The sequence below is a fragment of the Adiantum capillus-veneris genome, chromosome 12, assembly GCF_014529385.1.
Source record: "Adiantum capillus-veneris isolate H3 chromosome 12, ASM1452938v2, whole genome shotgun sequence".
Classification (NCBI taxonomy): Eukaryota; Viridiplantae; Streptophyta; class Polypodiopsida; order Polypodiales; family Pteridaceae; genus Adiantum; species Adiantum capillus-veneris.
Window position 1 is genome coordinate 65302432 of NC_140942.1, and position 144179 is coordinate 65446610.

The 144179-nt window shown below is 43.1% G+C and overlaps 3 protein-coding genes across 4 annotated transcripts; 1 reads left to right on the forward strand and 2 right to left on the reverse strand.

Annotated features, from left to right (window-relative positions):
* The first annotated feature begins 19879 nt into the window (after nt 1-19879).
* On the forward strand, nt 19880-101861 carry LOC147445845 (uncharacterized). The gene is made up of 15 exons (XM_086525219.1): nt 19880-20101; nt 20185-20511; nt 43054-43135; nt 43433-43536; nt 54488-54614; nt 54708-54802; nt 54893-55016; nt 55122-55202; nt 56422-56520; nt 56656-56832; nt 57835-57895; nt 77867-77931; nt 78012-78116; nt 100730-100894; nt 101125-101861. Exons 2-15 carry the CDS (start codon nt 20474-20476, stop codon nt 101494-101496), a joined length of 1695 nt encoding a protein of 564 aa, XP_086381345.1. The 5' UTR covers nt 19880-20101; nt 20185-20473; the 3' UTR covers nt 101497-101861.
* LOC147445846 (uncharacterized) lies at nt 71473-74579 on the reverse strand. Its single transcript, XM_086525961.1, has 6 exons — nt 73680-74579; nt 72968-73575; nt 72502-72868; nt 72250-72411; nt 71722-72129; nt 71473-71544 (listed from the first exon to the last, which is right to left on the reverse strand). The coding sequence occupies exons 1-6, from the start codon at nt 74577-74579 to the stop codon at nt 71473-71475; spliced, it is 2517 nt and encodes an 838-aa protein (XP_086382087.1).
* Nucleotides 101862-136870: 35009 nt separating the features above from the next.
* On the reverse strand, nt 136871-142250 carry LOC147445847 (beta-glucosidase 34-like). Of its 2 annotated transcripts, none has more exons than XM_086525222.1 (13): nt 141751-142250; nt 141506-141575; nt 141026-141084; nt 140420-140495; nt 140241-140312; nt 140053-140140; nt 139580-139841; nt 139374-139489; nt 138611-138837; nt 138364-138392; nt 138142-138238; nt 137936-138041; nt 136871-137571 (listed from the first exon to the last, which is right to left on the reverse strand). In XM_086525222.1, exons 1-13 carry the CDS (start codon nt 141862-141864, stop codon nt 137382-137384), a joined length of 1506 nt encoding a protein of 501 aa, XP_086381348.1. In that variant the 5' UTR covers nt 141865-142250; the 3' UTR covers nt 136871-137381. The 2 variants fall into 2 exon arrangements, with proteins under 2 accessions (XP_086381348.1, XP_086381347.1); XM_086525221.1 differs by having other exon boundaries at nt 141683-142250.
* Between the last annotated feature and the right edge of the window lie 1929 nt (nt 142251-144179).

Sequence of the window (144179 nt, forward strand, 5' to 3'; positions counted from 1 at the left end):
TGGGCCTGTTCTTGTTGCCGTTCTTCGAGATGTTCATGTCCAGCCCGAGGATCGTCCTTTTCATCGAATATTGGGTTTTTGGTTTGAATTTTGATTCTTCTTGGAGATAATTTCCATTTTTCCTCAAAATCCCCTTTGAGTCCTCTTTCCAGCTCAAAAGCCTCCTTCTCTCTTTCTACTCTTGCTACTTTTTGGATTTGTTCTTCTACTGCTACGACAGGGCATGGCCATTTTGTTGTTATTGTGTCCTCTGTCTTTGCTTTCTCTTTTTTTTCCTTTTCTTTCTTTTGAGGGGAGTGTCTTCCTCCACCACCACCTCTTCTTCCTTGTTGCTTTTCATGGCTTTTGTTTTGCAGTAGTTGTCTCTTGGCTGGGGACATCGACTAGTCTGGTCCTTAGTCTAGCCCTCACTGGTGGAGCTCTTGTCTGCACTTCTTCTTCTTCATTCTTGTTCACTAGCCATAGATTTTGTTCTGGGGCAAGTGATAAATGTTCTGCCTGGCCGATAACATTGTAAGAAATCCTTGTTAACACTTCTAGAGCTCCCAAGAAGGTGATGTTCTCTTGCTTTTTCACATGAGTGAGAGTGGTGTGAATATATCAAGCGTGGTCTACTTCTATCATGCCTTCTCTCTTTGAGGCATGTGTGAATGTCGATGCCATGGCATGATTTGGAACTTTGTATCTTGGAGGTCTTTTAGCAATGAAATGAAAGTGTTGATGATAGAGCCAAAGAGCCTGCTCTATCCCTCTTTCCTTTAGATTTGAGAAGGACGTTGACCGATTGGTGAAAATGACGATTGTGGGCAACCCTTTGTCTCTCACAGACTTTCCTCCTCTTTGTAACCTTAGGGGTTCAGCAACCTGGTCTTCTTTGATGTGCACCTCTATTGGAGAGTCATTCAAATCCAAGATGGTTGCCCTTCCTTCTTCTGTAATGTTGTGTAGGATCTCATAAGCCCTCTTGTAGTCTACACCACAAGGCTCCAATTCAAGGTAGTCTTTAAGGCCAGTTATTTCCCAAAGTGGCCTGACTGCCTCTTCTTTGACAAGATCTTGAGCTTCCTTTGGTAGCATCTAAACTTCCACTTTAGACCCGTGTGCGCTTTTGAATGAGCCATGGTATATAGTGACATGTTGACTTTAAAGCTGTTCTTTTGACAACCATGACATTTGCTTCCTTGAGGTAGTCTTCTTCTAATGGGTATGGTGGGACCTCGGTAAATTTTTCCTTCATGGTTTCTTCTTTGGAGATCGCAAGGTAGATGAGAGTGAACCTGGTAGGTCAGCATACAATTCATCAATCAGACCAAGTTAACAAGTCCCAATCAAGTAGAGAAACCAACAAGATAGAAAGGGGTACTCAGAAGCACATTCTTGGTAAAATTTATCTTAGGCGCACCTAAGATACAGATGGATGCAGATGCATGCAATTTTGTGCTAGAGTGAATGATTAGGAAGTGTATATGTTGTTGGCGATATGCATGGAGTTGGATAGCTTTTGGACACTTGTGGTGAGAATTGTGGACAAATTTGTGTGCGCTTTACCGCTTTCAGAGCTTTGGTGATTGATAGGGTTTTGATGTGCCAAACTTGATGAAACTTGTCAAGGTGCTTTATTTGACCCTTGTAGACATATCTGTGTCATTAAAATGCAAGTCAGGCCTTCCATATAGCAATTCTATTTTAGGTGCACCTAAGATAAAAATGACTAATTTAGGCGGGTTTTGTGTTTTTGGTACCCTGATTGGTTGTGGTGGGTAGATCCTTGATGTCACATTAAGTTGGGTTTTGAATTGATAGGATAAAAGTCAGTTTTGGGGTACTTGAGTCTATTTGGTGCAGTAAAATGCATTTGAGAGTAGTTGTGCATAAATGAATATACCAGTGTGATGTGGGCTCTGTGAGAGGTAGGGGAATCATGCCAATATGAAAGTGTGTGCAAAATGTGCTTCCATCCTAGCAGATTATCTTTGGCGTGCCTAAGATAATTTTTAGAAATTAGTGCAATTTAGGCCCTTATCTTGCCCTATATAGCTTCTACTACGTTAATTATGTAGAGTGAAACCCTTGGTTGTGTTTCTTGCACTTGTTGGTGTCCCTGATTAGGTTGACAGTCCCCTTTTGAGCCGAGCTTGACTTGGAGTCTTTGGTCACTAGTTGTCTGCCCACTAAAGGTTAGTAAGGTTCCATTGTAAGGTATAGAGTGCCCCCTTTGAGTTTGAGGTTAAACGAATCAATATTTTGCATTGTGGTGCAAAATGTCACTTTGCAATAAGGATAGAGTCATCTGTTGTTCACTAATGACTCGACCTTCATGCACCCCTAACTCTCAAAAAATCCCTAACATGATAGTTCCAACATATTTGTGAAATTTGGTCTATATTTCGGTCTCCTATCTTCAACACGCCTAAGATACTAGGTCATTTTTTCTGAGCTTTTTTGCATTTTTGACCCTAGCATTGTGTTGCTCCAGTAGGGAAGAGCCTTTGGTTCACTTTTGGTGCAATTTGGAGGTCTAGTGTGGCTGGTGTTAGTGGTTCTGATCCCAAAAGTTCCCAAATTGGTTTGTGTATTCGTGCCTCCTACTGCTCATGTGGTTGAGAATGTGATATCCAAAATGCTTCTAGCCATAGTTAAGAACTTACCCCTCATGGCTGGAGTGAGCAAGAGCCAGAAAATAGAGTGTAGGAGAGCGTGGATGTCACCAAAATCCACAACTCGGAGCTCTCCCTCTAAAGTCTAGAATGCAAATGAGAGGAAATATGGCCCAAGGGACTATACATACCTCGACTTTTTTGTCACCCTGTGTAATGCCTACCCAATGAGATTAACAGGCCTTACAATGTATTCTCGGATCAATAATCTCTGCAAACTGACATCCATGGACCTTTTTGTCGCATTCTGCTCCAGATGACTAGTGAGTTGCAGTGGCCGCCGATTTTTTTGATCGGATTTGCTTCAAAAAAAATTTAGTTGTTCCATTGAGCTTCAAGATTTAGTGTTTGAAGTCAAAATCCAATTCTGACATTCCTGCTTATTGTTTTCTATTTTTCTGGTTTTTATTACCGTACATTACCATAATTAAAGGAAAATTAACCTAACTATTGAAAAAAATCCATCCTATACGCAAAAAATACTAAAACACTCCTAAATTTATTATTAGGCCATGTTTTTGTGGACTACTCCATTTTTATAATGATTTTGGCCAGAAACACACAATATAAGTAAGAACTGCACTATTTATGGCTTTTGGTAGTTATGTACAATATATACACATATCAAGGGATTAACTTATTGCATTCCCCAGTTATTGTGCTACGTGGGCAGTCAGCTAATTTATTCAAGAAAGATTGTACGTTAACACACAATTACTTCAAAACATTGCACATATCTTTTCCAGATCGATATGCTTTGTCCATTTTCAGATTGTCCACTCCTCCTCCTTGCTTCAATCTGCAAGAATAAGTGATTATATAGGTTGTACAATACATGGGTTACAAAGTTGTGTCTATGCATGGCCTTGATTGTCCCTATAATACTATTGATGTCAATGTAGTTAAACACGCTATGATGTGAAAGAGGTGGGTCTTGAGTATTGTACTCAAGGGTTTTTTCTGGCGAGGTATGTTGTTGTTGAACTCTCTTGAAGAGTAAACTCTTTAGCACTTGAGCACGTTCTTTTATGGCATGATATTTACCGTCTGTTGTGTTCTGACTGGAACTGGTGGGTCCAATCGTGGTTGGTGGTTTGACTTTAGGTATCCACTTGTACTTGATGGAGGTTGGTTTGAGTTGCAGTGGGGTCTTTGGTACCCATAATCTGACTTGTCTTCTTTGGGCAGTCTATCTTCTACTATGAGCTGCACATTTCTCCTTCGATTGCCATATTTATTTCATCTTTAGTAGCGGTGGTTCTTGTTGAAGAGATGGATATAATTGTTTTCTCTTAGGGTTGTTGGTGGTACATAGCAATCTCTTAGGCACTCAGATTTTTTGAGATCGGTTGACTAGTTGACTTTTGGGTATCCAAACTTGCATGGCTCCCTGCATTGATGTAGTAGAAGTCTTTATTAGAGCTGTAGTTGTAATTGTGGTTGATGACTCATGCTTGTTTGATTGGAAATCACCTAGAGCTTCCTTCCATTCCTCCTTATTATAGGCAATTGGTATTTTAAGTTGTCCTCCTTTGAGTGTGAGCTCTAGAATTTTTGCATCCCAATCCTAAATTTCTCTATAGGTTCTCATCCACGGAACACCTAATATTAGGTCCTCCTTCATGTGTTTGCTATACATATGAAAGTATGCAAGCAAGAGAATCCATGAACCATAACATTCAAGTTGATCTTCCCTAAAGTTGGAGTGACACTCTTGTTACAACCCTTGAAAGGAGCTCGATAGTACTCAAGTGGTTGAGTAGTTGCTTTGCAATAAGTGGAATAGTTAACCACATTGACTCGGGCTCCTGTATCTGTTAAAGCTTTCTCTTTGTAATAGTCGTTTAGATTCACATGGATTTGCATATCAAGGCCGTCTAGCCACTCGTCATCAGTCTCGACCTCATCCTACGTTAAGGGTTGAATGTGGAGGGTACTAAGTGGTACAGCTTGGAGAACGTGTTGTGTCTTGCAGATTTCCCATTTTAGAACTTGAATACGAGTTTCTTCTTGAGCCTCCTCAATAACCTATTGTTGTTTAAGCTTCCTTTTCTTAGATGCATGCATTCTCTGTAGAAGTTCATTAGCTAAGGGAAGGTTGTATTTGTGGAGTCAACATCCACTAATCCAGTTTTCCATGATTTCTCCATCTACCGTGGCTAACTTGACAGCCCCACTTGGTGAAACATCTTCAATGACAAAGGGACCATGTTGTTTGGGTATATGTTATTTCAACAAGTATACTAGGACTAAATCCCCTGGTTTAAAAACTTTAGTCAACAAATTGATGGGAATGGGATCGTGCTAGCTAGGGTGGATGAAAGAGAAACATCATGCACACAAGTGAGTGTGTGTGGCTAGATTATCACTCAAGCCAATTAGGTTCCAAGATTAATTAAGTTGGACTTATAACACAATCTTGAGTTTTTGCTAAGCCATCACAAGATCACCATAAACAAGGGAGATGTAATGCAAAATAGACTTGTGTTTATTCATTCAAAAATGAGCTTTAAGTAGCAATACAGCCTTGCAACACAGCATGTGGGACAATTCCACTCTTCTCTCCTTAACTCACACTTTACAATCCTCCCCTTGAGGTTTGGGCTATGACAAAATAATGATGATGTAATATCTACAAAGAACGATAAGTTAGTAACCACACAGGATGGTAAAATCCATACATGATGATAATAACCAGACAGGAAAATAAAAGTCCTCCTCTACAAGTAGAGAGGTTGCATCATCAAAGTATGTCGTCATAGAAGACAAGGTTATTCTCGCCTTCGTCTTCTACCATGTGATTTGATCCTTTGTGAGGTCTCTTTCCTTCGTAGCTTCTAATGTTGCTTCTACTACTACTACTTTCTCCACTACTACTACCTCCATTTGCGTAGCATCAAGAAGGAGGGTGTCCCTTCTTATTGCATTTGTTGCAAGGTTTGTTTGTATAGTAGTCTTTCGCTACGTGTCCCATTCTTCCACATTCATAACACTTTCTTCTAGTTGATGATGTCAATGCCGAATATCTTCCCCTTGAGGATGTCGTGACAAAAACCCTCATGATGTCATTAATGTATCTTTTTGTTTTATTTCTTTTGCTTGGATTGAGTTGATGAAATCTTAGAAAGGTTGAGCCGGTTCTTTTTCTTCAAGAATTGTGACTAAGTTGTCATAAGAAGGTGGAAGTGCACTTAATAGTACGGCCACTTTGTCGTCTTTTGGTACTTTGACTTGGATGTAAGTGAGCTGCATGACAATTCTCTTAAGCCTATTTACTAGGCTAGCAATGTCCTCCCCTTCAATCATAATGATCTTGTAAAGTTGTCTTTTGAAACTAACTTTACTTCTTTTGGCCCTAGCCCCAAAATTGCTTTCTAGGACATGCCACGCTTCATGTGCGTGCTTACATTTGTCTATGAAATGCACATAGTTTTCGTGCAAGGAGGTGATGATGATTCCTAATGTTTGTTCGTCTTTGGCCAAATTATGTGCACTTTCTATGAGTGTAGATGCCCTAGTGTGCACTCCATCGGGTTGGCTTGTTTCTCTAAGGTAGTGTTGATGACAGACCATAAACATTTTTTCATTAGGTAACCCCTTAACCTTGTTTGCCAGGTGTGAAACCCTTCTCAATTCCCTTTTCCCCCATTATGCTAATACAGGGGTCTTAGCTTAGGAGACTCTCCTAGCCAGTGTCTACCTCTTTACACGAGCACAAAAATTTGAAATTTATTTGAAGTTGTGCTTGGTTGAATTCATTTCATTGCAAGGTGGGTGTGTGTGTGTGTGTGTGTGTGTGTGTGTGTGTGTGTGTGTGCGTGCGTGTGTGTGTGTGTGTGTGTGACAGAGAGAGAGAGAGAGAGAGTGAGTGAGTGAGTGAGAGAGAGAGAGAGAGAGATTTCTTCCTTTCTGAGGCTCCTCTTCACCGGGGTGAAGCCCCTCTTCACAAAAAAATAATGCTTCTCTACTTTGCTTTGATATCTAGCCAAGACAACGTTGAGTGATACCCTTTTGAATGCTAGTCATGCTCCCTTTTGAATGCTCGGTGCTAGTTTGATGGCTGCCTTTGAAATCCCTTGTTGAAGCTTTGGAAAATTTTGGAGTTTTGAGAACTTGGCTAGGTTTTAAGGTTCCCTTTGTGTGTATAGCTTTGTGGGATAGCACCCTACGAGGGTTTTGAATGTCTTGGAGCTTGAGACTTGCGAGATCAAGGGTCAAATTGGATCAAGCAGTGGGGCAAGACGGGCAGGTTGGGCAGGTGAGGTCAACGCTTGGGCTGTCGGGCAAGGCCTCAGGCAGCCAAGGACAGAACGGACACGCGCGGGCAGGGTGCCGAGTAGCGAGCAGCCTTTGAGCAAGTTGCGGCCAGATGGACGGGTTTTAAGCACCTCGATCATCGTTGGAACGATCAGCAACAATGTTCGCAAGGCCGCCAGATGGCGTGGGCAAGGCAAGGCAATCGACCGCGGACCCGAAAAATACTTCAAAGGGACTTTTCGCCAGCGCCCAGTGGGCAAGGGGGGTGCCCCTTTTTTCTTGGGTGTGGCCCTCCTCCTACAGACGTTTGACTCCTATATTTAGGAGGTTCACACGGTTTCAAAGAGGGAGTGTGGTGCTTCTTTTTTTAAAAAACAATTTGCATTTAATGCTCACCACACACACAGAGAGATTTGGAGCTCAATTTTGCAAGGAAAATAGAGATTAGGAGCAAAAATTTCCAATCTTAATTGAGCAATTTGGATGGCAAACCTTGGTTGATTGAGGCTCAGAGAAGTGTTACAAAAAGTTGTTGATAAGAGCTATGCACACACATCAATTCCCAAATGCTGATTTTGCTAAAATAAGGAGCAGCTTTTGAATGCAAAATGCAAGTTCTTGTTGGCTAAATTAATGTACTTTAATGCTAATTAGGCTTTCAATTGGCTAGTGAGTAGTGGCCTAAGAGTCTTTAGCTCAAGAACATGGTCATGCTAGCCAATGGAATACTAATTAGACATGCATTATGCAATAGAAGAGCGAACCTAATTGATCTAGCTAATGATGATTAAGGGATGCTAATTTGTACAAACATGCAATGCATGATAGAAAGCCTAGGTAGCATTCCATAGCTCTGATACCAATTGATGGGAATGGGATCGTGCTAGCTAGGGTCGATGAAAGAGAAACATCATGCTCACAAGTGAGTGTGTGTGGCTAGATTATCACTCAAGCGAATTAGGTTCCAAAATCAATTAACTTTGGACTCATAAACACGATCTTGAGTTTTTGCTAAGCCATCACAAGCTCACCATGAACAAGGGAGATGTAATGCAAAATTGACTTGTGTTTATTCATTCATAAAGCTTTAAGTAGCTCTACAGCCTTGCACCACAGCATGTGGGATAATTCCACTCTTCTCTCATTAACTCACACTTTAGAAAAAAGCTCTCACTTTACACAAATGCGAGTCGAAGAACTACTTTTCTTTCCATTTTTGTGCGTATATGTGGGCAATGGCCACTTAACATTGTTCATCTAGGCATTCTAAGTCCTCGAGTTGTTCTGACAACTCTCAGTGTGGGTAATAAGAATTCCATTGGCAATATTGCATCCAGGCCATAAACCAAATTAAAAAGAGTTCTTCTTCAAATCCATTTTAAAGGAAACTTGATAAGCCCATAAGGCAGAGTGAAGACGCATTTCTTAGTTTGTTCTACCTAAACTAGCAATTTTGGTTAGTACAGAGCTCAAAATATTGTTTGTATAATCTGCTTGACCATTTTCTTGGGGGTGGTAGGGTGCAGATTTATTATGGATTACCACAAACTCATACTAGTAGATGTTCTATCACCTCATTGAGGAAATGCGATCCGCGATCACTCACAAGATCAATAAGAAGTTTGTATCTAGTAAAGATGCATTCGTACAGGAATGCAACAATGGTTATAGCATCATTCTTCAAGGTGGCTCATGCCTTAGACCACTTGGTTAAGTATGTTGCCACAATAATATATTGTGCCTAATTTTTGTAAGCTGGTGGCTGTATTGGACCAACAAAGTCTATTTCCCATTTTGCAAATACACATGCTCCCATCATCGGTTGCAGTGGCATGTTATCCATTTTTGATGGCATGTTTCTTGTTGACACACATCACATCGTCGAACAAACCATTTTGCTTCAACAAATAAAGTTGGCCACCAAATGCCTACCATCAATATAGCCTTGGTTGTGGTCTCATCAGAGGAGCGACCCCCTCCTACACCTCTATGAGCTTGTTCCATAATAGGAAGATATTCCTCTTCATTGGTGCACAGTCTAAGTTGTTCATCTTTTCAACATCAATAGAGCTACATTAGTTTCTATAGCTCTTTTTTTGTCTTTTACTCATGTCTTCTAGGAATATTCTGCTAGTCAAATACTCAACCAGGTATGTGCTCCACTAGGGTGTGATTGAAATATGGAATCATGTGGCATGGGGTATGGAGGATTTTTCTTTACATTGAGAGCAATCATTCACATAGTGAATGATGAACATCTCTCTTCATGGTAGGTTATTAAACACCTAACCAGGTTAATCTTTGTAGGGTTTGGTCTCGCACAAAATGTAGACCTATGATTGAGGCATCTTGCTCCTCAAGATTAATGCACAAGAGTAAGATTCCATTTTTATTTTTACGAGACAATCTTCCCGCCAACAGTTAATATAGAGATGATTGCTCAATAAATCATGGTGTAATAAAAATTGGTATTTGAGAATCCACTTGTGCTATAGCCATTAAGGACACAAGTTCTTCTGACCATCTTGGAATCATTTCCACGAGAACAGATATGCATCGGGTAAGTCATAGTCTATCCCTTTAGGTGCTTCCCTCATGGTGAGTCTTGACAGGTGATCTGCCGGCTAGTGAGTTGTGCCTTTTTTTACCACAACTGTGAAGTCAAATTCAACTAGGATGATAAACCATCTTACTATCCTACCTATATTGCATGGCTTATTCACCAATTAGAGTAAGGCTTGATGGTCTACGAAGAAGATAAACTTGTTAGCTAACAAGTAGTGTCGTAATTTCTTGATTGAATACACCATACCAAGACCTTCTCTTTTCATGTTTGTATAGTTCTTTTCCGTCAAGTTTAATTGTCTACTAGCATAGGAGATAGTAAAAGCCATTGTTCCTTCTCCCCGGTTGGGCTAAGATGCAACCAATGGCATCACTTGAAGCATCAACATGTACATGGAACACATTGTTCCACTCTGGAGCTTTAAGTATTAGTGTCAAGCTCAAAGTGTGTTTAAGCTTTTGGTAGGATTCCTCACATTTATCAATCCATTGAAAGTGAGTGATAAGGCTATATATGGGTCAAGCAATTACCACATACATGTAGATAAATCTATGATAGTAACCACAATGTCCCATAAATGCTTGCACTTCTTTGATGGTTGTTGGCCTAGCCATTTCCAAAATCAGTGCCACCTTCTCCATGTTTGTGGCTATACCATTTTTTGACTCAATATATCCAAGAATTTTGCTTTGTCTAACCATAAAAACGTATTTTTTAGGATTTAAGCAAATCCTATATAGTGTTACCATATACATGTGGTAGTGATGTGTCTGAACACACTAGGACCATCCGGCCATTTTTTCCCTCTTTAGGAGGTTTTTTCCCCCGTGCATTGTATATACGCCCATCACTCTAGGGCTATCTATCTTTCCATTGCACACTAAGTAACACACTCTCTATTGTGTGCGTTGAACTTCCTTCATCTTCTCCAAGCTGTGTGCGTTTCTCTGCAACCCTAATTCCATCAATTGGTATCAGAGCAGGTCACGTCCTCCTGGGCTTAGTCGCCAGTTGTCAGTGCCGTTTTCAGCATAACAGGTGCATTATAGTCTTCTACAGTTTGTGCTATATAGCACAGGTTATTCCCGCTCCGTTTCTCCTATTTTCGGGCAGTTTTCACATCAGGTGCAGCATTTACCATGGCTGACAACAACAACACAGATGTGTTCAAGATGTTTGCTGCTGAGGACAGGTTGGATGGGGACAACTACCCTATGTGGGCTTATATGATGCAACATGTTCTTGTGTCAAAGGGTGTCTGGAACATTGTGCAGGGCATTGATGTACGTCCTGGTTCTGAGGATGTAGGCGATGTTGAGGATGTTGCAGGTCTTGCTGCAAGGATTGCAGCTGTTAGAGTTGTTTTGCCTACAGTAGAACAAGCTCGTTGGGATGTTAAGGATGCGCAGGCTCATGCATTGATTGGGTTGTCTGTGAAGCGCACCATTGTTCCTCACATCCATTCAGCAAAATCTGCAAAACAGGCTTGGGATATTTTAGCAGGTCTTTATGCAAGCCGCAATGAGGCTAAAATTGCTTTGCTGTGTAAAGAACTGGAGTCGAAGATTATGCATGAGGAAGATGATATGGACACTTTCCTTGCTAGTGTCAAGGATATCAATGAGCAGCTTATTTCTACAGGTGAAGTCATTTCAGACAGTTCCCTTGTGCAGACTGTTCTTGATGCGTTACCAGATTCCTACCAGACTTTTGCTAGTACTTGGAGACTGATGACCCAAGGAAATCCAGAAGTTGTCAAGTTTGATGCATTATGCACATTGCTGTTGCAAGAGTCACTGTCCAGAAAAAACAGGACTAGACAGCGTACAGTTGAACAGGCTTTTATTGCTTCTCAAAGAAAGGGTGGTAACAGCAATGCAGCCACTTCTTATGGTTCTGCTGCGAGTGGCAAAAATTATGTTCCTAATGCTTCTGCTGGCAGTACTTCGTCTGGAAATTCTGGTGATAAGGGCAAAAAGAAGATGCGTTGCCATTATTGTAAAGCCAATGATCACTTGATCAAGTCGTGTCCTAAGTTGAAGGCCAAAGAGGCTAAGAAGAAAGAGGGTGGTTCCAATGCAAATGCTGGTTCCACTACAAATGCAGCCATTGTTGAGTCTTCTGTGAAAGGAGACTGTGTTGCTGATGTTGATGTGGAATGGGCTTTTAGTGCAGAGTGCACTTACAATCCTGCTGTCCATGATGCATGCTTGTCAGTTGCTGCAGATTCACATGTGTGGTATTTCGACAGTGGTGCTACAAAGCACATTACCTCACATCGTGAATTGTTTACCTCTCTCGAGTCTGTCCCTCATGGGAATTCAGTCACTTGTGCCAACAATGCCTCTTATCCAGTTCAGGGAGTTGGAAAGATTGTGCTCACTGCTGCTAATGGCAGTTCCTTCACACTTGTTGATGCACTTTATGTACCTGGGATCAAGAAGAATCTCTTGTCTGTATCCGCACTTGCTAGACTTGGACTTGTAGTCAAATTTGTGGATGAAAGATGTACACTTCATGATCTCAGTTTTGGTGATGAAATTGTTGCATCTGGGCTTTTGTGCCGTGGGCTGTATAAGCTCACTTTGTATGAAAAGTGTGGACAAAACTTTGCAAATGCTGTTGCAGATTTAAGGGCTATTTCAGATGCAAAACTATGGCATGCACGTTTTGGTCATCTGAATTTTGCCAGTTTGCTGCGTTTGCAGAAATCTGATATGGTTGCTTCTTTGCCACCTCTTGAAGCACCTGTCAAACATGTTTGTGAAGGCTGTATTTTGGGTAAGATGCAGCGTTCTAAATTTCCAAAGGATGGTTCAGTTCCGGCCACATGCAGGTTGCAGCTTGTGCATAGTGATGTTTGTGGGCCCATGCAAACTCCGTCCTTGGGCAATTACCTGTACTTCGTGACTTTCATTGATGGTTACTCCAAGCATGCATGGGTATTTACGCTTAAAGCGAAGTCCGAACTTTTTATGTGCTTCAAACAATTTATGGCTATGGCTGAAAATGTCTCGAAATATACTATGGGCAACCTCCGTTCCGATCGAGGGGGGGAGTATATGTCTCATGAATTTAATGCATTTCTGGCTAGTCGTGGGATAAAACACCAATGTACAGTGCCTTATACACCTCAGCACAATGGTGTTGCTGAGAGGAAAAACAGGTCACTGACGGAAATGGCACGATGTATGGTCAAAAGTCAAGCTTTACCGCATTCTTTTTGGCTTGAGGCCATCATGTGTGCCACTTATGTACTTAACAGGTGTCCTACGAAAGCTTTGCAGTCTATTACTCCATATGAAGCATGGCATGATAGAAAGCCTTCTATTGAGCACATGCGTGTTTTTGGTTGTTTGGCATATGCTTTGGTGCCACAAGTGTAGCGCAGAAAATTGGATGATAAGGCTGTCAAATGTATTTTTGTTGGTTACTGTGCTGAAAGCAAAGGTTACAGGTTGTATCATCCGCAAACAAAACGTATTCTGGTTTCACGGGATGTAGTGTTTGTGGAAGATTTTGTTCAGCCCTTGTTGTCATGTACTAGAGACAGTAATGTAAGCTCACAGGACATTTATGACACTTTGTTGCCTCTTTTCAGTGGTGGAAATACGAATGTAAGTTCTAATGAGGCAAATGTACAGCCCCCATATATGGGGGTTTCTGAAAATGTCGTAGATCAGCCTATTACTGATGCAGATGTACATGATGTACTTGATGAGGAAAGGGCTGAAAATGAGCAGGCTAGAGGTATGCCAAAATGGCTGGTGCACACTTTGCGTGACAGTAAATTGGATTCACCTTTGTCTAGTAGTACTCGTTCAGACTCTCGCCATGCATCTTATGCATCAAATTGTTATGCTTTGGCTGTGTCTAGCTTACATGATGTTGAGGAGCCTCTGACCTTTGATGAAGCACAAAATTCAGAAAATTGGATGGCTGCCATGCAATCAGAATATGATGCACTTATAGAAAATGACACATGGACTTTATGTGATTTGCCTCTTGGCAAAAAGGCCATTGGTACGAAGTGGGTTTACAAGTTGAAACGCAAGCCGGATGGTGAGATCGATCGCCATAAGGCTCGACTTGTTGCAAAGGGTTATGCACAGCAAAAAGGCATAGATTATGGTGAGACTTTTGCTCCCACTTGTCGTATGACTACTGTGCGTTTTCTATGTGCATTGGCAGCTCATTTTGGTTGGTATGTACATCAATCAGACATTGTTACTGCTTTCTTGAATGGTGACATATTTGAGGAAGTTTATGTAACGCAGCCTCGCGGTTTTGTCATAAAAGGACAAGAGGACAAAGTGTGCAAATGTAACAAGGCTTTGTATGGGTTGAAGCAATCTCCTCGTGCTTGGTATGAGAAAGCTGACACTCATTTGGTCAAACAAGGCTTTCGTAACAGTCCAACAGAAAGCACATTGTATGTAAAGCATGAGGGTGATGTATTTCTCATCGTGGTTCTTTATGTTGATGATTTGCTGATCACTGGACCAAATGAGAGACATATTGCTGAATTTAAGGCTAATCTGAATGTTACTTTCAAGATGAAAGATTTGGGGCTGTTGCATCATTATTTGGGTATACAGTTTAAGCAGTGTCATGGTGGTATTGCCTTGTGTCAGAAAAGTTACATAGAGACATTGCTATGTAAGTTTGGACTTGAGGATTGCAAACCTACTGCCACTCCCATGTAAACAGGTTTGAAGTTGAGTCTACATGATGCTGGTGATCCTGCTGATGTCACTCTTTACCAAACTGCTGTTGGCTGCCTCATTTATGTATGCAACACGAGGCCGAATATTCAGTTTGCAGTCTCACAGGTCAGCAGATTTATGCATAGCTCAGGGTCTAAGCATTGGCAGGCTGTCAAGAGGATTTTCCGCTACCTTAGTGGAACTTTACATGTTGGCTTGTTTTATCCCAAGGGGGGATCATTGCCGCCAGACTTACATGCTTTTTCGGACTCAGATTGGGCTGGTTGTTTTGACACGCGAGTGTCCACAAGTGGTTTTTGTTTCATGCTTGGCAGTTCATGTATATCATGGTTGAGCAAGAAGCAACCTACTGTGGCCACTTCGAGTTGTGAGGCTGAGTACAGGGCAGTCTTCACAGCTACGGTTGAGTGTGTATGGCTCAGACGCCTTATCGCTGATTTGGGTGTTGGACAGGACACTGCCAACACTATCTACACTGACAGTCAGAGCGCATTGGCAGTTGCGAGAGGAACCCAGTTTTTCATGCTCGCACAAAGCACATTGAGGTGCATTACCACTATGTCAGGGAGAGGCTCTCAGCAGGAGAGATCAGCTTGGCTTATGTGCCAACACAGGACAACCTTGCAGATCTTTTCACAAAGGCATTGTCTCGTGAGAAGCTTGAAGCTTTCCGCAAAGCTTTGGGCTTACTCCCCTTTGTGGACTGATCCTGTCCTCAGGGCATGCCACTTCCCTTTACTCATGTGCCAGCTCTCGTTCACCGCATCACTCCAGGGGGGATTTGTTACCATATACATGTGGTAGTGATGTGTGTGAACACGCTAGAACCGCCGGGGAATTTTTTCCCTCTTTAGGAGGTTTTTTCCCCCGTGCATTGTATATACGCCCATCACTCTAGGGCTATCTATCTTTCCATTGCACACTAAGTAACACACTCTCTATTGTGTGCCTTGAGCTTCCTTTGTCTTCTCCAAGCTGTGTGCGTTTCTCTGCAACCCTAATTCCAACATATAGATGGCATTTCTCAAAGACACATTGTAAGTGTTTGAAATGACTTTCTTGTTCTATGGAATGCACACAAAGATCATCCATGTATACTTCCAAGAACTTCCGCAGATACTCCTTAAAGGCATGGCTCATTAACCTTTGGAATGATGTCGGTGCATTGGTCAATCCAAAAGGCATTACTCGATAAGCAAAAATTCCCCACTCCGTGGCAAAGACCATTTTATGTTGGTCCTTAGGATCAATAGTCATTTGGTTGTATCTAGAGAATCCATCTAAAAAGCTATAGGCTTCCTTGCCAGCTATTTGTTCTAGCACGTGATTAGTGATGGGAAGAGGATAGTTATCACGTATGGTAGTGGAGCTCATCTTTTTGATATTTACACACACTCGAAGTTTTCTATTCTTTTTAGGGACCACTACAATTGGTGATACCCAATCTGTGTGTTCTATTTCATAGATAAACTCAGCCTCCTTGAGTTTCTCTATCTCTTCCTTGATTTTCTTGGCAAAGGTCTCATTATAGGTGTATGGTCTTTGTCTACTTGGCTTAACGTCATCTCTCATAGGGATAGTGTGTTGGCATATGGCTGGATCCACCCCTTTGAGATCTTTATAAGACCATGCAAAAACATCCCTGTATTCTTTTAACATTCCCATGAGAATATCTTCTTCTTCTTGTGATAAACCTTGGCTATGTATGCCACTTTTGGCTCTTCTCTAGGGTTGACAAGGTGGCATTTTTTGGCCCTTCATAGGACTTTCCTGATTCTATTGATTGTCACAAGGGTTGCTCTACAATGATCCTGCGATCTTGTAAAGTGTATTTCTTATAATGCGTTGAAAAACTAATTCTCCTGATTTATCACTATCTGGTTCCATTTTCGTGGTCCATACTTATTTCAAGGTTCATTTCAGCTCTTTGTATTTTGCTTTTTGCTCCGTCTTGGTCATCAGAGGTTCTTTCTCCAGGCTCGACAAGGTCAATTCATTTGGCTTTTTTTGGCCCTTCATAGGACTTTCCCGGTTCTATTGATTGCTCACATGTTTATATTTTGCATATCCAAGTTGCTAGATTACCATTGCCAGAGTTTGATTATTGGACTTATCGAAAAAAATTCTTAAAAATATTTTTGGCTTTTTTCCTATTTAAGGAATTGCAAGCACTTGGGTTCACTCTGACTATAGTGGAAGATTGGTGGCGGCTAGCATTGGCCCAAAATGTCATAAAATCTAATATCTAACTAACCCAAATGATTTTCTCATATTAAATTGATCACTTAATGTGGGAGAATAAACGGGAACAAGTGTTAAGATATAGGTATGTGCTTTTAGATCTATCTCAACACGGGGCCAATGTAAAGGGGCCCAAAAGGGAGATGGTCTATCAAAGAGCAAGGCTAACCAATGGAGCATAAGACCTTAGGGTTAGCTTCATTGAAGACCTCCAATAAATGTGTGTAAAAGTCCTTTTGACCTTAAGCAAGCTAGGGCTGAGCTTGAGGTGGGAACCCGGCCCAAGCTCGAGGTGCTTGTCCTGCTTGAGGTGCTTGTCATGCTTGAGGTGTTTTTCATGCTTGAGGTGCTTGATTAAGATGCTTGAGGTGCTTGACTGGCTCCATGCTTGAGGTGCTTGACTTGCTGCATGATTAAGGTACTTGAGGTGCCTTGAGAAGCTTGCCTGAGATGCTTGTGGGAACACCCCCTAGTTCAAGTGCTTTGTCATGCTTGATGAGTAAGGTGCTTGATCACCTAAAGTCAAAATCATTCCTACAAGAGGGGGGGCGAGCCCTTTTCCTAGGAGCTAGAGAGAGAACACCCACTCACACACACAAGGGAAGCCCCAACTTGAAGAGGCAGCAAGGACACATGTCAGGCCCCTACCCATGTTACCTTCATGTGTTGCTTGAAGCCTATTGGCTAAGCTTCAAAGGGGTCCAATGATAAATTACATGAATTATCTAATTGTTTTAGCATTTATCAAGTCCTCTCTCTCAAAGGGGAAAGGGGGACACTTGTCCCAAGGCTACCCATGTTGCTTGTAATGGCTCCTGCTTGTGATTGGCTAGGCCTGGAGGGGTCCAATGAGCTTCAGGCATGAGCTACAAGGGGGGGTCGACCCAAGCAAGCTAGGGGGGTGCCTAGGGGGTATACTCACCCACACACACTCACAATCACTCTCATTGTGTGCTATGCAAAGTGCAAGAGCTCCCTCTCCAAGCAAGTAGAGGTTGAGAGCCTACACCAACACTCTTGGCTATGGAGTGCAAATCCAACCAAGAGCCATGCTTCAATGCTTAAGCTTGCCATCTCCTTCTTCTTCATTACTATGCTATTATGTATGCTAGCAACAAGAGTATGATAAGTGAGGAACTAATTCTTTCTCCTACGAAATGTTTCTTCTTCCTCTTCCCTACCCTCATTCCCTGCTAGCTCTCTCCACCTTGGAAGGTGTTTGAGGTCTTGGGACTGAGGCTTGGGATAGTTAAAGCTTTCTTCAAGTTTATGTTATGTTTGTGGTGCATGAAGCCTTCCATCTTCATGGCATCACCTAGGTCACAAGGAACACAAAGACTGTATTGTAACAAGTCTCTCTTTATGGGAGAAATCATAATACAAATGCCTATTGGAGGGGGGACCGGCTCCACATAAATCCGGTCCTCAATTGTTGTCATGTTCTCTAAACTCTCTCTCTTGCAAAAGTATTGTCTATGCCAAGTTAACTAATTGCTATGATTATGTTGCTATCTTCAATTATGTCTACCCGCTATGCTCACAAAATCATTTCTTGAAAGTACTCTCATTAAATTCCGCTATTCTCAAATTGAATAGGCAAATTCCATTACACAAAAAGTGGGCATTAAAGGTAAGGCCAATAATTATTTATTATCAAAAAAGTAAGTTAACACGTAAAAATAGGAGGAACACTTTGAAGTAATCGAACAAGCTACAACAAAGCTTTCTCTCTCTATTTCGTTGACTACTATAGAAGAGACAAAGGAGGTTAAGTCAATGTGGATAGGGGAGGTGTCGTGAGAGGAGGAGGAGCCAAACAGAAGGAGCTTAGAGCCATACTCTCTCTCTCTCTCTCTCCCCCCCCCCCCCCCCCCCCCCCCCCCCAAAAAAAAAAAACCAAAGGAGAGAAGCCTTGTAGGGTTTTCTGAATCATGAGTTAGTGAAGAGAGAAGGCTTAGCCCATGCACCCAATTTGCATAGTTATGACTAGAGAAGTACCCAAGTTGTTTCCTAGGTATTGTGGACCTTTCACAATACTTTAAAAGGTAGTTGAAGTTGCTTACAAGCTACAATGACTTGCTAGTTGCCTACAAGTTTTCTCCCAAGTATTGTTGACCTTTCACAATATACTAAAACATAATTGAAGTTGCCCACAAGTTACACTTTCTTGGTAATTTGCGTGTCTATTTGGTGTTCCATGTGGCAGAGAATGTGTTGTGGTTGACACAATTGTCTTAGTAGGATTGTCAGATCATTTATAGCATCAGGGCCACAGAGCATAGGTGGCAGGTGTAGGTAGGGTGCCTAGTGCACACTGCTTTTGCATAGGTTGGGATAGAGTCTACACGGGGTTGAGGAGGCCTATACGGCCATATGGAGTGTAGCTCTGTACATCAAAGCCTTGAGTCTTGTCCGGCCAAGCGTGAACGACAAGGTCAAAGTCTTTATAAGATGGACTCCTATGGTTGGGTGGTCATACTATTGCAGTGCTCCCACGTTTGCACTCTCAAGAAGGGCTCTCCACGAGAGGCTTTAAAGGCCTAGGATTTCGCCTTACATTTCAAGAACTTATTGAGCCTCTAAATTATCATGAGCAAAGTATTTGACAACATGTTGCAAACAAGTACTTGTCCATTGGAAGGACAGATGCGAAGAAGGTTCCACTAGACAAATAAGAGTGTTCTGAAGAAATTTTTTTCCCACTTTTGCTTTTGAGGTTGAAAACTCTTCCATAAGGAGGGAGCTATAGGATAAAAGTCCTGTAGGAGGTAGCCCTTACGAAGTTGGCAATTCAGGGGATATCCATAAGCAAGGGCCTATAAATATGCCGACTGGGTGGAGATAAACCTTCTTATGAAAATATCTACTTTTTGGAAGATGTGCACAACTTGCCTCTACTATCCTTGTTGTAATGTGCTGAGAGGGAGTTCAAGTGCCGTAAAGTTTATTTGTTATCGCCGATTTTGTGTCACCCATTTGCTTGATCGATTGAAACTCTACCCACTTTCATGTAGGTTACAAAGGCCTTCTTAAAAAACTCAACCTTGGGGGTGAGATTTGCAAAAATTGCCTATCATATTGTGACCTTTAAAGATAGCTCCTGGAAACCTGATAGGGGGTGTCTATCAAGGACCATCTAACCTAGAGACATAAGCCCGTAGCACACTTGCATCTTCAATCACCTTTGTTGCAGTCTAGATCCATGTCCACTTCTTGAAGCACCCTCTAGAATCAAGCACCACCTCTCAACTGGTTATTGCGGTGGCAATTAACAAGCATCTCTAAATGACACGCAAAGAAAATTCGCTTTTATGGCGTCTATGGGAGCCTGCTCTTAGCCACCCAAAAATAAACTTTTTGAGCCGTTGACCCATACATGTGAGCATAAATAATAATGTTTTATTTTTTGCATTTGAACTTGCAATCACAGCTACAGTGCAAGGTAGTAAGCGACAACGCGCGAAAATGCTGCGATGGATCATTGTGAGGAGGCGCCAGCATTGTGGAGACCAACGATAAGTCGCTCTCCCCGCTGGCCTTCCTGCTTCCCGTTCGTCTCTGCGTAGCTGCGCTAGGGTTATGTTCACGTTGTTGCGCGGAAAGCAAGCCGTCACCATAGCCAGGCTCTCACATTCCCACATTTATTTCCACAGGTATGCCCAGATCTGCTCTCTCAGCGCCCTTTTTGCCCGTTCTTCACTCAAAACATGAACAATGACGGGCTTGAACGGCACAGGAAAAGCCTCAGTCAACGGTCGAGTAGAGAATGAGACGTTACTTCTGCTCAAAGTTTGAGAAGAGGCTGGTGAGAAGCTGGTTGTGAACTTGAGATTTCCAGAGTCAGATACTGGAATGAAATGCTTATTCGTCCCATACAAGGGCACAGAGGAAGACGGAGAGCCAAAGAGATGAAGCTAAGCTATTATTGAGGATCATGGGTGCCTTTCTTTCTTTGGTGTTGCAAACTTGAAACGTCAAAATTTTCAAACCAAGTGAGGGCTGTTTCCAGGCGAAGAAATTTTCTCATGGAGCAACTAGTCAACTTTGTCATTCGCCCTCCCAGGTGTGACATTTTACATATATGGCAGTGTTCTTTGTTGAATTTTTATATTTGGAATTTCTCTATCAGACAAACAGCTTCAAGGTCATGTTGGAGGCAGACTTTGTTGGCTTACTTTATTAGAGTGACTTCTTGCAATGTAATGACTCTTAGAATGTGTATATGTCGCACAAGGAGAAGGTGGTGTGAATCCGATCTTCTTGTACTACTTGGTTGACACAATAGCATTGGGAACTTTTCTCGTCAAGAAAGCTAGCGACTAGACTTTTGAAATTCCTTCAGGACGCTTTGTCATCCCCAGATCCTTGGACTTGTGTACTTAGGATCCTAGAGGGGGTAGAGTTTTCAGGGTCATCGTTTGGGTTTCTCGCCTAGGTCTAATCTAGGGAGAGAGGGCTACGATGGACCTTGTGAGCCTATCTTTTGTGTAGAGGTCTTGAGAATTGCTCATTTTTTGTTCGCATGGCCATTTATATGCCACTTGTAGAAGCTACTCATTTTAGGCCTGTGACTTTTCATATCCCCATTTTTGTGGGAATTGGGTACTATATAGGAGTCACACAGCTAGGTTGCATCCTATATGAGGGAGAAGGGGGCACTTTGTAGCCGGTCACATGTTTAAAAGCATGGAAATCATCAAATATATGATATCTTTAGCTGTGTTGGAGTTTTGGCATCTCAAGTGAACTGCCCAATGTGATCGCATTATTTAGTTTGGCTTTTAGGTATTTATTTTACTTATTTGTCAAAGTCTGGGTAGGGCAATTCACTGAGGTTGCTATGTAAGCAACCCTTAGTCCCCATTGTATTATTATAAGTTCATTGCCAAGGTTGGTTGGTTCTCTCTCTCTCTCTCTCTCTCTCTCTCTCTCTCTCTCTCTCTCTCTCTCTCTCTCGTCCTTTCTCCCCTTGGCCAAGGTTGGTTGGTTGGTTCTCTCTCTCTCTCTCTCTCTCTCTCTCTCTCTCTCTCTCTCTCTCTCTCTCTCTCTCTCTCTCTCTCGTCCTTTCTCCCCTTGGCCAATACGCTTCTGCATCGTCGACTTTGACATGGTATCAGAGCCTTGGTGGAGCAAGGCGGCCCAGAGAGGAGTTTCATCGTGAGGAGAGAAGAAATGCTCACCCTCACTGGCTTTTAGTCCCCCCTGGGCGTTAGAGGCCCTAAGTCGACTATCTTGGAATCTTATGGAGTGTAAATTCGAGGATCTGCCTTGGGAAGACCCCTTGCAAAGGCCTTGAAGGTGCTTCAATGTCCGGCTTGGGAAAGGAGGATCTTGGCACAAATCAAGCGGCCTTTGGAGACCAATTTTTTGGGAGAATTGCAGATTCTTGTGATTGGCTCTGGGAAGAGAGGGTGTTAGAGTTTGGGCTTTGGAATAGGAGTCAAGAGAGGGTGTGGTGCGGCTTGGGAGTGGAATTTCTTGGAGATTTTGTGTGGCCTGGAGGAATTGTACGGCTCTTAGAGTGCAAGAAGGAGCACCAGTGTCTAGATCTTGTAACTATAACATGGCCTCCCCTTGCTTAGCACCCGCAACCACAACCAAAACCAACTATTGGCTATGGTTAGTAGATCATCAACCATCCAATTAGCGGCCTATGCATCGACACAGTTCTCAAGGAAACCGGCAAATTGTTTGGCTCAAGATTGTGAAGCCAAAAGCAAATGGACGAGTTCGCTAGAGGACAGAGGCAAAGGCAAGCTTGACAAGGATGACAGTACCAATACTCAGTTAGCTGTCTCGGTATCCACGAGGTCCAGCAACCATTGTTATAAATGTGACACGACGCTTTGTTTGGCTCGAGAGTTTGAAGCCAAAGGCAAAAGCAGGAACTCACAGATAGACAAAGACAAAGGCAAGCTGGACAGAGATTACGGTAGTAAAGATTTGACAGACAAGATCGGCATGGCGCACGTTGCGGCGGCCACAGTGGCCTTGACGTCAGATTGCTAGTCAAATGGTAGTTGTCGCCACTAGCTTCAGCCAGAGAGAGGCTCGTGAGTCGCAGAGAGGGCAAGAAGTGCTTTGTATAATTAATTTGGACCCTTGTGTTGGAGTTCAAGTTATCGACGTTTGGATCTGTAGGTCGGAGTTCAAGACACATGCATCCGGTATGAAACCAATGAGATGTATCTAAAACACTATGGATGAGTGCACCAATCCATTGTTGTTGGTTGGATTATGGACAGGAATGTGTTTCAAAGCTCATTATCTAGAAAGTATTTTCGGACGTGATGTGTTCACAGTTCATGAATGGGGATTCTTGGACGTAGTGTGGTCTACAGTTCAATTTCCTAAAAGGCAACCGATGCTCAAGATGGCATTTTTCTAAGGTACAAAGTTGAGGGTAGCAAATCTGAGGTGTATAGAGCAAGGAGTTGTTGCTGGGTGTTCATGGTAGCTGGAGTGATGGATTTGCCAAAGTGTTGTATGTAATGTGCCTTTGTCGTAGTGCACTGTTGGTGTCATTTTGGTTGTGCCAATGCTTCTTTTAGTGCTAGGCTTCATTATGGCCGAGTCTGCCCTTGATCTCCGGAGTCAAGACAGAGACTCGGTATGCTGAACTTTGTGTTGATGTATGCTTATGTGTGTGTGCGTCGTGTTGGGGAGCATATGTTAGGACCTAGTTCTACACCCACTAGTGGGCACTGACGACGTTAGTGGCGATGTCGTGGTATTTAGTCAATACTATGCATATTGGAGCTGATGGTTATATTGTGTTTTGGGTGACTGCCATGCGTCTATACCTTGCACTTTCCTTTTAGGGTGAATCTGGGCTTATCTTGGATTCATCTAGGTATATTTTTTAGTCGTATAACGGACATGCAGACTTCACATTGTGAAGTTTTCGTGTGAGTTACAACCAGTTTATATTGTGCTAATTCTTTCTATCTTTTGTGGTGCGTATGCCCTATCAACTACCTCATTTTTGTGCTAATTTTTCCGAGTTAATGCTTCTCTTAGTGCTAGGCTTCATTATGGCCGAGTCTGCCTTTGTCGTAGTGCACTGTTGGTGTCATTTTGGTTGTGCCAATGCTTCTTTTAGTGCTAGGCTTCATTATGGCCGAGTCTGCCCTTGATCTCCGGAGTCAAGACAGAGACTCGGTATGCTGAACTTTGTATTGATGTATGCTCATGTGTGTGCGCGTTGTGTTGGGGAGCATATGTTAGGACCTAGTTCTACACCCACTATTGAGCACTGACGACGTTAATGGGGATGTCGTGGTATTTAGTCAATACTATGCATGATGGATTTGATGGTTATATTGTCTTGTGGGTTACTACCATGGGTCTATACCTTGCACTTTCCTTCAAGGTTGAATCTGGGCTTATCTTGGATTCATCTAGGTAAATTTATAAGGCGTCACAATTTCCAAGCTTCGTGACGGGAAAATCGTCTTGACCATGGTATCTTTGGATGGAAACGGAAAGAGTACTAATGAGTGGGGGTAACTTGAAGGAGTACGAGCGGAAGTGCGACGCGAGAGAGAGTACGAGATGAAGAGCACGACGATATGGTGAACTCCCTCTATTGTAATGTGTAGAGCATAGTGAGTTCTTATTAGGTTTTTACAAAAAAATATGTGTACATACCTGGCGGCCCGTCCACTTACCTGGGCGACCACATTGGGCTTTATACCCCAACAACCTCCCACTTAAAGTCCAATGTGGTACTTTAAGTGTGAGAGAAGCTACTATACAAGCTAATATACAAGAGATGTAGAGAAGTGATGTACTACCCTACACCTAACTGCTTGCGAAAATGCGCAAAGCTCTCTGAGGGAAGTCCTTTTGTAAGTAGATCAGCAGGATTTTTTGTGGTGTGAACTTTGACAAGCTGAAGTTGCTTATCCTCGAGCATTTCCCTGATGAAATGATACTTCACATCCACATGCTTTGTCTTTGAGTGATAAACTGGATTGCGAGCCAATTGTATAGCACTTTGACTATCACAATATAACACAGGCATCTCTTCTTTGATTCCCAAATCTGTTACTAGTCGATTAAGCCAAATTGATTCTTTGCATGCCTCTGATGTTGCAACATATTCAGCCTCTGTAGTAGACTGAGTAACACAATCTTGTAATCTAGAACGCCATGATACTGCTCCACCAGCCAATGTAAAGACATACCCTGACGTAGACCTTCTGTTGTCTAAGTCACCTGCATAATCTGAGTCTGTAAAACCCTTTACACTTAGCTCCTGACTCCCGTAGCATATATGTATACTCTTTGTAGCTTTCAGGTATCTCAATATTCCTTTCAATGCCTCCCAATGTTTCTTGCCTGGGTTTGACATGTATCGACTTACTACTCCTACTGCAAATGCAATGTCTGGGCGAGTAGCAATCATTGCATACATCAAACTACCCACTGTAGACGCATATGGAATCTTATCCATTTCAGCCTGTTCTTCCTCAGACACAGGACAATCTTGTTTGCTAAGTTTCACATATGGTGGCAATGGAACACTCAATGCCTTTCCCTTCTCCATATTGAAACGTTTCAAAACCTTGTCAATATACTCTGTTTGAGATAACCAAATCAACTTCTTTGATCTGTCTCTCTCAATGCGCATACCAAGTATATAACTTGCCTCACCCATGTCTTTCATGTCAAACGATTTTGCCATCTTTGACTTTAAAGCTGAAATTTCTTCCAAGTGCTTGCCAGCAATCAACATGTCATCCACATACAAAATAAGGATCAGCCAACTGCCATCCTTAGCCTTCTTTGTATATAGACAGTGATTGAACTCACTACGTTTGTAGCCTTGAGAAAGCATAAACTTGTGGAATTTATGGTACCATGCCCTCGGTGATTGTTTTAAGCCATAAAGACTCTTTAACAACTGGCATACCAAATCTTCCTTGCCTTTCTCAACAAACCCTTTTGGCTGCTGCATGTAAATTTCCACATCTAAATCACCATGCAAGAACGCTGTCTTGACATCCATTTGGTGCAACACCAAATCTAATATGGCAACCAATGTAAGAAAGCATCTCAATGTAGTCATCTTGACCACCGGAGAGAAGATTTCATCAAAGTCAATGCCTTGTTCTTGCTTAAAGCCCTTGGCAACAAGCCTTGCTTTGTACTTTGGCTGACTATCATGAGCGGTGATCTTATACTTGTAAACCCATTTACAAGGTAGAGCCTTTTTGCCCTGTGGTAATTTAACTAGCTTCCATGTCTGGTTTTTATGCAGAGTTGTTATCTCTGACTGCATGGCCAATTGCCAATTCCCGGAGTCCTTCATTTGCACTGCTTCCTTGTAACATGAAGGCTCATTGCAATCAATCAACATGACATAGTTCATAGATGGAACAAACCTATCAGGAGGTCGCGTGATACGTCCATATCTACGCACAATAGGTGGCTCAGGCTCAACCACAACCTATGGTTCCACTCTATCCTGTCCTTGCTCCTCTTGAGCCCTGACATTTTGTCTTGCACGTGCACGTCCATCTTCTTGGAAGACAACTCCTCAACCCTCTCTGGTTTAGAATGATATTTGGCTTCATTAAAGTGAACATCATTGCTGCGGATAACCTTTCTGGATTCGGGATCCCAAAGTCTGTACCCCATCTCACCAGAATTACCATAGCTTAGAAAGATGCACTTTCTACTCTTTGGCTCAAGTTTGTTCCTAAATTCCTTTGGAACATGAGTATATGCCTCACAGCCAAAGACTCTGAGATGCTTGTATGAGGGCATTTTACCTGAACATACCATCTCTGTCACTGAATCCTTCTGCAAAACCTTGCTAGGAGATCTATTTATAAGATGAACAGCTGTTGATACAGCTTCAGCCCAAAACCCATTTGGCAGTTGTGCATTAGACAACATACTTCTGACCTTCTCTTGTATGGTCCTATTCATCCTCTCAGCAACACCATTTTGAGGAGGATTGTAAGGAGCAGTAAGTTCACGTTTTATACCTTTTGACTCACAAAAGTCCTGAAAGGCCTTTGAAACATACTCTCCACCATTGTCAGTGCGTAAGCATTTAAGCTTCTTGCCACTCTGATTCTCCACAAGTGTCACAAACGTTTTGAAAACACTAAACGCTTCATCCTTGTGCTTGAGAAAGTAAACCCATACTTTTCTCGAGTAATCATCTATAAATGTCATAAAGTAAGAAGCTCCCCCTAGAGATAGGTTAGGCATAGGTCCACACAAATCACTATGAACAAGTGCCAACTGTGTATCTCTTCTACTGCTTCTATGCTTATGTGGCTGCTGTGTTTGCTTACCATACAGACAATGTTCACAGAATTCAAAATCATTAAATGACAAGCTAGGCAAATAACCAGAACGAGACAAGATTTCCATTCCCTTCTTGGACATATGTCCTAACTGGCTATGCCACAAAGAAACGTTCGGCTGCTCGGTTACATTGATTACATTTTTAGAGACATTTGATATATAAATCATGTAAAGTCCTCCAGACTTTACTCCATGTGCTACTGTTATAGAACCCTTGGATATCTCCCTCATGTTCTGTCCAAAAGTGGTGACGTAGCCAGCATCATCAAGTAAACCTGTGCTGATCAAGCTCTTTTTAATTGCGGGAACATGTCTCACATTCTTCAGCGTGAAAGAAGAGCCATTCTGAAACTTCAATTGAACATCTCCTACACCTAAGATCTCACATGTCTGCCCATTGCCTAGCCGAACATGATCTTTAGTGGTCACATAAGAGGTAAACCACTCCTTGTTTGGAGACACATGAAGTGATGCCCCTGAGTCTATAATCCAGTCACTCAGTGCATTTCCATCAGATGCTGTAAGAAGAGTTGAGTCCATTGTATTTTTCAAGAAGTAGATATCTCTTGACACTAAACTGTCATCCTCTGCAACAGTGTTTGTCACATTTATTTCTTGAATCTTCACTGAGGACTTGTTCTTCTCACCATGGTCTTCTGCTTTCTCTTTGCCTTTTTCTGCTTTCCATTCTCTGCAGTCTCTTTTCATGTGACCCTTCTTGCCACAATGGTAGCATTCTATGTCACTCTTGCCTTTAGCATTGCGGGACTTGCTACGAGACTGATCCCTCTTTCCACCTTTGTACTTTTCTTTGGTCCTTCCCCTGACAACTAAGGCTGTTCCTTTGCCTTCGTCCATTGTCTTTCTGTTGGTTTCTTCAGTAAGCAGACTGCCTTCTACACCTGCTATGGTCAAACCATTTGGAGGTGCAGAAGTACTCAAAGCTGTGCGAAAAGTGTCCCAACTTTCCGGCAATGTAATCATCAAACTTGACACCTTGAGCTGACAACTGATTGTAGATGGTGTTGAATTCATTCAGATGATTGGACATAGGGGTCCCTTCTTTCATCTTCAAGTCAACAAGCTTCTTAAGCCAGTATACCTGTGAAGCTGCACTCTGCTTCTCATAAAGATCACTCAGCTTTGTCCATGCTTGATAAGCCGACATCTCGTTTGCTACATTGAAGTAAACGCTTTCTGCCAAAGTCAGCATAATGGTAGAAAGTGCCAATTCATCCATTTCGCTCCATTCATCTTCGTCCATATCTTCTGGTTTTATCCCCTTGAGCTTTATAGGTTTTATCTGCTTCTTTTGTACCAACACGTGCCAAATCTGCTTCTTCCACAATGGGAAATTAGTTCCATCCAGCTTTTTGATATTGTAAAGAGCAGTGTCCTGTGATCTAGCAATAACTACGCTTCATAGTAGTTTACTTTCCTGGGAAAAATTCGGCAGAGTTTCCCCTGTAAACTGTCCTCTAAATCAATATCAACCTGTCAAATGAACCATTAAATCTTTAGATTCTGCAGAAATTTCGGCAGTCTCCTTTGTAAAATGGCTCTGGTGTACCAAAAAAACAGACCAAAAACAGCTCAAAAAACCACTGTCTCTCTAACACTGTAAGCTGTGGGTAAACCTGTCCTGCACCTGTACTGTCTCTCACTGTCCTGTCACTGTCCTGTAAGCATAGACTGCGACAATGCCTCGACGGCAGTAAAGCAAAGATGCAATCCCAACTGTCTAACTCACAGTCAATACATCCTAGCTGCCTATCTAAGGGTGCTCGAGGGATCGCTCCAAGACCTGTATCACAGAAAGGATCTCAACATTAGAGAATCCCCCAGCTCAATAAAACCTCACTCGACCCTCAACAAAGGCTACAGTAAATCTGACAGTACATAGACTTCCCACAAAGTCATACATCCTCAAATTTCCCACTGTATGCTGTAACCGCTGCGGCGGTTGTTTGCTGCGTGACTCACAGCCAGCAAACCCTCAATAGACATACATCATCTCTGACAATATATCCCATGTGGAAGTACCTGCAATGTCAGGATGAAATCTGGAATATCAAGCAACAAACACAAGCTACCTGATGAACTGGTGGATGTCGCCTACAGTCTGTGTGTAGGTGCGCCCGTGTCGTATGTGACGCCTCCAAGAACTGTAAGCCGTCCTTTGTTGTGTAGATAGCCACAAATCAGCACTCTGGAAGTGCAGATATCCTTAGCACTTGCAGTCATAGGCCGAAACCCCAAATTTGCAGAGTCGGATCCGCACCCGCCAAGACCACGTAGTCGAAAATGGCCTGCGCAGATCTTTGTCGAAGCCGAACGGTGGCCGAGATGACCTTAGAATGAAATTCTGAGAACACCAAGCCCTTTGGGCTCGCCCACAGGAATTGGGGCCGTGTCTTCGCCTGTCGAATCTCACTCCAATCTGAGCAGGTGACTCTGGCTACCTGCAAATGCTGCCTCGAGCCTCGATCGGAGCTCTGATACCAGTTGAAGGAGTACGAGTGGAAGTGCGACGCGAGAGAGAGTGCGAGAAGAAGAGCACGACGATATGGTGAACTCCCTCTACTGTAATGTGTAGAGCATAGTGAGTTCTTATTAGGTTTTTACAAAAGAATATGTGTACATACCTGGCGGCCCGCCCACTTACCTGGGCAACCACATTGGGCTTTATACCCCAATATACCTTTGCTATTGTCTACACTAGCTCGCTCGGCCTCGATTTGAGTTCCCCCTCGATCATAATCAATCCTTAGACTCTTGACAATGCTAGAGGAAATATAAGTTCATAGAGGCCTTTGGATCAAAGAAAGTTAATACTATGTTGCCTTGATTTTTTCCTTGGGCTTTGCATAACTCTTTGGAGGAATCGGGAGCAGTCATGAGTCCATAGTCGTCGGGTTTAAGTTATTTGCTTTCTTAGTAGGTGGTTGCTTGACTAGAGAAATATATGGGCATTTAGGATAGTGCATGTAAGTGTGTTCAATTGTGTTTGAAGTGCTAAAGTTTGTTCCAGTTTTGTTCTTTTTAGTTGGCACGTGGTGCACGTCGGTTTGGAGGGGGGGCTCCCCAAGGTAGTATATAAGGAGCACTCTGCCCCCATTGTAAAATCATCTAATTCATTGCCAAGTCGATTGGTTTGAGCAATCTCTCTTTTTCTCTCTCTAACCCGACGCTTCTGCATTATCAACTTTGACACGGTATTAGAGCTTCCCGCTCATTGATCGTGGGAGAGAGGCACACAACAAATAGAAGGACGACCTACAAAGTTTTTTCTTCAAGAGTGGTTAAAGGGCAAGCCTTTTTGGTGGTTCGCAGTGGATGATGCAAGGTTTTGAAATGTTGGCAAAATGGCTGCGTTTTCTACTCTCCAAAGAGTGCATTCGCTGTTTTGAAACGCTATTGACTCAACAACTGCGGTTTTTGCCTCTAGAGAGCGTTTTGAAATGCTACTTCAAACAGCCAGCGCTTTCTTCTCCCCTATAGTTGCGTTTTAAAAATGTTAGTAGAATTGGCCTATGTTTCCTGCCTAGAACGGCTGCGTTTTAACACGCTACCAATTTGGAGGTTCTCAACGATTGCTTTTCCGGCTAGGAGAAGGAAGTGTTTTGAAACATTTCCTTGTAGAGAGAGAATGAGAGAGGTAGAGATGTGTAGAGTGGAAGAGAGAGAGAGGAGGAGAATGACACCTGTAGGGTCCCAACCAACCCTCTCAAGGGCCCCCCACACTGTTGTCGATGTGGTATTTGCTTTTGATCGCGTAAATGGAATGTACACAGAATGTACACACATGCAATACCTCAATTGTAAGGTGCAATGGAATGAATGTTGTATTTTCTCAAGATTAGTGATCTTTATTGCTCAAGGTTCCTTTTAGTTCTTAGGGAAAGAGAGAGCTTCCGTCTTATGGAGAGTGCTATGATCACGAACAAAGTGAGTGGATATTGTGCGTGCAAGTGAATGAGACTGAGAGGAGAGAGAAGAGATACGACACCCGAGAGGTTGTAAAACCCTCCTCCGAAGGCCCCACTCTCGTCGGCGAGAGTGGTCTACTTTGATTGCACAAAGGTGTACAATGCGAATGCAATGGACTGATGCAATTTGGACTATGCCGATGACGACGACGGGGATGACTCTAGGGCTGATTGGGTCTTCTTGTCTCTGCTGTCCACAAGGGCTTAAGGGCTGAGAATCGGGTGATCTTGGGGGCTGATCTCGTGGCTGAAATTCCCTGTTTTTGCTGATGGTTTAGGGCTGAATAAAACGCTGAGTTCAAGGGGTTCAAGGCTCAAGCTGCGTTTTTGGAATGGCTATTCCCTGCTGAAAACGCTGAGAGTTGCTGCGTTTTTCTAGGGTTGAACTGATGGTAAAAATGCTGGTTTGGCTGCAGGCTAATGATGCGTTTTTAATGGCTGAATTCGCTGCTGAACATCATGCAAGGCTAGCGTTAGTGGGATCTTGGGGGCTGCTGCCAGTTGGGAGTGAAAACGCCAGGCAAGAGAGGTTGAGGGATGGCGATGGCTGGCTCTAGAAGCGCCAAGGAAAGGGATCCTTATGACTATGGCTGAAAACGCTGGTAGAAGGAGTGGCCTCGCCAAGGGATTGGAGAGGGTCTTGCTGAGAGAGGGAGGGACACCTGTTGCTTCGGGAAGCCTGCTGTGCCTTTGCTCATCTGCCAATTTGTGCTAACTTGGGTTTGCTTATATATTAACTTACCCAATTTGCCCAACTGAGTACCCAACAAAAGTCACTTAATAAATAAGTGAAAAATGTCAAAAATAGGGAAAAATGGGATAAAGTCATCTGAAAAATCCCCAAACTGACTCTGATGGAAATGCTTATGCTTATGCAATGTGCAACCAGAGGATATGCATCTATACTGAGTGACTGGGCATGCATGGTCTACGAATAGACTCACAAAAGTGTCCGATCACTTCTAATCTAACTTGACTGGACTTGACGGAAACCTTGCTATGGTGTAGCTTGTCCACGGACACATAGGGTTGGGATGTGTCACGTGACATCCCCTCCTTTTTAAAGTGAGGTACTGGTACCGAGCTGCATGGCTTCCTTGTAGTCTGCCAACAACTCTGGATAATCCTTGAAGAACTCTTCGTCTACCCACACTGCTTCATGGGTTCCTCGATCTTTGAACTTCAAAAAATAATGTCGTACTTGTTTCTTGGAACCATGGCGAAACCGATGCAACAAAACTTGCTCCGGCTCCATGACTTTTGCTTCATCGATGATCTTTGGTTCTTGTTCTTCCGAAACGTCCTTTGGAGGTGTTCCCTGAAACACTTTCAACCAAGAAACATGGAAAACGTTGTGCATTGACCATGAGTTAGGCAACTTCAATTTCATTGAAACCTCATTAATCTTTTTGATGATTGGAAATGGACCATACATACGAAAAGATAACTTAGGACATTTCTTTCCAACTTGCTTAAGACGATGTTTCATGATTCGTAGATACACCCAATCTCCTTCCTTGATCGAGACCTCCTGATGATGCTTGTTAGCCTGTCGAGAATAAGATTCCTGAGCCTTGTTTAGCCGAAGCTTCACACTCTCAGAAATCTCATCCAATGACTGACTCTCAGCATTGGCATCTGGCATTTGATTGACCGATCGAGTCAATAGTGACTGGAATCGATGGCCAAAAGCTGCCTCATACGGAGTTCGACCAATAGCAGAAGAGAAGGAATCATTGAGAATAGCCTGAACCAATGGGAGATAGAGCTCCCATTGAGACTGCTGATCATGAACATATGACTTCAACACATCAAAAGCCAACTGATTATAAATTTCCGTTTGACCATCTGACTGTGGATGAAAAGCGGATGAAAAATTCAACTTTGTGCAAAGAGTGTACGCCAAAAGTTGGACGTAAACTTAACATCCCTATCTAAAATAATGGACTTTGGCAAACCACAGAGGAGGTACCAATGCTTTATGAACAATGGTGCAACATCTTGTGCAGTAACTGTGGCCTTACAAGGAATCAACATGCAGAATTTGCTCAAACGATCAACAATACTTAAACATTGAGTGTTCCTTGAATGCAGACTTGGTGGTAAGTTAGTCACAAAATCCATAGAGATATCTTGAAAAGGTCCCTTGGGAATAGGCAGCGGAAGCAAGAGGCCTTGCTGCTTACCCCGAGGAGCTTTTACTTTTTGACATATAGTGCAATGTGTGACATAACTAAACACATCTTTTCGCATTTTAGGCCAATAGAAAAATCGTTCAATCTTTTCGAATGTGGTGTTCATTCCCCTGTGCCCACCCGTGAGAGAGTCATGTGCATCATGCAATATGGCTGGCCTGAGAGAGGGCAACACACATAGACGTTGACGAAAAAATAACAATCCATCACGAATGAGATAGTTGCTGGCCCTTGGGAAGCAAGAGCCTGCAACTAATACTTACTACACTCCGAATGTGCATACTGATTCTTCATGCTGTCAAAAGACTCACCCTGTATAGAAAATGTGGTTATGGACTCAAGAGCCAAAATCTGTCCTTTGCGACTCAACGCATCTGCAAATAGGGTTAGCTTTTCCAGGCACATACTCAATCAAACCGCCAAATTGCTCAAAAAATTGTGACCACCGCGCTTGGGGATCACTCCAATGTGCACTAGGCATAGACTGGAGCCACTTGAGGGCTCGATGATCTGTGCGCACTGTAAACTCTCTACCATACAAAAAATGCTTCCAATGCTTAAGAGAGTGAATAACAGACAAAAGTTCTTTATCATACACTGAATAATTATTTTCCGCACTATTGAGCTTCCGGCTAAGGAAAGCTATTGGGCGACCATGCTGCTGGAGCACAGCGCCTATGGCGACATTGCTCGCATCCGTCCATACCTCAAAGGAATCATCATCCCAAGAGGCAAGAATAAGACACGATGCTTCTGTCACCGCAACCTTGAGAGCTGCGAAAGCCTCAATGGCTGCCTCGGGCAAGTCTACGCGCTGACGGCGAGTCTTTACCCCTTTCAAAACATCAGTCATAGGTGTAGCAATGCGTGCAAAATTCTCTATGTGCGAACTATATGCTTGACATAAACCAAGAAAAGAACGCACATCATATGCAGTTTTGGGCAAATCCCAATTACGAACCTGTTCCACCTTCGCGGGGTCTAGCTTGACGCCTTTTGCAGAAATGATATAACCCAGATAAGTGACTTCAGTAAGAAAAAATTCAGACTTCTTAGCTGCAATGTACAACTGACACTCATCCGAACGAGTTAGTACCCTTTCAACATCTAATTCATGTTGCTCCCACGATGCAGAAAAAATGAGAATATCATCTAAAAAGATGAACACACATACACCTACCATATCGCCGAAACGACCTACCATGAGACGATTGAACGTACCCACGGCTCCTGTCAATCCAAAAGGCATAACAATATACTCCCATTGCCCTCGCTCGGTGCGAAAGGCGGTCTTGAAAATGTCGCCTTTGAATACCTGTACCTGATGGTATCCACTTTTGAGATCGACCTTGCTAAAAACCTTGCCCCATTGAGCCTATCCAAGATATACTCAATGCGAGGCATCGAAAACTTGTTCTTGACGGTCATCTTGTTTAATGCCCTGTAATCAACACACAAACGAGACGAACCATCCTTCTTGCGAACGAACAAAATAGGAGCAGCAAAAGGACTTACATTAGGACGTATGAATCCTCTAGCCACCAACTCCGTGAGTTGTCGCTCTAACTCTTTCTCCTGTGACTTGTTTAAACGGTAGGGAGCCTTACTAATCGGCTACGCTCCCTCGATAAGCTCGATGCGATGGTCCTTCGGCCGCTCCGGTGGGAGACGAGGTGGAAGATCATCCTACAAAAAGAGATGTTTAAATTTCGTAAACAACTCCGAATACTTACGTGGAGCCTGAATGCTGTGGGAAACTGTGGCAGCATAGATGAGTGCCGCTTGTGCTCCTCGTCGTAATTCACGCTTTACCTGCACATGCGAGATGAGAGGCAAAGAATGCAAGACCTCCTCAGCACGAATGATGAGGGGGGAATCAGTATCGGAATGTAAAGTGATCGTGTTAGCACTAAATTTAATGTCAGGATCAAGTTCACGAAACCATTTAATGCCTAAAATCATATCACATCCTGAGAGAGGAGACACAAGAAATTTCCTACGAAGAGAAGCTTGCTGAACGGTAAACATCATATCAAGGCACTCCTTCGTGATGAGAGAGTCCATACTAGGAGCGAACCCAGAAACCTCGAGAGGAGATTTCTGACTAACCTCTAGGTGGGCTCTCTCAACAAGAGGGGGACTAATCACATCATGCATACTGCCTGGATCAAACAATATGATAAAATGCTGTCCTTTTACATAACCATAACACTTCATGAGAGATTCATCAATGTGTGTGTCAGAGTCCTGAGAAGATGCAGGTTGTGTTGTGACAGAGTTTGTGGTAGTTGTGGGTGCCTTTGGTTCTTTAGGTGGGATTGTCTTAGGACAAGCCTTCTTAATGTGACCCTTGACATGACATTGAAAACATCTACCTTCTTTAGCATAAATCACTTGTTCTTCAGCCGTGATGTATCCTCCTATAATTCTTTGTGAAGCTTTTTCATTAGGGGTTAGCTTAGGTTTTGCAGGTGCTTTAGCTTTACCCTTAGATTCATTGTTAGAGTTTTTTTCCGAGGAATTAGAGGAAGAAGAGCTAGAAGAATTACCATTCTTACCATTCTTACCGTTCTTACCATTTTGTGTGTTTTGAGAATTCTGAGATGTCCCTTGAGAAGACTTGTTCTCCTTAGGCTTTCCCTTGTTGTGCTTATCTCTTGGGCGAGAGCGATTGCTACCGCCTTGTTGAGATCGGCGGGGTCAAAGACTTCAACATCAAACTTGATGTATTCGTTTAACCCAAAGAGAAAAGCCTCTTTGCGCTCATCATCCGACTTGCATAATTGAGTGCCTAGTTGCAAAACACGGTTAGAAAAAGACATGACTGGCATACCATGTTGCTTGAGATTACGCCAATCCTCTTTCAATCGTGCGAGGTACTGAGGTGGCATAAACCGCGCCTTGAGCTTGTCTTAGAATTCAGCCCAACTAAAAGAGAGGGGCGTGAAATCGTCGGTTGCCCCTAGGTGCGCGGCTAGCTGTGCCTCTTGCGATTCATGGTACCAATTTATGGCATCACCGGCAAGGTACATAGCTGCCGTCAAAACTTTGCTATTTCTTGTTTTCTTAGTTGTCGCAAAATAAGCATTAAATTGATGCAACCAAGAATGAATTACCGTAGCATCCATCTTACCATCATACTTACTGAAAGTCAACTTTTCGGTGACTGGGTTGTTGGACTCCGCATCGTGGCTTGCACCACTAGAGGAACTCCCACGATCTTTGGGTGGTTCGATCTTCGAGGCTAGCATGTGGGAAATAAATTCTTGATGGCGAATCTCCCTTTGAGCTTCTCGTTCATCGCGCTCGCGTTCAAACGCAAGTCGATTTTCTTCTTGTTTTGCGGCAAGAGCAAGGCGCTCACGTTCCTGAGCAAGGCGATTTGCTTCTTGTCTATCCATCATGGCCATCATTTGCTTGACCACTGCCTCCATAGGGTTTGGCGTAGATGGCGAAGGGGGAGGGTTGAAGAAATCCTCTCTGGGTGGGGACGAGTATTCGTCGCCTCTCTCATGCTCATCACTTGTATGCGAAGTATCCATTCCGCTTCGGGTGACGACCATGCACTATAATCTTGGGGTCATAAGCTCGCGAGGAACTTGGGTTCTTGAGGGTCCTTGATTCGTGAGAATCTTGGGTTCTTGAGAATCTTGAGGTTCTTGAGGTGTTCTTTCGCTTGCAAATCGCGTTGGAGAAGGATCTTCTCTTCACCCGAGTTCTACTCCTTTCTGCGGGCGCACCCCTTGGCGGCCTTGCGCTCACACCAAGGTTGCTTTTTCCCACCTCACGTCGATTGGCCGGCCGCTAAGTGCACGGTCCGCTCTCAATGAGTGAAAAGAGACACAAGGGGAGGCTGGACAAGCCCTTCTTTCTTGGGATTCTTGTCACTCTTCAACAAAACACGATTAGGAATCGCCACGCCCAAGTAAACTTGGGTTCGTGCGACCGCAACAAGCAAAAAAAATTCTTGTGGTTCTTTCCTTGAGTAATGCAGAACACTTCCAAAGCTCTGATACCAATGTAAGGTGTAGCAGAATGAATGTTGTATTTTGTCAAGATTAGTGATCTTTATTGCTCAAGGTTCCTTTTAGTTCTTAGGGAAAGAGAGCTTTTCGTCTTATGGAGAGTGCTATGATCACGAACAAAGTGAGTGGATATTGTGCGTGCAAGTGAATGAGACTGAGAGAAGGAGAGAGAAGAGATACGACACCCGAGAGGTTGTAAAACCCTCCTCCGAAGGCCCCACTCTCGTCGGCAAGAGTGGTCTACTTTGATTGCACAAAGGTGTACAATGCGAATGCAATGGACTGATGCAATTTGGACTATGTCGACGACGACGACGACGGCGGGGATGACTCTAGGGCTGATTGGGTCTTCTTGTCTCTGTTGTTCACAAGGGCTTAAGGGCTGAGAATCGGGTGATCTTGGGGGCTGATCTCGTGGCTGAAATTCCCTGTTTCTGCTGATGGTTTAGGGCTGAATAAAACGCTGAGTTCAAGGGGTTCAAGCTGTGTTTTTGGAATGGCTATTCCCTGCTGAAAACGCTGAGAGTTGCTGTGTTTTTCTAGGGCTGAACTGATGGTAAAAACGCTGGTTTGGTTGCAGGCTAATGATGCGTTTTTAATGGCTGAATTCGCTGCTGAATATCAGGCAAGGCTAGCGTTAGTGGGATCTTGGGGGCTGCTGCCAGTTGGGAGTGAAAACGCCAGGCAAGAGAGGTTGAGGGATGGCGATGGCTGGCTCTAGAAGCGCCAAGGAAAGGGATCCTTATGACGATGGCTGAAAACGCTGGTGGAAGGAGTGGCCTCGCCAAGGGATTGGAGAGGGTCTTGCTGAGAGAGGGAGGGACACCTGTTGCTTGGGGAAGCCTGTTGTGCCTTTGCTCATCTGCCAATTTGTGCTAACTTGGGTTTGCTTATATATTAACTTACCCAATTTGCCCTACGGAGTACCCAACAAAAGTCACTTAATAAATAAGTGAAAATGTCAAAAATAGGGAAAAATGGGATAAAGTCATCTGAAAAATCCCCAAACTGACTCTGATGGAAATGCTTATGCTTATGCAATGTGCAACCAGAGGATATGCATCTACACTGAGTTACTGGGCATGCACGGTCTACGAATAGACTCACAAAAGTGCCAAATCACTTCTAATCTAACTCGATTGGACTTGACGGAAATCCTGTTATGGTGTAGCTTGTCCACGGACACATAGGGTTGGGATGTGTCACGTGACATCAATGCAGACTCTATTGACTCGAATGAGGAATTTCGCTGCAGTAACCCTTCAAATGAAGTACCTCTTGGGCTGATTTGATGCACCTTTGGATCCTTCTCGATGTGGGATTGCTGATGGCCTCCAAGGTGTAGATCTGGGGCTGATTTGCGCTCTCGATGTAAGAGGAATGAAGGGGTGAAAGCTGGCTGCAAAAACACAGATCTGGCAGCAAAAACGCAGCTGGTCCGTCGCGTAAAGCAGGGCTGGAAAGGCAGATGATGATGGAGCCGATAATGGACAACAATTGGAGCACTCGACAGGGCGAGGGAACGGACAAGAAGAGGCTCAATGGGCTATCGAAGGTCCGGGCTGTAGTAGGGAAGATAGTGTTCGCAAATTTGCGCGGTCTCTGGCAAACTGAAAACTGAAAATTCTGGGCTGATCTGCTGCTTGTGGAAAACGCTGGGCTGATCTGTGATGTGGAGCAAAATTGCTGAGGCTATATCTGGCGCTGGCTCCTCTAATGGCAAAACATTGGGTCTCTTGCTCCCTTTACAAGTGAAAATTCTGCTTAAGAACTTCATAGGACTTGTGTAGGGCAAATTTGCAAGACAAAGTTTAAAAATTAACAATTTGAAATGATTTATTAATAAACTTGTCCAGGCCAAGTTTCTGGGTGAAACTATCGTACATCTATCAATCTGGGAATCAGATTGACGTGAGGGATGGCTCGTTGAATTTCTCTGACAAAAATCACATGCCCGTCATGCCAGATGCCCACCGAAGGTTAATAACATTTGTCAAAACGCTTGTACAATCTATTTATGCAAGAGGGTTCCAAAATTGAAAAACCTATTCTAGTGGACTTGTCCGAACATGCAGGTTCTGCAAACAGGCTCACAAAATTGCCGATACTAATCCTGCTAAGATTCTTGACACTCCTATCTAAGGAAATTGGCTCTGGAAGTTGATGAAGCATGTCCACGTGGCACACCTCTCCATGCTCACGTGACACTATTAGAATTGGCTTGCGTTTCCTTCCTAGAACGGTTGCGTTTTGACACGCTACCTGTTTGGAGGCTCTCAACGATTGCGTTTTTGGCTAGTAGAAGGAAGTCTTTTGAAACGTTTCAGCCTCCAGTGAACTCTTTGATCTCCTACTTGGTTATGGAAAGTGCATTGATTAGTAGTGAGTCAATTGTCTCAAAACTTGCGAAGTCTGTCACGAGGACGTGGCAGTTATTAACCATGTCACAGAGATGTGGCAACTGCTAACCTTGGTTGTTGGTTTCTTTCCAATGGGGTTTATTTTATTTATTTTGAGACCCTCTTTTTGAAGTAGCAAACGGTCGGACATTGTATGGCCAATGTGAACGGTAGATTCACCCGCAGACGGGAAGTGGTCGGCACTGGAATTCGTATGGTAAGAGGATGTCTAGGCTCAGAGCAAGATCATATAGGTCCCCCCGTCGCACTTAGCAAGTTGGTGGATACTAGGAAGTGAACTCAATTAAGGCGTAAAGTCAAGGTGGGACTACCAACAAAAAGTATCCGACAGTTGGGCCACATTGCATTTTTGGATGCGGTCCCAATGAGGATAGATGGTCAGAAGACCAGTGGGAGCCCAACGGAAGCATCTCCTAAAATTTAGGGAACTGCTATTTTGGGCCACGAAATGTGTTCGCGTCATTACCTTCGGTATGACTAGGGGAACACTCTACAACTCTGCCGCGAAGTCAACTGACGCACCAGTTGAGATATTTTTAGCAGGGAAAGCCCAAACTCGGAAACTGGGCGACGTGTCAGCTTGTGAGCGATTCTGCCACTCTGGGAGGCAAAAACGAGCTGCATATCATCAAAGGGGGCGCCATTTTCAGCCACAGGCGGATTGCAACAGGTACAGAAGCTATGGAATGCTTACCTTGCCCTCTATGCACAGTATGGTGACGGGAGTGATGCCCCGCACGCTACATACTGCTCTCTTTCTCCCCTACGTGCAGTTATGTGATGCCCCACAAGAGGGCTACTCATTTGATTGATGTACAGTTGTGTGGGTTCATGCTTTTGTGCTGAGGCAAGAGCCTCCTTGAGCAGGAACAGGGGTAGCTAGCTGCTGCTCCAAAGCAGGCACTGGTGAGGGTCATAACCTCACCGTACAGGTGCAAAATCAGCGCTGTGTATGCGCTGTAAATTCACTGTTTTTCAGCCGTACGGACGCCAGGATCATTGGGAATCGTGCCCCACTGGCAGAGGACAGTTAGGGGACTGTTTGGGGCTGAGAACAGGGCAAAAACCAGTAAATACAGCGTGCTGAATTTACTGTTTTTGGACAGGAATCAAAGGGTATACGACAGTGCAAGCGAGTTCCAGCAGGGGAATTGGTTTCGCGCAAGTTTTGGGATTGTTATGCTGCCGAAATTTGGCCAAATCAAATGGTATCTAGGTGGATACACGTGAAGGATTCCCAGGACCTTACCTTGTAATCTACCCTCCTAAAGAATAAAGAAATACCGAAAGGGGCGCCAATTTTGGGGCCTACAGGTTGTCGGCGTCTGCTCGGAGCATTCTAGCTTCCGAGCCGTGTGTGAGTTGAAGTGTTAATTCCCATTACAGGTTCTCTTTGCAAAGTGCTCTGTGTGTGTGTATAAAGTAAAGAATTTCGGGTGAAAGCCAACGCCTACCGCCCTACGGGCCGGTTACAAAGTCAACAAGGGAGTTTGCTGTTATTGACAAGGTGAGAGTTTCCGCCTACGAAAAAATTGCATCTCTCTTGATAGTAACCCAAGGGAGATGAGGATCCACTTGTCTTGATTTCAAATCATAGCTACAGGGAATGGGTATTTTCAGGTCTCCATTCCCGTTCTTGTTTTGAATCCCCATTTCGTGTTTCAGACGTGCGTGTCTTGGAATGGCATTTCATGCCTGTTCTCGTTCCGATTTCCCATCCCGGGTAACTATGTAAATTCAAATGCCTAAGTACGCAATTTTTTAGCACCTTAGACAGAGGCAAAGGTAAGCTAGATAAGGACATCAGTGATTGTGAGTCTACCAGGGACTCAACGGAGTTTGCCAGTATGGCACAGACTACACTGGCAAAAGTTTTAGCTTTTTTGTTCATTGGTGGTTGCCACAACATGCCTCAAACATCAGTGGCAATGATTTTACCAGGGCCTCGACGCAATTTGCTGGAATGGCACATACTATGTTGGCAAAATTTCTAGCTTTGTAGTTTGTTGGTGGTTGTTGCAACATGCTTCAGCCAGGAGAGACACATGAGTGGCAAGTTGAGCTCCCAATACTTGATTTGGACCTATGTGCAGGAGTTTAAGTCATCGGTGTTTGAACTCTTGTGTCGAAGTTCAAAGTACATTGCATCTGGCAAGGAACCAACACGACGTATATATAAACAACTATGGGATGTTGTGATCGATTGTTGTTGGCGGGTTTATGGAGAGGGTGTGTTCCAAAGTTCATTATCTTGTAAATCTTGGACGTGACAGTTCACGAATGGGGATCTTTGGACGTAGTGTAGTCTATAGTTCAACTTTCTATGAGGCAGCTGGCTCTCAAGATGGCATTCTTTTCGGTGACAGGTTGGTGGGTGCAAATCTGAGGTGTATCCAGTAGAAGGCCTTTGTTGGGGTGCCCATGGTAGCTTCTTCATCAACTTGATCTTCTTAGATATGTCCACTATGAGATGAAGAGAGGGTGTTATAAATTTATGCATTTGAAGTGAATTCCCAATGTGATCCTCTTATTTATTTTGTCTATCAGGTATTTATTTTACTTATTTGACATGATACCGGGTCAAGACTTGGAGTACTTAAGATTTCCCAAGCTAGTATATAAGGAGCTCTTTGCCCCCATTATATAATCATCTAATTCATTGGCAAGTTGATTGGTTTGAGCAATCTCTCTCTTTCTCTATGTAACCCTACGCTTCTACATCGCCGAAATTGAAACCCCCTCCCCCCCGGCCCGCCCCCCCTTTCTCCCCTCTTTCATGTGCGTGGTTTCCCTCGCCCTGTGCTCTCAAATCACCATCCCTTCCATTGCATTGTGAGTGAGAGCCACCTCCCACACTATCAATGCGGAATTTCATGATATCCATTTTCTTTTTTGGCCCCATTATATAATCATCTAATTCATTGGCAAGTTGGTTGGTTTGAGCAATCTCTCTCTTTCTCTATGTAACCCTACGCTTCTGCATCGCCGAAATTGAACCCCCGCCCCCCCTTTCTCCCCTCTTTCATGTGCGCGGTTTCCCTCGCCCTGTGCTCTCAAATCACGATCCCTTCCATTGCATTGTGAGTGAGAGCCATCTCCACACTATCAATGCGGAATTTCATGATATCCATTTTCTTTTTTGGCATTGTGACAGACAAAGCTGAGGTCATGGATTCAGCATCGAAGTCCCCTAGTTTTTCAATTGCTTGGAACATAGAAGACTTCTTGGCTTTATGGATCATGATGGTACTTTAGAATGTAGTGGTAGAGGATGTTGGACTAATGAACTTTCTACATCTCTTCAGTGCCAATTGTGGAATCGTTTATGCTAAGAAAGTTATTCAGGGTCAGAAACTAAACCAATGGGTTATTAGCAGACATCATCCCCTAGGCTTTCTTGGATTACCTTGGCTCTGAGGTCATTGTAGCATGTCCATGTTGCATACAGAGCAAGTGTGCAAGTGAAGATGATTTTGGATGCTTATATCATAATTGCTGGTCTTTATTTGAAATAGGTACTTTGCGTAGTCCATAAGTACCTCGGTGGATTAAAAGGTCACAGATATATGATTGGGATTGCATGACCTCTTTGTCTTCTTCCTGCGTTCTGTAATGTGTTCATGGACTTACCTTTTATACTGGTTTTGTAGGGCGGAGTATGACCCTGCTCGTGATCTTTTACAACCAGAGTTTCCACTAAGAGGACGCAGGTATCAACGGGAAGACTTAGAGGTTTGTCTCCATGATATTTCACTGCGATAATTTCTCTCACGTAGTGTTGAGGTTAGCATGACAGTCTTGTAATAATGTACATGTACACAGAAACTTTATGAAAAGGAAACCTTTTATAAACAATGCTAACAACTTTATCAGGCATAGGTAGTAGTCTGTAGCTTACTCTTGCTGAGAGATAGATCTGAAGAAACTTTGTTCTCACAACTCCATATAGCAAACCTCACAAGGGAGCTCAAATATTCTTGTATTGTCTTTGGATGAAGATGAAGCCTTCTTCAAACCACTTTTTTACAGGTCACCAACAGCCAAGGCCATAAACTAAAGTGCAGTCACTACTTGCCTATTCCTACGACTGAAGAAAAGCCACTACCTTGTGTAATATACTGCCATGGAAACAGGTCCAAATCTTTCATTTTTTCACTTGTTGCAACATATTTCCTGGTTGTGTATGTATTGTCCTAGATGCGATATTGAAAGAAGGCTCATAGTTTAGAGAGAATTTCAAATTTTCTAGATGTAAAAAATGAAAATCTATTGAAATGAAGTTCACCCTTAAAGAGAAGGGTCTTCTATCCAAGTTGTTTTGAACAAAAGTTTGAGAAAGAGATGCAATACAGTAAAGGTTTTATTTGCAAATGAAACCCTTTCACCCATTTTTTTCTCAGAAAAAGATTAATGAAGCTGGAGGCAGTTTGTGTTGTGGACAATATGAGAATTTCAGTCTAGATCTTGCCCTAAAGAAAACCTCACAGTATGTCCATTGTGTAAAGAGCAGGGAACCATAGGCTAGGTTGTATGCTGAAAGCCACATGTCTATAAATTAGAGGTTAAACTTGTGCAACTGAGCATAAATGTGCTTGGAACTATTCTACATCTGCCAGTTATGCCAAAGGCCCAATCATTGAAAGAAAGCGAGGTGGGCTCTACCCTCTCTGCAAAGAAAGAGTTCTTTAACTGAAATGGAGCAGGTTGGGCACACAGTGTGAGGATTGAGGAGATATGGAAGGGTGGGAATTTATACTCTGGACAAAGACACATGGGAGTCGAGAGGTGGGCAGCTTCAAAAGTGAGGGCTACAAATGGGATACAGAGAGACCAAATGGGAGAGTACAATGGAAGGATTGGGTGGTATAGCAGTAGGCTTCAAATAGGAGCTACATGAGCACCTTCAAGTGGTGGCACGTGTCCAAAGGCCATGTATGTGGGTCAGATTGAAACTACAGGTGGACAGTCTGAGATAGATTGCCTTGTGTTAGAGCAAGATATACTCAGATCGAGGAACATGACGATAGTATAGAGAAAAGTAGACCAGGGAGCATACCCAAGAACCGATGGTATGATCATGAGACTAGATGAGTGCAGGGAGTTATTTAGACACCTCTGAACTACTGGGGGCTATTACGCAGAGAGGCATGCTAACAGATGAAGATCTGCATATGGTGTAAGCAGCATGCATCCGAGGAGGTGCAAGATTGAGTATATGCCACCCACTTACAAGGAGAGATGCAGCCATGACATGACGTGAGATCAGCAGCTCCCATAGGTATTGAGAGTGAACATCTTGTTTATGCAGCCAGCTCACTAGCCCCTTTATTGCTGTATGTCTTCATTAGGGCACTAACAAAGGGCCTACCTGCAGTGATGCACGCCATTGTGCCTATCCACAAACTAAAGATATGCTGGATCCTTACAACTAGAAGACTATCAAGATAGGTTATACATTGGCCAAACTTTATGGTGCAGTGCTCGAGGAGAGTAGAGCTCATGTCCAAGTCTTTGAGCTTGACTGAGACAAAGAGCAGTTGGCTACTAGACCCCTAGACTACATTCAAAAGATATGATGGATCCGAACTTGTCAGCAGTACTATTCCCAGGACAGGCTCACATGACTGGTTGGATCCCAGGCTCTACAGTGACCCATATTGATGTGCACCATCTTACACCCCCATTGTGGCACTGGATGGAGCTAGGTAGATTAATGGTTGTATACCCAATGCATATATTACTGCACTTTGAGCCCCGAGCAATAGAGCTCCATTCCCGTCTCCTGTCATTTGAATGGCCCATCATGCCATCTTTAAGTTTTCCAGTTTTTTATACATAATACTTTTTGTTTCCCAAGTACCTGGCTACCTAGGGGACACGACAAGTTCATATTTTTTTTTTTTAATACTTGCGTGACCGTGCATGTTAGCACACACAGATGGCTAGATGTCTTGCAAGGATTTTGTGCTTTCCTTGTGTGTGTGCGCGCGCGGGCGTGCACTGCAAGCGGAGCCTCTACTCACTTGTATACAAAAAAAAAAAGCCTTTGCGGAGAGTCTTGGCCACCTGTGGCTACCCTTGAGGTTTCGACAACTAGTTATTGTCGTCTTTGCCCTCTGCACTTGCCCTTTATTTCTCCATCTCTCTCTTTGTTTGCAAAACTTGCCCAATGTGTGTGTGTGTGTGTGTGTGTGTGTAGTAGTGTGTGCGTGGCGAGCGTGAACCCTTTGCCCTGCACGAATTGCCCTGCGCATTCTGCCCTGTGCTAGGTGACCTGCGCGAACTATCCAGCGAGTAACCTGCAGCCCTGCAATTTGCCTTCTCTGCTGTTACGCATGCGTAAGTGTGGGTGTGTGCACGTGTGTGTTTAGGTTTCCTGGGTTCGATTTGGGAGCAGCACTCCTCTGCTTAGCTTCTTAGTTCTCCATATCATTGTGAGTGTGTGACAATTGGTGTAGGGTTTCTGCTTTGCAGCTTTGCAGTTGTACAGAGCTTGAAAGTTAGGTGTACATACGGTGCAAGGTCTTTGTTCGCTTCAGTAGGCTTCTCTCCAGCTCTCCAGAATATTGGTGCTCTTGATAAGTTGTATGAGAGATTCTGTATCGCCTACCGTTTGCTCTTACAAGTGCAGGAAAATGGTCACCGAGTCCTGGGAAATGTGCGAAATCTGAGCTTGCTTGCTCGAGGATTTTGTGGATGCGAGGAATACTTGGGAGGGTTAGGAACCCCCCACGTGCTTATTCCAGTTCAAGCCCTCATGGACTGAGTGGCTCTCAATGCGATCATTTTGTTTTTTCCGGGCAAGATGTCCACTGTGCAGGATGTGGCCAGTGGGTTGATTTCCTTCTTAAACGTCAGGTAGTCCGAGGAGTTTATTTTGGTGCCAGAGGCTTCTATGAGGTTTTGTTGGCAAACACTAACGCCCGCAACATGTTACTGGAATTATCTCCCTTGTATTTTGGAACATAGATGACACATGTACTGCCATTGGCCCTCACTAAAGACTATCAAAGCCTCATCCGCCACAAGTGTCCAGTTTGGGTGGAGATAGTTGACTTCCCACGTACATCGTGAAACTTTCTTCCTATGCTTGCTTCTCGCTAAGGTAAGGTGATATGTCCTCTCAAACTTTATGCAAACACGAATCGGTTTTGTGTGCTTTGGGATACATACGTTCCCACCTTTGCAGGCATCACTGTCCCTCGGGTGACCCTCTCATTGGAAAACGCCCTTTCAAGTTAAATGGGGGAAATTTGCTAATTCTTGTTTTTGCTGTGGGAAATTTGGTCACATGCAATTTGAATGTCTTGAGCCAAATTTGCAGCCTCCTCCTTCAGTAGTTCTAGAGCTTGCAATTCCACCCCATAAAGAGGTCTCTAACCCTAGATCATCTTCTATTGGGACCTCTATCTTGACTACTACTCTGCCTCTTGATAAAGGTAAAGTCAAATCTGCTAGCTCCACAAGTACTCTGAACAAGGGAAAGGCTACAACTACACAAGAGACTAGGACTAAGGTTAAGCTCGTGGATTTGCATGAAAGATCTCCTTGGGAGACCCCCAACAAGACCGTTAAAGTACGATTGCTGCTTTCCCCTCACAATTATGTACCCCTTGCTGTGAAATCTGCGATGCAAGACTCCCTTCCTTTAATGATAATCGCCGTTGTGCCGCTCCTCTTCCATGACAAGAAAATGAGCAAAGGAATGCCAATCAGGTGTATTTGAATCCTACATGATTATTCAGCAGTTATAAGGGCTTGCTAACAAGCCAGTTTTTAAGCTAAAAGTGTGCCAGATGGGGCTCTAAGGGCCAAAAGATGTCTTGGTCATGCTAAATAGTGAGTATGCTTGAAGTGATCATAGCAAGGATTTTATTGATTAAGGTTGAAGTACTCGAAGTGCTCTACAGGCATGTCTTTACGGCTCGTCAATCGGAGCTACAGATAAGAAGTTATGGCAGCTTAAAGTTTGAATTGATTGCAGAGCCGTACCGGATTGGGCAACTGCAACTGAGGGGATAAAAATGAAATGAATGCACGGACCTGAAGTGCTCGCTTTGTGGAGGGCATCGGTCTTTTCAAATTGGTGATCGGAGTCACAATTGCCAAGTTATTGGCCGTTAAAGATGCACTGGGGGCCGGTTCCGTACCAGTCTGGTCAGCTCGGTCGGAGTGCTATCTGGGAATTTTGCAGCCTCAGCAGGGTTTGTATGCGTACTACGTAGTTTGAGAGGCCTACAGGGATTTATGGCTCGACAGACAGAGTTCGGCTTGATCAGATAATAGGGTTGGAGGCCAATGACAATTGTCCGCACTACTGAGCCGGGTAATTTTGGCATTTTTCGGGATGTTGATATGGGCAGAAAAAATTCGCGATGTTATTGTCAGTTTAGGGCTAATGAGAGCCTTGACGATGATGGCCGGCGTGTATGCCTAAAAGTGGTGCCATTACAAAAGCACTGATGAGCTCATAGTCCTAAATGTCATTTTATGGAGTGTATTGATTGCGGGGATATGATAATGTTAGACAGTGGCTGCTCGAGAACATGCTACGCTTGGCATTGCTACGGCCGATATGTATGCCAAAGGTGATGCCCTTCAAACCATGGCCAAGGGCCCACTTAAACTAAGGCCGCCCGAAAACATAAGGCTGGCCGCCCGCCCAAGCCATCTAAAGGCCGCCCATTCAACTAAATGAAGTTTTGTGTGTGGAAGGGTAAAAAACCCATGGTGTAACAGAGCTGAAGCAGCGCATGAAGACGAAGAAGAAGTCGCGTAGCGCACTCCGGTGTCAGAACGATGACGCGTATGAAATGAGAAAGCATCAGCTCGTTAGCGCTCATGATTTCGGAGTTGGTCCCGGCGGATTCCGTGCTGGTTGGCCTTCACTGCCACGTCATTTGGGGGGTCGCTAATGGGTAGACCCCTTTTTAGCAAGAATTGGCTCATGCAACATATAAAAAGGAGAAGAGGCTCTCCTTGAGGAAGGATTCAGATATTTTTTTCAATTCCCCTTCTCAATCTTGAGCGCTCTCTAAGAGCAAGCTATTAGGAAGATTTCATTAAAACCTCTTAAGCTAGCACTTAAGCCGGGATTTTTTTTGCCTAAGCTCATAAACTTAAACTCTTTCATGGGATTATCATAAGCTCTTAGCCTAATCTCTTGAGCAAAACCAAGCCTAAGCTCGTTTTTCCATTAAACTTCCTATACTAATCCAGGCCTTGAGATCATAAGCTCGAGAACCCAAGCTAAAGCTTCGTAAGCTTCGTTAGCCGAGCCTAACTTAACCTCCTTAAGATAAGCCTAATCCTTGATGATCATGTTCTCTAAGCCTATGCTCCAATCTCGCTTAAGCCAAGCTAATCCTCGATATGCTTCATTATTCGATCCCAACTTAATCTCCTTAGGGCCTTGATGATTAAGTGCCTTAAGCGAGGCCTAAGCCTAACCTCATAAGCCAAGCTTTGGATCCTACCTAAAGCTCTCTAATCTCTTAGGAGCCAAGCCAAGTTTGCCCATTCTCAAACTCATTAGCCATATTCTTAAGCCTTCAGCCTAATCTTAAATCATTAGCCGTGCCTAAACCCATTCAAATCTGGGATTTAAGCCATAAATCTTAAGCCAAAACAGACGGCCATTGGAAGACGAAGTTCTTATGCCATAACGGGAAGAAGCAGAAGGAAGTACAAAGCAGGTCATTATTAATTTTCTTGATTAGCACCTGGATTAAGCCAGGTTCCACCTTGTAAGGAGCATAAAGCCTCCATTAACGATTGATTAATCATGGATACTGTTGATTAACTGGTATTAAGCGAATTGTTGGTTTTGAGCTCTGTTTTCGTTAATTGTGTCTGTTGCACCTCTTTCCCCGCACCTCTCACAGCGAGGGGCCCGATGCCTTCCGGGCTCACCTTTCGCACACTTATCCCCCGACATCGCATACTTGCGGAAGCATGGAATAAGGTGGTGCACTCTTATAGAGATGCAATGCTTCATGGGGCTTCTCTATCCCTTGCTAGTGTTGCTTCCCCTTCCAGGATACTATAGTCGAAACACGGTTGGTTGATGTTGATGTGCCTATGGACACGTCAACGTAGTCACCTTCTTCTCTTGCCTTGTACATATCCTTAGAATGCATAGTTGTGTTAAATGCATTTCATACAATGTGCGCGGGTTATGCAACCTTGCGAAGTGGCGATTAACTTGGCACTATGTACATACATGTAAGGCAGATATTGTTGTTTTGCAAGAACACAATCAACATGAGTTTGCTGGGCAATGCTTGTACTTTGCGGGTTACTGGAATGCGTATGCTGGTTTGATGAGCTTTTCATGTGTTTTTGTCATAAGATGGGCACCACGTGCCAATAGAAAAGAACAGACTGATTAGACTTTTAGTACTTCAACAACAACTGAAACTGAAAGAGAGAGAGCACACGCAACACGGAGTGGCGGAATTCCACCCCAGAGAGTATTGACCCCAAACCTTGGCGCCTCTTTTGGTATTTCTTTATATTACTTGAATTCAGTGTTAAGTATGGAGGCTGATTTACCCCTTGTAATTTTCTGTATTAAAAACACACATTTGTAAGGCACCCGTTATGAGGAGAAGCCATTGTGCGTGAAGAAAAATCACCCGCCGGAATCCAAAATTTTCGCCGGAATATTATGGCTGGATGGCGGTCGGAAAGTGGTCGGAAAACAATTGGTCGTAACTCATTGGCCGATCGATGATCAGTGGCCGGTGGCCGATTTCAAAGATGGACTTGTCTTCTCAAGGGCGACCACACATGGGCGGATTGGATAGTCCGATTTGGACTTGTCTACACAAGGGCGACTACACAGCCGCCTGCCATGAGAGAGGGCAGCCCTTTTGGCCTATAAAAGGAGGCCTCTTCTACACACAAAAACGGATTGTGAAGCATTGTGCCTACATTGTGAAGTTGATGTGAAGTGGTGAGAGTGAAGTAAGATGGGAGCTCCAAAAGGGTATAATCCCTTTGTAATCTACTTCTTGTTTTGAAGTACTAAAGCCATTGAGTGGTTGCTTTCCCGTGGACGTAAGATGGGAGATAAAAGAGACCATTTTTGAGACATGCGTAGTGCAAGCCATCCTCTACGGAGTGGAAATCTGGGGAGCAAGCATTTCAGCCCACACATGGAATGAAATTGAAAAAATTCAGAAAAAGTTTCTATGTCAACACATGGGGGTCAAAAAGACGACACCATACTCTGTGCTACTCTTGGAGACAGGCAAGAGACCACTAGAAATGAAAGCATTGCAAAAAATGTACACGTATATCATGAAGGTCAAAGCGATGCCTACTACTCGAATCCCCCGCATTGCATGGGAAACGGGATGTGCGCCGCAAAAGACAAAAAAAAGCAAATTTCTGTCATCGAGCCTCATACAGGACATTAAGAAATGGTTCGCTAAATGGAATGTAGAAGCATATGTGGACATGCTTATTGAGGAGGGCAAGGAGGGAGAACATATGCTGAATTTTGAAATTGCATTACTAAATAGCCTCCACACCAAGTGGAAGACAACGCAACACCGCTCGAAATTTGAATACTATTGCAAGCATGTCAACACAAAGTATTGGGAAGGCTATAACACAAACCCAATGGAAGCCCAGGCCCACGTACGAACACCCATGCCCCACGTGGCACGAAGAGCCATCTCTTTGATGCGCACAAGGTCACATATGCTCAAAATAGAAACAGAGGGCTGGCTAAAAATTGATGCTTCTAAACGGATATGCACATCATGTACAATGCAAGCTCCCGAAGATGAAGCACATGTGACATTGGAATGCCCAGAATACGCTCACATCCGGGCTAATTTTCAACCACTTCTAAGCGGTTGCTCTACCTTTGCGGACCTATTATCCAAGACAGACCCCTCCCCTACAGCTCTCGGAACATACCTCACCCGCATACTTGAGCATCAAAAGACACTCATAGGAACACAAAAAGAGAATAACACACACCACACCATACACCCTCGTGAGGGGAGACTATGTATCACTTTGAGGTCCCATGGGTCATTTCTGGCCCCCCGTAGACGTTAATACCAAATCAAATCAAATCTCCCCCCTCTATAATCTCTCATGTGTGAAAATTATCTCTCTCCATTAAGTAAACTACTCAATTATCTACTTAGCTATGTCCTATTTCCTAACACTCAGTACAATGCTGGTACTCGCGCTCTGTACCTCCACCTTGAAGAGTGCCAGAGACTTAGCCCTTTGCACTTATTTAAAGGCCCTTGGCCTTGAAAAGCAGTTCACATGAAAAGCTTGAAACTCAGAAGCAACTAGCCCAAAAGCTGGCGCTGAAATGAGGCCGCCCGTTTTGCAAAAATTGATACAACTGCCACGTCAGTAGCGGGAACTTCTCTTTAAAAATAGTCCACTTGGCAAGACTTTGCAAGTTGGTAAAACTTCTTCTGCTGCTTCTGCTTCTTCACTTAGGGTTTAGGCCCCTTGGCCGGGATCTGCAAGCCGGCTCTGTTCTTCAGTGGCCTGACACGTCAGCAATTTGTGATAGTTTAATGATGGTTAGGCATGAGGTGCAACTAGCTCTTGCGTACAATGATCCGACGAGTCGCTGGATGGTGGTTCAATGTATGATTAACGGCCAGGTGTATGAATTTGGCGGGGTCTATGCGCATACAATCTCAGGTCAACGAGCTGCTTTATGGCATGATATGTCTTCATATCCATGGCTCTCCAATGCTTTGCTTTGTCGTGATTTTAATAATACCCCCGCATCTTCCGATAACACTACAGATCATTCGCACATGTTGGGTGTGAAATTGCAGGCTTGGACAAATTTTATTGCACACACATAGATGTTGGATTTGTGGAGCCTATTGCATCCGAATGTTTTCGGATACACCTTTCGGCATAATGCTCAATCCTCGTATCTTGCAAGATTAGACTTGACTGGGATATTGCTTGGTATTGTTTGTTGTGCGAGTGCAATCTGTGATTCAAGATTATGGCAAGCACTATATGCGTTACGGGAGATGTTGAGGATGCCAAATCAGTATCTCAAAAGCTCCAAGTTTTGGCTGATGTGCGGTCATTGATTGAAGGTGAGCTGACAGCATTATGTCAAGCCCGAGTACGCCTGCAACATAAACATAAACTTGATAAATGGCAGACTTGAGCTCGACATATAGCCTTTGTGGATAATGGTTGCACCTCAAACCAACTTTTTTAAGCACTTGCATGATTCTAGGACTTCTCAAACCATCAAGAGGGTTATGCGTAGCTCAGGCTCTTGGACAACCTCTAAACGTGACCTTGCTGATGCCATGGTTTCGCACTTTGGGAAAGTATTTGCTGCTCCACTTCAGTTTCTGCTGAAACTCATCATGCACGACAGTGTTTGTTATCTACGGTGCATCAATTCTCTCTTCCATTGATGCCCAAGCCATGGAAGTTAACTTTACTGAACATGAATTGCATTCAGCCTTGCTTGCTCTCGGCCGATGGCGCTCCCCCGGTTGGGACGACCTCACAGTGGAAATTTTTCATTTCCTTTTGGGAGCCCTTGAAAGAGCCTTTGCCCTACATGATGAATGCTGCATGGAGTAAGCAGAATTTGCCAATATCCTGGAAAGAAGGATTGTTGAAATTATTTCCCAAGCAGGCCGAGCACTCTATGCGGGTTGTATACAAGATCTTGGCAAAGATGATAGTGCATCACATCAAGGAGTCTCTTCTTGTAGGTATTCATCTGGCTCAAGATGGTTTTATCCTCTTGCCTCGGCAATCGTGCATGAACCCACACAACTGTACATTGGTCAATTGAAAAGCCCACTAGTGGGGCATAACATACTGCCATAGGGGAGAGAGAGGGCAGTGCGTAGCGTGCAGGGCATCACTCCTGGCACCGCACTGTGCATAAGAGGGAAAGCAAGCACTCCATAGCTCTTAACCTGTGACAAAATCTGAAAATGAGCCTCTCCCAGGTTAAAATTCAGCGCCACTTCTTGTTGCATGAGGAAAGTGCACCAGAAGGTGCCACTTGACACATTTACAAACATTTTCCCATTTCGGGGTTGCCGCCTAAAAATCTCCCAACCGGTTGCCCAGTTGACTTCACGGCAGAGTAAGAAAATGTTCCCCTTGTCATTCCGGAGGTAATGACGCAAACACATTTTCAGGTCCCAAAATAGCAGCTCCCTAAATTTTAGGAGATGCTGTCATTGTATCTTTCTAGGTCATCTGACCCTCTTTGTACACTGCGGCCACATCCAGAACTGAATTGTAGTCTTTGTAGCAAAGGATTCCACTTTGGCTAGTCAATGACCCCACTTTGGCTAACCATAGTCCTTGTCCAACCTTAGTGCTCTCTTGCCCTCAGGCCTGGACTCCCTCTGGACAGTTCCACACTAGCTATGCAATGCAGGGCAGTTAGATTTCCCGAGGGGTGTTTCCAAAAAGTGAAAATAAATCAATAATAAGAAAGAAATCGGCAAAAAGGATAGATAGTAGTCACACGCTGGTGACAGTAATACTGGCAGCTTTTGCATTTTATTCAAACATCATCGAGATTCCTTGTGATCGCATCCTTGCCTCCAAATGATTTTCTCTCTTACCTTTTCTCTTACCCTTACAAAAAAAACGGGAGACTGGGATTTGAGCCTTCATTAAATTAAACCTACACTTCTTGTTGCTGGGCTAAGCCATCCAGGCAGATGCCCGCCGCTGTGAACTCAGGCGCCCTCCAACTTACTGGACAGCCAACTCCCCCCCCCCCCCCCCCCAACGCTTCCCTCCATCCGCCCTGCTGGCGTCGAAGAATCCGCCCCAGTGCACCAGCTGTTGCGTATACGTCTGCTGTCGCAGCCTCGCTCTGGTGGCCGTGCCAACTTTTACATTTTCGTTTGCTGCCAACGGGTATCACCTCAGATTCCTATCGTTTTTCGATTTTCCCTCTACTGCAAATGTGCTGAACTAAATGGCTATTCACATTATGTCTAGGATCATGTTCTTACTATGATAGAAAAGTCTAGTACTAGTGGATCGTATTTTGTAAGAGCATTCACATAATCATGTGAACTGCAGTGGCTGCCGTGCTGATGCTAGTGAAGCGGCTGTCATTCTTCTTCCTTCCAATATAACTGTCTTTAGCCTCGACTTCTCTGGTTCTGGGCTTTCAGAGGGAGACTATGTGACGCTTGGCTGCAATGAGGTTAGAAATGTCTTTATCAAGAACTATGACATTTAAAAAGGAAAATGGTATTGCTACATTCTTCTCTAATATTTGCTTTTACCATCAACACAGAGAGATGATTTGAAGGCTGTTGTTGGTCATTTGCGTTCAGATAAAAGAGTTTCCTGCATTGGTCTGTGGGGTCGTTCCATGGGTGCCGTGACATGGTAACAGACTTGACCTCTTGAAGTATATGTCGAGACTCCACTATCATTTTACCAGTTTCATATTTTGAAGTGAGGTTCTGATGATGGCAGCCTTATGTATGGTGCGGAAGATCCTTCGATTGCAGGCATGGTTCTAGATAGTCCCTTTTCGAACTTGGTAGATCTGATGATGGAACTTGTTGATGTTTACAAGATTCGGCTTCCCAAATTCACGGTAAACATTTTCTCTTATATGATTAACTTGTACATCAGAGCTGTCTGTCCTCTCTCCCCTTTTCTAGTTCATATGTAAACTATGTTTTTTTTGGGTGGTTTTCAGTTGAAGGTAGCCATACAGTACATGCGCAAAGTAATTCAAAAGAAGGCCCGATTTGATATTTTAGAGTTGGATGCTATTCAGGTTTGCTGTTCTATCCAAGAGTTGAACTTTTTGAAACTTGTTTTGTGCACTCTTAGGAGCTGTTATGAATATTCTGCCTTGCAATTGACCTTTGTTCAATGAATTCCCACCATTTCTCCTTTTTTTGCGTGCTCTTTCCACCTTTTCCAGTTGACCACCATCTTTTTTTCTTATTTTCCACCCACCCTAGGCATATGCTGCCATGCGTTTATTTTGAATCATGTGGATAAAAGAAAATAAAGATCTATTAATGTCTGCCAAAGCTGGCCTATGAAACCCAATACAGTACATTTGCTATAGATGTCTTGCCATATATTGCAACAAGAATCAGGATTGAAAATACCTGTAAGTACTAGCGCACTGTTGGTATTGCTTCTCTCATTATCTTCCTTATTATATGCTTTATTAAAGATTGGCTGTAATATCTATATAGGCTCCTCTTGTGGCTGGTAAATGATGGCTCTGGTGTGCTGATTGTTGGGATGCCGTATACATGTCCTTGAGGGGTCGAGGTCTGGAGTGACAAATGCCATAGCTTTAGAGTGCAACTTCTTGAGGGTGGTGGGGCAAATCATAGAAGCTATTCAGCATTGTTCTGTCTGTGAAGAAATCTCTTATAACACTCTTGCAGAAGGCTCAATATTACTTGATCTCATATTTTCACAAGCATGTCCTGGTGGTGTCTAAGCTCTAGCAAGAAGATGCTCAAAGCATCTCTGGTCCTTAACCTTTAGGGCATGTCATAGTGGTCCAAAACCCTCCTGAATGAGGCAATGTTACCACGCCCAAAGATCTTAGTAGACAATGTTTTGACAGTTTATGGCTCCGTAGTCTCTACCTCCTGGTGGTAAGAGTTGACAAATGTGCCATACACATCTATCCTGTCATGTTTACCAAGTTCAATCCTCAATTGAGGTAATGATTTGGAGATTTGTGCAATAGAATTGCAAATATCACGTGTTCATGAATCCTGGCTGTGACACAAACCATCTGCGAGATGTATAACATGGTGCTGATAGGTATTTTTTAATCTCTAAAGCTAGTGTAAAGCTGGACTATGGCCTGTTTCACAAATTCAATGTCCTTCCTGCACCTTGTTCAGTTTTGCATCGTCAACAACTATGTCTCTTTACATACGCACAAGCATGCATGCCAATAGATGTGCACGCGTAAACAGCTGTCTTAATTAACTTGGCAAAGGTTTTTGTTGATCAATCAGGTTGCAAAGAAGTCATTTATTCCTGCACTGTTTGGGCATGCTACCGAAGACTCTTTTATTCAACCACACCACTCAGATCTTATTTACAAGGCCTATGTGGTAATTTTTTTTGTCTGGGTCGTGGGATAAGCAGACAATTAGTATCAGTTTTGATGAGTTTTAATGTAAGCTTGTCAAGTAGATTGATACTTCTATCGTTCAGAACTTCTCAAAACTGCAATTGATTTGGTTCAGGGTGACAAAAACATTATCAAATTTGAGGGGGACCATAATTCGCCAAGGCCTAGATTTTATTACGATTCTATCAACATTTTTTTTCATAACGTCCTTCAACCTCCAGAGGGTCCTGTTGCTGATCTTGCAACAGGCACACCTTATCTTGACATGGATGAATTAGACCCGGATGAAGAGGTAAGCTAGCTCATTGACACCCTCTTTGCATGTTAATTTTTGAAGTGATCTATAGAATGTGTCTATAAAATAAGCATCTGTTTTAATTTGTCTTCATATTAGAGTTAGTTTTTTTGTAGGAGGGGCTAAGACAACATCTTGGGTGTCTTTGGAACATGCTTTGGGACTAAGAAAGTGGGCCGATTATCACGCGGATGTCCACTATATTAAGCTTTTTGACTGACATATACCCGTGTAGAAAGGAACTAGTGGCTCAGATCGCTTCATTTCAAAGGCCAGTCGGTGGAAGTGCTGATATTTGTTCAAAACATGAGGATGTAGTTATGGAGATCTTGTAATTATGTATCTACTGGTTCCTTTTGCAACACGACACATTGTATTGTCATCTCGGCGACTCTTTATGAAGTACTGACATTTAATTGCATGCTTGCATTCTGTACCTTCCTCGGTAGGAAGCTTGACACACATGACCAAGCCATGCCCATAGGGAAGGGCTTCCTGCTTTGAAGTTTGATCTTTCCAACTTCAGCTGCTGGAATTTTGTTTTCTGAAAGTTCAGAGTTTCTGGTAGACTCTTTGGTTATAGGGTACCCGGCATTGACTCTGATTTCCCGTATATGGAGAAATTCATGCCAAAGAAACAAAGTTTTGGCAGCATTTTGGGCAGTAATTTAAAGATGCCAAATTGGCGCAATATCCATTAACATTCAAATGATTGTAAATGATTTTTTTTGTCATAGCAACATCAAGCACCCAGTACAACTACGAGGCCCCATAGATTTTGCATCGAGACTTATTTTAGTTGTGGCACAAAGTCATTGATGAAAAGTAGTAATCTATTGTTGTTCAATTCTATTTGCAATCAGGGTGTTAGTTTCATTGTATTTGGAGGCTTTTGGTAGAAATTGGTGTATTTTTCCAGCTTATCAGTTTAGATTGTATCTAAGTCTTTACATTTGTTAAACACATTTTATTCAACAGTTCAACTATTGATCAATGCAGAATGTATGGTATCAAGTTTTGAGGGCCATGCAGCCTGCGTTCCTCCCTCCAGACGTGTCAGGTTAGTCCTATGTTGTGATTTTCATGTGGTCAATATACATCCATATTTTGTGCATTCTTGGATTGTTCCTACGACGCTAAAAACTTCTCTCTCTCTCTCTCTCTCTCTCTCTCTCTCTCTCTCTCTCATTGTGCGTCGATATCGACATACTGGAAAGCACCTCCTTCCTTACACTCAACTCTAAAGACCTCACCATTACCCAGGAGTCTATCCTCGTGCGCTCCGTAGGGGATCACTCAGCTGGTTTTCCAGAGATTTTACTGAAACTGCTGGGGTACGCAAAATGCGTACTTGAAGCGGGAGAAAATGTATGCATAGTGTGGAAACACATGTGCGCATAGGCTCTCGTTTTGGCGGCGATTAAGCATGAGAAAGCAGAACGATAAGATCGACCCCTTAGAGGATGCTATCCAAAAATGCAAAGAAGATATGACGAAAACCATTAGTAAGATGAACCGCAACCTTTTGGGCACAAAAAAATGCTCGAAGTACGTGTGTTGATCCAAGAAAGCAAGATAAATGCACTGGAAGATCGTGTGACGGCTCAGGATGAGGAGATTGTGTCACTCAAGACGGAGCTCGCTGAAGCACGATCAAGAAACACACTTGAAGAGGGAGAATTACAACCCTCAGTAATGGAAGAACTCAACACGATCAAGGAGCAAGTACTGGCCATCAAAGAGGGAGAAGAGCAACACAAAGAAATGATGACTTCTTGGGTGGATGTTATTACGAAGATTGAGCAGAAGGCGGATAAAGCCTTGAAATGGATCGAGGTTGCCAAGAAAGGAAAAGGCAAGGAAATAACGTCCATGTCCACACCCACTATTATTAATCTGGCAGTAGAGGAGGAGCAAAGAAGACGTGTGCGCGCTTTACATTTGAGAATTTGCGGCCTTAAAGTAAAGATAATGTGGACAAAGAGATAAAAGAACTCATGGCTTTAATGGGGGTTCATGAGTTGATGCACACAAGAGCTTGGAGGGTGGGCAACAAGAAAAATGGAAGCAATGGGCAAACCTCGAAAGAAAGGGCGCTCATCCTTTGTTTTCCCTCCATGGAAGCGAAGAAAGACTTTTTGAAGAAAAGGCCAACTCTTAAGAAGATGTGCATCTGTCTCGAAGATGATCTCACCCTCTCGCAGATCGCTCATATGCAAGAAGTAACGCCGGAGATTAGAGCGGCAAGGCAAGATTGCCTTCTACTGAGATGGCAAAGTGGTAATACTGGAGCGACGCTCCACATGACGGTGCGAGACCTATGGGACCACACTCAAAGTTGCCACCTGGAACTGTAATGGATCCATGCGCCTTGATGTAGGTGCTTTTGAGGATAGTTTTACTGGAAGAGACATCATCTTCTACTCTGAGGTACATCAAGCCCCTGGGCAATCTATGCCTCAAATCAATGGATACAAATGGGAGACAGCATGCAGACAAGAGACACGATCAGAGGACAGAGGGCGGGGATCAGTGGGAGTGGTAGTGTTATTTAGAGAGGAGTTGCAACCATTGATACATATAGCCCGCAGGGATGAGCAGGCTAGGTACATGTGGGTGAGATCGAGAGCAGAGACAGACATATATCTTTACATCTCTATTTGCTACTTTCCCCCGAGCACGTCAGTTTATGCATCACCCAGAGGCCAGCACCCCTTTTCTATTTTGGATGATGACATATGGGAGTTCTCTAGAGATGGTGACATTATCATTCTAGGGGACTTCAATGCTAGGACTGCCCATCATTAGACAGTCTTCTATGATACTTAAGAGGAGATGCTGAGAGAATTGGATGCTGTAGAGACGGGCCTGTCCAGACTGCCACAGGATGTGGAACATACTGAGTATGGACGACACTTGATAGACATGGGAACTGCACATGGACTGGCCATCTTGAATGGCCTACATAGATTTCCCGATGCTGCAGGAGGTTTTACATGCTTTCCTCACAGACATGGAGCCAACACAGTGGATTATGTCATGGCACAGCTGAGCGTCATCTCTAGTATCCAGGATCTCACGGTTGGGCCCATACCTGTTGGGGTGGCAGTGGATCATGCCCTTCTGTCGATGACCATCGCTTTTCAGTTTAATGTAGCACACAGTCCACGGGCAACAACACCTACTCGCTACACCTTCACGCGGGAGACGGACTTTGTCTATATAGATGGGATCTACAGACGGCTGTTCACTGAGGAGCCAGTGCGACCTCTGGAGGAGCTTACTACTATACTGACTCATACATTACATGAGGCAGCAACAGAGGCATACCCACACACTCAGCTTGAGCAGCGATGCCGCTCTGGGAGCATGCCAGAGAATAGTTGGTATGATGCGGAATGCCGCGAGACTAGAGCCAGACTTCAGAGGGAGGTGCTTTTGGGGGACATCACTCACAGACAGTCACAGATTGACTTCCGATGCCTATTGCGGCGGAAGAAGAGGGCATTTTTGGCTCAACTAGAACAAGATCTATAACAACTTTTCTTGAGTCAGGACTCCCGAGAGGCATGGCGGCTCTTTCATGAGCACTCTCCCCCCCCTGCCATTTCCTCTACAGAGGCTTGGGGCCAGTACGCCTTGTCTTTGTACACAGTTCCTGGACAACCGCTGCTTCCCGACCCCCCCGATCCATGCCCACAAGCATGTGCTTTTTTCACCGCTGAGATGGTGAAGAAGGCCATTGACAGGATGAGGACTAGGAGAGCATATGATCATGATGGCTTAGTGGCTGAGCATTTCATGCATGCCAGAGATATACTAACAGAGCTTCTAGCAGTTATGTTTAACCGTGCCATGTGTGAAGGCTTGCCTGATACTTGGAGCCTATCTACCATTGTACCTATCTTCAAGTCAGGAGACCCTATGGAGACTGGGAATTATCGCACTATCATGATTGGACACACAGTGGCACGGTTGTACGCATCCATTCTTGAGCAGCAGCTCAGTAGATGGGTAGAGAGGAAGAGATTGCGCGCAGCCAGGCAAGCAGGGTTCAGGAGAGGCTTTTCTACTCTTGACCATATCTTGACACTCAGAGCCATCATTGAGGAGGGCAGATCACATGGGAGACGGATCTATTGTAGCTTTGTGGACTTCCGCAAAGCATTTGACACAGTACCCAGAGCTAGATTGATGCGCAGACTATAGGAGATGGGAGTACCCACAGAGCTCATTTGGGGGATCATGGCATTATACAGGTCAGTAGTGGGGCAAGTACGCACCTTAGAGGGTCTATCTACACGGGTTCACTCCACTATTGGGGTGAAGTACGGCTGCCCGCTCTCTCCTACTCTATTCGGTATGTATGTGGATGAGGTTGCTGACTGTATTGAGAGCGATGGAGATAGAGGTGCACAACTCGCAGGGACGTGGATTCCACTATTGTTATATGCTGATGATATTGTGTTGATCTCCGACTCCCCAAAGGGGATGCAATGTCATTTGGATGCTTTGCATAGGTTTGCCCACGAGAGTGGTTTGTCTGTCAACCTTGGTAAAACCAAGGTTATGGTGTTTAATACCACCCCATAGTGGATCAGGAGATCAACACCTACATTCACATACGGACAGGAGACAGCGGAGTATACAGATGCTTACACTTACCTTGGAGTGGTTTTTAGTGGACCAACATTTTCATTAAGGAGGGCAGCAGAGACCAGATTGACTAGAGCCTATGCAGCATTGGGTAGATTGGAGAGGATGTGTTCGCAGGTCCAGTTTCAGGAGCCTCGGACGAAGCTCTGGCTCTTTGACACTTTGGTGGCTTCTGCATTGCTCTATGGAGCTGAGATATGGGGACCTTCATTGGATCATCACGGGAGGTCGGGTCGCACTGATGGATGGGAAGACATGGAGAAACCTCTGGTCTCTATGATTTCGCGGCTCATTAGACCCAAGGCTTCAGTACCACGTGCCATTATTCGAGCAGAGCTAGCGGCCCCCCCACTAGTGGTTGAGGCGCTCACCAAATCAGTCTCCTTCATACACCGCACGTGGGAACTTCCCAGAGATAGATATGCTTGCCTTGCACTTGAGTCCTCTCGACAGCTAGCCATGCAGGGAGATACCGCATGCTGGTACGGGGAAATGACATCATGGTTTCAGGCGCACGGGTTCAGCATAGACAGACTGCCACCCTTCGAGTACTCACTGGATGCACCATCTCTCACTCTTACACAATCCGAGATCATCGGGTTCATCCGCTAGGACTTGACTCAGCTAGACACCAAGAGGACATGGATACAGGCAAGACATGAGCTAGGTACGAAGATGGCTTTCTACAGAGAGTACCTTCTCCATCTTATGGAGGATGGTTTTTTGACGAGACCTAGATACATGGACACCCACCTGTCTCATGGGATATGATGTGCTATTGGCCAGATACGCACGTCTTCACACCAGCTGCGGATTGAGACTGGGAGATACAGCGGAGTATCGCCAGAGGCCAGGACATGCCCCTTGTGTGACATGGAGCTTGAGACAGAGTTGCACTACACATGCCGCTTACACATGCCGCTGCCCCGTCTACTACGAGATATGAGGCCACTTCCATTGCTTGTTCAGAGAGGTTTTGGATCACTATCTGGAGTCATGGGGTACGAAGATCAAAGATGCTTGGGTTTGTTTTTCTCGAGTTGCGTAGACACAGGGAGAGCCTGATGAGAGGAGAGGCTAGCCAGTCTCAGAGACGGATCACAGATTTCTTTAGAACAGACACTGGACAGCCGGAGGAGTTACTACCACAACAAAGCTCACATTTATCTCACACCAGAGGCATATTGATCGACCGAGTGATTGAGCTGGGGAGATCTAGATGCCCACGACCGCAGAGGACTACACAACATCGATGGAGGCTACATCAGAAGATTCGAGTCACTTTGGCGAGGCATGCACGCCGCCCGGTTAGACTACTGACCATGAAGGATATTGATGAGATGCGCCAGCGATCGATGCTGGATCTCCTGTGATTTAGCTATTTAGCTATCCCACCCAGCTGCTTCGTTCACATCGAGCGGCTTAGGATTCCATAGTATATTTATTTTGTTAGGTTATGTTGTTATTGCTGTTATTTTTGCTACTCTGACTCTGTATCAGATCCACCACATTGTAACTTTCTGGTCTCATAGGTCACTTTGGCCTTTTGAAGAAGTTAATATAACATTTCATTTCATTTCATTTCTCTCTCTCTCTCTCTCTCTCTCTCTCTCTCTCTCTCTCTCTCTCTCTGTGCATGCGTGTGTGCCTTGAAACTAGCGTAGTGTAGAATTTATGGCCTTGTGATTTTAGAATACATACCTTTTGGTTGAATTCCTTGACAATAGTGGCATCACCTCATAATGATGCACAGATTGCAGGTCAACTTTGCTTGGCTTTTGCACCGTGCGGCCCCCAACCATGGGATGCTGCATGCACTGTGCTTGTGTGCGGAGAGGGAAGAAAAAAAAAGACAAGAGAGTTTGGGGTGAAACCGTACTACAAAGAAGAGAGTGCTTAGGGTTCCCTTGATGTATACATGAAGGAGAAAGAATGAGTTAATGGTTAGTGTGTAGAGATGTGGTCATGGTGGTTCGGCTACTATGGACCCTTCACCTCAACAATCTCCCACTTAAAGGTCAATGTGGCTGTAAGTGGCTATGACTAAAGCTAGTATGTACAATTGGAAGCGGGACAATAGCCTCACCCTTGTACAACTGTGTTCACCCTACAACCATTAACTCCATGCAATGTGCAAATCGCTCTATAGCCAAGCTCTTTGTAAGAGCATCCATTGGGTAGTCATCAGTGTGGACCTTGATAAGCTCCAATCGCTTATTTGTCAATGCATCCCAAATGAGATGATACCTCACCTCAATGTGCTTCGACTTGGAGTGAAACATGTGATTCTTTGCCAAAGCAATGGTACTGAGACTATCACAATGCAAAATTGGAACCTGTTGAATGTCCAAGTCTCCCACTAGACGTGCCACCATATAGCTTCCTTGGTTGCATCTGATGCTGCAACATACTTAGCCTCTGTAGTGGAAGAAGACGTACAAGCCTCGAGGAATGACCTCCAAGAAATGGCTCCTCCTGCGAATATGAATATATAGCCAAATATAAACCTCTTGCTATCTTTACAACCTGCATAATCTGCATCGGTGTAAGTAACAATTGATGCATTGCTATTACCGAAGCGTAAGCACTTGCTTACTATGCCCTTTAAGTGCTGGAGGAAATGTTTCACTGCTATCTAATGCTGCTTGCTAGGATCAGCCGTATACCGACTAACCACTCCCATTGCAAATGCAATGTCTGGCCTCGTAGCTCACATGAGACTTCCTATGCCTATAGCTGAAGAATATGGCACACTTGCCTTTTCTGCGCTCTCAACATCTGATGCCGGAGAATCTTCTTTGCTTAGTACAGTAATGGGGTACTCATTGCCTTCCTCCCTTGCATATTGAAACATTGTAAGGCCTTGTGGATATAAGATTCTTGAGACAGCTCAAGAATATCCTTTTGACTCTCTTTCTTGATATGCATACCAAGAAAGTGATTTTCCCGAAATCCTTCATAGCAAATTTTTTGCTCAACATTTACTTCAATTTGACAATCTTCTCAGCTGGCTTTCTTGCAATTAGCATCTCATCTACATATAAGATGAGAATGAGCAACGAACCATTATTGAGTCATCAAGATCCTTGTGAAGAAAGGCTGTCTTTACATCCATTTGGACAAGCTCCATGTCCTCAATGGCTACTAGTTCAACTGTTCAAGCATTGTACGAAGTGTAGTCATCTTGACCATGCACGAGATGATTTCATCAAAATCAACTCCGTTCTGTTGCTTTAACCTCTTAGCAACCAATCTAGCCCTCTACTTCGGCTTATGATCCTTAGATGTAAACTTCTTTTTGTAAACACATTTGCAAAGTAAGGCCTGCTTTCCTTCTAGCAACTCAACTAAGTCCCATGTCTCATTGTTGAAAATCAAGTTATGGTTTGATTGCATGCCTGCTCCGACCTGGCCTTGTCATCCATTTGCATGGTAACAAGATGGCTCATTGTGTTGGAATTAGGGTTGCATGGAATGCACACACACAACTTGGAGAAAATGAAGAAAGTGAAGGTACACAACAGAGAGTGCATTGCTTAATGCGCAAAATAGAAAGATAAGATAGCCCTAGCTTGATGAGCTTATATGCAATGCATGGGGGAGAAACCTCCTGGTGAGGGACAAAGTGCCCCAACAGTCCTATGTGTGTTCACATACATCAGTACCAATTATATAGTAACAAATCCCCCTTGGGAGTGATGGGTTGAACGAGAGCTAGCACATAGTGTATAGAGAAGTGCCATGGCTTAAGGACATGATGAATCCACAAAGGGAAACAAGCCCAAAGTTTTGCGGAAAGCTTTGAACTTCTCACAAGGCAATGCCTTTGTGAACAGATCTACAAGGTTGTCATGTGTCGGCACATAAGCCAAGCTGATTTCTCCTGTTGAGAGTCTCTCCGTGACATAGTGATAATGCACCTCAATGTGCTTTATGCAAGCATGAAAAACTCAGCTCTTCGCAACTACCAATGCGGTTTGTGACTGTCAATGTAGATGATGTTGGTAGTGTCCCGTCCAACACCCAAATCAGCCATAAGACATCAGAGCCATACACACTCAACCGCAGTTGTGAAGACTATCCTTTACTTAGTCTTTCAACTAGAAGTGACAACAGTAGGTTGCTTCTTGCTTAACCATGATATGCATGTACTGTCGAGTTGGAAACAAAAACCACTTGTGGACACTTGTGTGTCATAACAACCAATCCAAACTTAGTCCGAAAAAGCATGCATATTTGGCGGCAATGATTCCGTCTTGGAATAAAACAACCCAAGATGTAAAGTGCGACTCAAGTAGCGAAAGATCCTTTTGACAGCCTGCCAATGCTTAGACCTTGGGCATAGTAATGTCTCTAAGTATCTTGCTTGACACATAGCAATACCTCCATCACACTGCTTAAACTGTATGTCCACGTAATGATGCAAGAGTCCCAAGTCTTTCATCTTAAAAATAACATTCAATTCAGCCTTGAAGTCAACAATCAAAATAACGATGCGAAATACATCACCCTCACGTTTGACATACAAAGTGCTTTTACTTGGCTTGTTACGAAAGCCTTGTTTGAGCAAATGAGTGTTAGTTTTCTTATACCAAGTATAGGAGACTGCTTCAACCTATATAAAGATTTCTTGTATTTGCACTCTTTCTTTCCTTGTCCTTTCTTGACAAAACTGCGAGGTTGCGTTACATATACTTCCGTTCATATATCTGATTGATGTACATTCCATCCAAAGTGAGCTGCCAATGTACATAGAAAACGAACAATAGTCATAGACAAGTGGGAGCAAAAGTTTCTTCATAGTCAATGCCTTTCTGCTGTGCATAACCTTCAGCAACAAGTCTAGCCTTGTAATGATCAATCTCACCATCTGGCTTACGTTTCAGCTTTGTAAACCCACTTCTTACCAATTGTCTTTTGGCCTCGAGGCAAATCACATAAGGTCCATGTTTCATTTTCTAGAAGTGCATCATATTTTGATTGCAATGCAGCCATCCAATTTTCTGAATTTTGTTCTTTATCAAAAGAAAGAGGTTCCTTTCATCACATAAACTAGAAACAACCAAAGCATAACAATCTGATGCATATGATGCATGGTGAGAACCTGAACGAGAATGTGCCCACGATTTTTGAAAATACATATTTTAAGAGAATCTATTGTAGATTCTTCAAGGATTAGCTAAAATAGTTAGGTTAGTGAAACTTTTAATGTGGTTGTTTGTTGCATGTATGCTCGAGGGGTGCGGAACGGCCGAGGGTCTCTCTCTCTCTCTCTCTCTCTCTCTCTCTCTCTCTCTCTCTCTCTCTCGCGATCAATCATTGTCTTTTTCCTTTGCTTTGCTAAACTAGGGTTTGATCGATATGAAGATGAGGGAGGGGAGGGGAACGTAGAAGCAACTCTCTCTCTCTCTCTCTCTCTCTCTCTCTCTCTGTATGGCGTGCAGAGTCTTCTGATTGCTTTGGTGGGGGAGAGAATACAAAGCAGAGAGGCGGATGCGACAGAGAACTCTGCGATAGGTAAAGGTAAGGGAGTGCATCAGAGGCGGGAGGGGAAGTCGAGGCGAAGGATGTAGCATTGTGCCTTGCGGACAGGTGGTTTGGAATATTCCTTTATATTGCATTTTATTTACTTGTACCAATATGAGTAGTATGAGTACGACGAGACATAGATGCATCAAATTTACGTGTCACGCAAAGTATGCACCAACAATTTTGGTGTCAGGTGCAATGTCATTGAAATGGTAAAGATCTAGACTTTACACTTCCACAAATCTTTACCTCTTTCCTTGCTTGAATATGTGCTACTTAGCACGAATGATGGTTCCTTTTCTTTCTTTGTAGAGAGAGAATGAGAGAGAGATAGAGATGTAGAGAGAGAGAGAGAGAGAGAGAGAGAGAGAGAGAGAGAGAGAGAGAGAGAGAGAGAGAGAGAGAGAGAGAGAGAGAGAAATGAAATGAAATGAAGTAAAAATGAAATGTAATATTAACGTCTTTAAAAGGCCAAAATGACCTATGAGACCAAAAGGTTACATGTGATGAATCTAATACCAGGTCTGGGTACAAAAAGTACAAAGAACTGAAAGAAAATAGTGGGTAGGGGTGGGATGAAAGCTGATACAAAGGGAATACGAAGGGTGAGCTGATACAATGGAGCTCTCTGACAGTCGAGGCATCATATACATATACATCAGTATCCAAAAGGTGTAGAGATTCAATGTCCTCCAAGGTAGGCACTCTGTTGAGACGGCTCCTATGTCGTGCTAGTATGGTATGGATCCTCTGTCGCAATCTCCGTCGATGTCGAGAGGGCCCCCTCATCCGTGGGCGACGGAACCGCCCCAACTCTATCGCCCGATCAAGCAGTTTGCCTCTAGTGCCTCTAGTGTTGTTATGCTGTGGGGGCTGCTCAAACTCCTCTGTTTGTGATTGAAAAAAATCTGTAATCTGCCGCTGTTGCTGCCAGCTGGATCTCTCTCATTGTGCCCCTGTTCAAGAGGTCCTCTTTGTGTTTGCGAATCTCCAGTAAGTATAATCCGAGGCATCTGTGATCCTGGTATCTCATGACTCTAGAAAGTGGCCAAAACCCTCTCTGAATAGACAGTGAAAGCGGCCTCGTATCTCATAGTATACTGGGTAGTCACATATGTATTGTAGCTCTGTCTCTGGCTCTATCTGGCACACCTGACAAATCTGGGACTCAACGAGTACTCCTCTAAATCTGCCTGTCTCGATCTCTAGCTGATGTGAGGATGTGCGTATCTGACCAATAGCACATCATATCCTGTGGGATAGATGAGTATCCATGTATCCTGGTTTGATCACAAAACCATCCTCCGTGAGTTGGAGAAGATGCTCTCTATAGAAAGTCATCTTCGTACCTAGCTCATGCAAGGTAGGTTCAACACGTACGTCCGGAACGATACCGTACCGTACGATTGATCTGTACGGATCTGTACCGTACGGATTGATCTGTACGGTGCTATTTAAAAAAATTAAAAATAAAATTTCAGCCCCTTATTCAGCGTGAGGGTTTCGCTAGGCCCAGGCGACTATTTTTTGGGGCTTATTTTTAAGGCGCTTGAGCATTGAGCAGTAACAAATTGCAGAGAACCAGTAACCAGTCATCATTGCAGAGAAATTTGCGGAGAAACAGTGTGCAGGTAAAGTCTCTCTCTCTCTCTTCTCCAAGTTCTTCTTGTAGGCTCCGGGGCTCTCTGTCTCTCTCTCTCTCCCTCTCTCTGTCTCTTTCTCTCACTTGTGTCACGTGTCTATCTTATTGTTTGCGACAGATTCATCATGCCTAAGCCATGCAACCCGTACTGGAAGGAGCATACCAATGTCATCCGCATTATCAACACTCCAGGCCAAGCGGGTTCCGGCACTTGACGATGGCAATGCAAGTACTGTAATTTTCAGCTCACGAGTACAATTTCTCGTGTCGTCAAGCATCTGACAGGCATTGGCACGACCAACAATTGTGGAGGGTGCAAAAAGGTTCCACAGGATATTAGGGACAAGCTGATTGCGGAGAATTTTTCGGAAGTACCAACACCAAAAAAAAATACAGGTAGCCAGCACACACAGGATGCTCTTATTGGGGATTTTGGTGGTTCATCTTCCGAGGTTCAAGAGGATTATCCCACTGTTGGTTCTAGTAGAAAGAGGGCTCGAGTTGTGCAGGAAGAGGAAGATCGAGGTGATATGGATGCACGTAGGCAAAGCACCTTGCCTTCGTGTGTGAACTCTCTTTCTTGGGTGAAGGAGCGTCAAAAGGTGGCTGAGATGGAGATTGCTTGCACTCTCATTGAGTGCAACATCTCCTTCAATGTTTTGAGGACTGAGCAATGGAAGAGGATGGTCCGGGCTATAGCTGATGTTGGTCACACAGATTCATGGTCAGGGGTGGAGTATAAGAAGATGCGCACTACAATGCTTGATGAGCAGAAGGCTTTGATTAATAAGGCTTTGGTCCCGGTCAAGGCCGGTTGGCAACAGTTGGGGTGCACCATCATATCAGATGGCTGAAGTGATGTTCGTAGGCGGCACATCATTAATATTCTTGTGTCGTCTTGTCTTGGCACATACTTCTTGCGTGCTGTGGATGCAGGGAAGGCGGGAGAGCACATCAGTGGTGAGTTTATCTTTGGGCACATCAAGAAAGTTATTGATGAGGTGGGAAGAAGAATGTGGTACAGGTTGTGACTGACAATGCCTCAAATTGTAAACTTATGGGTGAAATGGTCGAGGCAGCTTACCCTCGGATTTCTTGGACTCCATGTGCTGTGCATTGTCTTCCTGATACATACGAAGATCCGCAATTGTCTCAGCACTTCTCAACTAGAGAAGTTAGTCTATTGCCGAGCACATATGAGGCTTGTGCAAGCCTACCATGCTTTGGGAACACCCAAGCAGGTGACAGGTCTACTATTAATTTTCACATGAATGATTGAGTCATGAATCATGATACACTCGGCCATTGAGTACTTAGTACATACTAAATAATATTTCCTCTGTTTTCATTTTTCAACAGGCAGACCCAACCGAGGTGAAGATGGTGGCAGATCTTTGTGCTATAGAGGAGGTGGAGGCGCAGATCAGGAGGAGATTATTCGGTTGCTTCACAGGGAGTTGGAGAGTGTTGATCGGCGTGTGACGAGGTCACGCGCACGAGCTTTGGCTATTCCTCTACGTGAGCATGATCCAGACCCAGATAGTGCTCGAAGAGAGAGCATTCGTAAAGGGAAGCTACCTATTCGTTCTTCTCGGAAACAGGAAAACGAGGCTGTTCGTCTCATTGAGGCTTCGACAGAGGCAGTAGAGAATGATCTACATGTGGCACAGGTGTCCGTGATGGTAGAGCCAGAGTACGACGAAGAGGGCAATGTCCTGACGGATGGGGACGTGGTCTCTTCAACAGAGTCTTCATCTGCATCCGATGATGATTTTTGAGGATGGGGCCATCACATGATGATGGGCTAGCTTTGAGCTAGCTATTTAGTGCTTTCTACTACTATATAGATAGACTTTTTGAGTAGGATGGTTTCATTTATGATGGCTGATGAGCCTTTTGTTATGGCGTGGGCCTTGTAGGCTATCACCTATGGTACTTTGTCATTTGATGTTTTCAGCATTGGTGTGTTATTTGTTATTTCAAATCTCATTTGACTCTTGAGCCTTGATGTTCAATGTCTCTTGCAGTAGTTACACAATATGTGGTTGTCTTGTAAAACATGTCTTTGAATGTCTCTATAAGTTGTTGGCTTATTGGAAAAGTCCTAGAAAATGTAGTATTTTGCGGTTTTTTTTTCAAGAGTACGTATTTTTACGTACATAATTTTTTTTCCTGTACGGAACAACGTACAGTACGTACATATACGCCACGTACAGTACGTTTGGTACCACCTTGATTTTCTATTGAAAAGACAAGCAGACCGAGGGGTATATTTTGGTGCTTAGGAAGTGTTATTGGCGGATATGAACGCTCATTCCCAATTGTTGGAAATGTCGCCTTTGTTTTTCGATATGCAAATGACACATGTATTGCCATGGGCGCTTACTAAAGATTTTCAAATATTGATACGAGATAGGTGTCTAGTTTGGGTGGAAATAGTGGGATTTTCACGTACTTTGAAACACTTTTTTACCTCTTTTGGCTGCTTAGTTGGCAAAGTGATATGTCCCCCAAACTTGGATACCGATTTCAATAGATTCAGTATGCTCTGGGCATAGTAGTCTCGTACGGTCCCGTACGTTTTGTACGCGTACGATGATGTGCGGTACTAAACGAACTAAAAAAAATTATGATGTACGATGACGTTATGTACGTTCAAATTTAAAAAAACAAATAATTCTCAAGTCTAAGGGCCTAAGGCTTAGGCCTTAATACTTACTTATAGAAACTTGACATTTGTATAGATTACAAGTTAGTAGTTACAATACTACATAGTACATAGTACAATGTAAAGAGTCAAGACTCAAAGACTAAAGAGAATGAGGATTACATAAACCAAAATGATCATTGAAATTTGATAAGTAGAGACCAAGTGGCAAGGGCTACAAAGTACTCAAAAAGTGGCAAGGGATACAAAAAAGTGGGGGGACCAAGTGGCAAGGGCTACAAAGTACTCAAAAAGTGGCACACCATAATAGAGAGACTAAATAGTAAAGTCACTAGTCACTAGTGCTCTCATCATCTTCCTCATCTTCCTCTTCTGAGCCTTGCTCATCAACATCATCCTCTTCCTCACAAGAGTCAAAGGATGACGGCTCATAATCTCCATCACTAATGAGGTTGCCTTCATCATCATACTCTGGCTCTCGAGGCTCTCTATCCTCGGAAGTGATGGCTGCCGCACAAGAGCCGCTTCCGGAGCCTCGCCGCACATAGGTCCTAGGAGCCTCCGTGGGTGTTGTTGATGCTTTGCTTCTACCTCTTGTAGCCCTGGCACCTCTGCCTCTTGTAGCCGATGTAACTCCATGGATGACGACCTTCTTGCGTGATCGTGTGCGAGAAACCCAGCGATCAATCTCCTCAAGCTCCAAGTAGAGCTCACGAAAAATCATTTGCTCCTCAGGGTCTTGCTCTTTATTGACACTCTTTAGAGTGTCAATCGTAAGTGTGAGCTCATCCACGTTGACCTATTTGACATTTACAACATTGGACAATGAAAACATAATTAGTATATTCAAACTAATTAAAGACTAGACTTTAGAGTATAGAAAATGGAGAGAGTAGTGATTATAATTTATAATTTATACCTGTCGAGCCATAGGCATCTCATGCATAGAGCGCAACATGCGTAAATTGGAGCGACAATAGATAAGTCGCTCTAATTGCTTCGTTGAGAGCTTGTTTCGGATTTTGGTGTGGATGAGGGAGTATGCGGACCAATTACGCTCACATGCTCCCGATGAGCAATCCTAAAACACATCAGGAGAGGCATAAGCTATAAGAGACTATAGTTGAAGAGATTAAGCATAAAATGTAAAAGGTTGAGGCTTGTCGCTTACTTGGCCAAGAACCCTCAAAGCAAGTCGTTTGAGAGTAGGCAATTGATAGCCAAAGCTCTCCCACCAAAATAAAGGCTTCACCAAGGATTGCCGCTTCCAACACAAGTTGGAAGTAAATGCGGTGCCTCGTTGGTCGCTATAGTTGATTACCTCTTGGAGAAATGCTCCAATGTCCTCTTCTTTTAGCACCTTAAAGAGGTAATTGTTGCGCTCCTCAATAAGCTCTTGATTTGCAAAGAGTTCGGGCTTCTTGTAAGCCGGATGCAAGAGAGCCGCAAAGTAATGGATAGGTCTCTTCATCCAATCCCACCGCTTTGTGATTAGGAGGAGAATGTCGTCTCTCTTGGGAGAGTCCTCGAGGTAATCACTACAAGAAGAGAGAGGAAATGTACTAAGTAGAGAAACAAGCATGTAGAATTTAAATATATAGAGAATGACATATGTAATAATAAATATGTAGTTATACCGTGTTCCATCGGGAGCCCCATCTAGGATTGTAGACTTCTCAATCTCCTTGTAAGCTTCCTCCATGAAGTGCCATAGAAGCCCAATAGTTGCCCCTTCCATGTCGGTCATGCGGAGAGCCTTGTACAAGGGAAAGATCGCAACGACAAGACCCTTAATTTCTTGCCAAAACTCCTCCCGCAAGCAAAGCCATTGGATGGCTTTTGCATCTTGTTGGGAAGCGGCGGACTCTCCATTCATCCACTCCTTAAACTCATCGGAGACCATGGTCTTTTGTATTTTGTTTTGCTCATCATAGAGCCGCTCTAGAAGTAGCCACATGGCGGCAAAGCGAGTGGCCGATGGCTTCTTCAACTCAAGGTCGGAGTAGGTGCGGTAAATGGCAAGCACCCTCACTTTGCCATTGATGAAATTGATGATGGAGAGTGCTTGGTTGAGGATATCTTTCACCCAACCTAGCTCCCCTATGTCTTCAAAGAGAAGGTCAAGGCAATGAGAGGCACATGGAGTCCATACTATGGATGGAAATTCCTTCTCTAGCCTCTTACTCATTGCTTTGCAATTTGAAGCATTGTCGGTAATCACTTGCACGACATGCTCCGCACCAACCTACACAAGAGGCATTTGTGACAAGAAGAGTTAAAACTTAAAAATTAAAACATAGGACTCATCGGCAATTGCTCAAGACATAAAGGCTCGATTTACGGTTTTACCTCAAGAATGGCTTGGCGGATGTGCTTCCAAATGAATGCCCCGGTCACTTTCTTCCCTCTCGAATCCGCATCCACCGCCCGTAAGAAGTACGTGCCAAGAGGACAAGAAACAAGAATGTTGATGATGCCCCTCTTCTTGCGGTCGCTCCATCCGTCGGAGAGGATAGAGCATCCATACTTTGCCCAACCCGCACGTACGGGCTCAAGTGACTTGTCAATCCTTGCCCTTTCTTCATCAAGCTTCTTTGTTCTCATGTCATGGTATGACACACCCGTCCACCCTTCGCATGGACCAACCGCCGCAATTGCTATGATCATCCTCTTCCATCGCTCCAACCGAAGAATGTTGAAGGAGAGATTGCATTCAATCACCGTGCGGGCAATCTCTATTTCCGCGATTCTTTGTCTCTCCTTGAGGAAAGACAAGGGGCCGGAGCATCCACCCACCGATTTCACAAGAGAAGTTTGCTTTGCCATCTTCGGAGGCCGGCCACCATCACTTGAAGACCCCTTGGACTTCTTGGACTTCTTGGAGGAGGCACTACCATCACATGAGGCCGCGGTGGCACCGGTAGCCATGGACATAGTTGGAGAGGCCTCTTCCTCCGAATCGGAGCTATCAACATCCGGCGACATGAACTCATCCGAGGTGACTCTACCCTTGCGTGTCTTCAATGGAAGATACTTTCTCTTGCATTCCGCAAGGATATCTTCGGGGATATTAGGACATGGCCCCGCTTGTCCTCCCATCTTTGTCAAGTGGATGATGAGACGGGTGACGGAAGAGGTCATAGCTTTTGGGCAATATTTGCACCACCACTTGCAAGAGTTTTGCTTGCCCCCCACCCGCTCAAAATATCGGCAATGCTTCTCAAAGGCTTCATGAAGAGGAGGCGGCATTATGTAGTATGTAGCTAGTAGCTACTAGTATGATGTATGATGTATCAATAGATTAGAGAGAGAGAGAGAGAGAGAGAGAGAGAGAGAGAGAGAGAGAGAGAGAGAGAGAGAGAGAGACCCAAGGAAGCTTGAAGGAGAGACCCGTCACGGTGTCACCCAAGGGAGCTTGAAGGAGAGAGATGGTAGACCCAATGGAGACTCGAGAGCTTGAGAGCTTGAAGCTTCAATGGAAGCACATGGAGATGAGAGGGTAGAGCATTGAGAGGCTTAGGGCTAAAGCTTGTAGCTTGTAGTTGTAGGTTGTGTTGGATAACAAAGGGGAAGGGTTGCTTAAATAGGAGAGGAAGAGCATGTGAGGCTTGACATTTGAGCAATGGGCATTGGCCCTTGGGCAATAAGCATGGCAATGTGCCAATGGCCCATGGGCAATAAGCATGGCATTTGGCTTCAAAACTGCCCGCAAACGGCTCCAAAAGGCCTACAAACTGGACGTTGCAAAACGGTCAAAAAGCTGCCAACGGTCATAAACTGCCGAAAAAAGTCACCGGACGGAACGAACGGAACGCACGGGACGGGACGGGTCCGGCTGGATGGAACGAGACGTTCCGTTCGACGTACGAAAACTACCCTGGCTCTGGGATACGAATAAAAAGACGCCTACAAGAATCACAATTGACTCTAGTGATCCAATAGTGGGTAAAAGACCATTTAAACTCAAAAGGGGAAAATTTGCAGGTGCATGTTTTAACTGGATACCCGTTGTCATGGTCAATGAATGATTCCAAATTCTTGGATTGGGTTGAGGATAAAATAAGGTCTATATTACATTATTGGAAACTGTCTGCCTAGCCATTACATGTAAGACTCAGAGTAGTGCAGTCCATCTTGGTGGCATACATGCAATTTTTTCTACCATTATTGCATTGGCCACCTCGTCGTCTTCGGGCTTTCATGTTTAGGATTATGAAGCATTTCTTGTCTACTTGCTCTCAGAAAAAAGGCCTGCGATTACTAGCTATGGATAAGCTATGTACTCCAAAGCATTGTGGTGGTCTAAATATTCTACATTTGTGTTCTCATGTTATTGCAAGGAAGGCCACCTTGTTATTGATACTGGTAGAGCAAAGACAACTCTGGACACTGATGTTTGCATTTCTGTGTTCTCATGCAGTTTCTACACCAGCTTTTGTGCATTGGCAGCTTTCATACTAGTATAGGTTTTTTGGCAAATTTGAAGGCACGATACCTGGCTGCCCCCTTGTTTCCAGTGTTGTAGCTGATTGGGAAATAGTCACGAAGGAGTTGTCGTGGCTTTGTCGAGATGACATGAGTGGCAATCCGCTCAGAATGGAGAGTTTGCATTGGAGTCGGGTTTTTGATCAGTAGCGGTCTCCAAAACATGCTTATTTTCTCTCCCGGAAAGGCATTGGAAGGATATGAGATATAATCGATGCTGATGGAAAGGTGCTGTCATTTAGACAGGCTGCTCTGACTTTTGGTCTTTTGAATGCTTTATAGACACATGTGGCACACCATTAAGGATCTGGTGGATCCTTTATCTCCCATTCTGTTGCTTGTTGCTGAGGATCGAATTTGTGACTGGCATTATGTCGGTTCTTCGATCCTCTCTATATTTGCGAAGGTGTATTGTCATTTGCAATCATCTTCCTGATACAGGAACATTGTAATAAGGTATGAAATATGAACAAAGTTATGAAAGTGTGGCATGCTAAGATTCCTTTAAAGGAGTGATTGTTTATGTGGAGATGCATCATTGGGGTTCTCCCAACTGGTAGGTTTCTGCACTCTAGAAGATTAGCTTTCTCGCGATGTGTTCGTTGTGGTGCCAACATTGAGAATATCCCACATTTATTGTGGTCTATGAAACAATTTGTGGACTACATCTCTACATCTCTTCGTATGCGTTTCCTGGGATACCTTTTTGTCGATATTTTTGGCTTTTTGGAGTGCTTCCGCCGCTGCTTAAGCCATATCCATACTTTTTCGATTGGGTTATATTCTGGGTGCTATGAGCAATGTGGAGAGCCCGGAATTTCCTCATTTTTCAGCAGATTCAAATGGAGTATGTATCCTTCTTCAAAACATCTCTTCGACAGTTTCTTAAAGTCGCCTATGACTTGGATGAGCTCCCCTCTCTTCATGACGAGCTCTACTTTAATTGTTTCTGATTTACTGCTTGTAATGTTTTCTATGGGTTTTCCTCGATATGAGGTTTCCCATTAGTAATTCAATCCGACATTACTAAAAAAAAAAGTGTGCGTTCGCTCACGTGTTGAGAGCACACACCCCCTCTCTTCCTTGTGAGAACACCACACACTCCCTTGGGTTTTTAATTTCTATTGCGCTACTTTGGCAAGACCCATTGCCTTGATTTTTGTGCTTAAACGCTACTCCTTAATTTCAGTTTTGCGCTGCACCTTGGATCTCAATTTTCTGTGCTATATGTAAGGCTTTTTGGAAGTTTCAATCTTCAATTTTTACGATCGCTACCTGCTTTTCTTGCTAAGGTTGAGCAACAAGCTCTTTCTGTGCTACAAAAGCTTGTCCAAGCTTCACACATTCCCGATAACTGCTCAAGAAGATCCTAACACCGCCGAGAGCGTGTAGGTGATCCTCGAGAAGCTCGCGATAATGCTGTTCTCCGTGCGATTGCTGTGGGCTCTGTTACCAATTGTAGAATGCTACGTGCACGATGCATGCGTGCTAAGAGGGAAGAGGAGAAATAGACAGGAGAGTTTGGAGTTGAACCACATTACAAAGAGAAGAGTGTATAGGGTGGTTCCCGTATTGTATATATGAAGGAGAATGAATGAGTTAATGGTTAGTGTGTAGGCATGTGGTCATGGGGGGCAGCCACCATGGGCCTTTACCCCAACACAGTGTAGGCATACAGAGCTTTCGGAATAATGTCAGCTCAAATCATCCAGTTACTTCTCGCATGCTGTGCTCAACTCACCGTCTACAGCTTGTCTGAGGGCGACTCATGGATGTGAGGAGTGGTTGTGGCCACCCCCCAGCGAAAAAGCTGCCCTGGCGAGCCAGTCGCCGTTGCTATTCGTCGCTGCACAAGCACTTATTGCTCACAAGCTGAATTTGGAGGGCCCTCCTCAAGTGCTGTTAGAGGGCCTTTGGGGGAGCCCTCTTACTTGCATCAGTCCTTGTGATTCTAATGTTTCAAACCTCCTTGTTCTTTTAGCTATTTTGTAAATACTTTCTTTTCATTCGACCAAAAACAAGCTTGGAAACGTGCCTGGTTCAATTTGCAGGATTCAGACCAGATATATCGGATGGCAATGATGGAAATTCTGGATGGCATATGAGCCGCTCGGAGGTAATTTTTTATACTTACAAATATTATTTTTGTGGTCTCCATGTCTGGTGTAATTTTGTGCTGATGGTGTGCTTCAGTAGGCTCCATCTAATCTTGATGATTTCCAAGCCGATTTATCCAAGTTGCTTGCAAAGGATGACATTGATGTGGGTGTACCTGAGGGTTCTTCATCAACATCTCTACAGGTACCTTAACTGAAGCTGATAAAGTTGTATGTGTGCTTTAAAAGGATGGAGGAGGGTTATATGTATTTAGTGTCAATGGAGGTGGGTACCAATCGATTAAGGGTTTGGCCAATAAGTGTAAAACCCATATCAAGAGGAACAATGATGGGCCATCATCAGATACATAGAAAGACCATTAACTCATATCATTGACCTACGTAGTTTTCTATTTAGAAAATGAAGGATTATGCAATCCAGAGTCATAAGGCACGCTGTTGCTAGTCCAATCGACAACAGCCAAGACAAAGGTGAAGTGAAACGTCTGTAGCCAATGTGGCCTATGAGACCAAACCAGTACATACAATGAAGGAAATCTCTCATCCGAGAAACAGAAAAATAAACCTGAAGCTAAAGGCTGAAACGAGATACCCACCTAAAATTTACATCCATAGTCCAAACATACAAGCTATCATGAAATATCCTCTCTCTATGAAGTATCTCCCTCATGGGAAGATGTAGGTATGTGTGACTGAGATGTTGTGGCATCTGCTTCCAATGGTGCTCAATGACAGCTCTGATATGATCTGTCTGTTATATGAATGAGAGAGAAATGAAATGTGATATTAACGTCTTCAAAAGGCCAATGTGACCTATGAGACCAGAAAGTTACAATGTGGTGGATCTGATACAAAGTCAGAGTGACAAGAGTAACAAGATGACAGAATGACAAAATGACAAAATAAATTACTATGGAATCCTAAACTGCTAGGTGTGAACTAAGCAGCTCAACAGTTAGCTGGGATAGCTAGATCACAGGAGATCCAGCATCGGTCGCTGGCGGATCTCATCAATCTTCTCCATGGTCAGTAGTTTGACCGGGCGTCGTGCATGTCGAGCCAAAGTGATCCAAATCCTCTGATGCAGCCTCCGTCGATGCTGTGTAGTCCTCCATAGTCGCAAGCGTCTGGATCTCCCCAGCTCAGTCGCTCGGTTGATCAGTGTGCCTCTAGTGTAAGGCGACAAGCTCTGCTGTGGTAGTAACTCCTTCGGGTGTCCAATGGCAGCTTTAAAGAAGTTTGTGATCTGTCTCTGAGACTGGCTAGTCTCTCCTCTCATCAAGCTCTCTCTGTGTCTGCGCAGCTTGAGCAAAAACAAACCCAGGCATCTCTGATCCTCGTACCGCATGACTCTAGAGAATGGTCCAAAGCCCTCTCTGAACAAGTAGTGGAAGTGGCCTCGTATCTCGTAGTAGACGGGGCAGTGTCATGTGCAGTGCAACTCTGTCTCAGGCTCGATGTCACACAGGGGGCATGTCCTGGCCTCTGTTGATACTCCGTTGTATCTCCCAGTCTCGATCCGTAGCTGGTGTGAAGATGTGCGTATTTGGCCAATAGCACATCGTATCCCATGAGACAAGTGGGTGTCCATGTATCTGGGCCTCGTCACAAAACTATCCTCCGTAAGCTGGAGGAGATGCTCTCTGTAGAAAGCCATCTTCGTGCCCAGCTTTTGTGCTGGCTGTATCCATGTCCTCTTGGTGTCTAGCTGAGTCAAGTCCTGGCGAATGAGCCTGGTGATCTCAGACTGTGTAAGAGTCAGAGAGGACGCATCCAATGAGTACTGGAAGGGAGGCAATCTGTGTATGCTGAACCCATGCGCCTGAAACCATGATGTCATCTCCCCATACCAGCATGCTGTATCTCCGTGCATGGCTAACTGTCGAGAGGACTCAAGTGCAAGGCGTGCATATTTGTCTCTGGGAAGTTCCCACATGCGGTGGCTATAGATCTCGTCTGTATAAAGTGAGTCAGTCTTTAGTGTAAATGTATAACGGGTATGTGACCTACCTCCTGATTTCTGGGCTGTACTATACTGGAATGAAACAGAAAATGTCAAAAGTGCATGATCCACTGCTACGTCCACTGGTCTAGCTCCCTCTATGAAATCTTGAATACAAGGAATAAAGCTCGGTTGTGCCATAACATAATCCACTGTACTGGCCTCGTGTCTGTGGAAAGCATGTGAAACCGGCTGCTCCAAGAAATCGTTGTAAGCCATTAAGTATGGCTAACCCATGCGCAGTCGTCATCTCCGTGAGGAATCTCCCATACTCCGTCTGTTCTCTGTCATGTGAGCATCTGTCAAGCCCCAACTCACCCACATCCAGCTCTCTAAGCATCTCATCTGAAGTGTCGTAGAAGACTGTCTGAGAGTTCCCTGTTCGGGCATTGAAGTCCCCTAGGAGGATGATATCACCATCCCTAGAAAACCTCCATATATCATCATCTAGTATAGAGAAAGGCGACTGTCCTCTGGATGCAGCATATACTGACGTACTGGGGGGGAAGTAACATATTGCAATGTATAGAAATCGGCCTGTGTCAGCTCTCAGCCTCACCCACATGTATCTAGCATGATCATCTCTCCATACAATATGTAGTAGTGGCTGTAACTCCTCCCTAAATAGCAGTGTTGCTACTCCTGAACCTCTACCCTGAACCTCTACTCCCATGCTCAGATCTCGCGACTGTCCTGTGGGCTGTCTCCCATCTGTATCCCACCACATGTGGCATAAGCTGTCCGGGGGCCTGATGCATCTCTGAGAAGAAAACAATGTCCTTGTCTCTGAAACTGTCCTCAAAGGCACCAATGTCCAACCTCATAGATCCATTACAATTCCAAGTAGCCATCTTCAGTGTGGTCCGATAGGTCTCACACCGTCATGTAGAGCGCCGCTCTACAATCACCACCCGACCATCTCTGTAAAAGGCCATCTTTCCCTTCTCCCTTGCCGTCGTAAGCTCTGGCATAACCTCTCTCATATGCACAAGTTGTGAGAGAGTGAGATCATCATCGAGAAAAATACCTGTCTTCTTGAGAGTAGGCCTCTTTCTCAAGAATTCCTTCTTCTCTTCCAAGGAGGGGAAGCGTAGTATGAGAGCTTTCCCTTTCGAAGATTCTTTCGGGCCATCACTCTTCTTGCCGACTCTCCATGCCTTTGTGTGTGAAGGCTTGTCCACCCCCATCGTGGATGTGAGGCTTGTTACCTCTTTTTCCACATTATTTATGTCCTTGAGGCCGGTTACCCTCACATGTAGAGCCTGCATCCTCTTCTTTGTTCCTCTTCGAGGGTCATGTTAATAAGAGTTGGTGTACAAGGAGCTTCCTTACCTTTCCCTTTCGTGGCAACCTCAATCCATTTTTCGGCCTCCTCGACTTTCTTTTGTGTTGCGGAGATCACCGCGGCCCATGACTTCTTCTCCTCACCTTCCTTGATAACCCGTATTTCTTCTCTCATGGTATTCAATTCTTCCATCATGGATGGCTTAATTTCGCCTTCTTCAAGCTGTCCACTTTTTGCTTGTAGATTTCGGATGATGGAATCTTGGATGACCACTTTCTCCTCGAGCGAAGCGATCCTCCTACACATCCCATCTCTTTCTTCGGTCCATCTTTGAAGAAGAGTGCTCCTCTCCTTCCTCCACTTTTCAACTTCGTTTCTCCATTCTCTCATTTCCTTCTCTATTGCCGACATCCTTTTCCCTGTCCGCATGAAAGAGGCTTTGTGGGTGGCTGATGAGGGATCCGTCTTCTTACACGTGGGGAAAGCCGTTGGCACTTCTTCGACGCTTCCCATGATATATATATATATATTTTATATATATATTTTATATATATATATATATATATATATATATATAGAGAGAGAGAGAGAGAGAGAGAGAGAGAGAGAGAGAGAGAGAGAGAGAGAGAGAGAGAGAGAGAGAGAGAGAGAGAGAGTCTAAAATAGCGTAGAAGCGTGAGAGAGAGAGAGTGCGCGTGTGCAGAAGCGTGAGAGAGAGAGAGAGAGAGAGAGAGAGAGAGAGAGAGAGAGAGAGAGAGTCTAAAATAGCGTAGAAGCGTGAGAGAGAGAGAGTGCGCGTGTGCAGAAGCGTGAGAGAGAGAGAGAGAGAGAGAGAGAGAGAGAGAGAGAGAGAGAGAGAGAGAGAGAGAGAGAGAGAGAGAGAGAGAAATGAAATGAAATGTTATATTAACGTCTTCAAAAGGCCAAAATGACCTATGAAACCAAATTGTTACAAATTTGTGAATCTGATACCATGTCTGGGTACAAAAATACTAGAACAAAAATACTACTACTACTAGAGTCCATCCTCATCTGCACTATGGATGTCGAGAGAGTATGGCTCGAATACTCTGCTGTAGTCTCCGTCGATGTTGTGTAGCCCCCTCTCCTCAATCGTGGCCGTCTGGATCTCCCTAGCTCCAGTGCTCGGTTGATGAGAGTGCCGGTAGTGATCAAATGAGGGTGGGCCGAGCTTTGCAGTGATGGCTGCTCCTCTGGCTGTCCCATATCTAGTGAAAAGAAATCTGTAATCTGTCTCTCTCTATCTCTCCCCAGTAAAGTGTCTCTAGATTTGTGTAACTCAAGTAGATATAGCTCGACATCTCTGATCCTCATAACTCATGACCCTAGAGAAAGGACCGAAACCCTCTCTAAATAAGCAGTGGAAACGGCCTTGAATCTCATAGTACACTATGCAATGACATATGTAATGTAGCTCTGTCTTTGGCTCTAGCTGGCATAAGCAGCATATCTTGTTGTTTGATGGTATCCCTCTGAATCTACCAGTCTCAATCTCCAACTGATGTGAGGATGTGCGTATCTGACCAATGGCACACCGCAAAGCATGAGACATATGTGTGTCCATGTAGCTGGGTCGAATCACAAACCCATCTCCTATGTCCAAGTAGCCATCTTTGTGCCCAACTCCTGTGGCGACTCTATCCATGTCCTCCTGGTATTCAGCTGGATCAGGTCCTGACGAATGAGTCTAGTAATCTCCACCCGTGTAAGAGACCTCGAGGGTGTCTGAAGAGAGTACTGGAAAGGGGGCAGCCTGTCCATGGTGAAGCCATGCATTCTGAAACCATGATGTTATCTGTGCATACCAGCATGAAGTGTCCCCCTGAAGAGCTAACTGCGTGGAAGACTCAAGGGCCAGTCTAGAATATCTGTCTCTAGTAGATCCCACAAGCTGTGCACAAAAAAGATTGATCTGGTAAGCGTCTCAATCTCCATAGGAGGGGCAGCTAGCTGTGCTCGAATGATAGCGTTCGGTACGGAGGCCTTGGCTCTGATCAGTCGAGAAATCATAGATACCAAGGGCCTCTCCATACGTCTCTAACCATCCTTGTCTACAGAAGGTCCCCATATCTGTACCGCATACAACATAGTTGAGGCTACTAAAGTATCAAAGAGCCATAACTTTGTCCGAGGTTCCTGGAACTCAATCTACGAACACATCCTCTCCAAGCCTCCCAAGGCCGCATAAGCTCTAGTCAGTCTAGGCTCTGCTGCTCTCCCCAAAGAAAACCTCGGCCCAATGAAGACAACCCCAAGGTAAGTGTTGATGTCTAGATCCACTGTGGTGTGGTGTTAAACACCATAACCTTGGTTTTACCAAGGTTTACAGACAATCCTATCCTCTGCAAAACTGTGTAATGCATCCAACTGTCGCTGCATACCCTCTGGTGAGTCAAAGATCGACACAATATATCATCAGCATATAACAACAATGGGATCCACATCCCTGCTAGCTGGGCACCTCTATCACCCTCTCTGTCAATGTAATTTGATACCTCCTCAACATACATACCAAATAGAGTAGGAGACAATGGGCAAACTTGTTTCACCCCAATGGTGGAGTGAAGTAAATCAGATATCCCTCCCGGGTGCGTACATGTCTCATCACTGGTCTGTATAGAGCCATAATCCCCCAAAACACTATGGGCAACCCCATCTCCTGCAGTCTGCACATCAATCGAGCTCTCGGTACCATGTCAATGCAATCGAGATGAAGTGAAATGTTATATTAAGCTCTTCAAAAGGCGAGAATGACCGATGAGATCAAAAAGTTACAACGCGGTGAATCTGATACAATGTCTGAGTACCAAAAAAAAAAAGGTACTGAAAAAAGGGGTACTATAGAATCCTAAACTGCTAGATGTGAACTAAGCAGCTAGCTAGAACTGTGTAGGATATGAGTAAGGGGGTGAAAGTAGTGAATGAGGGCTAATACAACACAATGTGAGAGCTGATACAAAGGTTGGTACAAGATGAGCAGGGTGTGCAATCCTCAAAAGAGCTAAATCATAGGAGATCCATCATCAATCGTCGCTGGCGGACGTCATCAATCTCCTTCGATGGTCAATAGTCTGACCGTGTGTCGTACATGTTGGGCCAAAGTTATCCAAATCCTCTGATGCAGCCTCCATCGATGCTGTGTAGTCCTCTGCAGTCGTGGACGTGTGGATCTCCCTAGCTCGATCGCTCGATCGATCAACGTGCCTCTGGTGTGAGGAGAATGTGAACTCAGTGTTGCGGTAGCTGCTCCTACGGCTGTCCACTGTCTGCTCTAAAGAAGTCTATGATGCGTCTCTAAGATTGGCTAGTGTCTCCTCTCATCAGGCTCTCTTTGTGTCTGCGCAGCTCGAGCAAAAACAGTCCGAGACATCTTTGGCCCTCATACTTGAGGACTCTAGAGAGGGGTCCAAAGCCCTCTCTGAACAGGCAGTTAAAGCGGCCTCGTATCTTATCGTAAACTGGGCAGTGGCATGTGTAGTGCTGAAAGCGCGAAGCAGAAAGTACCGATAGGTGCGCGTCGCGATGTAGTGCATGATTGGGGCAAGAAGCAGGAGGCACAATGGAGCAAAGAGCTAGCGCTAGAGATCGAAGCAGGGAGAGAGAGAGAGCTCATGTTTTTGGGGAAAACTCAAGAAGTGAATTTTGGGTTTTCCCACTTTTATTATAAGTGACTTAAAAAAAATGTGTCCAGGTTCAACTTGAACATAGACAAAGTATAAAAATGTACAAAAAGGGGTTATTTAGGCCTTTAACCCAACAACCTCCCACCTAAAGGCATAAACGACGCCTTTAAATTAACCAACTCCCACCAACTGTATGCAATGCTCATGTTGAGGCTTAGCAAGAAGCTTGGTGAGAACATCTGCAGGGTTATCCTGTGTATGGATCTAAGTCAAGGTGACTAGACCATTCTCCAATACCTGACGTATGAAGTGGTAGCGCACATTTGTGTTTGGTACGCGCATGGAACATGGCATTTTTGCCTAAATAGACAGCATTCTGGCTATCACAACCCAACACGGGTGTATGAGCAGGCATGTCAAGTTCTTTTGCAAGTCTGGCCAACCAAATGGCCTCCTTTGAAGCCTCTGTGGCTGAAATATATTCAGCCTCAATAGTACTCAATGCCACAATTTTTTGCAACCTAGAACACCAAGAGACTGCACCACTGGCAATGGCAAATACATATCCATTGGTAGATTTCTTGGTATCCATGTCACCTGCCATGTCTGCATCACAATATCCCTGCAACTTTAAGTCACTTTTTCCATAACAAATACACTTTGATTGTGTACCTTTCAAATATCTCAAAATGTATTTGACATTTTCCCAATGCGCTTTGCCAGGATTCGACATATATCGACTAACAACCCCCACTGCATAAGCAATGTCAAGACGAGTGGCAACCATAGCATACATAAGAGAACCACAAGCTGATGCATATGGGATTCCCTTCATTGCTTTCAATGCCACCTCATCCTGTGGGCAATCTGCTTTGCTAAGCTTGGTGTATGGAGGTAAAGGTACTCCAAGAGGCTTAGCATCAACCATATTAAACCTGTCAAGTACTTTTGCAATGTACCCTTCTTGAGATAAAAACAACAATTTCAGCTTTCTATCTCTTTTAATACGCATGCCCAAAATATGTTGTGCATCACCCAAATCCTTTATAGCAAATGCTGAATTTAGCTTACGTTTCATAGCATCAAGACTAGTCGTATGTTTCCCGGCAAGCAACATGTCATCAACATAGAGAACAAGAATGATGGGACTACCATCTTCATGCCTTTTCGTATACAAACAATGATCTGCATGGCTGTGTTTAAAGCCTTGAGACAGCATAAAAGTGTCAAACTTCTTATACCACTGCCGTGATGATTGTCTCAAACCATACAAAGCCCTTTTCAGTTTGCATACAAGTTCCTCGTGTGTAGGAACTACAAAACCTTCAGGTTGTTTCATGTATATGTCCTCTTCAATGTCACCACGCAAAAACACTGTCTTTACATCCATTTGATTCAATTCCAAATCATGCACCGTAACGAGAGCAAAAAGGACACGTAAAGTTGTAAGCTTTACAATATGGAAAATAATTTATTGAAAATCAATTCCTTCTTTCTGTGCATATCCTTTTGCAACCAATCTTGCCTTGTACTTGGGTTTTTCATCCACAATCTTAATCTTGTACACCCATTTGTTAGGAAGAGCCTTTCTCCCTTTAGGCAATGGCACAAGATCCTAAGTATCATTTGTATACAAGGATTTCATTTCCTCTTGCATTGCAAGCTCCCACTTACTGCTTGACTCACATGACTTAGTCTCTTTATAAGTAAGAGGTTCACTCTCATCTGTCAACATTACATGATGCAAAGAGGGATTAAATCTCTGCAGTTGCCTTCTCAAATGAGTTGACCTGTGTACGCAATGATCTACATTCTCAGGTAACGGTTCTACATCATAAGGCAACTCATTTTCAGCTCTATCATGCTGCTAAAAATCTTTTTCAGCCAATTCAGGTGGCTGTCCATCCTAATTAGGAGCATCAATATCATGTCCCACCTCTTCTGGCTTAAGGTTAATCGGTTGATTATCAATTTCAGCTTGCGGTAATGCATCATGAGGCTCTTTTTCAACATCAATGGGTGGCACAGAAGGCTGAAATCTGACTGTTTTCGTGTCAGCATCAAATTTTGTAGCATTCTTAAGCAATTTTGCCTCATTGAATACTACATCTCGGCTACGAATTACCTTTCTAAACTGTGGTAACCACACTCTATAGCCCATTTCACCTTCTTCCCATAACCTAGGAAGACTCCCTTAATGGACTTCATATCAAGCTTTGTTCTCAAGTCATTGCGTACATGAACGAAAGCTTCGCAGCCAAATACTCTCAAATGATCATAAGAGGCAGGTTTGCCCGACCAAACCTCCTCTGAAATGTCATTTTTCAACGTACTATTAGGAGAGCAATTGCAAATATGAACTGCAGTTTTCAATGCCTCCCCCCAAAACTCTTGGGAAAGATTAGCGGTGGATAACATGCAACGCACTCTCTCGCATAAAGTACGATTATACCTCTCAGCCACATTATTAGAAGACGGAATATAAGGGGCTCTCAACTCCCGTTTAATCCCATTTTCATCACAAAAACGATGAAATTGAGCAGATACATGCTCTCCTCCATAATCAGATCTAAGACATTTAAGCTTAGTACTCTTTTGAGTAGTGAGAAAAGCATGAAACCTCTTAAAAGCATTAAAAGTCTCTCTTACTTTTCAACAAATGCACCCATCCTTTCCTAGTACAGTCATCAATGAATGTAACAAAATACAATGCACCACCAAAAGACTTAACAGACATAGTGCATACATCGGAGTGAATCAGATCAAGAGGATTAGCTTTGCGAGAGACACTAGAGTAATAAGAAGATTTCTTTTGCTTTCCATAAAAATAATCGTTACAAAAATCCAAGTTTTTGCCTTTTACATCAACCCTCTTCAGAGAGGAAAGCACATCAATAGCCTTTTGGCTCATATGGACAAGTCTCTTTTGCTACAATTCCGTGTGTGAAGCAACTTCAGCAACAACAAGAAACTTGCCAGTCAAAGCGTTGCATCGAAGATAGTACAAAGTACCTCTTTTAGGCCCTTGAGCAACTTCCATGAACCCCCAGCAAAGAGGGTAGTATAACCATGTGCATCTAACTGGCCAACAGATAGTAAACTTTTCTTAATGCCTTGTACAAACCTGACATCATTCAACACAAGCTCTTGACCATTGTTAAGAGCCAAACGCATGGTATGCATACACAGTGCTCCTCACTCTCAATCTTTGCTGTGCAATGTCAACATATCCTCTCTGCTCTGGGGGGGCATGTGCAACTCTCCTTGCCTCAGTCTCTAGCTGGTATGAGGATACTCTGAGCTATCCAATGGCGACCTGTGCTCTATTTGGCTTGTAGACATCCATGTATCTCGGTCTCTAGACGAAGCCATCTGCTAGAATGGTAAGGAAGTGGTGCTTGTAGTATTGCCTCTACGTGGGGAGAGGCTCTTTGGGTGTGATCCATGTCTCCCGAATGTACAGCTGCCAGAGATCCTGTCTGAGAACTCTATTCCTCTCATTGTGTGAGAGGCGTGTGTGGGGAGAATCGGGATCATACTGGAAAGGAGGCAAATCCGTGATGTCCAAGCCATGGGATGTGAATGACTCTATAACCTGTGACACATAGATGATGCTCTTGTAGCATAAGAATGTCAATCTCTCCTCCCACAAGGTATAGCTGAAGCTCCTGACGCAGTCGGCCCCTCTAACACTGAAACTAGGGTCCACCTAATCCTTGTACGTTCCATGAGACTATCCTCATGGGGAGCGAGAAAGAACTGCTGCTGCCGCAGCAGCTAACCGTGCTATCTTCGAGGCTGGCATGGATGGGGAGTAATCCGCATCCGAGCGTTCTCGAGATAGGCGAGACTGCAGAGAGTGTCTAGCCCAAGCCCAAGTAGACCGAGCGGTGCGTAAAGCAACCTCCTCTGTCCAGGAGTCCTCATGTATGTGTACATAGCATGGCGGGCGTTGCGCGTCAGCAAACAAGTGAACCACAATGTGTCTACATCCTGCTGTGTCTGGAGGTGTCACAACAAACTTGGCCAATGGCCAAAGAGTCTGAAGCAAGTCTGTAACCCCTAGGTCTCCCACGTAATGAGAGAACTCTAGGGCCTGTGTCTGCAGGCACTCCAACACTGAGTCTATAGTCCACTTAGCCTGGTCCCTGCCGCATAGGGGAAAAGAGAAGCCAACCGCTGAGTCCAAGGCCTCTATCCCCCTAGCTGTAAGGAACAGAACGTGAACTCTGAAGCAGGTTGCCTCAAGGTCTGGTGAGGGGTCGCCGAGAAACCGTGTAAAGTCGTAGGCAAAGAAATCCCAACAACAACGAATGTCGAAGCTCGTCGACCACGAGGAACTGCTGCGAAGGGAGACGTCTGCACCAGAAGAGGGGGTCGCAAGAAAGGCTGTCCCTCTCTCGCTAAGCGACTCGTGGAAAAGGCGCTGCCAAGAGATCTCCTAGTAGTCGAGGAAGGCCTTGCCCCCTAGGACGGCTGCGAGACTCGAGCGGGAGGGGGTGAGAGAGCAGGGGGGGAGGGGGATCAACAAAGGTAGGAGGGCGAGATGGAGAGGTAGAGCAAGGAGGAGGAGGGGGGGAGGGGGAACTCGGGGAGAGGAGGGGTTGTCGAGGGTGAGGCTGAAGTGGAGGCTGGAGCAAGGACCTCGTCCTGCTAAAGAGGGTCGAAACGGTTCCCCGTGGGAACCCACTATTGTTGGGCAGGAGCTTGAGGACCACTCTGAGTGCCAAGCTGGCGCGGTGGCCCTTGCCACGAACCTATGTCAGCCCTCCTCCGCTTGAGCCCAAGGCTCAGAGGATGGCTCTGTCTGCGGACTCGGTGAATCTGCCTGCTGCTGATGGCCAGCCCTTGCTAGCTTGGGCTGAGCCTGTGGTGTGGATCGGGGTCTCCTTTGTGGACAAGCCTTCGCAAGATGGCCGATCTGTCAACAAATGAAACATTGATTCTTGAGGCCCGAATACTCCACGCTCTGTCTGAACCAACCCCCACTCACCCGAGGAAGTAGGATGACCTTGGGGAGAGTATGGGTGTGCTTAACCAGAACACGTACTGAGGGAATGCCAGCCGCCTTGGCAGCTACTGAGGCTGCCGTGCGAGGTGTCTCCAGGACAGTTCCAATCGCTAAGCCTATCCTGGACAAAAGTGGTAAGCACTTCCTCCTCAAACCAGGAAAGCAGACGGAGATTGGGAGGTCTGCCTCCTCTACCAGAACATCTAAAGCTGGGCCAAAACCATGTCCTTACTGTCAAAAGTGGGCTCGAACTGCTCGGATGGTCAAAGGGCTCATTGCGATGACCTTGGACGCCATCTCAGAGGTCTCAAACTCTATCTGATAGTAGCCGCGGGCAGTAGCTGCGAGCACGCGATCAATGCACATCAATTCTCTGTCACATGTTACCTAGATGGAATGAAGTTAGTTAGACGAATGGAAAAGCCGATTTCCACATTATGAAGTTGGGCAATTGCGATGTTCTCTTGGGCATACCCGGCACGACAAGAATGATGCGACTCTCCAGGTTCGGAACCGAACCATTACCGTGATACAGAAGGGCAAACCAGTCATCCTCAAAGTTCGGTTGTCCGAACAAAGCCCTGAATGAACTCTCTAGCTGTTTTATAGTTAGATACTTTTGAACATTGTTTGAGAAAGTATTGTTTGAAATGGATACTATCTGTTTTAAGCCTGTCTTGGTGCCGATTTGAACTGTTTGACTTTGGTTTTAATACTGGTTTCATTGATTGGTGATTTTACTCCCGGGCGGAGAAGTGAGAAATATTGTTTTGGTAGTGTTTGAACCTCGGGATGACGCAGACCGATGTCTAGGGAACGTTTCGTTGTATGTTTAGAAACCTAGGAACGACGCAGACCGATGTCTGGGAAGCGTTCAGTTGTATGCTAGAAAACCTCCAAACAACGTAGACCGATGTCTGGGGAGCGTTTGGTTGTATGCTTGAACCTCTAAGCGACGCAGACTACGGTCTGGGGACCGTTTGGTTGTACAGTCCTTTGAGCTCATGGCCCGGACCTTTTTAGGTTATTTGCGGAGGGAGTGACAAGGTAGTCGTTGAGTAGCTTCATACCGTAGACCGTTCGTCTTGGGGGAGTGCTCATCGGCGCTGTTCGTTGTGTCTTGTAACATGGATATGTAAGCATTTTTGTTGCATTGTTATGTGCCAAGCACTAAATGTTCCTAATTGGATGAGATTGCTGGGTATGTAATTTTAGTGCATCAAGACACCCGTGGAAGATCAGTGCGGTCTGGGTGTGATGGCTAATTTTACTACGCAGGAATATCAAGAGTTTTGATGTGGATGAAAGGAGAAGCGAATTCCTTGATCAAAAGAGCCGAAAGGCGAAGCCAACTCCTTATAAAAAAAGAAAAGAGCAAATTGATTGTCCCTCGGATTGTCCTTGAGCTAACTTGAGTTGTTTTGTAGATATGTTGTAATCGCGGATGATTACTTTCTTTCAAGAAGGAGGGATGTCACAAATTGCTGACGTGTCAAGCCATTGAAGAACGGAGCCAGCTTGCAGATCCCTACGGAGGGGCCTAAACCCTAAGTGAAGAAGCAGAAGCAGCCGAAGAAGTTTTACCAACTTGCAAAGTCTTGCCGAGTGGACTATTTTTAAAGAGAAGTTCCCGCCAACTTATGGGACCCCGTATGATAGGGCCCAAGTAACCCCAAAGACATTAAAGTAAAGCAGTTGATGACGTGGCAGCAATACGGATGCTCTACAAAATGCGTTGTCATGCTGACGTGGTAGCTTGTACGGATTTCCACGAGTTGCGTTGCTCAAGGTAGTTAGGTACGTAGTGTTCGTACAAATTCGGTATGTAAGGTACGTAGTACAGAATGGATTGAGTTTTTAGGTACGTAAAAATTTGTCCTTTTTTTTACACAGCCAGGAGGAACTTTATACATTTACTTATGCATTCACCAAGACTTCAAATAAAGACTAGCAAATCAATAGTACACCGTTACAAATGCCAAAAACTGGAGTCCACGACTCTAACCAAACAATGAAAACGCAAAGCTGAGATTAGCTAACAATCGATCAATGTCTACAAACAAATAGTATTAGATGTTTGCTGCCATGGTCACATAAAACTAAGAGCATCAAAATAAATACATAGTGAATCATGAAAATGATAAATCCAAGACTGAAGTCTGAAGTCCTGACTCCAATAACTAGTAAGCACTAAAAATCGCACACTCAGCACTGCACTCAAAAGATATCATCATCATCAGAGGACGATGAAGATGATGAGGACATCTCTGCCTCTGTGAGGACATTGCCCTCATCATCATACTCTGGCCCTGTAAATCTTGGGTCCCCTGGTGTGTCTACATCATCCTCATGTGGATCACCCTGCTCTGAAGTTTGGAGGAGATGAACAATCGGGTTCGCTCGAACCCGAGGTGTGCGTATAGGAAGCTTCCCAGTCCGAATGCTCTCTCGCCGTGTGATGTCAGGATTTGCAGCCTCTTGCCGGAGAGGGATGCTCAAGGCCCGAGCGCGTGACGTGGTGACTCGCCTATCCACACTCTCCAACTCTCTGTGAAGCTCTCGCAGTATCTCCTCCTGCTCGTCTCTGATACGAGTATCTTTCTCCTCTACTGAAGGGTCTGGAACCATCTCTCCTCCGTAGGATCCACCTGCACCAACATTGATAAAATCCATAAAGATTTAAAGATACTTCAAGTAATTCAACCTAGCCTATACGAGTATATACGAGCCTTTAGCGGACTGAAGCATGAAACAAAGTTCAAACCTGCTTGGGATTTCCCAAAGCATGGAAAGAGCGCACTAGCCTCATGTTCGCTCGATAGTACACCAACTTCTTTAGCTGGGTCGTGCTCAATTTGTTCCTGATCTTCGTGTGCACCAAGGAGGATGCACTCCAATTGCGCTCACAAGCGCCAACTGAACAATCCTGATGGCAATGTAGTAATGTATACGAGGTGCAAATCTTTAGAGGACAAAGGTGTAGAAGGTCAACATTTTAGGCACAACTCACAAACATGTTACAACTTGAGTACCTGAGAGAGAATACGTAGAGCTAGCTTGCAAATTTGTGGAAGACCTGAACTTCCATAGTTCTGCCACCAACTTAGGGGAAGCTTGGTAGCCTCGGGTCTCACTGCAACACTCCTCATGAAAGTAGGACCCAAGTTGTTCATGAAGCTTGACATCTCACCATCTATGATCAACTGCTCATCCTCGCTGAACATGAAATTGAGGTACTCCGAACGAAGGGTCAACAAGGCCATGTTTCCAAAAAGCTCGGGCTTCTTGTAGAAGGGATGGAGTAGAGCCGCCATCCCATGAATGGGATGACGCATATACTGCCATCGACTATCTACAATAGCTAGAATGTCGTTCCGTCTGCAAGTTCAAAAAGAACAATCATTGAATCTGAGATTGGCAGATTGCCTAACATTCTATTTTTAAAAAAGCAAGGTAAGCAACCTAATGAATCAATGATTCTTACCGCTCTAGAGGTAGTGTCGTGCACGTCTCAACGTGTCCTCTCATCTGCATAAAAAGATGAAATACTAGACCAAGGGTAGATCCCTCCATATGTATCACGCGCAAGAGAACAAAGAGTGGCAGAAGAGCCATGGCAAAGCTATGCACCTCTGTCGAGAAGGCTTCATCTAGAACCTTCCTCTGAATGGCCTTGGTAGGCTCCTGTCCTGCATGGCGCATTAGGCGCTACTTTGGATCCACGAAAGTCTACAAAAGTGGGTCCCTCAGCTTGTACAATCTCTGAAGAAAAAGGTACATGTATGCAAACCTGGTCTTCGAGGGCCGCACCATATCCAATGTGCAGTGGCTCCTGAAGATCGATAGAGCTTGGTGCTTCTTGCGGAAAAAAGTGGTAATCCTCGTTGCCTCAGACACAATAGGCTGAACCCATGGCAATTTTCCTATGTCCTCCATGAGTAAGTCTAGGCAATGGGCGGCACATGGAGTTTACACAATGCAAGGGAAATCCCTCTCTACCAATCATCCATGGCCTTGCAATTGCTAGCATTATCGGTAACAACCTGCAAGTAGCCAAACAATGCACATTGAAATAGTAGAGATAGAACAGAAAACACAAGGAGAAGAGATGCCAGCAACAAGATTGGGAGATTGAGTTTACCTGCACCACATTCTCCTTTCCCACCTCAAGAATGGCTTGACGAATATGTTTGTAGTTGAACTCTGCAGTGATCTTCTCACCTGCCTTTCCGGCATCCACGGCTCTCAAAAAGTACGTACCAAGGCAAGATGAGACTATAATGTTGATGATGTGGCGTCCACGTACATCACTCCATCCATCAAAAATGATAGAACACCCAAAAGTCTGCCACCTAGCTTTTACTGGAGTGACTGTTCTGTCACCGCTTTCTGCTCATCTAGCATACTTGTACGCATCTTGTTGTAATCCAAGCCAATCCACGACTCTGTGGGGCCAACTTGAGAAATGGCTCTGACCATCCTCTTCCATTGATCTGTTCGCAGCACATTGAATGCAATATTGCACTCTACAAGAGTGCGAGCAATCTCCACTATCTTTTGTCTCTCTTTCACCCAAGACTGAGAGTTTACGCGTGAAGGCAACATGGTCTGCCTCGGTGCATTGGTGGGAGCTATAGACCGTTCATCCCCAATGTCCTCCTCATCATGCCCTGCTACACAAGCTCTTTTCCTACTAGTGCCGACATTGGAGGGCACACTAGTCTGAGAGCCAGAACCCATCCCTCCATCTCTTGGATTGTCACCAAGGTCCCCAAGTAATGCATCCTGCAAGGCATCCTGTGAAATCGAAGACCCCCTCGAAGGTGCACTCGATGCTGAGGAGGAAATGCTCTCGAATTAGGTTTTCCTTGATTAGAGGTGGAATCTTCTCACAGCCATCGCAATGATTTGTAGTACCTATCCATGTAAGATGCTTGAGAACACGAGTAATAGTACTTGTCTTGCTTTCCCCATAGTATTTGCACTACCACTGACGAGTACCCGACCCTTGCTGACCCGGCGTAGTAACTATTCGGATCACGTGGGTGTGCGTGTCCCACATTGGGTTGGGTTTGTGAGTCATCTTACTGATCACCTGCAAGAGAGGAGCACTCACTGGTCAACTGCACCTTGCACAGTACCTGTAGGTTCTAACCAAAAGCGCTCAATAATCAGCTGCAGAAGACGTTTTGCGATAATAGTCCCCAGCGCCTAAAATAGTACTTAAAATGTTTTTAAAAAAAAACACGGGTACACTACCTATCCGTACGTACCGTACGGTACGGTCGATTGTATGGTACGGATATGATCCATACGTACGTACGGATGCAATCTTGGCGTTGCTGACGCGTTGCCCGAAGGGTCTTTAAATATGTGCAGAGGCCCAGTCTCTACCACTCTTCAGGGTGAACTACAGAGCGCGAGTACAGGCATTGTACTGAGTTCAAGTAATATATAGAAAGGGGCGCCAAGGTCTGGGGCCAATACTCTCTGGGGTGGAATTCTGCCACTTCGTGTCGCGTGTGCTCTCTCTCTCTTTCAGTTTCAATTGTTGTTGAAGTGCTAAAAGTTTCTTCTGTTTGTTCTTTTCTATTGGCATGTGGTGCCCGTTTTGTGACATCCGTGATCTGTCTCTGTGGAGACCATCTCTCAGTGGGGTGTCCACCTCTAAGGAGAGTCTCTTTGAATCTGTATCTCTCTAAGAGAGACAGCCCCAGACAACTTTGGTGATAGTAATCCATGACCCTGGCCAACGGTCCAAATAGCTCTCGGAATAGGAAGTTGAAGTGTCCTTTAGTCTCATAATAGGGGGTACATCGACATATGTAGTGCTCCTCTTTCTCTTGCTCATGTCATACCTGACAAATCCTCTCCTCTAGTGGTACTCTCCTATATTTGCTTATCTCTATCTCGAGTTGGTGTGAAGATGTTCGGATCTAGCCAATGGAACGTCTCAAGCCATGTGATAGATGTGTGTCCATGTAACCGGGTCGCAATATGAAACCATCATTGTAGTATGAAGAAAATGTTCTTGGTATAAAGCTAGCACCTATGAGGGCTCTAGCCTTATCTTGTGTCTATTTGGACAAGGTCTTGTCTAATGGCTCTAGTAATCTCTTGGTATGTCAGGGTGAGGGAGGGTGCATCTAGAGAGTACTTCAAGGGGGGTAATCTTTCTGTGTGTCAGCCTTGCCTCTGCTGCCCCTCTCAAGGAGAAGGCCCACTAAAGACCACTCCAAGGTAGGTATAGGAATCCACATACTCCTCTAGCAGGATGGCGCCACATTGCCAACGGAAAAGAACATACTAAATTTGACTTTAGGCACTTCAAACAAATTGAATAGAATGGAAGAGAGAATCTGCACGAGACAAGGAGGAGTGGCGGAGTTAGGGTTAGGCTCGGGGAGTCCTAAACCTCCGGGCTTCAATGGCTTGACATGTCAGCAGTTTGTGACATCCCCCCTTCTTGAAAGAAGAGTAGTCCGCGATTATATTTGTAAAACGACTCAAGTTAGATAAAAATATCCAAGGGTCATTCAGTTCTCTCATTCCATATTGGAGCTCTTGATATTTTGGCGTAGTAAAATTAGGCATCAAGTTAGATGAAAATATCCAAGGGTCATTCAGTTTTCTCATTCATATTGGAGCTCTTGATGTTTTGACGCAGTAAAATTAGCCATCACCGTGCCGATCTTTAGAGAGGTGTCTTGATGCATTGAAGTTCATATCCAAGTAATCTCACCCAGTTAGGAATATTTAGTGGTTAACACATCACGATGCGACACAGATGCTTACATATGCATGTTACAAGATATAACAAACAACGTCGTTGAGCGCTCCTCCCAGACAGGAGTGCATCCTCCTCCTGGGGTGTCACCCGAGGAAGATTTTCCTAGCTGGTTGCTATGAGTTCTCTCCGTGGTTCCGAGCACGTGGTACATCAATTAGGTGGCCATGGTGATGCCTACGTGTGGCTCTTGCTCGATGGTACGCTTCCCTTGCTCGACTACGTAACATGGCTAATATTTGGAAGGGATAAGCACCTCCCCCTATGGGCCCTTTGGTGTGTCGATTTTTTTTCTTTATAAAATGTAGTTTCAAACAATTTCTCAGGTAAAACTTCAAACATATGGTTCTCCCTGTTGCAACAGAGTGGATGTCAAGGTCCATTATCTACACACAAACAACAAGAACTTCCAAAAACATAAATTTTACAGATGCTGAAATTTTCTGCTGGAAACCCTGATTTTCAAAATTGTCGGAATCAAAATCCGCTTGCGTCAATGCGTAGAGCTGGTCGAGAGGATCAACTTTGACTATTGTTGTATATCCAAATTCTCAACCGTTAAAGAGATTATTAGAGACCTCTGCAAAATAGAAAGGCAGAAAAAAGCATTTTTTTGTGCTTTCTAGGACAAGAACGAACTACTCCTCCTTCATCTCATCCTGCTCTTGTCGTTTCTTCTTCATCCAACCCCATAGCTTCCATTTGTAGGTTCATGCATGTCCGGTTTTCTCTCGAGAAAAGGAAAAAAAAGAAATTTTTGTAGATTTTGAAAGCGCCATCTTGCTCTGTCTGCTCTTTATGGACAGGTATACTTTCAAAAAAGCACACCCCTGGATCTCGATATGATTGTAACAGGACTGCACCACTTGCCAACAGAAAAGAATAGATGGAACTGACTTTAGGCACTCGAAAACAATTGAATATAACGAAAGAGAGAATACACACGAGACACGGAGTGGTGGAGTTCCACTCCCTGACGTCACTGGCCCCAAACCTTGGCGCCTCTTTCGGTATTTCTTTATATTGCTTCAACGAGGTACACCACCTGTGGCTTTGCTCTGCATCTCCCACTGGTAGAATGTCAGAGAGTGAGCCCTTAGTACATATTTAAAAAGCCCTTGGCCCTTTAAAAGCGGTTACATGAAAAGCAATAGATTCTAAAAGCATTTGGTCCAAAACCAAGCGCCCATAGGGTTGTCCGCAATTCACGCTGCCACGTCATCAACTTTTCGTGATTTTCCAAGCTTTTGCAGCGTGCCACATCATCATCTTTATGCAAGTGAGTGTATGTGGGTGTTCTGCCTTATTTTAAGCCTTTAGGCCCCTCGGTTGGTTCTTGTAAGTTGTTGGGGATTAGGAATTTTAATCCTAACCCATCTTTAAATTTCGGCCACTCTGCCAAGCTTCATAAGTTGGAAAATCTTCTGCTTCTTCTCCTTTGGCTAGGGCTTAGACCCTCGGTAGGGATTTGCAAGTTGGCTAGGGGTTAGGCTTAGGGAATCCTAATTTTCCGGGTCTTTAGTGGCTTGACACGTCAGAAATTTGTGACAACTTCATTGTCTCCTGCCCATATATGAAGGTTGGTGTTTATAATAGACTTGGACACTCCACGCCAAAGATCTATAGAAGCACATGTGAGAAAACCGTTAACAACTAAATAAACTTGAATAGAGGGAAAGAGATAAGAGAAGAGTCGACATCACACTTTGTAAAGGTCCCTGGCATGTTCAAAAGTAGTTTTAGTGAAAAGCAACACTTCTAAAAGCAACAGGTCCCAAAATTTGTTGCCCAGAGGTTGCCCTAGCGTTTTTTAGCATTCAGCCTCTAGCACCATCAATTGCAGATTTCAGTCATAGCCTCATTGTCAGATGGCAGTTCCAAGAAAGATCAGCCCTAACGTTTTCAGTTGTCAGCCCTTAGCTTCTCAAATCCAAGCATCTACCGCAAGATCCCATAAGCATCTGCGCATCTAGGACCATTGTATCAGCATTTGTGCAATCTAAAGCAGATACCTCTCAGTACACACAAGGGCATAGAGGCGACACTTAAGGGTGTCGAGAGATACTTCTATTCGGTTGCAACTTAAGAAGCATGTAGACCAGTTTACGTGTACTCGTTTGGTATGTAGTATAACAAGCACAAAGTGACAGGACTCCTATAGCCTTTATCTATTCGAGATCATGCAAAGTGGATGGAGGAGGAGCACAACAAATACTTCTCTGACTTTAGTGCTTTACCTTTAGGCTTTGGTTTAGCTTCAGCTATTCCAAAAGTGCGTGTCAAATCAATGGGTTGAATTTGGTAGAGTGCATGTTTCACAAGAGGGGAGCCACTCCACTCCTTTGTCATAGATGACCTAGATGGAGTAAAGTCAAGTGATTTCTCTTTGAGATTTTGGGGGTGCTGATAGGCTGACGATACTTTGCTAAGTGATTTTATGATATAGACATAAAAAGTAGACAGTAATTTGTGTTGATGGCCATAAGTGTTGAAGGCACAGCTTTTGGACGCGAGTGGATAAAGCAGTTAGCACCTGGCTTTTGGTGGCAACATGTTTTTAGCATTTTGTGGCAGTATCGTGCCGTTTTGTGGGCACATGGAGAAAATCAAGGATCGGATATTATTTAAGCATTTTTGCTGAGTTGGTCCAGTTCGGTGCGGCTGCAAATGGTGGGTTCGAAGATTTTTAGGGGGGAAACAATGTTGAATGAATGGTATTTGATTCTGGGATCAAGCTGGATTTTCGGGCTCCAATCGGGTCAAGAATTGGCCCGATATGTCCAATTTTGCTCCACTTATATTTGCCAGCGCTTGCGGCTTTGCTGGGGACAGTGATCTTTTTTCCGACACCCACAAAGATAAGGGATACAACTAAACCTGTCACCCGTTGTGGTAATAAAAAATAGTTGTGTATTGGCAGTCTCAACTATGAATGGTATGGGCACTTTAGGTGGAACTTGCGCAAATGCTAGCAAGTTGGACATATCTCCTTAAGATGCCCTACAGTGATTTTTTAGCTTCAGGAAGTAGCTGCTGCTCCTACACAACCCCCCCCTTTGATTAGCATATCCTCATAGTTGCTCTCCTTGTAACTAGCTCGCCCTATATTGGGAAGGCTCTCCCTACCTCTACTTCTCTTGGTAGTCCTAAGCATGTTATGGATGTGAAACAGAAAGGGAAATTGGATCAAGACGGGGTTTTGACTCCAAAAAAGACGATTTTTCCTTTATGGAAGTCCAATAATTGGACTCACTATCGAGTTGGATTTGCGACTCTGAAAAGACAGTTCAGCTTTGTTTATTCAAGTCCCACAATTATACTCTCCATCAAGGAAATGTTCCTGCTATTGTGGACTGCCCCACTGCCAATGCTATTAATTTGTAGCTGGGCCAGATCTGTGCTGGTGGTACCAGATATTTGATACCAATGATGTGATTTGGCATGATCTATTTGAGGATGAAAGTGCTTAGCAATGGAAGTGAACTGGAGCCTATCCTTCTTCATGTTATGCCTTTTAAAGTGCCTCTCTCAATGTTGAAGGTTTTACCCTTTCTTCAAGTTGAAGCCCATTTGGAGTCATGCATAGACCTGTAAACCTCATGCTTTAGGTCTTGTCGAGCATAATTAAAATTAGTGGTGATCAAACTGTTCATTCTGTTAGCTATCTTTTTACTTATGCTTGAGATGCATTCTTGTTTGGTGTGATTCTTTCTATGTTGTTAGGATTTGAATTTTTATCTCAAGTATATCTTCAGTTATAAAAGATGGCTGATCATTAAATGCATGATTTGAGAAATCTTCTAGTTTGTCGTCTTCCAATTAAGCTTGTTTATAGGACAAGATGGCAGTCTCTCCTCTATTTTTGAATGCTTTGTTTCATAGGAATTTGTATAACTCTCTGCTTCCCTCTGATTAGTATGATTCCTACTTTCATACTTTATTTACATGAGTGTGTGTGTGAGAGAGAGAGAGAGAGTGGAGGAGAGGAACTGCACTCTACGCTTCTGCTTGAGTGGTTCAATATGTTTAATCTGAGTACTCATGATATATTTCCGCTTGCTTTTACAGAGGCACGAAAATACTGACGAGAGATCAACATTAGGACCATCTGATGTAACAGTCAATGATAATTCCTGGGATTCTAGTTTTCCCCATGAGCTAATAGCCTTTTCTGAACCCGTCTCTCAGAGTAATTTTGCATATTTTCCATCTACTGTTGAAGATGAGGAAAGGGTAAGTACAAGAATCAAGCACAGGGTTTTTACGTTTTATCACAGTACTCAATATGTGCCTATCTGCATGAAAACCATGTGTGTCACAAGCGATTTTGTCGTTGCACCATGGGGTGGCATCTAATAATGGTATAATAAGAGGGGCTATGTTGTGAATGATTAAACTCCCTGATTGCTTAAAGATTCTTGTGACTTAAGACTAAATCCAGCTGCATGTGATAACGTTCACAGATGCTCATGGAAGCAATTGCTGCGTCGCTATCACTACAGGATACTGACATCAATGACTGTCAAGCCAATCAAAATGGTGCATCTGATGTAGCAGCAGCATCCTCTCATGAAGCAGTACCCTCTCATCCTGCTACAATGCCATCAGAGGGTTCTCCGAGCCTGGTTTTGGCTGACAATCAGGCTGCTATACAAGGAGCTGTTGATGGGAGGAATGGTTCACAGCAAGTAGCTCTTAATGAGAGAGTATCAGAGGAACAGCCGGCAACTTCTGAAACTCAAACAGTTGGGACCCTGGAAGCTCTAGGGCAGCGCTGGGGCTTGGGTCTTTTCCGTGCCATGAGTGGTAAGCAGGGCGACAATAGCCGATCATGACGTGGTTGAGGAGAGCAACTGATTTTGGCTTCTGTACCAGTAGCAAAAAGCCTGCAACATGGGCATGTACAAAGCCTGTTGCAGAAGGCTTGGAAGCTAGGAATGATTAAAGCCTTTCTTTCTTGTTTTTTTCTTTTTGTGGTGCCTTTTTTTTTGTTTTGGGGTGGGGGGGGGGGTGTTCGTCCATCATATCTTTGGTGGATGAGGCACGCACTTGTACAAAAGCAAAGCCATTATTTCAGCTGATTCTCAGCCTTCAAATAATCTTGTGTATCCTGGGTTGATATTTTGGGGTTACGAAACACAAGGTAATTTTTGTAAGATGAAAGATTGAAAAGCTAGTTAATCTACTATTTTGTTTTGTGTTTTGTAGTAGGTAGTAGGTTTCTTTCCAACACTTTTGTACTTTTTGCTGGATACCTAGATGACACATACGTACACCATTTCTTCTCAAAGGCCTAGAAGATGGTATTAAAGATCTCTCTCTGAATGTGTGTGATGGGTTTTCCTCGTCTTGAGGTTTCCCATTGGTAATTCAAAATGACATTACAAAAAAAAAGTGTGTGTACCCATACAAAGGTAGTTGGAGGATTTCTTCTAGAACAACTCTTAGTAGGACTCTAGGACACATCAGTTTCAGCTCAAGGGACTCTCCTAGGTTGAACTAAAGAGATTAGTACATGTTAATGCCCTCATACCTCTTGCAGACCACATCACCGACATATCTAGCCTTGTTGTGTCTACACAATTTCAAGAGCCACATAGAAACTCCTATGAGGTTCTTTACAAAGGAGGAGATTGATGCCACATAGTGGCTCATGGGAGAGTTCATGTGATGCTACTTACAAGGTCAGCCCATTGAAGAGATCAGGCTTTGGTAGATAGGCCACTAGCTTGCCGAATTGGCTCAATAAATTTTTCAGATTTTAGACTCATTATTCTAGTCGTTTGTATTTTGTCCATTGGACACGTGGATCGTATAGCGATGTAACTTTTTGTTCTAATGTGTCTTTTAGACCTTTTGGAGATGTAAATAAATATTTAATTTCATCTCTATTTGTGTGTGTGTGTGTGTGTGCACGGGTGCGCGGTGCGTCTCTCTCTCTCTCTCTCTCTCTCTCTCTCTCAGATAGAAGGCTGCTTTCATTGTCTATTTAGAGAGGGCTTTGGACCATAGGCTATAGGCTAGAGTCGTGATATCAGGATCAGAAATGCCTCGGGTTGTTATTGCTAGGGTTGTGTAGACACAGGGAGAGTCTCTTGAGGAGATCAGGCAATGGTAGACATTCACAGAGAGAGACTATTGACTTCTTTAGAGCAAGGACTCACTAGCCAAATGAGCATGCTATACATAGCAAACTTTAGAGCCCACTTATATTGCAGGTATCTTAGTTGACAGGGCCATTGAGCTTGGGAGAGCTAGACACCCATGTCTACGAGGGCGACCACGAGATTGCCAGAGGCTCCATGAGAGGATCAAGACTATTCTAGCACGACATGGGAGATGTCTAGTACGGCTATTTACAAAGGTGGACATTGACAAAGCTCTTCAGCGATCGATGCAATACTTTCTTGGACAACGCCCAATGCCGGCGATCCTCAGGCAGTGATGATGATGATGATGATTTTAGTCTTTACTTCAATTGATTTTTATTTCTGTACCAAGACATTGGATTATATCCACCAAGATTTATTAGTTTGGTCTCATAGGTCAATTTGGCCTTTTGAAGACGTTTAATATAAGGTTTCATTTCATTTCATCTCTCTCTCTGTCTCTCATACTCGTCACTATGATATACATGATGTTTCAATGTAAGTCGTAGTAGGTCGTTATTGTGGAATTGGGAGCTACACCGATTGTGGTTGAGACACTTACCAGATTATTATCTTGCATACATGGCTTGTGGGAGCTTCCAAATCTTCAATATACTAGATTGACCCTTGAGGAGACTATATATTGATATGTAGAGATATTAGCCTGGTTTCACTTGCGAGGCGTTTATGTAGACAAATTTCCATGTTTAGTAGTTCTTGGATGCACCATTGCTCACATTTATGTGTTCAGTGATGTGTTGATGTGTCCCTGAGCATCAACAAGAAGAGCGCGGTTGATGAAGGAGTTGGAGGTAGACACTTTGTAGATGAGGCAATAGCTTGGAAGATGCTTTCAGCCAATTGTGTTCAAAGATGCCACGCTTCATGCCAAGTTCTATGTCCCTTGCTAGGGATTGGTCGAGAGATCCGGCCTTTAGTGTATTTTTAAAGGACAAGAATTGAAAATTTTTGGCTAGTTTGGATGATGGAAACCTGCTATATTTGGAATGGGAGGTGCGGTGGGGGTGGGCTATGGGGTACCAAACGCGTTTCGCTCCATTGAGGAGCTCATCAGTGGTAGGAGAAATGAGATTAAAGGGGAAACATGGGGGAGAGGGTGTTCTTTATATAAGAAGGAGGGAAGGGGAGGGGTGGGGGTAAGAAGGAAGTGTACTTTTGAAGGGGTTTAGTTAGGGAGTTAGTTTCTCTAACTGAAGGAAACGAGTGGTGTAGAGTCCCCATAGATAAAACTAAGGGAAGTCTTCATTGATTGTTAGCCGAGGAGCTGTTTAAGTGAAGGCGGGGCCTGATAATATGGGAAAAATGGTGGGAGGGAGGGTGGGTGGGGGGGGGGGGAGGGGTGTCGAACGCAATACAAGGGGGTGTATCCCTTAAGGGGGGTTAAATCCTAAAGGGGACTAAAATAGAAAATAAGGGGGGAATAGAGGGTAAGGAGGTTTCTCAAGCATAACACGAAGGGTGGTGTTACTAAGAAAATGCGTTGTTGGGTCTCAAAAGAGTTTATAATCCAAGACTGGGAGTGTGATGTACATGATTGGTTGTAAGGTGTACACTGGGTGGGGGGGGAGCAAGGGGGAGTATTTATATTCATAGAAAGTTGTTACAAGAGTACCATTTAAAGGAACAAAAATTTGGAATGTAAGCTCCAAATTGGTGGAGAGGCTGTCAAGAGATCCAAGGTATATATTGGTATGAGTTGAGAGGCTTTTAGTAACAATTGGAATCAAGGATACCATAAAAGTTGAAAGCATGTCCCTTGGAGAAGTGGATATCTAGGATGGTAGCTTCAAAGGAGGAAATGATGGGTGAGATCACTATATGTTTTTGTAAAGGGAAGGCGTAAGAAGCGAGGCCTTTGGTAAGTGATTTGCGACTTCCTGTTCAGATCCCAAAGGCATCATCTATGAATCTTTTATAATATGCTAGGTTCGGGCTGAGGATAAGAAGGGATTGGTTTTCTAGGTGGCAGAGAAAGAGACAAACATAAACTACTGCGAAATTTGATTCCATTGCAGTGCTTTTAATTTGCTACCACACTTTGTCTTTGAAGCAAAGATAATGGTGTGAAAGAATAAGGGTGGCAAGTGAGATGATGAACTTTGTTTTTGGGTTGTCGAAGAAGTTAGTGATAGTATTTCTGAGGGCTATGAGTCCCTCAGTCATAGGTATGCTAGGGTAAAGGGAGGTTACATCGAAGGTAAAAAGGAGACAATGGGGGGGGGGGGGGAAGTCTGGGAGTGAAGATTGATGATAAGGGATAGTGAGTCTTTAAGGTGTTGCTTTTGTGAAAGGAGGATAGGATAAAGTTGGAAGTATAGCCATTTGGAAGCATTTTCAAGCACGTATCCACGGTAAGAGCAGATAGGTGGGCTACAAGTATGGGTTTGTGTAGCTTAGGGAGAAATTGGATAGAACAGGACTTGAAGGGTTTAAGGAGTGGTGTGAGGATAAAGGTGGCTTCAACTGGGGTTAGAAGAGTGTATTTAAGGGTGATGGAGTAGTGGAGTCAGGAGGCGAGGTAGTTTAGTGGAGGTGGGGTGAGGGGTGTGTATGTGGATGGATCATTGAGTTGTCTATAGGCTTCTTGTTCGTACCATTCCCATGATAGGATGGTAAGGCCAAGATTTTTATCCGCTGGTTTGATGACTATTGTGTCATCCATTGAAAGAGTTTTAAGGACACGTTTGACAAATTTGGGAAATTTTGAGTGGGAAGATTTATAGTGTACAAGTGTATCTTGAAGATTTTGGAGGTTTAGGGATGTGATCGCCTCTAGTGTAGGATCTAAAGAGGGGGGTATCCAAGAGGAGTTAGGGATTTTGTAAGGGGAGGGTTTGTTGGATGTAGAAGATTGAAAAAACATTTTGAGTTGTAAACTCCTTGCCAAGGAGTCATGGGCTTTGATAATGAGTTCCATTGGGGGGTTCGGGGGAGAGGGGATGTATTTAAGTCCTAGGTCTAAGCATTTCTTTTCATCGTTAGAGAGGGGATGGGAGGTGAGATTATGCACAAAGTTAGTACAAAGGTTGTTAACCAAGGTAGATGAAGGGAGCTTACCAAAAATTGTGAGCTCGAAGGCATGGGGATTTATGAGAGGAAGCCAAAATTTGTGTCTCTTCCTTCCTCTATCCGTGGGAAGTTTCTTGAAAAGGATGGGGGGGTTTCCATTGGAAATGGATAGGGTAGAAGGTGTTGCGGTGGAATGGATAGAGTGTTGAGTGTTTATCCAAAGGTAGGGGAGGAGGGGGGGCTTACTAAAAAGCAAGTGTAACCAAAAGGTTGAACAAGAAGGCCCTAATCCCTCCTCCCTTTTCCTTTTCCCGCATCATTGAAGGCACGCTTGTGGTTGTTGTCATCGTCGTAGGCTCGCTTGTGGTTGATGTCGTCGTCGCGATTCGTGTTAATGTTGTTGTCGTCGCGATTGGTGTAGTGGTGGTGGTGGGTGTTGCCGTCTTCATTGTCTTCTTGAGGATGATTATTGTGGTTGGGAGGTTTGGTTAGCTTGTTGTAGGGGAATGGCTTGGATTTTGTTTTAGGGTTGTAGGTAGAATGGATATTTGGTGTAAAGAGGTTATGAATGCGATTGAGGGGGTATTTTGGGTTTGTGATAGGCTTGTTGAGAGGGGAGTAAAGGAAGGGTTTTTTGGAGGGCGGGAAACGGGGAGGAGAGTGGGGTGGTTCTTTTTTTTAAAGGAGATTTGAGCTAGTGTGGGTCTTTGGGGTTTTGATATAGGTTTTGGTGGGGGATGAGGGAGGGTCTGTGAGGTGGGAGGAAGAGGTGAGAGAGGTTCTAGGGGGGTAAAAGGGGGTTTTGGCCGGGGCATGGTTTCTTGGTGACTTGGTGAGAGGGGTGTTAGTGGTGAAGGGTGAGAAGATAGAGGGTTTGATGAGAGGGAGGGATTGGAAATGCTTGCGAACTTCTAGCTCTATGAGCTCCTTGATGGTTTGGTCCTTAGGGAGGCGGGTGATAGATTCTTTCATTGTGGTGATGGTGCGCTTTCTAGATTTTAAAGCTTCTTCTTCTTCTTTGGTGGAGGCCAAATGAGAGTTTACTATAAGGGATTGCATTTGAGAGAGGAAGAGTTGAATGGAGGTATCTTTCCATTCGGTTAGGTATTGGAGACAATCACTTGCGGCTAAGAGGGGTAAAGTAATAGAGGAGAGCTTGTTGACGAGGTCGGTGAGACGGCTTTCTACTTCAAGGTGGTAGTTATCCACTATATTTTGGAGGTTTTGAACAAGGCATTTTTGTGCTTGGATGAGGGCAAGGGTGCAATCTAGTTGATATTGGATTGTGAGGGCGGTGAATTTGGCGTTAGGAAGGGCTTGAGCTTGGGTGTCCTCTAGTTAAGACGAGGGGATTTCATGTTAAGGCTATTGGGATTGGCATTGTTCTTGTGTAGTTCCATGAGGTGTGTGGTGTAGGAAGAAGCTTTGGCTAGCTTTTTGTGTAGCTTGGTAAACTCAAGAAAGGAGAGATTAATGATAACATCGAACTCCTTGGGTTTAGAAAGAGAGAGAGGAGAGGGTTTGGATAAGGGGAGGGTTTGGCGCTCCTCCGGTGATGAAGGTTGGTATGAAGAGGGTGTGGTTTTGATGGTGGAGAGGGTGATTTGAATCTTGGAACGGGTCTGCTTTGGAGGGTTTAAGTATGGTGGGTAGGTCTCCATGTCGGGGTTTGGTTCGGGTGAATCTTCTACCCGAAGATCCGGCTCAATGAGGGTTGGGGGAGAAGTCGAAGGATTCCTCCGAAAGTTGCTCGAATTCTTCATCCATAACTTTGTATGGGTCGAGCGTGAGGTGGTCTAGTGCTAGCGTATTCTCCATGAAGTGATTGTTGTTATTGGGTGGGTCGTTGACCGGTGGGCCATTTAGTCGATCATGACACTTTCCTTTTGAAGGACTTGGATGGTACCATATTTTGAAACTTGTCAACGAATCTTGGTAGTATTCTTATTATAGCAATTTGTTTTGTTCGATGCCACCTTACTCCCATGTCAAGATCTCTCAAACTACAACAAGGTGAGGAGTCACAAAGGAGTGCTGAAGTTAAGGGGGTAAAAGAGTTATTGGGAGTAGGTCTTAATGAATGGCTACGATTTCATGTCATTTTTGTTGTGTTTTAATGTAAAATTGTATTATCCAAATACACATAATAAAAAAATTCTTATATGTTATGACGGGTCCACTTAAACAACAAGGTGAAAGGATCACATTGGCATTCTAAAATACCCAATAAAATGAGAAAAATAGTTAAATAAAACAATAAAATAAAGACTCATTGACAAACTAACCAAAAATAATATTTCAGTGCTTTCAAAAGAAAAGGTAGGTTTAGTAAACAATAAAAAAAAAAATCTATGAGCTTTTATTTGCAAGGCTCCATATAGTTTGGATTCCACCTTCAAGGCAACCAAGGTCCTCTCACAAGAAGAGCACCTAGTTGTTATAAGGCTGGGATCAAATTTTGAAAGGATGTGTTTGAGGATGGTAAATTGGTTACAAAGCACGACCTCCTCCAGCAATTCAGATCTCAGAAGGTTGTGCACAATTCCTAATTGCTAAAATGGAATCTATGAAACCAAATTTTCAAAGGTGCTTCAAGGGGAGTGTATTCTATCTAGTCAACATGTGTAGAGACATCGACAGCTCCAAGGAAGTTCAATATAGATTTAATCCTGCTCTTGTGGCAAAGCTTAACTCCAGATAAGGAATCTCTTGGAATGCCCATCAATGGGCTTACAAATGTAAATGCTTTACGGGCTACCCCTTGTCTATGAAACAGAGTTGCCTCTTATTTTGCATATGTAAATCTCATGGGGACACTTATTTGTTAATTGTCCACACAACCATCACTTCATTAGGGAACTTCAAAAAGCTTATGACAATGCTCTGTCCCATATATTTTTTTCTAGGTGAATGTAAACACATGGGCATTCCCCTTTGGACCTGTCTCAAGAGTTCTTACTTATGTCCTCGCTTTCATCCTTTTTGTGCCTTCCTAGTTGTCCTTCTTTTAGCCATCCTGATGTAAGGAGATGCAATTTCCTCCAAAGACACAAATTTCCTTAGACGAACACATTTTGATTGTAGCACTTTTTGGGTTGTAAATACACGCCTTAGAGCCTCACCAATAAGTGAGATAGTTTTCTTTAATTTTGGTAAGGAGGGGCACCAAGTAGTGGGGTCACACAAAATTCTTTTGATCTTGTACGACTCTTTCTCATCCTCTTATGTATTGCAGGCCACTGCAACTTTTCACCTTGTTAGTTTTTTCATCACTTTTATTCACAACAATCTTAGCAAAGTAACATTTTCCTAAACATGAACACATCCCTTTTTGGTGTCTTAGAAAAACGAAATTCACACTTCTAATTATATTCGAAGTAACTTCACTTGAAAGGTTTGGAACTAAGTCTTTCCTCATTGGCTCACATGACCAACCTTGATGATGCAAAACAATCTTTTTTTACACCTTAGAGACTTGATGATCCAAAGCTTGGATCCACAAAAAGAGGATTATTGAAAAACAAACTTGCAACTAAGGTTTTCTTCGCCATATTTGTCCTATTTCCTTTGATTTCACTTATGGAATGGTCTTGTCCTTCTTTGAACTTGCAAACTTCACTTTTTGCTTGCTTCTCTAGAGAGGCCTTTGTATGGAAAGATTTGTATTAGTTTAAACCTTGCCTCATATTCTCTTACTAGATTTTGACTTGAGTGGTTGGAGAGTTTTGGTAGTTGTACCCATTGTTGCCTCTTGAGCTTGAAGTTGACTAGTGTTGAAATGTGTTCTTTGCTAGTTGTAATTGTTCATCGGATAGATGATCCGCTCAATCACAAATCAAAAAGAAAACCTGTACGAGAATTGAACAGTAAATCACACGACATTCAATGTGGAAGAGAATTGAACAATAAATCACACGACATTCAATGTGGAAGAGCATAGTTTCCCGTGACGAAGTATCGATTCCAAAGTTGAGTACCCTTGGCCATTTTTTGGAAAATTTGGAAGCTCAAACAGGCCCTTTAAGAATGTTCATGTTTCTCTTTCTTGTCCAAATGGCTAAAAAGATCAAGGCTTTTTATCCCTTCACTTGCCCCCAATTTTATGCAAAGCTCTTGAGATTCATCATGAGATAGGATACCACACATATTCACAGCTAGGACCATTGATGGTTTAATATTTTTTACATTTGGGATTTGTAGACAAATTAGGTCGGTGTAAAAGGGGACAAACATAAAATCAACGTCTCGTTGAAAACACTAGTCATACTGATTGTTCCTTATAAAAAAATCTTATTGCACGAGGGTAAAATTGAAGTTCTTAAAGGTTTGCAAAGTAGTCAACTTGCGTTCTAATGGGGAAGTAAATAATTGAGGTAAAAAAGATGATAGATTGGAAAGTATCCCATTGGTGAAAGAAAGCTTGCTTTCCATCATCCTCATCTAACTTTAGGATGATCCATAAATTTTGCATAGTGGAAACATTGATTGTAATCTTGTGATGGAGAAGAGATCCCATATTAGTGCTATTCATATTGATTTGCCAAGATACACTCTTTGAATATAGAAGCGGTAAGATATACATCACAAATGTTTTGGTTGTGATTACCAAGTGTTTCATTTGGGTAAACCATCCATTTGTTCCAAGAAAATGGGGTTTTAAACTCAAAAGCTATAGTAAGATAATTTTTGGCAAAAGAAATCTTGAATTGATGCCATGTTCTAGGAGCATTGGGCTTGGCATTAAGAGCATTCCGTCATTGCAAAGCATTGTCTTTGAGAGATCCAAAAACTTGGAAAGCTTAGATTTTCTAGTGTAGTATCCATTGTTGAAGGCAACCTCAAATTACACGATTTTTACTCAATCCTTAGCTTTAAAAATGCGTAACATTTAACCATAGAGCTACCATCTTTGAAGGGTTTGGGCCCGGGCCTCATGGATGAAGGAAAATAAGGAAACTAACCAAAATGCATGGGGTAGGATCTTGCCATGGGATTGCAAGTGGGCAAAGGTGGTGGAGGTAAAGAAGGAAACTTCAATTTATCTAAAAAGTAGAACTTTCATTGGGGGCCATCATATAGAAAACATGTCCCGTCCATGAGGTTGAAGGAGAAAGACTAGTGGGAAGAAACTAGTGGTGGAATAAAACTTTTGGATCTAGAACAATGTAACATGACTCGTGTACTTAATGATCCACTAGGAATGAGTGGAGGAGACGGTATGGGTGAAATGGGTGATATAGGAATCACGATTGGATTTGGGGGTCGGAGAGAGTTTACTAGTCACCATCAGGTGCACCCCACAATATCAACAAGACATTGAAATCCTTGCCTTGAACACTCCTTCAACATATGGTGCATATAATTTAAAGATAATAGTTGCTTGAAGTTCTTCATTAGTTTCTTCAGTCAAGTTTGTAGGTGATGATCCTTCTATAAGAATAAGAAAAAAAGTGTGATTTGACCACTCTAATCATCCATTGGATGAATGATCCACTAATCATTAAATGGAGATTAAAACTATAACCAAACTACTGTAATCATCCATTGGATGAATGATCCACTAATCATTAAATGGAGATTAAAAATATAACCAAACTACACGCTTGAAGTCAACTTACCCTTCATGAGCATTGGCCCTCAAGGCAAGATCATCTATTGGTGGTATTTGTGGAGAGTTTCTAGTTGATATGTGCACCCAAACACTCAATATGTTTATAAGTGACTCACTGGCCTCAATTTTATCCCTTTGGCCCAAAAGCAACCCCTAAGCGAGTCACAATCAGACTCATGAACATAGAACTGGATGCAACTATTTTATCCAATGACCTTAGAAACTTTAGCGTGCAATTTGAGCACATCATTTTTCTTCTTGCAACATTCAAAGTGAGTTGACGTTATGCTTAATGAAAGTTGTATGCTTTTGAATGTGCATTCCAGCTAGGTTAAAAGTACCCATTTAGGTTCGTGTTGAGAACTCCTATATGTTGAATTGGGTTTTGTATCAAACTAGCATCCTAGAAATAAGAAGTGAATAAAGAAATGCAACGAGATTGGATGTTGAGGGCATGGGCTCCTTGATAGTTCAGTGGCGCATGGTTGGAGACCTAAAGACGTTAAAATGCATGTACAATGTTTTCAAAGGAGAAACAATAAAAATAGCTTGGACAAGCCATACGGGGAAAAGAACTTTAGATAAACATCTTCACGACTAACATATGGCCCATTTTGGATATCCCACTATATAGGGTGCACATATACACAATGCATGTACTTTATAGGATATCAGAAAACTAATGTTCTCTCTACATCTATCTTGCATTGACCACTTGACCTATCCTTGCAAAGTAAAGGGCGATCTCAGCCTTACAGGAAATTTTCTCAGAGATGGATTTGCAGAGAGGACATGTTTATATAGAGCGTGATGAAAAGAGATCTAAAAATGGCCCAGATGGCCCAAAAAAGCTATCCATTGGTGGTGTGAAATCCCAACCCTTCCTATCAATTCCTATGACCGGAAGACAATGTAAAATTCATAGCACACAAGAAAGACAAGCATTGAGATGCAATAGGTGGAAAAATTTGCATAATGAAAATGTTGATCATGCAAACAGTGGTACAACCAAAGACTCGTGTAAGACGAAGGTATGGAAAACCTTGGATGCAATATTCAAGTTTTTTGAATTGAACACATGGACTGATACTGACTATGCAAATTTTCAAGAGGCTTTGGAGACCTTTCACAAAACATTTATTAATGTCTAGATAAATCAACTTATCGCTTGTTTGTCGATATGACAATGTTTGGATTTGCAAATCTGTTTCTTGGTAATGTTTGTGCTTGCTATGTGTGCAACGTATTATATGTAATCGCATGCCTTGGTTTGCAATGAGATATGGCAGCTTGGATACTTGGTCTACACAAGGCATAAAGAATATCCACTACTAAGATCCTACTAGTTATTTCAATCACACTCAACATGGAGGTGGGGCAACAGACAATGCCAACAATTTAGAGGAGCTACATTAATGGATGTATTAAAAACTTATGCATAGATCATGAAATAAGTAAAAAATTGTCACATTGGCCATGCAGTGAAAGTAACCCAAAAAATGATGTCTGCTTTAACATAAGGGATCTCTTCTATAAGTTGAAGGACCAGCTGTTATTGTATGAGAAGATTAGTGGATCCAAAAGTACTCTCATAGAGATAGTACACATAGAGTATAAAATGCTTCATAAGCAACAATCTATGGAATATGCATGCCGTTCCAAATCATCCCTTGCTATTCACTAGGGCCCATAACACCTGGTGTGCATGTATTTAGCAAAAACTAACCGAACCTGTACATCCATAATGATGCTTGCCAATACTTATGGCAAATGTGATGCGCCTAGCACACATTAACAGGAATGTAAATAGTTCTGAAAAGAAACTAAATACTTTCATTTGCAATCTTTTGCAAGCTTTGCTTAAACGTCTGAACCATAATAGAAGGTGAAACAGTGATCACTTCTAGATACAAACAATGAAACTTTGTCATTAACAACTTATAGCCATGCTATATGTATAAACAACCATCTGTAATGTTGTTTAACAGTACTTGTACCTTGACAAGTCATCCTAAGTACCCGACAATTTCTGGCCACGAAATTGCTCCTGATACGTCGTGCTAAAAATGGTCTAGAAAACAGATGTGACCAACACCTAGGGACTTTGTCGTGACACATAATTTGAAATAATGACGCCAGTGTCAGTCCAGAGACTCATATTCTCCACATGTGGAATATGTCTTATGTAAGGATGTGTAAAAAAAAACATCCTTCAAGTACAAGATGTACTTGTGTGTGGAGGTACAAGATGTACTTGTGTGTGGAGGTAACTACAGACACTCTACGACGGGAGTGAGAGGGACCCTCATTCATTGCTCCACACTGGCTAAACCGAACTCCTTGAGTTCCTAGACCATGTTGTATCCCATGTGACAACATGTGCCATATTGAATCCTACAAGTGAAGTCATAACAGCATAAGGCAGAAATATAGATTGGACACTTGGCCCAAAATACTTTTTGCCGACATGCCCTTGGCATGGCTCTGTAACATTCAACCGCACTTATACGTCTTGAAAAACCAAGCAAAGCATACTAAAAATGGAATAACACCAAATCAATAGATGCGTACCTGGAGAGTTGTACGTAATGTACAATTACATGTATTCAAATGGAGAGGAGCACGTCCCCTACCTGAAAAAACAAACAGCATTGTACTGGGAACTCTGGGTGTTGCCTTTGCAATCCAAGCCCATGGATTGGAATCTACGTAGTCAAACCCCTTGGTAAGGCTCTTTGTAGAAACTGCTCAACTAGCAGATAACGGTAACGAACATAGTCAACCGTGTGCAGAATGATTGGAAACAACTTGGCAAGTGTGTCCGTCCGCTACCGTGTGTGTTAGATTGCGGAATTATTTCCTTGAAAGTATAGCTGGGAGAGATCAACTGTGATCTTCAATGCAGATCAAACTGTGATCCTTAATGCCTATGGGATGATGCAGCAATCACTCGACGGGTCTTACCCCAAAAAGTATGTCCATAGACATGTCGTAGTGCTATAGTGAGAGCAAGAAATCCACATAAGTTAGATGTCTAGCTCGTATTAACAGCAATGCTGTCTCAATTGTGGGCTGCCTCTAGACTCCATGGTATAGATCAGCTGATGTAAGTGCAAGAGTATCAAAAACTCAACTTGAGCATCGCACTAGAAACATATGGTGCAAAAATGACACCCTAAACATCCGGAATGACAAGACTCTTGCTTGTCCATTAACGTCGATGTGTACTTCCTTGGGTATATCTGGACAACAATCACCCAAAGAATACCAATAGTTGGGTCTTACCCTTGTCTTGACATCGGCTCTTAGCCTGTTTGGCTCATAGCCCTTAGGCAAAATAGTGTTCAATCGACGAACCGATGAAGACTAATTTTAGTAGCATCTTAGCTACGTGCTAGTTGTGAGTTAGAGCACCTTGGCTCAAGCTGACTCAGGAGAAAAACATGTATCAAAAGCTTCTTAGAAGATTAGAGATAGAGAACAAAAGGAAGAACATGCTGGGCTGAGGAACTTGCCTTAAGTTTTTAGAGTGTGTGCCCAAGCTATGTACTCTTAAACATCTTATGCCTGACTTGCAGCTTATCGTATAAGTATTCCAAAATCTGTCTATATGACGCTCTCATCGAGAGAGGCAACAGAAAACACAAGTTAAATCTTGACCGTCTACCGTGTAGGGTCGTGACTGTATGAGGATGACTCGAAAGGGGCACCTTGCCGGTGAATCGAAACGAAATTGTAGATTCGTTTTAGTATTGGTGAGTGTTGATAGCAACCAACAATCCATCCGTACTCTGCCCTTGACAGAGTTGCGAGTGTGTTAGCGGAAGCGTAATCCATGAAGTGGTGGAATTTATGCCACCTGCTTAGTATGCCGTGCATAAAGAATGGTAAGCCCTCGCGCAGAGTGATGGCCTCAAACGTGAGAACCAAAACTGTAAGTATCTTGCACAATTGAAACTTGTAGGGATTCTGTGAGCTGAGATCCCTTATTTTGCCAGTTCCCTGAAGCCGTGCTTCCTATAAAATTGCTAAAGCACTTTGCTTTGCACTATGACAGTAATTGCCAAGTAAAGTGTAAACAGGAAGAAACGGGAAAAACTTCAACTTGGCTAACCTGGTCATTGTTGCTGCAACCAGTTTTCATGATAGTTGGGAGAAAAACTCATTCCAAAACGGCCCATAGCCATATCTGCACAGACGCCCTCGTATGTTGTATACACTCGTCTGGTACATAAGGGCATAACCTGCAAAATTGAATTCACCTGCAAACACCTTGCCTATTCTTTCCATATTATGTATGCTCATAGCATATGCCAAACGTGGGAAGTCACAATGCAAGATCCCTAAATTGAAGCCTTTGAGCCATAAGAATTATCGGCCGTGCCGATCCCTGTAAGTATCAGTTTCTTTTGCATGGCTTGAATATGGTGTAGTCAAGCCCTGCTCGATGTTGATCTCTCAACCAAACAATGGCTCTTTGCAAACAAAGCAGTGGGCAAAAAATTGACTGCCTACGGAACTTGTCACAAGATGTGCTCGTGCCTGCATGCAAGAGCTACACAGCATGTTTGAAATCATAATCAAACCAAAACAAAAGCTATTGCATACCTTGGCGATAAAAAGAATTAATCGGCCATGCCAACATCGGTACCATACTCATTTCAGGCGCTGCATGTACTTTCTTGAATGCAATTGAATAACAGTACCAATTGGTAGCAACCTGCGGTGCATCATCTTGCACGGCTACCTTGATTGGACAAGAATAATTCTTGAAGCAAGAAGCAACTTGTGCAAATATCTGGAATATCCCCTACAATTGAGATCATACATAAAACGAGAAAACCTTTAAAACATGAAACCTCAAACCTGTGGATTAGTCTGAATCCTTGTGCTCTTGTTGAATCTTGGTCCAGTCTAACCACTAGCACATCCCTTGCATGTGATTGACAGCTTCGGAACACGAGGTTGATTCCATGGTCATGATGTCCTGACATCATGCCGATGGATTCGCAAAGTGGCATTCGCCATCGACTTCATGATGTATTTACTGCAGGCTATACACAGTTACATTCGATGATGTATTTGCTTGCCCTCTGTCTTTGAAATGCTGCAGATTCGCCCTCCGTGGTATCCACGTCCTTGCAAAACTGCAACATAGCTCATGGGCCAACCCCCTTGATTCTAAACACAATCTTGAAGCTGTAGTATGTAATCGTCTCCTTGAAAACGTCGTAGACGACTTGATCTTCTCGACGAAACAAGTACTAATAGATACTTAGCCATCGTAAGTTAACCTTGATCCACTTCGACAATTTCTGCAATTTTGGAGAATCTGCAGAAAATTGACGGCCAGTCGAAGAATTTCCTGATCCCTTGTCGATGAGGTTACATCGCACCTTGGCTGACCACCGGGGGAAAAACTGCGTACTCTGTGCACGGGGTGTGTGCCGGGGTGGGCATTCACCCATGTCCAAATTTTTGTCCAAGGCCCAAAGCCTTAGGGCGTGTACATGTGGGAAATAAAACTTCTACTGTCGGCTATGGCAGCCAACAGTGCCGTGACACGCTTGGGAGGAGATGGCGGCTCTTGTGATGCCCGCCACGCTCGGTTGCAGTGACGTGAATTGCGTTGCTGTTCCTCGCGCTCCCGTCGAGCTCCATAGCTCCGGGTTTTGCGCAGTTCGGCCGCTCTCCCCCCTTCGCCTCAAGAGGCCGTGCCCACACTCGATTGTTCCTTCCCCGCCAGTCAAGAGAGGAGTCCCACAGCGTCGTCCCCGACCTTGAACAGCACAGCCTGCATGCTTATGCAAGACCATGCATGGCGCGGCTTGCTGCTGAAAAACGAGGGAGAGGGATTCCGAGAGAGGGAGAGAGCAAACCCTGTTGAAAGGAAGGCTAGGCCTCGACTGAAGTCAATCGAGAGAGAGATTTTGAAAGAGAGGGAGAAAGAGAGAGATCCCCGCTTGAGAGAGAGCTCGCTCCATGCCTTCTCCTCCGCCCTGGCTCCACCTTCCCCCTTCCTCTCCACCTTGCTTTGATACCAGTGTAAGAAACTAGGCAACTAGGCTTCCTGGATCCTCCTCCCAACCTCCCTCTATAGGTGGGCTCCTAGCCCCTTGCCCTAGACGGATCCCCTGTCCACACTGCCTAGCCCGGCCCTTGATCGTAGTCCTTGCCTAGCCTAGTTCTTAGGGTACACGACCCGTGTCCTGACATCTCTCTCTCTCTCTCTCTCTCTCTCTCTCTCTCTATCTCTAATTTTATCTTTTTCTACCATCAAGAATGCCTTTCTCTTGAGCTCACATCCATGACTCAAACATAAAAGGAAAACCCGCCATATTTTGATATTCAAAAATCCTATCTTGGTTTGTTAGCTTGTAAAATAGGATTATCAATAAGCTTAATGAGGGGCTTACAACCTATAAATAAGCCCCTCTCCTTCCTTGTAAATCATCTCTCACATAGCACCTTAACACTGTATGCATGAGGAGAGATTATATGTAGTCACTATATTGTGATTTTCACACATTGGTGCACTAGTTTTTTTTATGCTACACATTACAAATGAGAGAGTGTGAGTGCCACATCTCAAGATCATTGTTGTACATGCTCTTCCATTGTCAAAAAAATTGAGGTTTGGTGCTTCAAAGTCATGATTTGGCTTTCAAATCTTCCTCTATCCACTTGTGCAACATGGTTTGATGAATTGAATGTGATTTGCATCTTTAAAATTGTGTCACTTGAGCTTGTTGTGAAAGTGGTTCAACATGCTTTCATTGCCTAATTTTGTCCATTGTAAGAGGGTAGAGTGGTGAGAGGTCTCCCGCAACCCTAAGCCAATGAGTGTGTGATGGGAATGTTTAGCATTCACCAAGCATCAATGTAGTTTGCATGTAAACTCTATGATAGCTTTGCAAAGAACAACATCAGTGTGAAAGTGGTAAACCAAGTATTGTACAAGCTCCATTCCTTTGTCTCTACCCTATGTTCTACATCTTTCTTGCTCCCCTTGATGCATGTGTTTACGTACGATTGTTTATGTGTGTTTTGTTGTGCCTCTTCTCGATCATGAAAAAAACTCTCTTGCATCCTATTTTGCTTCCATAACTAGGTGGTGTCCCTTTTCTTGTTTGGGTTTGGCTATGGGTTTGTTGTTGTTTTTTGTGCTTGGGGTTGCCGTGAGCAGCACAAGAGCTTTAAGGAGTTTTTAAAGGTCACTTCTCTTGTCACCCACCCCGGACAGCCTCATTAGATATCTCAAAAGTATCTTCAATGCAATAAGAGGAAGATCAACCTTTTCCTTGGAGAAGTTGGAATGAAAGGAAAAGAAATTTGGATAGCTCAAATTCTATAAGTATTATTTCAAGGAAGGATATCTTTTTTAGATCTCTCTTGCTTTGTTCATGGGAACAAGGAATGAACTTATTATCATAGACAACAAGCTACCGGAAATTGAAACCAAATGTTGGTACTTACACATGAAAGTCTTCATATATGCACTACCAATACAAAAAAAGGAATTGTTTAAATAAAAGTAAACTTTCTTATTTTCATCTTCTTTGAATAATGCAACATTCCATAGATCAAGGGAGTCTTCCATCATAGAGGATGAGGAGGGGGCCAAGGAAATTGATGGAGAAGCTCTCCCCAACGTGGTGATTTCAAGACTTTTTTGCACTACCCTAAACTCCACCTCTATTAAGAGCATTGTGGCACATTCATCTATATTCTTGCATGCCATTGCTAGTGCCTATGATGGTTGAACAACTCTCTCTCTCTCTCTCTCTCTCTCTCTCTCTCTCTCTCTCTCTCTCAATGGTTTTACTTGTCTGTGCATGGAAAAGCGACATAATTAATTAAGAATGAGCACAAAAAAATAAATTTGGAAATAGCTTGCCTACTTGCTTGTCATGGGTTGTCTTCTTCGTATTGGTGGCATCAAGGTGCTAACCCTTGGCTATGAAAGGCATGCACCAACTGTTGGGATGCTGGTTTTTATCGCATCTCTTGTGAGAACAACTCTCCACCTAGGATTGTGATGTGTCAACAAGTCAGCTGATAGCATGTGGTTACTTTCCACTTAAGATAATGATGTATATGTGAGAAACATTACTAAGGGGTGTTGTTCCTCATCCCTTAGCTTGGTAAGGCCCACTACGGTGGTCGGCTATGATTGACATCATATGGTAATAGTTGAGAGGTTTTCTTGGGAGCATTGTTCTAGCTACTGGTTTTTTATAACTACTCTGCAAAAACCGTTTATTTTATTATTCATAACAAGTTGCAGGTACATGTTGTTCAAAACATACCTGGGGGAGAAAGGGATTTTGAACCCGATATTTTACTATTTTTTACTTACTAATGATGAGCCGGTATTTTACTATTTTTTACTTGCTAATGATGACGATACATAAACACATGGTTGGAAAAAGTATTGGGTGGCATAACCTGCCACTTAGCCTGGTAAGAACCACTATATGGATGGCTTTGCTTAACAGATGGTGGCACTAATGTGGATTGTTGTTCCTTATTGCTTAGCCGGGTAAGGCCCACTATGTGGGTTGGCTAGGCTTGATGGTATATGGTAATAGTTGTATGTGCTAGCAAGCATGTGCTAGGATATGATCCTGCTACTGCTTTCGGTGGCTTTGCATAAAATTGACCATTGGTTGGAGGTTATTGAGTACTGCCACTTGGCTTGTTGGATACTATAACCCGTTATTTCTTTGGAAAAAATAATGGAACATACTGTTAGATTTTTTTATTGGAACATATTGCTTACTGGTTTTTTGACTTAATAATGGTACTAGTTGTTTTTCTTTCACTTAGCGCATGAACTATTGGCAAACAATGGGGTTTTTTGGCCCGATTGCGTACTGACTTTCTGAGATAATAGTTGTTCAATGGATTATTTTGGGTGGGGTCCTCTCGGCTGCATACTACCACTAGACTTGGTGGTTTACTGGTTTTTTTGGGGTAATGATATACTGTTTTAGCATTCATATGGACGGACTTGAAAAAGGCACATAAAAACATTTATTTCTTTTATTTTTTCGAGCACCCGGTCTGGCTAGATACCGTGTTTATAGTTAAAGTTCATTGCTACTTGGCTTACTCAAGAGGTAAGGAAGGTAAGTGATATACAAACTTGAGGAGAGAGAATTCCATAAACCTTAATTGGGGATAAACTTTATCTATCGTAAATAATCAAAAAATTGTTTGATATTCTTAAATGAAAATTTTCTTTAGGCTCCTTTTGCTTTATGGTAAGTGAAAATGGAGCTTCATCAAAAAACAGAGGGTTAATTGATATAAATGAGGAGATGATTCACTTGGATTAGAAGGTGGAATGGCCTTCTAAACAGAATAAATACCTTAAACTTTGTATGATTAAAACTTTTTCTGGAATATAAATACTTTGGACTAGGCTTGAAAGTTTTTTTTTAGAAACTTTTTTAGATGGACATGGATAACAACTAGTATAGTTCATTTGATACCTGTAAAACACATCCAAGGCTAACATATCTGTTGTCTTGTTTGGATGGATGCAGGTAAGGACTTTATCTTATCTTGGAAGGTTTTTTTGGCTTTAAGCAGTTGTCCATACATGATTACACATACATGTACGACAAGGGAAGTACTTTTGATATCTGTATACTAGAATGAGGCTTCATTCATATAAATATTGTCCAAAGATAATTCTAAGACTGAGTTATTTTTGTACTTATCATTCCTTCTCTCTGGAGCCAGAGCTGTCTTTTGAATGTAAAAATTCAATTATGTCTTATCATTTATGTTAAAAGAACTATACATACGTCCTAAACATAAGGTTTTTCCATTCTTATGGGGAAACCAGAACGCTGGCTATAGAAAGTAGTTATGAAACTTAGTTCTAAGTTGGACTCATAGTCTGTAAACCCTTGACCGAATGAATGGTGCTAGGTGGCCCTTCATAGACTATTTTTCTGGTCTCCTAGTCACGGCTATTATAATCTCTGACTTTGCCAGTTTAAGGATTGTAGGCCCAATCTACAAGACTAATCTTATGTTTATATATTTCCTTTAAGGATCACAAACACTTTAGAATTACAGCCCGCATGAAAGTAAAACACAACCCTAAGAATCATACAAACATTCTAGAGCAGATTAAGTTTTACCTAAAAGACCATACTCCAAAAAATGCCTTAACAGTTAGAACCCGACCTTTTCTGGCAAGAAAAGCCAAAAATTGTATTTCTTACTACAATAAGTAGTCATAGCCTCATTAACTTTTTTGTATATTGCAGACTCTTGCTCTCTCGCAAGGCTTGGAATTATCCTCTGAACCCCTCTCTGTGGCACATCTCTTGTCCTTAGATGTATGAGCAACTTGGATGCTTTTGAACTAATTTATGACTCGGCTCTTGCCTCAGACAAAAAGATGTCTATCTTACACATGTTATCTTTTAATGATTGGGTCAAAATTTTGGCTACCTTGGACAAGGATTCCAAAGATGGTGTTAATTTGATTTCCCAATGCATAGCCCAGCTTCCTATACTCTCTGTACAATATCAACAGGAGCTTGCCCTATTCTCATCCTCTAGGGCTGATCTGTCTAACTTTTTGAAAAAACTATGCGGCCTCATTCCTTCTTTTATAAGTACCTTGGCTACTCCAACTATCCCTCAAACATGTGGTATCTGTTGTAGGGATAGTGCTACTCTGGAAGCCGTCAAAGAATTTCATAGTAATATTTGCTCCCTCAATGACTCTAACCTCTTAGAAATGGTACCAAAAATCTCTAAAGTATTTCCTTCTCTACCTGTTAGGCAGAGTGAAATTGAATCTTTTGGGGTGGACCATCAGCTCTGGGTCTTATCTAACAAAGCCTTTTTTAGCACCAATTCTAAGTGAAACCTGGGTTTACCTTGCTAACCTCCCTGCCACTACTGTTGACATCCGTACAAAGGGAAACATGGAGTTTGCCAAAAGTAACCCTGACCTCTACACAGAATCCATTTGGAATGTTTTTTGGCCTTATGTTAAATGTGCCTGTAAATTTCTTGACCCTAAAGATCCATACGAATCCAACATCATGTGGTTTGATCATGCCTTTTGGTTTATTCTCAACCATCTAGACCTACGCTTCCCCGGAAAACCCGTGGACTTTCATCTCTCCCTTATTTGCTCTTGGTTAGGTGGCCAAGCAAAACAGACAGTAATAATTGCTCAAATTGCTTTTAACATCTTTCGTGGGCTAATGCTGTATATTTTGAAGGAATAAAGTCTGATGAACCTGGGATCTATCTAACCACTTATGCCAATTACAAAGGTGTAAAGATTATCACTAGCTTACTCAAGCCTTGTATTGATGAAGATGACTCCCCTTCTCTAAAAAGACCCAATTCTCTTGCTACTCCCAACTCTTTTTCTTTTCTGACACCTAGCTCTTTATCTAATCGAGGGAAATCTCGTAGCTACACTAGGGGAAGAGGCACGAACACCCAAATCAAGAACTTTCTTGAATTATAATCATTGGTGAACATGCGAGTTGTTGTGAGCCTATGTGGAAGGAGGTTTCTCAACAAAAAAGTTCCAAGCCAAGACTTTATTTACGTACACCATCTCTTCAAAATGAGCTTCTCGACTGGGTACACCCTACATCCCTTTTTTGTGAGTGCTTTGACCTACTTTTTGGCAATCACAAACTACTGGACAATGTACTTATTGGCTGGAAATATCAAAAGGCCATTAAAATTTTGGTCTACAGTAATGATTTTCTTTGACATAACTCGGTCCCTGAATGTATTTGCAAACAGTTTATCACATTTTGCAAAGACTTTGATACATATGGTATGCATGTTTGTACTTGTGATCTTAGGATCATTGAAAATATCAAAGCCTGGAAAATCTTGGCCAATGGGCTTAATCACATACCTAACTTTCCTAAGAACCCATATCTCGCTCTATAAGCTTTACTTAGCTGCTTAATTGACCTTGTCAATTCTCTCCGACTGGAGAAGAAAGTCCTACTGAATATTGACAAGAATAATGTTTTTTCCAACGAATCTCACAAATACCTAGGAAATGGTTATCTACACATAATTCCTGGATAACACCACAACTTGCTTATGAATTTCAAAGAGTCAAAGAAGTGGTTCATAGTTGGTTTGGATAAAAGCTCTGATTGTCCCACTCTTATTTGCTAAAACTTAGCTTGGAAAGCTGCTCACTCTCGGATATCCGAGAAGGAATTCACAAGAATTAATACATCTCTACAAAGAGTTACCAGTAACATCTTGAGACACTTAGAGAATTTGGGATATTCTCTTCAGGACACTAAGCTGCCAGTACTTTTTCCTACCTATAAGATTCATAAAGGTAAATTCAGATGAATATCGGATGCTTCGAATGGCATCTTTACAAATGTCACTAAAGAAATCACTCTTTCTCTTGACCTTATATTAGCAGAATTTGAACTTATATGTGCCTCTAAACAAAATATCTGCCATAACTTTCTACAAATACAATACAATCCCTTCTGGATAACAAAAAACTCTATCGAGGTTTCTCTTAACTTCCCTAAAAAAATTTCCTATCTTTTTACAACAGATATTACTCAGTGTTATGAGATAGAAGGTGATCTTGGGCTTAACGATGTATTATTACTGGTTATCAAACTAGCTTTTATTAATGCTAGAAAAGGGGTTTTTTCTACATATCTCTTTCCAAAAAACCTAGATGGTTAAAATGGACACACTCATCCCACCCTTGCACTTCAATGAAGAGAAATTATGTCTCTACATATCATGGTTACTTGATAATTGTACCATTCTCTCTGGAGGGCATTGTTTTAACCAAACCCTTGGCATCCCCATGGGGTTCTCCGGCTCCCCGCTTATGTGTAACATATACCTTGCTTTCTCCAAATACAAGTGGTTTCTCAGAGCCATGGGAGATAAAAGTGATAAACTTTCACTATTCAGACGCACTTACAGGTATATGGATGACAAACTGAGCATCAACAACAAGGTTTTTTTGAAAGAGATCTGTCATATATATCCTAAGTGCTTAAAAATTGAACCAACTTCTTTACAAGGGTTCACAACACCTAATGGATTTTTTTGCGCTTCAGTACAATTCCTTAACTTTTCTATTTCTCTTCATATACCCTGTGTCAAAGAGTATGACCAAAAATTTATATGGAAGAGAAATCTTCTAAAGCTTCCACCTTTTGAGTTCATAAAAAGAAATAGTAATAGGCCCTGCAAAGTGGCTCTTAGCACTTGTATCAGCCTCTATTCTTTCAACTACCTCCTTGCTTGGGAAGATATTAAGGTACTTATAAAAAAGTATTGCCTTAATGGCTTCAATAGATACGACGTAATTGATAAAAATATATTATCACTTACTCAATATGATTGGCCTGAATTACACTTTAACCTTGATATTATCATCTCTCTAATAAGGTAGTAGGCCCATTCACAATCGGCCTACTATCGACCCATTGTGTTTGGTGCCTGGGAAGGACAGGGCGGGTGCACACACACACACACACACACACACACACACACACACACACACACACACACTTCATTACTTGCCTGCAATTTTTCAGCTTAAAATTAGGCTATAATAAACCATAGATTGTCAACACTCTGGCTTTGAAAAGTCCCACACCTTTTTACTAGATGGCTATCCATTGTGGAATAGAACCCTTAAAATGTTGTGATGGTTACAAAGCCCTTAGTTGGCAAACAAACGTGGTTAAAATATTACTTACTACCCTCATTTACTATGCCGTGAGGCGCTATGGTGGCTATGTTGTGCCGGACCACATCACAGGCAGCTACTCATCCTCGAGTCCCCAGGAGGTGCTCGTTCTACTCAGTAAGCTCTGCAAGCAACTAGCCATGAGATGCCAGCCTTCCTTCTTCTATTTAAGAGGTGAGGATGCATTCTGCCCCTCACTTAGCTTTGTGTGTGTTCTACTTGTGTTAAGTGTGAGGACTATGTGTTTTATCCCTACTGCACCAAACATGGAGTTTACAACACAACCAACTCAGGTTGGCCACTAAGTTTAGCATTAAGGGTCTCATTTCTGTCTTTTTTTTCTTGATATAAATGGTAAGCACTATCACGTAAAAATCTTGATAAAGGTTAATGTTTGTGTTGGCTATACTTAGCAATACATGATAAAATGTGGATGGCTGGTATGGACCATAGTGTGGTTAGCTTGGTTTCACAGTGAGAAACATTACTGAGGGGTGTTGTTCCTCATCCGTTAGCCTGGTAAGGCCCACTACGGTGGTCGGATATGATTGACATCATATGGTAATAGTTGAAACGTTTTTTTGGGGGCATGACTATGTATTGCTACTGGTTTTTTAGCTGCTCTGTGAAAGCTGTTCATTTTATTGTTCATGACAAGTTGCAGGTACATATTGTTTAAAAAATTCTTGGGGGATAAAGGGGTTTTTAACCCGGTATTTTACTATTTTATACTTGCTAATGTTGACGGTACATAAACACATGGTTGGAAAAAGTATTGGGTGGCATAACCTGTTGCTTAGCCTAGTAAGAACCACTGTGACACTATTGTGGATTGTTTTTCCTTATTGCTTAGCCGGGTAAGGCCCACTATGTGGGTTGGCTAGGCTTGATGGTATATGGTAATAGTTGTATGGGCTAGCAAACATGTGCTAGGATATGATCCTACTACTGCTTTCGGTGGCTCTGCATAAAATTGACCATTGGTTGGAGGTTATTGAGTATTGTTGCTCAGCTTGTTGGATACTATAACCCATTTTTCTTTGGAAAAAACACTGGAACATACTGCTTACTGGTTTTTTGACTTAATAATGGTACTAGTTGTTCTTTCTTTCACTTATTAGCGCATGAATTACTAGCAAAAAATGGGGGATTTTTGGCCCGATTGCGTACTGACTTCCTGGATAATAGTTGCTCAATGGATTATTTTGGGTGGGGTCCCCTCGGCTGCATACTGCCGCTAGACTTGGTGGATTACTAGTTTTCTTGGGGTAATGATATATTATTTTAGCATTCATATGGACGGACTTGAAAAAAGCACATAAAATTTTTTATTTCTTTTATTTTTTCGAGCACCCGGTCTGGCTAGATACCGTGTTTATAGTTAAAGTTCTTTGCTACTTGGCTTACTCACGAGAGGTAAGGAAGGTAAGTGACATACAAACTTGAGGAAGGAGAATGCCATAAACCCTAATTGGGGATAAACTTTATTTGTCGTAAATAATCGAAAAATTGTTTGATATTCTTAAATGGAAATATTATTTAGGCTCCTTTTGCTTTATGGTAAGTGAAAATGGAGCTTCATCAAAAAACAGAGGGTTAACTGATATAAATGAGGAGATGATTCACTTGGATTAGAAGGTGGAATGGCCTTCTAAACAGAATAAATACCTTAAACTTTGTATGATTAAAAATTTTTATGGAATATAAATACTTTGGACTAGGCTTTAAAGTTTTTTTTAGAAACTTTTGTAGATGGACATGGATAACAACTAGTATAGTCCATTTGATACCTGTAAAACACATCCAAGGCTAACATATCTGTTGTCTTGTTTGGATGGATGCAGGTAAGGACTTTGTATTACCTTGGAAGGTTTTTTTTACTTTAAAAGCAGTTGTCCATACATGATTACACATACATTTACAGCAAGGGAAGTACTTTGGATATCTGTATACTTGAATGAGGCTTCCTTCATATAAACATTGTACAAAGATCATTCTAAGACTCAGTTGTTTTTGTACTTATCATTCCTTCTCTCTGGAGCCAGCTGTCTTTTGAATGTAAAAATTCAATTATGTCTTATTATTTATGTTAAAATAGCTACACACACACACACACAAACACACAAATGAATTGTACAGTCTTGCACCCACCACCTTCATCCTACAATTGATATCAAAGCTTGGTTAGGGTGAAATTGAATATAATCCCTTTCTCTCCTTATCATGTTCTCCTAATAAGTCTCTCACTTAGTCTATTCGATGTGAGGAAGGCCAGTGATGGCCTCATACTCAGCTATGATCCTTAGAAGCCATTCACCCTTTGGAGGTGAGATGTCATACCTCTGAAACATCTATATGGACTTATTATACAAAAAATTAGTGCAATATACTTCTAAATAGTGCTTGCCCCCATTCTTCAAGCTGCAACATAGTAGCTGATGAATCCTCATGTGCCAAATGCCAAACAATGCAAGGTAGGGCGTGCTCTTTTGCAATGTGCTCTCTCACAACGACCCATCCTCAAACGACGGCATTAGTGGAGAATTGAGGTCAAACAAAGCATGAAAGGACCCAAATGAAATTCTATAAACAAAAAAAAACATGTGTTTACTATTGAGGTCCTATTCAGTGAAAAGTTGAGTATGAATAGAGCCCCAAAAAATTGTTTGTCGGAGAACACTCCACATTCCTCTTGGAGCATACCACCAAGAAATGGGTTGTGGCGCCCCAAAGAGGGCACAAAAGATCCAATCCAAGGCAAAAGGTTGTTGCTTAGGATGTGCGAGCATCATTATGTACATGAGAGATGTCCATTCATCCCTGATACATGGGAGGTGTCCATTCGTCCTTGGTAGAGTGCATATAGTACAACTTATTTCAAAATACCAAATCAAATTGAAATGTTGAACTGAGAAAACAAAGCAGACACATGGCATCGAGGCGAGGAAGAAATGATGCACCTCTCGATGCTTGCACGTGCACACCTGCCAATTAACAATAATAAGAAAAGCAGATAATACAAAAGAACAAAATGTTACAATACACAAACCAATCACCACTGATCTTACTAGTCATGTTTTCGAGCTAAAAGTTTTGCAATCTCAAGTTGTGGGGACAAAACATCTATTCACTCTTTGTTTCTTCTTGATGTGAATTGCAATGAAGCCTTTCCTCAAGTGCAATCCTGCTTTGATCCAACTCTCACAAAGTTGCACTTTTCTTCTCCTCTACATTTTTGTAGGCAACACATATCCCCTTGAAGTTGTCTCCCATCGAACAAACAAATGATTGCAACGAAGACCCCGAAAGGTTGTTTACTTTCTTGCCAACCAGTCCATCAAGATCAATCTCTGCTCTTGCAACTTTTGCTTGGGGGTTCTGGTTTGAACCACCACCTTCTTATGATTCAAATTGTAAAGGTGAATGTGTGGTTGTAGGAGTATATGAAGCTCCATGCACGTTGCTATCCAAAGCACAAACTAGTCATGTGGCATTGGGATTCTTGCCCCATAAAGCGTCACATGTATATTAAAGTGGCCACTTGGTTGGAGCAGAGCCCGTTGCATTAACCTATTGAGCTTCTTTTTGTGATACTTCTTCAAGGTGTCAATGCGGATTCCCAAGTGCTTTGAGCTAAATGATGCATCGATCTATTTATTCAATTTGAATATGAGATCCTCCCATTGATTCACACCTGCTTTGAGTTAAATGATGCATCAATCTCTTTATTCAATTCAAATGTGAGATCCTCCCAATGTTTAGCCCAAAATTCCCCTTTTTCCGTGTGGGTCCATGCCTTCTTCTGATACTTCTTCAAGGTGTCGACGTGGATTTGCACTTGCTTTGATTTAAATGATGCATCAATCTCGTCATTCAACTCGAATGTGGGATCCTCCCAATCTTTGCCCCAAAATTTCCCCTTATCTATGTGGGTCCATGTCTTAAGAGTGTATAATTGGTTTTCATCCTACTGGACAGCCAAAGCTATAGGTTGCTTGATCCCTTTTCAATAATAGGAGACTCATGGGACTATGATGGAGTATAGTGTGTGTGTGTGTGTGTTTGGTTGATGTCTTGAGAAGGTAGCATTGTTTACATGGATTTGGATGGCTGTAAAAGTCATTTTATGGGATGGCAAGGTTGAGGAGATAGCATGACATATTTCTCATTGTCATCTTAATAGCAAGTTGCGACCATTGAGTGGTGAGTGCCCTCAACAGTGGAGTCGTCATAGAGGAACCTTGCAGATTTCTACACATGCAAGCGGTGAAGACAAAAGAGCTTGACATGCTAAACAACATGAGAGAGCCAACAAAATCTAGTGAATGTCCATAGGAAGTGTTGGGGCAAAGGTGGGATGTGCCTCATTTCAAGGCTAGACACCTAGGATCTGGTCACCCACTGACCATTGACCATTGAGACCGCTCACTGACGGTTACAACGGATTGACGGGAGCAAAGTGAACCCCGAACCCCGACGGCCTCTAAAACACCGGGGACCGAATGGCGCGCCTCGAGCTTGTCATGGTAAAGCAAACAGGGGGCACCACCTAGCTTCAGCGGCTAGGACGCAAACAACACACCACCATAACAAAGTTTTCATCCAAGAGAGATGGATGCTTGGGAGTAATGATGAAGAGGAAAGGGAATGAGATCAAGTGAGAGAGAGAGAGAGAGAGAGTGAGAGTGAGGGAGGGGGTATAGCGGCTTAGTACTTAGGCACCACAAAAGGATGGCGAATCCGCACACCCTTCACACATACACAAGCTCACTCCAAAACACAAGACTAGGTGGCGATTCCGCACACCTCACATGGGCAAAACATTGCAAGAAAACATACTCACAAGACCTCAAGCTTTATTTAGAGAATTAGGCAATGAAATGGGGAGCATAGGGTTAGGGAATGAGAAGGGAGAGAGTGGTAGAGCACATGACGGATAGGTGGGAGTTGATGGCGAAGACTCGCACGAGGATTATAGCCATCATCCTTCATTTAGTTGCCCTTCATCTTCCATAGCCAAGGGTGTAGAGGTCATGCTCAAGACAAGCATGGTGATTGCGGTGATGGTGATGGTGTGGGTGTGTGTGTGTGCACTAGGCACACACAGTGCATAGTGTGTTCTTTGGTGATGTTGTGTGTTTTTTGTGTGATGGTGACCCCTCTTTATATAGGGGAGGAGGGGGGAGAAATTCTAGAATTTAGAAATGAAGAAATCATTATCTACATAGGCCATGTGACAGTGGGCCCCACTTGTCTGGCTGTGTGTATATGTGCCAGAACAGCAGTCTCATGAGAGAGAGACTAAGAGAGAAAGATGGGTTGATGAAAAAAAGTGAGAGGTGACATGGAGAATAAAGTAATTACAAGAGGGGAGAGAGGGGAGTGTGTTCAGAGGTGAATCTGTGTGCAGATGTGTGTGAACACAAGAAAAATCAAGTAACCACCGGGTGGGGATGGGTCTGTGGGCACCTTTTTCAGTGAAACTGAGTGTGTGTGAGTGTGGGGGAGGTTATTTAGCTACAAGACAAGAGACATGGAGCCCTTTAGAGAGAGGGGGGGGTATTTGGGTCATGGGATATGATAGGAGAGAGAAAGAGGGGGTGGGGTATACTATTTTGGAAGATAGGGTAAGTTGCATGTGAGTTGGTGCATTATTGGTGAGTTATAATGCATTATTGGTGAGAGGTGGGGTAGCTTGAGGGGAGAGAGAAAGGAGAAAGGACAAGGGGAAGAGAGAGGGGGTTGACCTTTTGAGTGGAGGAGAGGAAAAGGGACACACGGCGGGGCAATAGTGAAGAAAAAGGAGGCAAGGTGGGGATGGGCTACCCCGCAGGCATGAGGTGGCCTATTTTACCTTTCTTATATATTTACATAATCATACTTTAATTTTTTTTCTTACTTTTTCCAATGCCTTTTATCACTCCCTCCCTAAGAGGGGGTTTTCATGGGGTGGGGACGAGAGAAGAGGGGTATGGGAGCTTGGCTTGTGAAAAGCCCCCATCAGGATATGAGCTTCCTGGTTTCCAAGGAGAGAAGCATATATAGTAGATGGTTTGACAACACTGTGTGCAGGCACATTGCGGTGCAAGAGGAGCCTAGATTACAAATTTGAGCTTATAGATATGTTTTCAGCTTGTGTATAGCTTTAGCAACAAGCCATTTGCTGATTTTTGCAGAGAAGAAGCAGGAGCAAGAATTTTTATAGCAATAAATTTTTTCATATTTCTATCATACAAACTCGGATATATGATCCAAGAGTCTATCCTAGAGTTTTTTGAAGTTTTAAACGTGATGGAAATATCAAAATTTTGAAAATTTTCACACAAAATTCTATGCAATAGCCTGCAACACACAGGAACTATTGATAGATGGATTTCTACATAGCAGAGCATTGTGTAGTTTGGGTTTGTGGACTTGTATGAAAAATTGTGATGCTCTTTGAGAGTTGATTTAGCTTGAATTTATGTATGCAAGTGCTGATTTGGGATGTGTATTTTGGATTGATACACATTTGAATGTAGTTTTGTCAGACAGTCTCGTGGCTATAATAGGCATGCGTATTTGGGTTGTACACTTTCACAAATACTTGATTGTGAGAGAGTGATTGCTCTAAGTAAAACTTGAAGCTGATTTGGCATACACATAGCCCGGATGTAGCTTGGATAGAGCTTGAGCACAACTGATAGCTATTGCTGACGAGTAGTGGTAGTTTGATCCGACACTACATGTGGTCAATTGTCCTGCAGATTCAAACAGGCAGTTTGTAGCAGCACTCTTGGAGTGAGAATTTGTGCAACACATGGTTTTGTGTGCATGTACTGACTATGTGGACTCTCAGAGAGTGTTTTCGGCATGGTTTTGTGTGGATTGCTATGTATAGCATATGCAAGGCCTCTTATATGTATTCCTCATTCCATAGAGAATGGAAACTATCTATATCATGCAAGCTTGAAAGCACTTGATATCCATATCATCTTTAGTCTTCCTTGGTAGTAAATTTTGGGCATCAAGGATCCAAATTTCAATGGCTTCCAAGAATTTCTTCCATGTTTTTTTAGTGGTAACATGTTTAGCTGATGCATTTATAACATGATATTTCCCCTCAAAGCTCACAAGCTCGCCCTCCTTGCCGTGGAACATGATCGGACGTCCTTGGTCTCACCCACCCTCCATGTTCGTTCCATGCTACCATGTCCTTGGACTTGTCCCCATCGGGTCAACAACCCCCATAGTTGCCTCACCTGCTCTCTTTGCTTCTAAGTGCTCTTTCTGCCTATCCCTGTGCTCTGCATGCCTATGTGTGCTAGTCTCACCCGTTGTTTGCCTTTGGTTGTTTGAATGCTCTATCCACGATGAACAAGTGTGGCAGACTTGGTCACCCTTGTTGGTAGATGGTTGCATTGGTCCCTTGGCAAGTCTGGGAGAGGCTTAGCAAAACACAAGGGATACGGACTGAAATTTCCCAATACCTTTAGCCTCCATGTGTTATTGCTAGTTTAGATGCCCACAAGCCGGTTGATGATGAGCTACCCGATAGCCTCCAAAACACGAGGAGATAAGAACCCTTCTCTTGACATCTCATCTTGTATTTGGATTCCCTTGTTGATGGATCCAAGCACAATGACATTTATGGGGGGAAATCGCAAATTTCTTAAGAAAAAGGGGTGGTTGTATTTTCTCAGAGCATGTAAGTATACACTTCATGTGGAGGAATGCCACAAGCTTCATCTCTTTGAAACAATAAATCTCCGTCTCCATGTTCGCCCCTACTTGCTACTTTTTTTGTTGGAAAATCCATGCAATGAATGTGCTCCAAGAGATGAGATTTTGGTCAATAAATTGATCAAAAAAAAATCTTGTTTCAAAAAAACACCAAGTCTGCCAAGCAAGACACATGTAAAGAAAATCCCCATATTAGCAATTCCACTTTGCCTCTGGTGAAAACAATCCAAGCATCTTTATCATGGGCATATCATGCAGCCAAGGGCCTTTGAAAAAAAAAGGCCAAAACTTCTTTGTCATGGTCACACTGCTAATTTAAAAAACACTTAATATTGTTGCTTTAGATGTTGCATCCAACGCATTCAAAAGCTTTCTTTTACCGATGCTAAGCAACCTTTGCTATTGCTTTTGGAGGTTGCAACCAATGCATTTCAAAGCTTTTTTTCCCCGATGTTTTAAACGCTCCCATCACTCTAACATGGAATGCTATGCTTTGAGCGTTCGGGAAAATTGCAAGTTATCCCCAAGAAGGGCAAGGTGAGTTTATGTAGAAAAAAATGCAATTGTTGGTTGATATGTTTAAAGGGTCTTCTTTAATATGGCCAAAAGAATCCTACAATTTTTCTTTAGAATGTCATCTTCTACTGTCTTCAATTAAAGTTGTGCTTTGTGTGCAAGATATATCCAAAAAAGGCATAGCCAGCCAAATTTCCAGCCTTGCTTTTAGAGGATGGGACATTAGAGTCTTTCTCCAAGTATATGATCACTTTTGCTTACAACTTGTTGTTTATTATGACCATAAAGAGCTTTCATGTTCCTTGGTTAAAATCTCGTCTTTGCTATCTTCAATTTACGTTGTATATTGCAAGAAACATCCAACCAAGGCACGACTAACCAGTTTCAAGCCTAGCTTTTAGAGGTAGAGGATAGAATGTGAGAGTCTTTTCACTGAGTATAATCGCCCCTTGTTTTCCAACTTCATAGCTTGTGGAATAACAAAAGACGAAGCTAGCACAAGTGAATATATGCATGGTGAGATTATTCATTAAGAGAAATTGTGAAAAAAGTGAATTGTCTCACAGTTGATCCATGTGTTTCTTTTGAAGTGAAACACGAGCAATCAAGCAACATGGATAAACAACAAACGGTAACATGTAAGTTTTTCTAGGTTTTTTTAGAACACTCTATAGACCACATCACAAATGTGACACTTATGTAATCCATGTGATTAAACAAGTTTCGTAAATTGATAAGTTAATATAGTATTTGTTGTTGTCCATGTTTGCAAGGACTATAACAAACGATTCGTATGACATGAATCATAAGGATCCCTTTTTCCAAACAAAAGATAACATCCACATAGTTATATGTAATCTAGGTACAACTAAGTACTGCCTTTTACTACTAACATTGACAGTTAAAACAAGTACTTAAAACACGGACCGAAGGGTAACATTGTCAGTGAAGAGCAATTGGTTTTTATATTGTTGAATACCTTTTATTTGTAAATAGCACTTTACAACTTCTTTGTCTTGTACAACAAAGCCATTTAATTTACAAAAATCATTGTAATCTATACTTATAACTTTTAATAATTCACATTTTCTATTGTCAAATTCTTTGAGATCACCAAATGTTTGTCTCTATGGAATGCAAATGCAGTGATATCCAAATAAAAAGGATCTTTTTCAAATTTCATAAAGACTACTATAATATTGAAATCTTCTGGTATAGTTTGCTATCATTTTCGTTTTATAGAAGTAAACATGTACATCATAATGTGTGCATTTCTTAAGACTTGCATAAAAAACTTTGTTAAAATTGTCAAGAGCATTGATTAGATGTTTATTTTTCTTATTCATTTGACTTAATAGTATAGTTGCTATCATTTTCAATAGAATCAAAATATATAACATGAAGCTGGTTTTATAAAAGTTAACATGTACATCATAATGTGTGCATTTCTTAGGAATTGCATAAAAGACTTTGTTAAAATTGTCAATAGCACTAATTAGATGTTTATTTTTCTTATTTATTCAACTTAAAAAAATAAAAAGGTATTCCTATTGGCTTCCAAGAAAAAAAAAAAGTTCATTTCTTATGCGATACCTTAGCCTAACTCAAAAAAATAAAAATTCTTTTAAAACAAAAGATCAAGTCCACAACAATTCTTATGTAAAGGTGAAAGAACTTCTGGCTTTATAAATACTAGAGCCCTTTTGTTTCCCTGCCCACTCTAAAGGAATTAGGTCTCCCCAATCTCAAAAAAATAAAAAATCTTTCAAAACAAAACATCAAGTCCACAACAGTTGTTATGTAAGACTTGAAAGGACTTTCGGCTTTTTTTAAATATTAGAGCCCTTTCATTTGAATGTTCCAGTATAGGCTCTACTTTCACTTTTCATTACACATGCTTTAGGATCTGCAATCCACTCACTCCAATCCACTCACGATCCAAAACCATTTCTAATTTCAACTCTCGTTTTAATCTTCCCAAGCTGCTTTAAGATCTCCAATCCATTCACGATTCAAAACCATTTCTAATTTCTGATTTCAACTCTAATTTTGAAAGATTTGACCTCATCACGTAGAGAGAAATAGGTTCAAGCTTAACCACTAGGCTAGGTGCCATTTGGGATGCCCAGGATGCCCTTAACCATTAAAAAAACGAATACTTCCCCCCTACCCTACTAGTAAGCATCCTCCCCCCCCCCCCCCCCCCCCTCCGTTAAGTTCCTTCTTTTGCTTCACCGCCCCTTTTTCTTGCTTTCCCTCTCACAACTAATTAATGGGCTCACTTGGGTACCTACTAGAGCCCTTTCATTTCCCTTCCCACTCCAAAGGACCTACCTTTGGCTTTTCAAATGCCATGTCAAGCGCTTCATTTCCACGAGGGTATTGATTGAATTTTCTTTAAAGGTCTTCAATTCACTTGTTTTGAAAGAATTTTATTTTTCAGAGATTGGGGAGACCTAATGGTATAGATGCTTTGAGCTATTTTATATCTTTCATTTCATCCATTAATTTCATGGATTTGGTCCAATAATTGGGATAGTCATAACCAAGCTTCTAGTGCTAATCACTTGTCTTAAATGAAACAAGATCTTTGGGGTCAAAATTTAATTAATAATTAGAAAAAAAAAACCCAACAAACCAATTAGCGTGAAACGATCAAGCGGCATCAATTAATGTCAGAGATTGGAAGGAAGAGGGAAAAAAAACGCATTTAAGTTGAACATGGATGTTTTTTATTTTTTGTTTTTGTTTTTTCATTTCTTTAAGTTTTGTATAGCTTCAAAGCTCAACAATTCATTAACAAGTGCGCTATTTAAGATCTAACGACTTTTCAAATATAGTTATTATTCAATTTGAGGAAGATAGCAAAGGTAAATAAGCTCTGCATTAATTCTAAACGAGTAGATGAACATGTTTTTGCCAAAGCCGTCATAAGATACCATAGTCCCTAGTATTTGTCAATCAAGTAAATCTGCCCCTCAAGAAACGTGAACAGGATGCACCACCAACCGTATAGTGACATTGCTTCTCCTTTTGACTTCTCTACCACAACTTGGGTAATAGAAGAAGAAGAAGAAGAGAATTTTAACGTCGTAGGAAATTATCCCAAGAGATCTAGCCGACGAGGAAAGTTGATAATTGAAATTAAACACCTAAAATTTGACTGATGAAGTAGCTGAAACAATTAGCAAATCTTCAATCTTACTTTGTCAATGAACTCGGAGCTAGTCCCGATTTGCTGTTACCCTCCTCAATTGAACGAAAATTCCACCGCTTCAAGAAAGAAATTGGGGATTTGTTTATTACACAAGCTAACAAAACGAATGAGGAGATAGTTGAAATTAAGACCTGTTATTCAAGAGGAAAATGGCATAACCAATCTACCGGAGAGAGAGAGAGAGAGAGAGAGAGAGAGAGAGAGAGAGAGATTGAATAAAGAAATTCCCCATAAAAACACAAGGGTTGAAACTCCCTTTACATATGCTGTAATTACATATCTTGGGGTTCATCTTATAAAGATATAAAGAATTTAAGTAGGTAGAAAAGGACAACAGACCTTGTACAAAAGCACATGGCACTTGCTCAATCAGCAGCTCATGCCACCCACTACAAGATGCCATCACCTGCACCAACCCTCTATATGAATAAGTAGATCGAAATTAGCTTACAGCAACTCAAGGCAATCTCTCAAATGAGAAGCTCCAGACACTCTCTTCATGCAGATTACAAAGCTCAAGGCAAGCTCTGCATAAAAACTCTGATCCCCTCTTCCACCTTGCACCATCAGAATTGCTCAATGAAGCTCTTTAGTACTCCTTGCACCCTTTAATTAGCTTATTCTATCACCTGCTTTGCACATTGTGCATAACAATCCTCTTTACCTATGCTCCTGTGTGCATAGGAATGGATCAAAGGGTATCCCAAAACAGGTCGCCAAACTCAAAGATAGTTTCTTGTCGATGTCGAATTGTCTGCAAGCATGAGCCTGAACCACTCTGCCGATTTTCGAGCGAACCGGGTGAGAGTGTGATCTACATAATGTATGCCCAAGCGGACCTCCAAACCAAGATTGAATTCGAATCCGTCGAGTAGAGACCACGCAAATACACCCTTCACATTTGCCCCCTCCCTGCACAAAAAACCAGGAAATCATTTGGTCCATGTTACTAAATTAGCATATCTTTCAAAACCAATTCCTGTATGGCTCAACAATAAAGAGCTTGATTCACCCATTCAAGTGTATACTCAAAATCAATCCTTGTAAAGCTTCACTCATTCAAGTGAACATTCAAGCGAAATAGGGATAAAAGCTTCCAGGAATCAGCACAATGCCATGCAGTTGGATGCTACATGTAGCAGAAGATACATGTACCAAGGTTGAATGAGGGACTGCTGCAACTAGCAAATACAGTCAAAGGAATGGATGCATGTTCAACACAGAAATACAGTTTTGTCATTCAAACAATTGATCAGGAGAATTGTCAGAAGCGTACTTAATGGCATTCAGGAGCTCATCATAATAGGTCTCGAAAAAGTGTACTCGCTCATCATCAATAAGATTAGCTTCATCTTCCTCTGATGTAAATTCCATGCCCCATCCTGCGAAAGTAAAACAGAATTGGTTCTTAGGAACTCCCAAAAGTGCTATGCCAGCATTAAAAACATGATTGCAATGATCTCACAGGAAAATAGTCCTTGCCTGTCTGTGTGATATAACTTGGGAAATTGTTGTAGCGGTACTTGATATACTCTAGAGTCTTACGCATGATCCAAGGAACAGCATAGTCATGCTTCCCCTGAAGTATCAAGGAAAAGCAGCTTCATTGTTAAACAAGGGCACGTGGAGATGAAGAGACAGAAATTAACGCATCTACAAAATCCTATCAAAAACAACAGACGGTCATACACATCCAAAACTCACCACTCCAATGGGTACACCATCCTTCTCACCTGTCAGAGAATAGGTATAAGACTAGTTAGAAGCACTTGGAAGATAAGATAGCCACGAGCTTTTATTGACAAGGACAAGACTAGTGGGAGGAAAAAGAAAAAGAAGGCAGATAGATGTTGACCAAAACTATTGAGGTAACCAACACAATAAGTATCCACGATAGCAGGAAGAGCAAGAGCATCACAGATCAAGGCAGAATATCAAGTAGAATGATTACCAGTAGTTGCTGCCTGTGGGTCAAGGTAGTAGGACTTTACATTAGGGTATTCATCTTCATAGAAGTTGTAATCGTACGCATAGAAAGCTGTAATGACATTCAATCCCAGAAAATCTATGGAGCCATTCACTTTGGCAATTTCTTCTAGAGTAAATTCAGGCAACCTGCTTCCTGCATACCGCTTCATGGAATCAGGATAATCCCCCTGCAAAATTGGGTCCAAAAACCTGCAACACATATAGAGCAAAATGACATATGAGACGAGTATTCTTGCTCCTTGACATGCTGAACTGTCAAAAGTGAACAAAAACCTGTAGCATCATAGAACACCATGATATGAGACAATTTTTCTTGCTCATTGACATGCTAAACAATCAAAAATGGCTTCCAGATATGCATCCAATCCCATACGAACCTGCCCGAACTGATGCCATCATCATTTCATTAAAAAAACTCATACAATCTTCCCATTTGCTTATAGACATGGGTGTGTCATAGGCTCATTATTTAATATCCTGAATTAGTTTCCTATAAGAACAACTGATGCTGGTCAACTTCTGAACTACACTAAGACAGGGACATAAAAACTTTTGACACATGACACCGTTCACTTGCGGCACATACTAAACCCTTAACTTCCTCTTCAAAATTCCACCTTTAGGAGTCTTTCGACAAGGTCATAAGATAAATACTTGCCACTTACTTAGGGTGAAGCTCCAAAAGAGGGTACTACACATACAAAAAATTGTACAAAGAACCTTACCATCCAAGAAGGAAATCAGTAGCTCTCTGGGCAGCGGCCAAATCTGCTGGGGAATCCGTCAATGGCTCAAACCATCTATGCCACAAGGCAATTCCAATGCTTCCGTTCTGGGCTTCCTGATTGAATACGCACCATGAAACATGAAGCACAAACTAGTAGCAGGTAAATAGATCGTCAATGGGATCATTCTCGAGTATCACACACACCTGATATTTACTTCTGTAAATATTTACTGCTTCTGCATGCGCTAAGATTACATGGTGTCCCACAATGTAGGGCTCTATTCCTGAGTCTCCTGCTGCACACTCCCCATAAATGTCAATGTTGGAAGTGCATCGCCCTGGAGGATTTTGATTCGTGGCATAACCAAGCCCAGCCCAATCATTGGGCTCATCAAAAGTAATCCATTTCTTCACCCGGTCTCCAAATGCTGCAAAGCAAGTGTCGGCATAGGCGGCGAAGTCATCGCTGTAAAGAATGAAACTCATTACACATCTTGTGGAGAACAACTCAAAACTACTGCAAGATCTTAAAAAGCATGACTCTGATATATCAACTTAATGTCACCCCACTCCAGAGTACTTAAGAAACAAGCATACTATTACTATTACGGTCAATCAAAAGCTACCAGCATAGCCCTAGACCCTGAACCCTACACCCTTTCACAGAGACTTCTTACATGAATGTTCCATTCAGAGGCCCCATGTAGTCTGTCTCCAGCTGATAGGGATGGTCTTGCGTCCACAAAGTCACGAAAAGCTCCAAGCCTATTACCACCAAAAGTTGCTGCTTATCACAAAAGCTTTGCTGAAGTCCAGTTCCTACCTCTGTCCTACAGCTACAGAGAGCCCAGGAAAAAGGCAGTACCTCTATCCAACACATCGTTTATCACTTCATTGTAGTGCGCAATGGCGAGCTCATTCACCTCCCCACTGCCATCTGTGGTTACATTGTGAAAGCAGGTACATAAATCACACAAAATACTGACCAAATGTTTTTACTATTCTATCATAGCCAGAAACATAAACTTCAAAATCTGGGCTTACTCGGATAGATTCGAGACCATGCTAATGACATGCGGTAAGCATTCATGCCAAGGTCGACCATAAGCTGGTGATCTTCCTGCAAAACAAGCAGAGAGAGCCAACAAGGTCAGGTGAAACAGGTGTGCGAGACCAAGAACATGAGGACCACTCCTGACAAAAAAAATGCTCAACTAACTTGCTACAAATTTCAGCATTGCAAATCCACATCAGGCGGTTGTGTCATACGAAGCTTAACATCTAAGTTACTAATAGACGTATTGCAATGTGCTTGCCTCTTGTTTGCAATCTGAAAGGATGCCCCACCAGACCGACTACAGTCGCATTACCATGTATGTAGAAAGATGACAACCCACTTTACATAATCTAGGGTCTCTTCTCCACGCCCAATCACATGACATATCTAAGGAACACTTTGCGCTCAAGTGTTCCAAAATTTGGGGTGTCAGCACGCATTACTATTTCTTCCCAACATGAAATTCCAAACGATAACATACCCAGATCCCTACCTATACCTTAATACTCTTGCACATCTTCTTTGTAGATGAATTTACATCCTTGAAGGGATTGCCACCTGATCAACATTAAAGAAAAGACAAATAAACGTACTGCGTATCGGTAGTAGCTGTCACCACATTGTCCGGGAATAGATCCATCAAATGAAGCTCCTGTAAAACAGATCAAGAAACAAGATTGAGAAGGTGAAAAAGAAATGGGTAGTGTCAGAAGCTTTTCAAGCACCAGCCTACAACAAGTAGCCGTGATTACATTCAAAGCCAAATATGAGTTAATCAAAGAAAATGCCGCATGGTGCATTTACGTGACAAAGCGCCAGCGAGAATTTAACAACATTGCTTGCATGCGACATAGCATGCGCAGATTGTATGCAGCATATCATGTGCTAACAGGAAGAGCATCATTGAAAGGCATGCGAATAAACAAAGTGCATTTGATTTCGAAGATCGGGAGCTTTTGCCCACTGTTGTCTCAACCCCACAAGGATAAAAGTACGTGTTCAATGGATACCCACACCGATACCGACATCAAGATTCTGTCGTAAGAACTACAACAAAACATAGCAATCCTCACCTTCAACAGTCCTGGCATATTGATCCCATATGTTTAAGCTCTTTCCATCAACAAGCTCGGCGCCCTCATGCTGTTGTGATATATTTGGGTGGATCAATCACAAGCTCTCTCTCTCTCTCTCTCTCTCTCTCTCTCTCTCTCTCTCACACACACACACACACACACACACACACACACCTTCATGGAGGAAGTGATGGAACCAAACAGAAAGCCCTGCGGGAAATCGAAGCGGGTAATGTTGGTACCATTAGGAAAGAGGGCACTGGAGGACCCGGACAGAAGAGGCGGATTTTTCCGCGTTGGACTAGGCCTCTTGCTGCCCACGTCCATGACAGGCGTATGGCGGCTGCATCCCCCATTCCAAAAAAGAAGGAAGAAGGCCAGGAAGCTGAAGGAGATGATGCTCAGAGTTGCTGCCATCGCTACAGCTGAGGCAAGCTGCTGTGGGGCAGCTGCAATGGAAGTGAGGATCGAACCCTGCAAACCGCAACTGCGGGATTGCAGACGTCTCTAATCTTAGCTCTCTCATCATAGGCTTTATACTAATCGTGGGCTGCAACAATTAGAGGGGGCGAACTACATGCTCTTGGACATGGCGGAACACGTGCAGTGAGCGAAGGAAGAGAGAGAATCGTTATGTCAGCGAAAGTGCTCGTATGTGTCGAGCGAGAGAGAGAGAGAGAGAGAGAGAGAGAGAGAAGGGAGCGCCACGCAGGCGAGGGTCTCCATGAGCCAGCTGGGTGTGAGAGAGTGCTAGATTGCCAGTGAGGCCCAGTGTGTGTATGAGAATGAGAGAGAGAGAGAATCCCATCGCTGCAGCAGTGCACACTGCAGCTTGTTCATACAACGAGAGTAGCGTGCGTAGCGAAGGCACGAGCATTTTGCCCAGGATCCAACGTGACGGCATGCATTGAGTGATCGGGAAAAGGTCTGTTGAAGTTGATTATCCTGTTCATTGTGACTGCAAGTGCCAAGCATCCCAAATCACTTTTCCTTAAAAAGAAAACCAAATAAGGGCCCACTTAAAACTCTTCCAAGTTTTCAGGTCAAATTTCAAAATTCGAAGCATTGTAATTTGTCAACGAGTGCTAGCTCACTTGGTAGAGTAAGAGCCCGCTCGTACCCATGAGGAGTGGGGAGAGCACGGGAAGTCATTCGCCATTTTTAGCAACTCCGAAAAGCTTTGAGAGAATCCATTGACTTCTACTAACCCCGCTATCACTTTGAAAAAGGGAGGGATTAAGCGAGTATTAAGGGCTAGCTGCTTCCTCCAAGGATGTAGGAATTCCTGAGCCAATGAAAGCAAAGCACACGAGCTGGTCGACAGAAGGCGCCACAGACCATGGTTTTGAAAGAGGATGGGTTGCGATATGGGTGTGACCCGGCTCTAAGAGCCCCTTGTGTCTAAGGTCTTGGGTTCACACCTCCTTGACCAATGAAAACGCGTCTGACATATAGCCTTTAGGGGTTGTTCTACTAGTCCTTATAATGGGTTGGCCAACCTTATTCGATCGGGAAGCCTCACCTCAAGAGTCGGGTTGCCTCCACATACGAGGGTTGGGTGTGTGTGTTGTAATTTCAAAATTGTAGGTAATTCTCATTAAAAAAAAGCATTTGCATACATAATCACTTTCTACTCTGACTGGTAGCTTCTTAATCTTATTAGCCCCAATCTTTTGAGATTCCTCCTCGCAGCAGCATTGAACTTTGATGGGCACAAGATAGAGCATGCGTCGTGACCACCCACCATCACGCACTTGATGTCCATAAGACAAAGCTCTCATTATTAAGAAATAAACTTCTATGTCGTGGGCTCTAGATTTGCATGTAGCCTCTTGTTCACCTGAGCCGGGTCCCCTCTGCATGGTGCTGCCCATCCCCTCTCACCTCTTGCGCGACGTGCCTGCCCTGCCTTGCCCACCATTCGGCTTTGTCCCTAGCGGTTGGTTGACTCGCCTCCACACACGCCCCTCTTCCTTCCATTTTTCCTTCCAATGTAAACCCTTCCCTTTTCCACTTCAAACTAATGCCACAATGTTTTGAATTTCTTCCATTCAGTACCTCCTTCCGCTCTTCTTATAAGAAATTTTAAGTTTATATAAGATCCCCCACCCCTTCCCTTGATGCACCTCATTCACGTATGCGCATACTATGGACCAAAGCACCACCAAGCACCGCAAGAGTCGTTGTGGTAAGGGCACTCACTTGCATGATAGCACACTTTCTCTGCTAGCGTGCAAAATAGCCAAGGCCCATGCCAACCATTTTCGCTTTCTCAATAAAGCTCTCTTATCACCATAGTCCATACCCAGCAAGCTTCAATGCTGCTACCATGAGCACCATGCTCAACCCTGGTTGCTTTAGCTCTACGGAGCGCTCTAAACAATACCACCATCCTATCCACTAATCGCTACCATGTGCTATCTTGAAAGCATAGGTGAGCGAAATTGTTCCCATAGTTGCACCGCCTTTCTACTCACCTCTCACCCTCGGCCACTTCTCATTCATACATGTCATTTCCTTTCTCGAGCATGTGGAGAGAGGAAGGGAGAGCCACATGCAAACAAACACTCAACCTCCCTAAAGAATCTCGAACAAATTCTCTTTAAACAAACATTTAAAGTTAAAAGTTTCGCTAAACAACCTCCCTAAAAAATCTCGAACAAATTCTTTT

Excerpts from the sequence above, each read along its gene's own strand:
- LOC147445845 (XM_086525219.1), top strand. The coding sequence starts at position 20,474 with ATGGAGCAACTAGTCAACTTTGTCATTCGCCCTCCCAG. Across the intron at positions 77,932-78,011 it reads GGCATATGAGCCGCTCGGAG|GCTCCATCTAATCTTGATGA; the intron begins GTAATTTTTTAT and ends GTGCTTCAGTAG. Across the intron at positions 78,117-100,729 it reads CTTCATCAACATCTCTACAG|AGGCACGAAAATACTGACGA; the intron begins GTACCTTAACTG and ends TTGCTTTTACAG.
- LOC147445846 (XM_086525961.1), bottom strand. The coding sequence starts at position 74,579 with ATGCCGCCTCCTCTTCATGAAGCCTTTGAGAAGCATTGCCGATATTTT. Across the intron at positions 72,130-72,249 it reads AGATGCCTATGGCTCGACAG|GTCAACGTGGATGAGCTCAC; the intron begins GTATAAATTATA and ends AATGTCAAATAG. Across the intron at positions 71,545-71,721 it reads CTTGTGAGGAAGAGGATGAT|CCCTTGCCACTTGGTCTCTA; the intron begins GTTGATGAGCAA and ends AGTACTTTGTAG.
- LOC147445847 (XM_086525221.1), bottom strand. The coding sequence starts at position 141,925 with ATGGCAGCAACTCTGAGCATCATCTCCTTCAGCTTCCTGGCCTTCTTC. Across the intron at positions 140,141-140,240 it reads AAACGATGTGTTGGATAGAG|GCTTGGAGCTTTTCGTGACT; the intron begins GTACTGCCTTTT and ends TGGTGGTAATAG. Across the intron at positions 138,838-139,373 it reads ACTGATTTCCTTCTTGGATG|GTTTTTGGACCCAATTTTGC; the intron begins GTAAGGTTCTTT and ends TATGTGTTGCAG.